The sequence below is a fragment of the Cinclus cinclus genome, chromosome 1 (genome assembly GCF_963662255.1).
Source record: "Cinclus cinclus chromosome 1, bCinCin1.1, whole genome shotgun sequence".
NCBI lineage: Eukaryota > Metazoa > Chordata > Aves > Passeriformes > Cinclidae > Cinclus > Cinclus cinclus.
In genome coordinates this window covers 140433323-140577501 of record NC_085046.1, presented here as the reverse complement: position 1 = coordinate 140577501, position 144179 = coordinate 140433323, and the positions used below count along the sequence as shown (strand labels likewise).

The window sequence follows — 144179 nt, the reverse complement described above, 5'->3', positions numbered from 1 at the left end:
GAAGAAGAAAAAGAAAGCAAAGCAAAGCAGGCAAAGAAGAAAAGAGGTTTAAAGGCTGAGTGGGAGAAAGAGAGGACAATTAAATGATCTTCAGCCCTGATTTACATTTGATGTAGAAGATGTATGGTTTTTACAGACTCTCAGAAGAGAGAAAATCTGCTCAGAAACAGCTTTATCTGTCACTTTGCAAAGCAAAGTTCTTCTTCCCACTAGAAGGAAAAAGCCATAAAACAGCACTTTGCAGAAGTGAACTGAGTTCCCGTGATCAGCTAGGCTGTCAAACCTGCCCTCACCAGGCTCTTTTTCTGTACCATGGACCTCTTTCATGTCAGTTTTTGAATCAAAAAGTCAAAGTGTAGCCCTTCAGCGAGTTGGAATGGATGAAAAATTAGAGGTCAGAACAACCTGCATGAGGAAGGAGTCTTAGGTTTTCTCTGGATCCATAATCAGATTTTTCCATTGTAGCTTTTCTCCATACGTGAAGTCTCCAAGCAAGAATTTAGGTTAATGACTATGTAATAATTTTCCAGATGGTATCTATTAAATTAGAAAGTGATAAATATCTCAGTTACATTTTTTAAAAATGTACTATTCCTAATAAATTTCAGCAGATATCTGCCAATAAGGCTAATCTTATGCAAGGCAAGGCAATTTCTTATGCAGAAATATTGAAAAATAGAGGGGAAGTCTACACACACATCACTGTGCACACACATAAATAGCAACAGATGTGAACATGTAGGTAACTATCCTTTGGGGTGTTTGCCAATTAAACCAGCTCTAAATCTGTCTATATTCCCAGCACACTGAGAAGGGATTCAGCTTGCAACAAAGATTTCAAAATGTCACTTAGTCCTGACAGCCTGTCCTGTAGTCAGGGCCAGTCAGTCTTCACAAAGCCCCTTGGTGTGGGAAAGGGAGTCATGAACCTCAACAAGTGAGGAGACATGAGCTTTTCCCCCATGTACAGCAAATCGTGGTGTGTCTGCTGCAACTGTGTATTTGGGAGGAATCCTCATTTTCATAATAAGTCAAAAATCCTGGTACAAACCCCAAACAAGGATTACATTTCCTTTCAACAGTACTAACGTGCCATTTTATGAGTCCCAGTAGATGTTCTGCCATTGCATTTTTTGTGTGTTTTGGACGTCGTCTTTTTCTGACTCCCATTTTCATTTTATTCTAGAGTTCTCCCCATGCAAGGCCATTTTCTTGTTCTTGGCTCTGCTGGGATGAGAGACAGGTCAAGTGCAGGAGTCAGTTTTCCCAGGCTGTATCTGGTCATTCCTTCGGCAGCACCCCCATTGGAGAGGGAATCCCCTGCCAGGAGCCTGGAGCTTGTGCAGGATCCCTGGGGAATGCCTCTGCTTTCCTTCCACACATTGCTACCTTCTTACTCAATTCCCCGAGCTGTAATGCTAGACAGGAGAATAAGCACAGAGCTAGGGCACTGCTCTCATTTAGGAGCTGTTGGAGATATTTTAGGAACTCAGGATGTCAGAGGTGGTTTGCCTCTTTGAAATGTGAATGTTCAGGGCATTGTTACCTCATTAAATAAAGAAGTTACTGGCTGTCAAGTGCATTGAAGACCTGGGACAAAAACTGTCTCTTAATCAACCTCTGATTTTAGTGTGATGGTGGTAGGCTGCCTGCTAATTACATGGCTGTCTTGAAATTGGTAACTCAGCTCCCCATGGGGACCTGCTGGTACACAGGAAACACAGCACTGGTTTCTCTCAGCTCACACAGCAAAGCTGAAAGATCCAACCTTCAGATGCCAGTCTGTGCCTTTCCCCAGGTTCCCTCTCTTTCAGGTCGTGCTTCATCTGTTACTCCTGGGCAGATGAAAGAAAAATGTTGCTGGTGAGATTTTCTCTCCACTGTTGCTGACAAGCAATCTGTCCATTCCTTGTCTTTAACACTGTGCTACAGACCCCTGCTCGTCTGTGTGTACTGCTGAAGGTCTTGCAGCTGATATGGAAATGTCTGACGTGTCTGCATTCCCTCGACCTCTCATTGCAGTGGGGATTGACATTTCCTTTAGACCTGAGGTCAAAAGCCATATAAAAATAAAAACCCTTCATAAGATGATATAAATGAACTTGGTCTGTAGCTGGCATGAACCTCCTTAGTATCCACAGCAATCAAGTCAGTAATATTTTATAAGATAATAAAGTTCCAGAGTAAAAGCTTCTCTGTTTCCAGAGCCCCTGTTGGAAAATAAAAGCCTCTTCTTTTATCCATCAGAGATCTAGTGCTTTGTTCCTGCCCTGTGAGCAGTACTAGCATCTTCCCCACAGGTCAGTCTAGCTTTGAGAATCTGATGAGTGTTACACTACAGATTTGTTGTCACTAAGCATTGTTGGTGTTCCAAGCTCCATTGTCTATTTTAGGTGGCAAAATCTGACCCAAGAATGTTGAGAACATCTAGAGGAACTCAGGATAAAAGGTAGAAGTAGAAGCCTTGTCCCAGTAGTAGCCTACCTTCAGAAGACTCTTCTCTCAAAGCTTTCTTGGTGTACTGTTGTCTAATGTCATCATTATCATAATTATTAATAATTTGAGCCACTGTACTGCTTTGAGTACATGTCTGTTCTAGGGAGAGGATCTCTTTGAAGCAGACAGAGTGCACCTGTGTGTAGCAGGAGATGGTCCATGCAATAGAGAGCTCACAAAATAAATATGTGAGATCAGAGGCTAGGAGAAAGCTAGTGGCAGATCCTCCACTCAAGGCCCCTCTCCCTATATTAAGCCCTACCCTATTTATGAAAACCAGAAAGATCTTTGGCAACCATATGCTGTTAGTGGGAAAGCTCAATTGTTCTTAAATCCTTACAGGATATTATCTGCCCCTGTTGCTTAGCTGGTGGGAGTGTATCCATCCATCTCCAGCTAAGAGTTAGCCATCTCCTCTAATCTAGTATTCCATGGTTTCAGTATAACTTTGAGAAAGAGATAGGGACATATAGAGTCTTCATTCTTTGGCTGCTCTCTTCAAAGTGTCATGAGTGCTTCCACCACCAGCTAACAGAAGGTGCTTAGGTAGTTCTCAGACTAGAACTTGACATCCACGTTATCAGATTAATTGAGGTTATAAACAAGCTTGAAGAATAAGTAACAGGAAAATGCTGAGCTGCTGATAAGCAAATAATTGCTGAGAAGTTTCAAGAATTCTGGCTGTATCATTTTAGGGTGGTATTAGATGAGTGAATTGCACCTCAACTACATGCTATGGAAAAAAGGGCTTTTCTTCCCATGTCTTTATGGAAGTTGCAGATCTCACTCAGCAGCAGATGTAACTGGAGTTTTTGGACCTCTTCCCCATGACAAAAGCCTGAAGCTTTAAACTAAAGCTTACCCTAAAGCCCCACTGCTGAGAGGTGGCTGCTGATGGCAACAGAGAACATTAAAAGCCTGAAAGGGAAAAGATGAGAAAATTGCAGAAAGGGGCAAGAGCAAATATTTAAATAACCTCAACACTTTAATCTCCATCTCATTTTAATCTAGGACTGCACTATGTTAGCATACATATACCAATTACATTTATTTAGTTAAAGCTTTGATTAGTAGACTGACCCCTAGCCTAGTGCAGTTAGAAAGTAATTTCTGTCCTACACAGAGGTGAACAGATGGCTTTTTTTGTATGTGACCGTGTAAGAAAACCCATTTCTGCCAACAGGGGATGTCAGGCGAGTTAGTGCAACAAATTTCTACTTCTGTAATAAGGTAATTGTGCAGTGAAACAGATCTTAGTGCCAGGTTGGTTTCCTCTCAGCTCAGGTAAATTCATTAATTTGCCAGTGTGTTACTGGAAAACTGAAGGATATGCTGGTGTTTCTGCATGTGTATGGCATCAGAACACATACTGCAAGTGGAACCAGCAGCCTTTTCCTCCTTGCTGATATCAACAGGAGCTGGTTTGATCCAGGCCATGGTAACCCCTGTCATAGCTCAGTTTGGCTTGCATGGCAATGAATCAATGATGAACACTTAAAAAAGACAGCTGTGAAATCCCATTAAACAGTACAATATTTGAGGCTAGGAAAAGCCATTAATAACCATCTCAACCTTCAGTAAGGCAGAGGGAAAGATTTTCAGTTCGTTCATTGTATCTGATTATACCAATAAAACAATGAAATACTATTTTATTGCTAATTGCTAGTAAAAATACGTTGGTATATGAACATTAAATCTCATTAACTAGAATTAGAAATACATGTATCTATGTGTTTAAAATGGATATGTGCTGCTGAATATGAGCAAAGATATTGTGATTGCTCCCATTTGGCTGCACACATCTTTGATGAAGACTGTGTCTAAGCTTTTGGAGAGAAACAGGGACTTCAAGGGCTCATCTGACTAATTTTACGTATTTGTATTATGATGGGATGGCCAAAATCCTGAAAGACTCTGTACTTCTGTGCTGATTGAAATGAAGAGGTAATGATTAACACAGAGGAAAAAGTCTGCATTGAAGGCATCCATATTTTCTAAATAAATCTGACTGGGTTTTTACTGGAAAACTTCTATTAAAAAAAATGAGAAAAAGTTATTCCTTAGAAAAACCAACTGATAGCGTAATAGAAGAGCATAAACCCATTTTATGAAAACTGTCCTGGAAGAGTTTGTAAACTGGACAGATCATTAAGGTGAAATTCCCAGGCTCATTTGTCATGCACCAGAAATTACAATGGGAAAAAACTCAACTCAACTCAACTTTGAGTGCTCTGTACTCCTGGGATTTTACTAAACAAGGGCATGCAATTGCCAAGTGAAAACTGATATACAAGCTACATTTGAACTGCACTTCATAAGGATTAACATTTTATTGAGTTAGTCAGAAACAATATAAATTTAGGTTGCTTTTTTTCGCATGTGGAAGGGATGGTGAGCAGAGTGAAAGCAATAGAGGCTGTGAATAATGATAAATATACATTACATGTCTTTGTTACTGTAAATAGGATTATTTCTGCCAAAATCAGTGATCTGTTTTAACTTGAATATTCAGCCAGGCCTATTATTATACTTCATAAATTATGTGGTTTAAAACTTTTAATTTATTTGATGCCTCTCTTAAAGGGAAGGAAAATTCTGTAAGAGAATGGCGTGAACCATGTGCAGAACAGTTTTTCCTCTGACTCAAGATAGCTTTGTATCACCAGTGTTCCCAAATCAAAAAACTGAAGCTTATTTATCTTCAGTGTGCAAAGATATTAAAAAAAAAAAAAAAAAGGTTGAAGAGGAAAAAGAGAAATAAAAATTGTTGGGCCTGTTGCAGTCTGAACTTCCCTTATCCCAGACTGGGAGTGGTGTGTGGGCAGCATCCCTGCAGGAACACCTTACAGATCCATCCCAGCTGGGGTCATATCTCTGCTCTGCAGATCAAGGGTGCTTTTCCTCATCTTCTCCTGCTGCACAGGAAGGGTAATGATGCCAAGTAACTTATAAAACTTCATATCCAACATATTTTGCCTTCTTTCTGGTTTCATAAAGAGCCAAGTGTGTCTGTTCATTTTCTGTGTTTATAGTCAGGGCATGGAAACAAAATCAGGGATGTGTGCTGTATTTGTTCCAGCAGCTGTGCAGCTCACATTGCAGAATAAACCAGCAAGCACTGGCACACAGAGCTACATATGGCAAAGGTCCACAGCCCCACACAGTAAAGTTCTGTATGATATTGTGATGCCAAGTCCTATGGCTCCCTTTGGATGCTTTGGGTCTGTCTTTCTGGGCATGCAGAACTGCTTGACCTCATGTGCTTCTCCTTTGTGCCTTTTTCTTCTACTTACTGCTGCTGATGAATTGCTGTCTGACATGGAGAAATAACTGGGCCAAAGTACACTCAGGTTGGAGGGAGCAAAGGAAAATGTGTGTTATATTTCTGTACATTTTGTAGTTGCTACAGAAGCACAAGCTTTGATGTGCCGTATTTTCAGGAGTTCAAATGCTAGTAATAGTGACATGAGTGGTGTTTACCATGTATATGTTTTCCTTGAGGGAGATAATGTGAAATCATCACTGCCATCAAGACTGGCATTTTTGGAAAAGGGCACCCTCTGTCACATAAAATCCCTTGTGCCTTATGTCCCCTCTCCCTTGTGCTGGTGGCAGCAGCTCAGCTATGTACCAAAGGTTAGCTGCTGAGTCACTGGAACCAAAGCATCCAAACAGTGACTTAACTGGAAAGCTACTTGCTAGGAATGGTGACTCACTGATTTGAGGTCTCTTTCATATGAATTTGAAAGCAATTTGATTACCCTTCTTTCCTGGAAGTTTTTTTTTTTCCATTTCACACTTTTCCAGGAACAGGAGCAGCAGAGCAGCCATACAATGCTGGACGTTCATCTTGGCAATTTCCTAAGTGCTGTGAGCAGAGTATGCCAGGAATCTTGTTTCTAAACAGCCACTCAACGTCTTCTGCCTCTGTTAAAGCTTCCAGGCCCCCTTTTCCGAAAGCTAGAAAACTTTTCCTGTGCATAAATAAATGAAACCTCCCTGTCCAAACTTGGGCTTTTTGACATATCTGAGGAACTGCCCTAGCACTAAATCTGCTTTTCCCTGCTCTTGCTCCACAGACCTTCAGTCACTAAGTCAGTCATCCTGTCTGCTGTTAAAAGCTGAAATTAATCCCCTACTCGTTATTTTGGCTGCAACCTCATTAGCCTGTGTCCTTTCTGGCATGTCTTTCAGTTGGGAGAGAATCAGCTTTATCTGAGCTGAGAACTGCCTGGAGAAACTCAGTGTGAGCTCTCAGGGCATTCACACACAGTGGATAAGCATGGCTGATAAGCATGGCTTGGTAACTCACAGGTGACTGAGTCATTTAGTAGAAAAAGCAGAAACAGAACTGCAGCTTCCTAATTCGCACAACTTGACACAACTTAGCAGGGGGCAAAATCCTGCTCCTTGGTTTACCCAGGCCCAGATGCACCCAGATGTACAGTGAAAGGTAATTTTTGGAGCATGATTGTTTACAGGATGTGACAAGAGTCTCTCTGAGGCCTTGTGGTTCAGACTCGTTTTTTCATTTCATATCTGTCTGGTACCTAACACACTTGTTCTGTCTTTTCTAAGAGATTCTGGTGATAACATCATCATAATTCATGACAGCCCCTGCATTTTCTGACCTGTATTTCTCTTGCAGATTAAACATCTAGCCACACAAATAACACATAAATACATGGTCTCATGGAGCAAAGGTGCAGTCTGGGCTATGAGCCTGGGATGGAAGAAGAGAATTATGCTCTACTCTTTTGGTTTTCTCAATTGCAATCCCACTGAGCACAGATGGGAATTGCAGTAAATCCAAACATTCATGACAGAGCTGAAGAATTTAAATGCGCACATTGTCAAACACTGCCTTACATGAGAGAAAGTTTCCCTGACTTGGTTGGAAGAAATAGTATCCTGACTATCTTTTATTTTTTAACTCAGACAGGGAAATATAAATAGCCCAGGCCAGGGGTGCCGGGTGTCTGGAGCTAGAGAGCAAATGAATGAGCTGTAACAAAAGCAGAGAAAGAGGCTGTTTCTTGCAGCATCAGATTGTAAATTACAGACTATAGATTTTGGTTCAAATAGAGTTGAGTAGTGCCTGCAGATATGTTGAGCAGGATCTGACTGATCCTGAATCATCAGAATTCCCTGACATGGGCTTAGGGAGATAGCTTCCCTTACCTTCAACCAAGAGAAACTGATTTCTAAACAGGAACCCTAATTCAGACATCCACATTGACTAGAAAGAGATTTATGGGTGACCAACACAACTGTACCTGCATCTATAATTAGATCAGGTATTTCATTTGTGACTTCATAGCTGCTCATACTTAAGAGTCCAAAAACCCCCAGCTTTGCCCTCCAGGTGGTCACTCAGAGTGGCTTTCCAAGGAGAGTCCTGGCCAGCTGGTTTGTCAATATAGATCCAAACCACTGCATTGGCTACATAAACTGTCTTACAGATCAAGAGGTGCTATTCTGATGTGGAAATTCCATCTATATTCCTTTTACTATTTTGAGTCTATTTTCTGAGCTTGCTCCATGCATTGAATTACATTGAATGTGTCTGTTCAGGCTAATGAGAGAGATTACTTGGACTGCGTGAAGATTTGGACAGTTAACAAACTATCTTTGTAAATAGGGTCAATATGTGCTTCCCGTGTAAGACACAAGCCCTTAGGGAAAAAAAATAAATAGGGAAAAAAAGCAATTTTGAATCTACTTTCTCTTTCATCCTCATCAAAGTAGCTAGAAACACTTGTTACCCCTTATTTATGAATTGAACTTGATTTAGTGATTTAGCAATCAATTACCTCCATATCCTTGGAACAAAAGTGGTTAGGAATTAATCCAGGTGGTTTACACTTCTGGAACTGGCAGCCCATCTTAAACAAGCTTTCAAACCCTGGAATCTTCTGGTGTTACTGGCCGCTCAGAAATGTCAGAATTATTCTGAAAATTATCTCTTAAAACAGAATTGATTTTTCTGCATTAACTCCACTGTTGAGGCCCTTATCAGCCTGGGGCAGCTTTGAGTCAAATATAATCTACAGCAGTCTGAAACTTCAGAACGTCTGACACTTACGTGCCTGATGGGAGGTATTTTGGAACTGTGAACTGATGTGAGTTTGCACTCCTTGAAGTCAGTGAACTGAGTAAAGCAGAGTGTGATGGTAACAGATGCCATGACCTTTGCTTCCCAGAGTCTGGAGCAGCAACTGAGCATCACGAGGGCCTGAGGAAAGGGCTTTGTGGTGCTTTTAGGTGTGACTGAGAAAGGATTTTCCTAATAAGAAAAGTAAATCTGTGCAGTCCTTACTGCTCTCAGTGAGACACCAGATGTAATATTTAACACTTTAAATGTACAACTCTCTTTTTGTTGTATAGCTTAGTAATGAGAGCCTTTTTTGGCAAAATCCCTACAAAAACACTTTCTTCTAGCCTGCCCTGACCTTCCTGGGTTTTTTTTTCTCTGAATATCATGCTCAGAAGCTGGGAGAGCTGTTAGGGGGGGTGGAGGGGGGGGGGAAATGAAAAAACAGCACTTTGCTGTTGTTTGGATTGCTATGGTGATTTATTCACAGGGTTATCTGCTGGAGTTTAAGGGAGCAGCAATTACAGATCTCAGGTCATCAGATTAGTCCTCAAGGGGCCAAAAGCTCCCCTTAGGAGTGGTAACACATTCAGCTACCAAGTGCTGCCTTTCATGGAGCATATGCAGTCGCTTCAAAAGGCCAAAGGTTTTACTGCAAATGGGATTTTGTTTTAATCTTCTGCAGAGCAAAGGAACAGAAAATAGAAGGAGTTGCCCCGGGGAATGTCTGTTGGTAGGAGGGGATGAAGGAACTGTGCTGCTGCAGAGCCAGTGGGGCTGGTCCCAGCCCTCCTGCCCAGCACTGGTGCCTGGCAGGAAGGGAGTGTTTGCACCAGTGCAGCACCATCCAGTCTCCCCTGCCATGCTCCTGCTGGGCCACTTCCAGCTGGCAGTTCTTCAAGGACCCTGAGGACTTGTGCTGCATCCCATGGGGAATAAGCAGTGCCTTACATCTGAGTGTGCTCAGAGCTCATGGGCTTCCCCAGCACCAGTGCAGCCAAGATTCATCCCATGTACAGGACAAGACCACTCTGCTGTGCCTTTGCTGTTTGGGAAGTAAAATAGTGCAGCTGTGTCTGTGTGGCCCCGTTGTATAACTGATTGAAAAAGCAGCAAGAGGCTGATAGAAATTATTATTTATACTTGTGAAAAGAACTGAGTTAAACCTGACAGCAATGATGCTGTGAGCAATAATGGGCAGTATTTTCCTTGAAATTGCATTGAAGTTTTACCACTGCTGCTGCTGAGCTCATATTCTTAAGAGACCCATTCAAGCAATGGGCTGGCTGGTAAATGTGAGCCACCATGGCTCAAAGCTGGTCCCATCAATGATGGTGCAGACATCAGTGCAAAGCAGCACTGTTTTTAAAGCAAGGAAATGGAGCATTTTATTTGAAATAACCAGTTAATGTAAAAAACCATCAGTTCATAATGGTTGTTTAGTAGGCAATTAAAGAGAAATCCTGTTCATTAGATAGTATCATTAAAAGCCAAGGAAATAAAGCAATTTACTGACACCTATGCGGGCTATTAGTTTTCTAATTTCCACTGATTTGTCTCATTTCACTATTCTGGAATGATGCTTACCATCCCTTTCCATGAAATCTATAAATTATGGTATGCACAGTGCAAGCTCTATCAGAGAGTCTCTAACACAAAAAATATTCTCTTGCTTCATTAAACAATCTAACATTGCCCTAAGCATACACAATACCTTATGGTCTTCTCCTTAATGAAGTCAGGATAAGTTTTGTAATACAAATGGAATTTCCATAGGCCAAGGAAGATGAAAAGCTGGCTCTGATTTTGGAATAAAGTAAATTATTTTATTTATTATGCAGGATAACTTGAGTGTTGACTGGGCAATGACCATGTCCTGTACAAGTTTTCAAAGAGAAGTAAAACTGGTTTCATAGAGGGTGACTTGGGAATGCCATCTCAGTCTGTCCTGGTCTAACTATTGATGCTTTTGCATTTGAGGTTGACACTCCTCAGGCTGTTGCAGATTCACTGTCACCACTCAAATGTGGCATCAAAGGTGACAAAAGTGGACCCAGGAAGAGGTTTATGGTGACTGGCAGTACTGTGGGAATAATCATTGACAGCACCTACAACACCTTAGAGCTTCTTAGGACTAAAAGAATTATCTTGAGTAATTCAACTTCATAGCACATCTGAGGACATGAGTGATGATTTGCCAGTCTCTGAGACAAGGAAGAAACTGAGCTATGCTAGTTTACCCCATACTTAAGTTTCAGAGCCCAAACAAAGCCCCAGTTTTGTTTGCTAACCTCTGAGGACACTATTCACTTACAAGTGGGGTCCATTCATTTAGCAGGCCATGTGAACAATTTTGTTGATTGTTTTGGGTTGGTTCTTGGTGTTTTCTTGTTTGCTTGTTTTTGGTTTTTTATGGGTTTTTTGTGGGTTTTTTTTGGTCAAATATCTGATCGGAAGAATTTTCCTGCATCGAATGTAAAACTCTGGCACTCAGGACCAAACTCTCTGAATTACTTTCCCTGCACTGCCTGCAGGAGTTTGGCAGGGAGTTCAGTGGAAACAGAATAACACTGATATTTCAGCTACTGTAGATTTGCAATAAATACCCAAAGTATGGAAAAAAAGTGGTTTAAATGCAAATGAAGCTCTGCCTCAATACAGTTATGTATCTTAAGATGCCAAACAACTTCTGTGCTCTAGCCATGAAATTACAATAGAACAATTGCAGCATTACATACTTGCCTTGCAGTACCAAAATGTATGTGGAATTCAAGGAAGAGCTGGAGAGAAATGTGTGTCCTTTCAGAATGCCTCATGAGAATGAAACTTTACACTTCTGACTACAAAAATATCAGTTGTCATATTGGCCTTTTTTAAGGCAGTGGCTTGCTCATAGCTTCTAATCCTAACCAAGGATCAGCATGCTGCTATGTGGTGTGTATAAACCTATAAATTAATGATCTTACTTCCCCTAATCCTTGAGAGGAAACTAACTAGTCTTTATTAAGTGAACATAAACTGGACAGAAATAGAAATAGTTGCTGCTGAGACTTTTAGAAAATGCACTGTATTTCACTTTTTATAAGTATTGAATAAAATGCGATTGATCAAAATGTACAACCACATTATGAAGATAAATGTCTGTGCTATTTGTGCACATTAAATATCTCCAAGCACATATTGCAAATACAGTAAAACAGATTTTGTTCTGAAATGTTTCCTAGATAGCTTCTGTAGGTGCTCTGTCCCTGTGTCTGAAGAATCTAAGGGCAATTCTTTGGTGAAAGTCATTGATTTACAGAAGATGTATATATTTAGAATTTGAATAAATAAACAGCTAAAAAAACTAATACTCATCAAAAGTGAAGTTCTTCCCAGAATAACACTGGCCTTGGCAGGTGTTTAAATTTTAAGAGATCTAGTGATATTTTTAACCCGAAATAATGATATTTATGGCTCAATATGGCTTTTAATTATTTAAGCTAATTTATTTGGTAAATGCAATATGACATCAAACCAAAATACTTTCCACCGTCATCAAACTTTTTTGATATACAGTTTCAAGCCTCCAAGATTTTCAAGTATTCTCTTTGTCTAAAAATTACTTTTTTATCGACAAGATGAGAAGGAAACTGTATATTTGTTGATCATGAAAGCATGGTTTGGGGTACATTTCCCTTCCAGGCTAATCCCTTCTGGGAACAGTCAAATCTGTTATATAAATATCCTTAGATGTCCAGCAGTGGCTGTGGTGCTTGGTCAAAATGTGGCCTTATGTACCTTGATAGTGTTGTGTGGTTTGGAGCTGTTCAGTGTTTTAACATCCTTCCACACTCTTCCTGGAAGGCCCTGGATATCGTTTAGCCTGCCATGACACAAAGTAGATGTTTTCTAACAGTCCTAAATGTGGAAAACAGAGCAGCTGAATTAGACAAAGCAGTGTAATGAGGTAGTAAATAATCTTGTCAGGTGTTGTCTTAATAGGCAATGGAAGGTAGTTACTTCCAAAGGGATCCCCAACTAATTAATTGTCAGCCAGGAAATTCAGCTCACGGGTTGTTCAGGGAACCCCAAATGGTGTTACATCCTCCTATGGGCTAACTCCCTTAGGTAAGGGCCTTCAGGTGATAAAATCTTGTAAACATAAATAGGATTGATATGACCATTTGTTCTGCCCTTACTGAAGTATAAATGTAGCCATAATAACTAGTTTGAAAATTTACAATAAATGGAGCTGGCTGGAGCATCATGTGGAGCTGTAAATACAAGGTAGACACAGATTCTGGTTGTATTAATCACAGAATAGTTAGGGTTGGAAGGGACCTCTGGGGTTTATCTAGTCCAATCCCTGATCTTCTAGTCCCCTTGTGGAAAGGTATGGCAGTAATGTCAGATTTTTTGTGTGACTTCAGGCTGATGCTGACAAATCTTCATAACCTTGGAGCTGTTACAGATCTGTCCCACAGAACTGGAGGGACCAAGCCAAACAGATCCTCCAGGCTGACCAGGTCCCTCTGGCCAGGGTGCAGGTCTGGTCTACGAGGAATTCGTCCAAGAAGAGCTGTGAGAATGAAAACTGAGCTTCCCTTCCTCCTAAGGGACTTAAGAAGCAAAAGCTGATGGTGCCCTGTGCATGAGTGAGGCAGCACTGCTGGTCACTGGCTGTCCATGTTTGTCATGGTTCCCACTCCACACTGGTACATGGCTCTGGTTTGGTTGGGGTGTCTGAGGACAAGCTTAGAGCAACAGTGGGGATGCAACTTCAGAATGTTCTCGGCTACTAAAACCCCATTGACCTGGCCTGCTCTGTTCTTTTTACAATAGAATTGAGAGAACAACCAGGGCTTGGGCCACCTCATGGAAGAGTTTTCAGCACACTGAAGTGCTGCCAGGGGATGTTAAACCCATTTGCTGGGTGAATCATGCCTCCTACTAGCCCCAGGTGTGGTTGTTTGCTTAAGTGCCCATGCTTGCCTTCCTCCAGCCACAGTCCATGTGCCCCACGTTTGTTAACATTTGAACCCTCCTGCCCAGAAGCTTCAGTGCCTGAAAGTGTTCCAGTCCCTCTAAGTGGCTCCTGCTCCTTGCAGGTGGTGGCTACCTCACCTTTGCATGCACTGAGGGACAGAACAGTGTTTCAGTGACACAATCACTTTTCAGGAAGACCAGGCAAAGCCATCAGAATTGGAAGGAGGTGATGCAAACCATCAGAGAGCCAAGAACTCACTGACAAATTACCTTCACAGGTCTGGGGTCACTGAAATCACTGATTTTCATTGTTTTTCAAAGCCTCCAATAATTCACTTTCTTTCCTCACTGGGATGGCGGATTCCAGTGCCTTAGCAGGGGTAAAAAGATTTCTGGTGTTGAAATAACTCACTAATTTTAAGACCATGACCTGGTGGCACAATGGAGAACTGATGATGTAAAACCAGAAGAGAGCAGCCAAAATTCCTACATAACTACTGTGCAATCAGCCTTGTTACATAAAAAAAATCAGGTTTTTGTGAGAACATATTACAAAAAACCCCACTTCAAATGAATAAATTAACTTTCCCTGATGGCAGGCTATGTGCAGTACTGAAGCATTTAGTGCAGCTATGGAGACAATATCTTCCCGCTCTCAAAAAACCATGCTGCTATCAGAGAAGGATTTGTGAACAACCAATAACTGGGCATCCAGACAACAAGAGTCTGTAGCAAATAGAGTTGTAAAGTTCTTGGACACAAGTTTTTGTAATACACTATTTGGGTGTTGCAGTTTGATTCTGAAAACTGCCAAACCAGTACAGGATTGGTTTGCTGAAGGGGCGTAACTTGGCAAGGATTACAGCTTTTTGTCATTTGTGAAGGTTGTGGCTTTTATCTCTGCTTTGACAGTTTTCAGCTCCTTTTGAAAAAATCTCCTAAACTTTTCACCCAGCTGATGTTTGCTCACAGCCTGGATGTGCATACACAGAGCTGCCCTGTTTGTGTTATGGCTCGAGGCTTTTACCACTCAAACCTCTAGAAATCTTGGAGGGAAGGGTTGTTGAGGGACAGTAATTACAACTGGTGGGCAGCCACAGGTTGTCTCCCATATCTGTCTGGCAGGTTGTATACCCATAAGGCATATATCCATCATATTCTCCATTGCATATCAGAAGATTCACAACTGCACTGTGTTTCTTTGAGTTCTCACAGCCCATTCTGGCATAGTCCAGCATCTGAGCTGGACTGTGTGGTGCAGGCTGTTCTGGTACTCCCAGCACCTCTTCTGGTTCTTGTGCCTGCCCTTCAGGTGGCTGCTGGGAGTCAGCAGATGGCTCATCCCCACGTCCCCAGCAATGGCACATCTCTCTTGGCAGCTGAAACAGCACGTGAAACACGGTGTGCATGGATAACTGGAAAGTTTTCTGGGCAGTTTCCATCCTGTTCATACAACCTTTCTGTTGGCCATTTAAATCACCAGAGGCTCACACTGTGATCACCCAGCATCTCCTCCTTTAATAATTTATTCTTTTCATGCTGTAGGGCAGTTGTTATATTTGATATATTTCTTCATTTCCAAGGAAGTGACAGTATGGAAGATTTTAAGAAACACATTCAGCACAGCAACACTGCCAGGATGAGTATGTCAGCTTGCCCAAAGCTTTCAAAAACATTTTGTTGTACCTCTGGTCACTAGGACACAGACATCACTGGTGTCAGTGTCACATCCTTGATTATCTGTGCCTCTGCTGGGCTGTGTGACAGAAGTCTAAAATAATCGGTCAAACAGAAAATAAGAAACAGAAGGTGTGTTGTTTTCACAGCAGAAATGAGGAGAATTACATAGAGGGCTCAAAAGAAACAAAAGAGATTACTGTTTGTAGCACATGGCTGAGTGGTGGGACTCTCATTGCAGAGGATGGACTGGAAAAGTGTTCCCTTGAAGATGGGAAAAATTGGAATAATAAGTCTTATTATCAGCTCCTAAAGTCCCTGAGCAGCGTTTCCCTGGAGTTTTCCAGGACAGTGTTACATTCTGGTTGCCTGGCCTTTGTCTTACAGCCCCTGCTGGCTATAACCAGAAATGGAATAACAAGTTTTCTTAGGCTTTAGCTTCACAGTGTGCTTGTTCTCAGTGCTGCACTGCCAAGGTAATGTGCACTGAGATCCCGAGATGGAGGAGGAGGCAGGGCCAGGATATATTTCATCTCTTACTCTGCAATGGAAAGAGAAACCCAATTCATGGACCGGGTCTCTTAAAACAATGATGCAGTACAGCCAAGCACACAAGGTGGCTTTGCCTGCCTGTTGATGGCTGCACTCCCTGGGAAGTTGTCCAACACCAAGCAAAAGGCCCTAAATCAGCAAACCACTGTGGCTGAGTTCTGGAGCAGAACTATGTCATTTGTTTGCCTGGAGGCCAGTGTGGTAAGCTGGGCACACCTCTGTATCAGCTTGGTTTCACCAGCATAAAGACCTGAGGAATCATATGTTTTCTTCAGTATTCCAGGAGACCCCCTCACCCTGGGAATTCCCTCTGCAATCATGTGCCAGAAAGGTGGGCTGCCCATGCAAAAGGGAATCAAATGGAAAACATGGCATCAGAAAAAAGGATGTTGAAAACTCTCTATTGGCAGCATTTCACCAATTTACTGAAGACCAGATCTTTGTTTTCATGCTGCCCACTGCTCGTGATACCAGGGGACCATGCCTGAGTTTGGCTGGCTGAGCCCATTTTTCTTCTGAGTTTGCTGGGCCTTGTAGTATGGTACTTAGCACTTTTCCTCACTGAGAGTGGTGTGGTTGTGTGGTTATTATTAGCACACATTCAGGCTCTTAGCAGCTGTAGGACACAAGCAATAGCACATATAAGGAGATGGTATAATGTGACCTTTTGTTTGTGCCAGGGTATGGGCATGAGTTCAGAGATACAGAAATTACCTTGGACCTTTCTTCCCTCCCTTGTTCTGTTCACAACCTGAGTGTATTTAGGGTATAGGGAAATGAATCAAAACTGACTTAGACTTTTTTTAGCACTGTAGTTCAGTTCTTACTTTGACCCTGTTAAGTATTTTCTTGGAAGATTGATTTCCTTTGGCTCATTTGTTATCATTTCACATTAGATGTATCCACTAATTTTACTGATTTTTTTTTACTGCTTTGCCTCTGCAGTTAATTTTATAAACTGGTTCTTCAAAGCAGTAAGTGGACAGTCAGTATTTCAACACAGCTGATACACAAAGGTGTGTACCTGGTGTTATCATAATATGCTATGAGGAGTTAATCAATCAGTATCTGCCATGTGTGAACTCAACATGCTCATTAAACCGCCTTTTCATGCTTTTTGTTTCTCAAATAGGAAATGATGATGTAAAAGATGATCCTCAAGCAATATGAAATAATAATATTCCTTGGAATAATACTTAGAAAGTGTGTAGTACCTTTAACCTCAAGATTTACAGAATTTTTATAAACTACTGAGACTCAAACCTAGCAAGGGGTTGAGACATCCTACTTCACCCTGAACTGAAAATAGTCTTGAGCATGCTAATAAGTTTCTATTATAGATTTCCCTATGATCATTGTTAACAGGGGGTGAGATTTTATGAACAGGTTGGGCAGTCCAGTACTAAGGTCAAAGTAAAAATTGTTGTGGTTTACAGACAACAAAAGTAGTTTCTTTTCCAAATACCTCAGAGGAAAATGAGATTTTTATTTTATTTCTATTAATACAAATTTATTTACCTAGCATGGGAAGGATCCCCTTCTTAAAATTTCAATTGTAAATCAAATTCCAAAGCCCATCATGTGAATGTTTTCATTGTTTTATTTGCTTAAATTTGTGGGGGAGAAGCTTTTTTTTTTAAAGCAGAAATGTTTACATCATCACATGATTTCGGAAGGTCTGGTTTTAAGTAAAACACCAGATATTAAAAGTTTTATGACAAAATGATAAGAAGTAGCAAAAATTGCAAGATAAATATTTATTGAACCTAAACCAAGTCTTGTTCATTATTTTCTTCATGGATCAATTGGAGTTTTAAAGGAATATGAATTGTTATAAAACAATGTGAATGAAGGGGTAGGAAAAGTGATACAAAATTATTGCATAGAAAAGAATGAAACCAGGAGCATTTTAAATTTTTAAATGGGATGCCTATATTGTAAAGAGCAAAGGTGTCGTGAATAAGTTTTAAGAAAAGTTTTGATATCTAGTCTCATTGTAAGCAAGACTTTAGTATTTCTAATTTTGATATAAATATCTCATCTCAATGGCACTGAACTTCAGCAACTGAAAATATGAATAAAGTCACAGAATTATATTTTTGTCAGTATTTGTTGGTAAAGTCAGAAGGAACATGAAACTCTGTCAGAAAAGAGTTTTAAAGTGCCTTTAATATTCACATGGCACATTTCAGGAGTTTATCCAGGCCCAGGTCATTACAGCCCAGTACTTGCTAGATTCATCACAAATTAAAGTAGTGATAAACCATCAGGCATACTGATGATTTTTAATTAATGGGTTTAGTACAGAATTATCAGATACTGTTTTCATACACATAATGGGCTTTTCACCCACTTAGATGAGAATATATTTTCATTTGGAATTTCCTGTATGAAAACTGTGGCTCTTCTACCCATATAAGCCCTCAAGGTTTCTAGCTAGCCAAGGGCTTTTTGTTATCTAGTTTGATGTATTTTTCTGGCTTAGTCTACCTAATCATGCTACTATTCTGCCTTTCCTGTTACACAGCAGAAAGATCAAGGAATGAGTCTCAAAACAATAAAAAGTCCCTTCTGTCTCTTGATTCAGCTCAAAAAACCTAAAGGCTGATGATGCCTGCTATTTTATTTTCTGCTTTTTGTTCAGCTGGAAACATTTTTCTTATGCTACTTGACCAAACAAGTATGGTCCCCCCTAAGTATTCAGTACTTGCCTATTTTATGTGTAGGCATAAAGGCAGCTTCAATCTTCAAGGCAGTATCTTTGAGGCACGCAATTTATTGCCCATTTCTTGGTAAGATATGACTTATCCTGGAAGATTATGAAAACCACACTCACTGAAATGATTTGTGCTGCTTTTCCTCTTTCTGTAGCATTGCTGGGACAAGTCTTGTGCGCACAACCATTGCCGGCACCACGTGCAGCCCAGGGTAGTCAGGTGTGCAGCACTGCCCACAGCTCTAACTGTTGAAGTGAAATGTTTAAACCTGCCCTGAGGCTTTCAAGTTTATTAGGAATCTTTAATACCTGTGTGAGGTAGCACAGACAGAAATACATTTTTCACGAGAAAAGGCCTCCATTCAACAGTTTCTCTTCCCATGTAACATAGTAGCAGATCATTCATGGTACTGGGTGTCAGAGATGTGGTACAACCTTCTCCCTGTCATAGACTGTTGACAGAACTCATGATTCAGCTCTGAAGTGTCAGTATTTTTCATATGGAGATGAATGAAACCAAGCTCAGCATTCCTGTTTGTAAAGGTTGGCTGAACCTTTTACTTGTAAAGAAAAGTCCCAGCAGTCAGTGATAAAGGGAACAGCTGAAGAGACTGGTATCCAGCAGTAGTTGGATACGAGTGCAAGAGGCAGTCACAGTGCCCTACAAGCTACATTCTGACTTTACAATTATAGCAGAATCATATTAATTTCTTTAAATGCTTCTCTTTGACACATGCTTGTGTTCCAGCTCGGGAGCCCACCAGCTGTATGGTAATGTCCTGATGGATTTAGCTCTGCCTGTACCTTGGGGAAGTCTCAGCATGGGTAGCACAAGGAGCTTGAAGGAGCACACCAGGAATGACCCTCTTTAGTCACAGCCACCCAGCTCGAAGGAGAGTGGGAGTCTGTCCTAAGAGGGATGGAGGACAGAGGGGTTTCAGGCAGCCTCTCATTAAGAGCTGTGGGTTTAGCATTATTTCTAGAGCAGATGCAATTTAATTTCAGTCAATACAAGGGCATTTGTTTTCTGCTTAAGACCGGTGTACATCTCAGAAAGATATATACAGCTGTTATTCTAAAGCCACTTGGTCACTTTTCCTTGCACAGATAAAACAGTCAGGAACAAAATATGCTTGGATGTTTTGGTAGATATATTTTTGGGGAATGCTGTGGAAGCTTAAGGTAGCTGGCAGAAAAACACACCAAATCTGTATCTGTGCTGCCTTCAAAATTTCTGCATTTTTCACTCTTTTATTGATATCTCTGGTTTTTTTTACCACAGATATTGATTCTGTCAATTCTGATTTCAACCAGGCTGCATGTGGGAGAAAAGTGAGGTCTGAGCAGATGGTTGACATGAAATGAACAGCAAAGAACTGCACAGCTGTAGGAAGTCCAGCACATTCTACAATGCTCTATATTGACGTGATACAGATGCCAAAGCAATCAGACTTGAGGGGCACTCAAACATTTAGGAATAGATGTAAAGTATACAGCCTGAAGACTGAAATCCTTGATCCTATGAATAGAAATGCTTTATCAAAATTTCTATAGGTTGGACTTCTTGTTCCCCTCATAATAAAGCAATATTGACAGCATATGTTGAGGGAATATGTAGAAATCCAGATTTTACTTGTCTCTGCAGTGAAGCTTTCTGCAGAGGAATAGAACAGATACCCCAAGGCACAGGGCTTGGTTATTTTAAACGACTGAACAGGAGCTAAGAAAAGATTAGACAATTGTCTTCATAACAGCAATACCTGCAACCAGAATAGACACAGTGAAAGCAGCTGTGCAATAGATTTCTAGTTTATAGTTTCAGGTCACAAGTTAATCAATACCTAAAGAGATATTGAAAGAAACCATTTTTTTTTCTGGGCAAATTATTGCATGACAACCCTGGAGAGAGCTCTTCAACCTCTGGATCCTCCAGAGATGACTTCTCAGAGATGGAGGACCAGGCTTCAAGCACTGGATAGGGTGGAGCTGACCTGGTACTTCTTGCTTGCTGTGTATCCTACATAAATACCTGATGGAGAAAAACATCAAAAACTGTGTGTGCTCATCATAAGAACGTGTTGTGGCTGGCATCTAACTTGAATTGCTCCATCCTACCAATGCAGTACCCGTCTGTGCTTCTGGGCAAGAAGAGAGAGAGCACAGTTTATGGTATCCTGCTTCTATGTCTCTAAACAACACACCCACCACCTGATTTCAGTAATGAGTGAAGTGTTCCCTGAACGAAAGTTATCCCAGCAGTTGCTAACTTTACAAAATATTTTGAAACCAAAAATGTGAAATGTACTAAATGAGTGGAGAATTTTCTTACTAAGTTGAAAATAAAGTAGTTCTTGGAAGGTGTGGAAGTGCTAAATCCTAACAGTATTTTTTCTGGCCTGAAATGTTTCTTCCCCAGTTTATCTAGGTCACAGAAAAAGCTAATTCAATATTGCAGCCATGAGTACTCTGCCTGGGTGGATTAATGGACTATACTGAGCTTCTACCTCTTCTTCCATGACACTGTGTCAAAGACCTTAGTTAGTAATTATTAATGCTACTGGCCTACATTCCTGTCTACTTGTGTATATATACATTTTTTTTTTCTATAAAGTTATCTATTAACGCTACTGGTCTACATTCCTGTCTATTTGTGTATATATATATATGTATATATATATATGTGTTTATATATTTTTTTTTTCTGTAAAATTATCTTCTTCAGTTTTAGCCTGGTGAAAAGGGCTTTTTGATGTTTTCCTTCACAGGCAGACAGCTGGATCAGAGGCCATCACATAGAACTAGGGCTCCTGGGCTGAACACAGCATTGCCTGTCTCCCCTAAATTTGTCTGATAGGCAGCAAAGCATTCCCTCCATCCCAATCTTTTAAAAGGCAGGCAGAGAGATTTGGGCCTGAAAATCTGGATGGCATTTTTAACACCCTTTAGATTTGCAGTTTTAGGGGCTGGCATAATGTTAAACCTGCTGGCCTAGGGAGAGCTGGGTAACTGGAAATGTTTCAGTGCTGACCACAAGTACAGTCAGCGAGGCCTTCTCTGTACTTTCCTTCCCATGCTGTTTTCCAGCACTATTCTTTCCTTCTTCCTGCAGAAAAAGGGGCAGATCTGCTTTGCTTGCCAAAGCAGTTGTCAGAGTGTTCTGGGACATGAGCATATGCCATATGAGCATTTCAAACATCTACACTGGATGGAATAGAGGATTCCTTGGGATGGAGCCAGGTCTTCACAGCAGCCACACAGCTAACATTAAATTTTCCTTTTCATTAGTAACATCCAGTGCTCTGTAGGGAAACAATGGCCAAACTTTACAGATGCCATGTAGTAACAATGAAGAATGAGGTCAACTTACTAAGTGCTGATCTCCATGACGATTCACTTTTTTACCTACTGCAGCTTCAAAAATAGAGAAGGCATGGGACCAGTTTCCATGTTCTGTTCACTCTGACAATTATTTTCCTTGTACATGTACCATGAAGTTCTGAGCAGGGAGTGGGGAGAAGCTGAACTGAGGAATTTGGGTAATACTGGAGGTTTTAGCAGGGTGTCAAATTGCTTGATTTTGGGGTCATTCACTTTGGAAGGTATTTACACTAGTTGTTTATGTACTTTAAAGGACAGAATAGCTAAACGCAGTCCTTGTGACACAGAAATATAATCAGGTTTAATTTGACGAGGAAACTGGTGCTCTTACTTCTTTAACCAGGGACATTGTTTAGGTACATTGAAAATATGTTGAAGTATATAATTCATGATTGTTGTGGCTCACAATTAACTCCATAAATAAACACTCAATGTCTGTAAATAGAAAGATGATTTATTGTGAGATCTATGAAGAGTTTTCATATAATTCTTGTATGAAAGAATCACCATTATCAAAATGCATGTTTGGCTGCTACTGTTTAGGGCAGCTACATTTTCACAATCTGGATGGAGGATGGATGCATTTTCCAGTGCTACTCATAGTTTTCATCACCAAACAGAACCATGCTTTGTCTGCTCTTGGGAGACCAGCCTAAACAACCTAATAAATACATTTTCTTGTAAACTGAACAGTATTTGGTCACTTGAAATACAGAAGGAAACACCTAACATAACTTCTTCAGACTATTTTGTTTTATCTTTATTTTTTTGTCTTGTTTTGGAGTGACCTTGGTAATAACAAATAAATTAGGAGACAGGATTTTTTAAGCCTTATGTCAAATACAGCAAAGTTTATAGACCTGCTTTTCTGCCTGTTTGTCAGTGAATTATTTCCTCCCAATACTTCTAAAATCCACCTTTTTCATCAGCTTTGGCAAAGATAAGGAGCCTGAAATTCAGTGCCAGTAAGTTTCAGAGAGGTGGAGAAGAGGGAAATCAGTCAGTCTCATCTTGGCAATAAAGTTGTCTGTGAGAGCTCCTTGGTTACGTGCTTGGTTTGACTCATCAGCTCTCAGCAAGAGTGAGGACATGGGCAGCAGGAATGTGCTGCCTAGGACTCCTCTCCTGGTAGTTTTGGTTTTCTTTACCACTGGAAAAGATTGTAAAATGATGTTTCTGTCTCATGTTCTGGATGGGCATGGTCAGCTTCAAAGAAGTTATTTGTGCATGGAATGTTCTGTTAAAGTGGGATACATCAAGCTTTTACAGCACCCAACTAAGAGGTAACTTGTCCAACAAGCAAAAAGTGATGTGCCAGAGGCTGATTTTTTTGACTGTACCAAGCTTTTATTGGCATAATTCTGCTCACAGACTGACAATTTAGTGTGACTTGAGCAGCAACACAAGTGAGCTGGACTCATAGACATATCTGATAATAACATTACCTGGTAATAAATGTGGTCATCACCCTTAGTCTGTGAGATACTGGACTACACTGAGCCCCTGCTTTCTCCCCACTCACCTTTCTAGGCCTTTCTTCCATAAGCACCCGGGTCCCCATTTACCCAGGATGCCGTAAGCCCCAAAAAGGTCACAAACAACAAAGAAAAGCCACCAAAAGGACCAATTAATGGTGTTTAAGTATCTCCAAAGTGGTTTAATATCTCTTTTGTCCATATTTTTGTCCCTAAAGTTTGCAGGCTGTCAGGTCTCCAAAATATGTCCATGCAGAGGAGTTTGGGTGCCACAGCTGCAGTTGTCATCATGTAATTCAGCTGAGTCTGGTTACTGGATGAGGGTACCAGAGATCACATCCCAATGTGACTTGTAGAAAAGGAGCTTTGTGTTCCTTTGCTCCTTTGATCATCCTTCAGCCCCAGAAGTTTTTTTCCAAGACCTAAGGGAAGTCAGAAAAATGTCCTCTATTTCACAGATCTGCATTGGAAAAGGGCAGCCTTTTCCTCCCTGTTTATTCTCAGCCTTATGTGTTCAGAGACAGAGCATAATTAACAGAAAATCTCATGCTTTTTCCCCAGGAAAATGGGGAGGAAGGATCAAACAGAGCTCTTCCATGACACTGGGGTCCCACTCTCCTTTGCTGTAGTCCAAGTCGTCTGCTCTTCCAAGCTTTCTGTCCCAGTATCATGGCCCAGTTGCTAAAGCAAAGCTCTATTAAAATGGTTGTGTTAGGTCTTGCCAGGGCACACACCTCAGGTGGGGGGATCTGCAGGAGTCTTATGAAGATGAAGCATTTTGATTTCACCTAAAATGCCTTTCCAAAGGTGAGTTTAGCAAGGCTATATTCCTTCCCTGCCTCTTTCCTAATGGGTTGTGCAACCTGCAATTAGGACCCACCATAATTGCAGCCCATATCCATCAGGTCCCTGGATGGGCTGCAAATAACACCACCACCATGGGGAAGCTGCAAGTCAGCAAACATATTTCCAGGAAAAGAAACTTCCCCTTGCTCTTTTGCCCTCTCAAACTATCCTCCCCAGAGCTTTCAAGTGGGGTGGCAGAGCACTGGGGCAGCCAGCCAGGAATGCTATCAGCTCTGCTTTCTGCCAAAAACAAATCAGGAAGCCTGCAGTGAGTTCAGGAGCTCAGAGCCAACATGGAGAGCTGAAAGGACTGTGCAAAGCAGAGATTAATTTCTGGCAAAGGATGTCTGACATTCATGAGCTATTAAAGCTTTTAGATATAAAAAGCACTGGCCTGTTTTATTAAGGGTGAGCCCAGCTAGATGGGTTTCTTTGCTGTGGGAACAGCTGAAATGCTGCTGCTTTCTGAACCCATGAGTCAGTTTTATAACCCTGCTTAATTGCCATTTCTTTGCTTGCACTCTTCACTGCATGTTCTTGGGGCAGAGCTGAGTGACATGAACTGGCGTTTGTTCCACATCTGGATCCTGTCACTAGAAATAAAGATATTTTTAGCCTGAGTTGAATCATTGCTATTCTTAGATGTTTGGCTGGAGCTTCTGGTATATTCTCCCTTCTTCTCCATCTTATATCTGCTAAAGGTTTGTTTTCTTTCTTTCTCTTTTCTTTTCTTTTCTTTTCTTTTCTTTTCTTTTCTTTTCTTTTCTTTTCTTTTCTTTTCTTTTCTTTTCTTTTCTTTTCTTTTCTTTTCTTTTCTTTTCTTTTCTTTCTTCCTTTCTTCCTTTCTTCCTTTCTTCCTTTCTTTCTTTCTTTCTTTCTTTCTTTCTTTCTTTCTTTCTTTCTTTCTTTCTTTCTTTCTTTCTTTCTTTCTTTCTTTCTTTCTTTCTTTCTTCTCCCAAAGCTCACTAATGAGGATATTTGGAATATATCACTGCTAGTAGAGGAAGGAATCTTGGGATTGCTCTGAATTTTAAAAGACAAGAATAATGTGCAAGCCTTTCTGTAAGAAACCATCATCATTGAAATATTGGGGAGGGGTGCTACGCTTGAAATCTGTCCCAAAATTTTTTTCTTACAGGTAGGGTCTGATCTTGATTTGCTTGGACTGGGAAGAGCATAAAGGTAAGATACATATAGCTCCTGACCTCTTAAATGGTGAAAAAATGAAACAAAGGAGAGGTGAAATTATCAGAGATCCATGAAAGCATCATCACCACCACCAAACCCAGCTCTTCTCAGCTGGGACTGAGGTTTTTGCTCTGTGTCTATAATTGTTCTTGTTCCCATTTTGCTCACCACTGTGCAACCTTCTGAGAGAACTGGTAGTTTGAGATTGTGCTGTAGGGGAAAACAAATAAACTGATAACATCTTTTATTTCCCATTTTTTAAAGAAGCAGATAAATTAGTACCAAAGTTGTTATTTAAAGTCTTTTTTTTGATGATAAAATGTTAAGCATCCTCTAAATGCTGTGATTTAAATTAGTTGGGGGAAGATAATTTTATTGTAACAAGTTATAATAGTATGTAATAATAAAGTTACAATAATAATGTACACTGCTCAGGCACTAACAGAACAGGATTTTTCTCAAGATATTGCCATGTCTTGAAGCTGCCAGCTGGGGTCCATCCCCTGGGGTTTATGGCAGCCAAACACTAACAAGGAAGCATGTGGGTGCTGTACTGAGATAATTTTTAATGCAGAGGCACAGCAGCTCCTTCCTTTTAGCAATTCAGTTCAGGAGTTGTTCTGGAAGGGAAGAAGAGAGTTCAGCCAACCCAGGCTTGCCACTCCCTCCTCCCATAGGAGGGATAATTATGCAGATCCCCATAAAAAAGGGATTGAGCAGCATAGTGACCCTCAGAGTTGCCTGTTTCCTACACTCTGTCCACTCATCACGAGATACATCTTCCCTTACCAGGAGCTCTGAGCAGCTTGTATTAGCAGCTACAGGTGCAGGAATAGCAACATACTCAGATAAATATCTTCTTTCTCTAGCTTCCCCAGTTTATGTTCAGTTGAGATGCAGTGAAATTCTGTCCTTCCCTGTGCCTAGGATATGATTTCCCACAAAATCCTCAGAACAGAAATGGAGAAACTATCCTTGTGGAAAAGTTAATTTTTCTTCAGAAATTAGGAACCAAAGAGTTTGCTGAAGACAAAGGTGTATGCAAGTATGTTGGTTTATGTAGAACAAGAGTTTTTCAGAGCATTATAAAGAAGACAGAACACTGAAGATGAGAGATGGTCCCTCTTGGCCTCACAGGAGGCTGTTTGGTAGCCCCACTGTGTCATCTTCAGCCTCTGCATCTGCAAGCCCATGTCTGTCAAGGCTGCAAATTGTACAGGCCAGCAGAGCTGCTTTGCCGTGCACTGGCTGTAGCACTCTGTAGGGCTTTATCCTGCTTCTCACAAGCAGCTCTGTGGCAGCTGCCTCTGACTCGATGGACCTTCATGCAGGGGCTCCAGGGTGTGCTGGATGTGGGTCACTCAAACTTCAGCAGCACCCCAATATATCACTCATCCTCTCAGAGCATCCCCTCCTCCAGCACAGGGTTATGGTCTCCCCTTGACTTGTTTCTATCTGATTGAAATTGTTCTTCATAAGGAAGTGATGAAAAATGATACCCCAAAAGCAGCCTAAGATACCAGTTTCCCTTTTCAAAAGGCTGTTACAAGCACAAAAAATGCTAGCACATGAGAACAGACCTGTTACTGACAGTCACATGCTTTTGAATATCTATGTTTGCAAAATTCAAGGGTAAGGTTAACTAGATTAACAAAGTTTTAAGCAGTGTGCTCGCCTATGTGTATATGTAGCTCTGTGCATGCTGGTTTTTGGGTTTCTAAAATGCAAAAGCAGCAGAAAATATGGAAAATGTTACAAGTTTTTGGGTTTACAACATGGCAAATGCAAATATTTTTCTTCAGTTCACATTTCTGCTCCTTTTGTTGTCCCAAATAAACTTTTATTCCTTTAAACTGCAATAGAAATCTATAATCCTACCAGCTACCTGGACCAGAGAGGAAAGCACATTTGCTGCCATTCCTTATCAAATCCCAGTGGCAGAGTATGGAAGCAGACTGTGCTTCTTGTACCACAGCAGTCCTTTTGAACAAACTCTTTCAGAAGGAGAACACAACAGTGCATTACATGAAATTGCTTTCAAGGTAGGAAGAGCAAGATGTGCAGCTAAACCAAAGTGTGCTGCTAAACAAAATAATAGATTTGATGCTGTTGGGTCCCCTGACATATTGCAATAACATACCAGTGCATCCCTGCTTCCCTAAATGGCCAGCCTGAAAGACAGATGTATCTGTATCCTCTGTAAGACAGCTACACAAAAATAGATCACTTAATTTCATTTTAATGCATCTAAAATTATAAAGAGATGAGTTTCAGGAGGGAGGCTTCAGTTCCATTTCTCTGTATTGGAGGTGATCAGATTTCTGTGTCTTTGAAGGTTTGCTGCTCAATTATGACCCTTAGCAGTTTCTCACACCTACCCCAATCAGCTGTAGTATTTCTATGTGTGAAGATTCATGAAAGTTTGGGATTTTCAGCTGGTGTTTGCTTATTCAGCCACTTACAGAAGAAGGCAGCTGGATAGTTGAGAGAAGCCTGAGGGCATTTGGGACTGAGCTGTGACCTGACAGATTTCAGATGCTTATACACAAATGCATCATCTTAATATGGGTCTTGGTTTGATAGAATAGGGAGAGCAGGCTTCTCCCTGAGCTGCAGCATGGGAATAAAAGGAGAGGCAGTTTCCATGTTGAGTTAGTGCTGAGCTAGCCCTGCACACAGCTGGAGAAAGCAGGTTTAATGAGTTCTCTCAAAAACTCTGTTTCCACGTAGAATAACAATAGAAAAATTTCAGTCAGTCTTGAAGAAAAAATACATCTTTATAGTTCTATTGTCTATCCCTCTGTCCTCCCAGAGAACCCACTGGGAAAGCAACAGACTTTTGTAAATATCACACATCTCAGTAGGAGAAGCCTTGGATGGCCTTGGTTGGGTGGCCCCATTTTGGATCTCTGAACTCTCCAGTGATCTGATGACCATATTAAACATGAGCAGGGACACACCAGCTCCTGATCCTTCTCTAATCACACAGCAAGCCCTGGATGGTGACCCTGAAAGGTCACTTGGTCCAACCAGGGAGCCTCAATACCAACCCTCAGTGATGGGGCTCCACCACACCCCTGCAGAGGTTGTTACAGTGTGTGATCGTTCTCACTGTAAAAAATGTCTTTGTTACATGGAGATGGAATCTCTTCCTGTGCTTTGTACCTGCTGACCTTCTCTGCCTGTGGTGCCTTTGTGAAGACACTCCCATTGTCTTTGTAGGTCCCCTTTAACTATTCAAATCGTCTGATGAGTCTCCCTCAGAAGACTGAGCCTTCTCTTCTCCAGGGTGAAAAGAGCTATCTCCTTCCACCTTCCTTCACAGGGCAGGTTCTTCAGCCCTTTGAACATCTCTGTGTCCCTCCTTTGGTCCCTATCCAGTCTGTTCATGTCTTTTTTGAATTGTAGGAACCAGAACTAGACTAGTAAATGATCTCCAAGCACAGGTTCATCTTTAACATCTCTTTCCTTGTTTTTGTGGTTATCCCTCTTATGACACTATCATCCATGTACAGCTTTTCATACACAAGAACTGCAAATGAAGATAAGAATTTGAAAAAAAGGTCCACTTGAAGGCTTTTGAAAGTTTGCAGAATCTGGGAAATATTCAGTCCCTCAGAAAGTTTAGGTGACAGATTATTATTCTGAGTGGTGAAATGACACTTCAGAATTAGAACTGTAATGGCTGCAATTTTAATCTTAATGTGTAGCTTTAAAATATGCACATAAACATTTGCTTGTAGTCAGCGTCAAGTAGTAATGTCTGAAACAGTTTCAGGGAGGTCTTGATAATGCTTAAAAATACACTTGTCTCCATTGCAGAACAAGAAGGGTGAGTTACTTGTGACAAAGCAGGAGAAAGCACAGAAATGCATTTTGAACTTGTCATCTAGCTGAATTATAAACATCTTTTCCATTAGAAGTTAGGATTTTAAAATATTCCTGAGAAATTATTTTTAACTAATGTGTTTCGAATATAATGACAAAGATCCTGTTTACTATAAAAGGGCAGAATCATGCACTTAGTGGAGATACATGAGTTTGGAAAAGGTCATTTCTGACCTCCAGTCAGTTCCATAATATTTTTGTTGCTGCAGCATCTTGTTGTAAAGCATTGCAGTATGGCTGAATGTCCGGTTCACTGGTTGTCTCTTTCTCTAACACATAATTTGGTGGTTCAGTGCTGAGACTTTATCTAGTTAAAAGTTATGTGACATAGAAAGCTTGTTCACCAGATTTATTTTTTTTAATAGATAATTCAATCACAACTTCAGAAATCAGTTATCATGCAAATTGAGATGATCTTTGGACTACAAATTCACCACTTTTCCTCCCAACTCTTCTCTGTCTTTCCCTAGATCTTTTAGTCATCAGTTAATGCAGACAACCGTCTTGTGCTTGTGCCTCTGCCTTTTTCATATTTCAGGCTTTGAGGGGTTTTTTTCCTGGTGTTCTCTTGAAATCTGATGTCAAAGTGTTGTGGTGCTGCCACAGTTACCAGTGCAGCAAATAAACACCAAATGAGGTTTCCTCCAGCAACAAAGACTGATTAAGCATGTTTGCCTCTAATACATCAATACGTGGAATAGTGTGTGTGGATCAGATCACCCCATCTCCCAAAGAATAGAGTACAACTTGAAATAGATCTGAGAAAGGCAACAAGGACAGTCACGCTGCTTTAGTAGGAGGAAAGGCTTTCAAAGGGACTTCAGTCTGGAATGAAAATGAGAGTGGATGTGGCAAAAGAGGAAAGGATTCTTTCCTTCTCACAATCTGTGCCACAGGTAGAACCCAGCTAAATTACTAGGTCATAGGTTTATAACAAAGAAGAAAACACACGTGTTCATAGGAAGTGCAACTTCACAGTTGGGCTTCTAAAAGGAGGTCAAAAGTAAAAACAGGCTCTGAAAGAGAATGGATAAAATGACACAGTAATGAACTTAGAGCAGGTATTAGACATGGTTATCTGGGTGAAGCTTCTGTCTAAGACATCATCAAAGCACTGTTTAAAAACATTAAAATTATCTCAGGATGGTTAATTTGGACTTGATCCTCTCTGGCTTTCAAGACTGAACACCCACCAGCAGTGGGAGTGCTTGGAGTGCTCCAGGAGCACAACTCAGATTTTATTTTGACTGAAAGAAGCTCAGATCCTGTCCAGCAACACTTGGGGACACAGACTGAAACAGAATAAGACAATCAACGTTTTTTTTTTTTTCTGAAGTGCTTAGATGTGAACTGCAACACATGTGAAAGCTCACCATTATACAGCTGTGGACAAAGCACTATGACTTCAGTGGATTCACTTCCTTCGGAAAGGGGGAATGGAACAAAAATTATCTCCCCACATTAGTATTCAGGTGGCATAAATGCATGAAATGCATTAAGTGCACCTAAATGTAGGAAATAACCTAAACATGTGGTAATACTGTGGAGCACCCATAGAGGTGCTCATAATGACCATGTGGAAAATGGCCTTTGAGTAAAAAATTATTTTCACTCTTTTGGGTGAAAAGTGGGTTTGTCTTTTAAGGCTGTCACCAAAATTTCAAATTTTGTACCTGCAGGGATCTGCTTTCATGATCTATATCTCTGTCTCTTCCTCATCCAACAGCAGAAATTTGAAGGGTCACATACAAGTATTCACTGATTACCAATTGATTGAGGTTTAGATCTGGGTTTAAAAATTCCCTTGTTTTAAAACAATGCAGCAGATAAAAGTTTCCTTGCTTTGATACACCAGTAAAGGAGAAAGAAAACAAAGAAATGTTGAAATTCTTAAATTTTATCCTATTTCATATGAATATATTTCTGCTGTTCTGTTAGTTTACCCCACATGTTCTTGGAGCATATAAAAAAGTGTTTGAATTTGAAAATTCAGAATATATGCAGGAAAACATATTTTCCTCAGCTGACTGGCTCCTAATGTCACAGTGACAGTATAGGAAAAAAGCTAGACATTTTTCCTGCCTTGTGAGTTCTGTTTTTCTGGGTTTTTAGTGGGCTACAGTGATATCTGTTAGTTGATGACAGTTATTTCTCTCTGAGCAACACTCTTTTGCTAGCAAGGGTAAATCACATAGTTTGTGATATCAAGAATCTGTTGATTTGTCTGATGTTGAACCTTATGGTGTTGATCCAAGTTTCCAGTTGGTGTTATTTAGGAATTTTTATTTCTTGTGTATTTATAATGACTTCACCCTACTTTCTGTTTTTAAAAGTCTCTTCTCCATGATAAGAGAAATTGAAAATACAACCAGAACAAAATGTACAGGCTCAAGCAGCAGAAAGCAAGCAAAGAGATATATTAAAATATTTACATGAAGTCTTGAAAGGATTATATCAGGGGCTGGGTTTTGTTTTGGTTTTTTTTGGTTTGGGTTTGTTTTTTTTTTTGTGTTTTGTTTTGTTTTGTTTTGTTTTGTTTTGTTTTGTTTTGCTTTGGCAGGAACAAAGATTTTTTAAATGCAGCCATTCAGTTCCACTTCACCTGGGAATGTTCTTGGCAACTTGCATTTCTAAGAAATATGAATCCTTACAGGAGTCTCACTGGATTTGCTCTTAATTTGCTGATCAATTAACATGAAAGTGATATGCAAGTGGAAAGCTAACATTATTCAGTTGATTATTATACATAATTTTACATTAAATTGATAGGTTTTCTATAGAAAGGAAGTGGGCACAACATATGAACAGCTAGATTAAAAATAATCAAAGAAAACCATCTTAAGATTCAGAATTATAATTTAAGCATCCAGCTTGGTGTAATAAAATGGTAAGTCAAAGCAAATGAGAACAGACCATAAAGCAGACTTGCAAGATCCAGTCTGCTTCTTAGTAAGTAATCAGTCAAAAAAAGCATATTAAAGATTACTGCTGAGAAGCACTATTCAGAAGAATAACTGGTTTGCCAAAATTATTTCTGTTTTGTGCTTTTGTCAAAACTAATCACAAATGTTATTGTAGCCAGGAAGGAGGGAGAGCAGCAGCATTAATTTCATGGGGACAGAGCTGTTTAGATCCTCATGTCATGTCAGTTTACTTCAGTCTCTGGGAGTCAGTAAATAGATTTAGTTTTTCCAGCTCTTTCACAGAGACAGATCAATTCCAAGCTTAGCACATATCCCAGCTGAATTCTGTAATAGCTCCTTCAAAGCCCCAGGTACTTCTAGAGGTTCTTATTAATTTGTTTTATGAGCACTACCAGGGAAACAACTATTGTCCCTGCTATTTTGCAGGCGGGTGGCAGTGCCATAGGCAGGGGAAGGACTCAGACACACAATCCAGTCACTGTTCCAGCAGATCCATAGTCCTTTTGCTTACTTTGGAGACCTTGGCAAAGTGATTCAATTAGATTTTCTTTGATCCTGGCTCAAACACTAACCCGTTTGGAACTGTTTCACCAGAATAGCTATCTTGCAAAGATGTATCATTACACATAATGAAACCAAGGAAAAATTGTTCAGCAGCCTATTGATGCTGGAAATACTTCTTCAGGTAAATTCAGCAACTGGTCACAACAGTAATGCTCTTTTCAGTCTGCCTGGTAGGTCATTGATGAAACAATAGCAAATATTTTTGCAACCCCTTTTGTGCTCCTTTTGGTAGTACTGCTGGATGGGAAAGGCCAGAGGTAACAGCCCAGCCTTGCAGGAGTTTGACTGTTCTTGGCAGTCTTGCAGACATCAGTGAAAGTTGTATGCCTTAGATCCTTGAAAATGTGGGTCCTGGCTTCTTGCAGCAAGAATCTACATTTCCAGTTGAATTAAATTTAAAAGACATAACTCATTATATCCCTTCCTTTATCTGTCTGTTTTCCCATCTGTGCAAGACACGTACACACCTTTTAATGCCTTTTTGTTTGTGGAGTCCCGTGTCTAAGTCAAGTAGATTGATTCTACCACTGGAGAGATGGAGGGAGGAATCCAGCCTGACCTATCTGGCCTCTGTGCTGCCCCTTAGCTGCTCATCCTTCCTCCATTCTCATCCTGTAAGCATGTTCACAAGTCTAAATCAGAAGTATGGTTAGGAAAAAGAGGGCATGTTTTCATGGGTGATTGATAGAACTGCTTTGCCTAAGCAATCCGTTCAGAAGAGTAGGTTGTTTTCTGAATTGTGATGGCTGCTGAGATGTATAAAGAGCTTCAAACTATTAATTACTGAAGAATCAGTCAGCCTGAGAATTTAAGTTCTCACTAGAGAGACAGTAAAGGGAAAATAACAAAGGAGCTGCATGTCCCCTGTTGTTACACGTTTGAAAGAAAGATGTGAATTGGTTTTATATTAAGAATAATCCAAAATTTCCATCACTTCATGTCTGGTCAGAGGGACTGCTCCAGCTCTTAGCAATTTGATTCTTTTGTCATCTGAGTAGATTCAGCCCTACAAATACACAAAATTGGCCCAAACAGAGGCACCAAAGAGAGTGACCCTCTCTTTCTACCATTTTGGCTTCAGGTAGGAGAAAGGGCCTTTTTCTAAACTGTCAGCATGTCACTGCCTGAATAAATATATCCTCTGCTGGATATTCAACATTTCTAAGAAGGAGCTGAGGGAAATAATTTTCCCATGATTAAAGGATTCTGAGATGTTGTCGAGCATCCACTCCCACAGTTACTGCAGTATAACTTGTCAAGCAGACTGTAAACAAAGGCTTAATTGTTGCTGACTAACTCAAAGTTTTCTGAACATCCATATGGGATGAACTTTTTCCATCCTGAGAAAGTGACTGTACAGCAAAAAGGAGGCAACCCCATCATTCAAAATCCAGTGTGTATAATTCATCCATGTAAAACCATGCTTAGTGCCTCTGCCAAGCAATCAAACATCCTGCACCTCTAACCTGAAGCACAGGCATACTTTTGAGCTCTGTGAAACATTTTGATGTGTCTGTTTCTAAAATACTACAAGGATTGACCATGAAGGTTCATGGGACAGTTTTATCTGTCTCAGAGTTTTTTGGGAACCTTAAAGACTATCAGTCACTCCCTCTTGCTAGTACAGGGTAGCTGGGAATGCAGTATACCCACCATGGGCCATTAATTTGATAAGTTTCTCCTGAACAAAACCCAATACAACTTTTTTTTTTTAATAAAGCAATAACATTATTAAAATCATAATTCCATATGCCATTTCATAGCAGATATAAAACATAGTGCTAATGTTTAACACTCTGGTTAGAGTTTCACATTTCTTGGGAAATTTATATCATCACATCCTAGGCTGACAAAACTCTAATCCTTGTTGTTGATGGTCTGTGGATTGCTATAACGCCTTCATTTCCCAATAGTCTACAATTGGATGTTGCCATGATTAATGTAATGTGGATAAAATGCAGGAAGATGGGGAAGTAATATTAACATATTTAAATTCATATTTAACCTTTTGTTTCCACTCCTATTTTTATCCTTGGTGAATGGTATCTTATAGTCCAAAGCAGCACCCTTGATTGAGTTGGTTTGAGTTCTGAACAGACAACTGATAAAGTGGCTGAAGACATTAGAAAAAGCCAAAGGAGAGCTATGTATCAAAAGTAAGTGCAAAATTTTCAGTTTGTTTTCAGTTATTATTAAGAAAGATTTCTGAAATGATTGACTAGTTCTACCTCCCATCTGCTGGTGGATGTTTTCCCATATCCCCCATTCCTGACTTAGATGGTCGTATTTGACAGAGACTGAGCTCCTGATTCCTTGTACTTGCAGGAAAACTTAAAAAATGAATGTCATTACCCAAATATCAGACAGAATGCAAATTAAAGGTATATTTTTTCATAGATGTCATAGCTTAAAGACACCATTTGTGCATATGGTTCTTGTTTTATTTTTTGTTTTTTATTTTTTGTTTTTGTTTTTGTTTTTTGTTTTTGTTTAACTTTTGGGATTAGCATTCAGAAAGATGGTCCCAAAGCCTTAAAATAGGAAACCATTCAGATGAGAGCTCTTTATCCAAAGACAAGTGTATCCAGTGGTTATAAGCTCTGGCCAGTTTTTCATTCTATGGAGAATTCATCTTGCTGCTTAGAAAAGACCACAGAGTGCCCTGCTGGTAGTGCCAAATCCTCTCCTCCTAGTCTTGGGGCACTCCTGCAGACAGCCCATGGGGTGAGACTGACACTGAAGCTGTTCTGCATTCCTGCCTGTGATCACACGTCCTGCTGCATCCCAGCTGAGGAGGACTCATAAACAGGCACACAGTATGGGTATATCAGGGCTGGGGAGACACTAATTCCTTTTTTCTGAACTAAGTTTTTGGCAGAGGAAGAGCTTTGTGTCAGTTTACAGCCTGGTTTGTCTCCAAAGTGAAATCTAACCACCGTCAAAATGATGAAACCACCTGTTTGTCCAAAGGCTGTGTGGGACATTTTTGTATAAATGGCAGCCTCTTAGTGAAATAAGGCAGGGCACCAGCAACATGAGGGACTGCAAAACCCCCATGAATGATGGCAAAAAAGTCAATGAGTGATTTTTCTCCTGACACTGGCATGGCACACATGAGCTCAGTGCAGCCCTTTTTAGAGCCTGTGGAAGGACAAAGGTTTGTGGAAGAGGTCTGCATGGGGAGCCTAGGGTAACACAACCAATAGAGACTGGGGGTCCAGGGGAACAGGTGGAAACTCATCAGAATTGCACCCCTTCTGCTGCCACCACACAGCACAGAGGGAAAATCCTCAGCAACAAAAAATCCGATCTTCCAAATTGCTTGCCACTGCGTTCATTGGTAATATGGACCATGAAATTGCCTCAAATGTCTTTCTTTTTAAAACCACATCAATTCCCAGCTGTATGTAAGACTGAATGACCATAAAGATTTTAGTGCCCTATTATTACCTTTTTTCCCCATCTGTAAACCAAAATTAGTAAAACTAAGCCTAACAGAAGATGTTGTGAGGATTAATGAACTTCTGGCTCTGATCAAATGATTAATGAGTTTAGGGCCACTGTCTTTGATAATGCAATGCTTATTTCACTAGATTTATCCCAGTAGCTGCTTTATCTGATCTCTTTGCATTGTAGGTATTAGATAGAAAATAAACGGAAAAATATTTGCAGGCTGAAGAGTAAAATCTGTTACCAATTTTGCCAGCCATTTAATAAGCAAGGAAGTGATACAACCCCAAAATATTATTTCAAAAAACAATAAAAAAGCTGATGGGATTATTTCACTTGCCATCTGTTTTTAATTCTTTAAATGCATAAATATTAAACCCAGCAAAGACTGTAAAATAATTCTTTATGACAGTCTGAATGGAAGGATCTTAGACTGTCTACTTTGGACTCTTGGATGAAACCTAACAGCATGTATTTGAGTAAAACAAGCCTTCCAGAAATGCAACTTTCTCTGTGGAGATTTCCAGAGAGGCAGAAGAGTCTCAGCTAAGTTTTAGAATGGGAACAGCTTACAGGTAAATATGAGATTATGAGATTTTTTTCACTGCCAAATATGACCCACCTGAGCCTCAGGGACTTTAAAAAAAATACACTGTGAAGTCATGAGTGTTGGCAGATAGAGGAATTTTAATAACTGATGCTCACTTCTGTGCTGCTTGTGAACTATTAAGCAGGTGTTTGCATCTCTAGTTTCATGAAGACTTTTCACTTTTGCTCCTGACCATTCACACAAATGCTCTCTCTAACAGAGAGTGTACAACCCAGACATTTTACTTGGAGTAATACCAAGAATTCACCCCCTGCCAATTTTTAGCCCTGTGTCAAAGCAGGTTGTTTTTATTTTTTCACTGTTTTATGAAAATTATTGTCTTCAACAAGGGATGTGTATGAGAAATGACTAAAACAGTTTATGAGACCACATGAGAGATACATCCTAACAGAAATGAAAAATGCACACATAAATTTTCTAGCTTGTGACATATTGGTATAGATGGGAAAGATAATGGACTCTTCTACCTCATTCCTGTCTCTGGTACAGCTGCAGTGTAAGGGCACTGGGATCATCTAGCTTGCAAAAAGTGCTTTGCCACAGAAAGACTCCTTTCAAATCAGAGGTCCCCTGATTTGGAGGCAAGGTCCTCCTGTTTGACTTTCTAATTCTCAACTCTGGTCTATTTTTCAGATCTAAACTTATCTATTTATTTTCAGAACTAACCATCACTTTATGATTTACTGCAGCTGGTTGAAGACAGCTGGGTGATCAGAACATCCTCTTGAGCTATTGCATGGCAGACCCTGCTTCAGCACTCTAGAGCAGAGAAGGCAGGAAGTACCTGCACATTTTCTCCCCCTGGATTGGATGACTCACATGATTTTGGTGTCAGATTTTGGGCATGGACCAGAATGGCATATTAGGTCCCATGCAGACAGAATGAAAAGACAGCACTGAATGGATAGGGCATTGCAGTGCTGCAAACATACATGTGTGGGGAACTCACTTCAGCTGCTGCTGAAACCACATTTTCTGTTATTTTCATATTTAGTGGTCTGGCTTAGACCACACACAGATTACAAAGTGTGTTATGACTGTTATGTGTGTTATATGGCTGTTGCTGCTGATTGATCTTTGGTTTACTAATGCCACAAAATTTCTCCCCAACTTCCTTTAGCAGATTTGTAGTGTGGAAGAACAAGCTGAAGGACTATTCTCATTGGGAAATGAATTGTCATCTCATTGTCCAGGTAGATTTTCAAGATCACTGTCCTGTGCTTCGTCTACATCCTGCAAGGACTGGAATGGCTCTTTTTTTTCAAATATGTGTATTTGTCTCCTGCCAAGCCATCCACTGAGGATCCACATGGCCCTGCAATCAATCATAACCTGTTCTAGAAGTGGATTTTTAAGTAGGTCTTTTATGTTAAGCTGTATAATTGAAAATATGGTGATAAGACTCAAAAAGAAGGAAAATAAATGTAAGCCTGTTTAGGAATCTATGTTCCTTACAGACTTAGCCTAATTTTCTAAATGCAGAGTAAATTGTTTCTGTCTATAGGTACAGAATAGAATGATCACATATGCAAATGACTGCTGTAGGTGAAGGTTGGATTTTTCAGAATTACTGTTTGGCCCAGACATAACCGAACAGTAGAGATAGAACAAGTCAGCTCTGGTCTGCTGAACTGAAATTATTACACTACAAAGCAAAGCCCCAAAGGGGAGGTAGTAGGTCAAAATTCAGTGGAAGACAATACAGACCAACTTTAGGCACCAGATAAAAAATCTTTTCCCATTACTTTCTGACTGATAAGACACAGTTATTAATAGCCAAGTTTACTAAGGTTTGCCAAAATTACCTTGGATGCCCACAGAACATTCTTGAATATTGATCTCTTAATCAATGAAGACAGATCTATGGGGAATAATTCTGCTTATTTAAACACCATTGCAAACAGAAACAAACTGAATATTAAGCCTTTCTAGCCTACTTTGCAGACTTCTGTGGGTGTCTGTAGATGATTCAGTCCAGGTGGAGACATAGATACATAGAGTCCAGTATTTAGTCAGAAGAATCCTGGCTGTTAATCCTCCCAGTTAAAGCTCCCTAACACACTATGTATATGGACCATGAGTTGCTTAGGATCATTTCAAATCATCTGACCCACAAAAATAAGAAAAGATCGAGTGATTTTTCAAATACCTGTCCAAAGACTGGAGATATGAATACAGGCGTCCACCAGAAATCCTACACCCTCAAAATTCCAAAGTTAAGTCTATAAAAATATTGCCACAAATTCATGCTGATTTTCATCAGTACTGTTTATTATGTTGGAAAGTATTTAGAGGAGAAACGTAATTTAGTAGTAATCATGCTCTGAAACAGAATTAAATTACTTGACAACTTTAAAGCTTTTCTTTAAGTTGAACTCTATTTCCAGATTATGCACATTAGTTTTCCTTTTGGAAATGTGTACAATATAGCCCTGACTGAAATGTACAGCCAATGCAGTCACGTGCGTGGGCTGTATATTTTCTTGTGCAAGGGGGGGTCTGATTTTTAACCACTGAATATGAATAAAAGCATCTGTTAACTCTGGTCTGCAGAACCATGATCATGGTTACCTGTGAATGTGACTTTAGATTTTTCCCTACCACTCTCTCTCAGCTTCTAAGACTTGCAGGACATAACTACACCAGTTTTTCCACCATAGATACTCCATTCAATTGGTGTGGAAGGCATTCCTTTCATGAATGGAATAATGTGGCAAGAAAACAGACTACACATTGTGGTTTAGGTTTTTGAATTATGTCAGGAGAATTCACACATTCTGGACACATCGGTGTAAATCATCACCTTCCCCTCACAACCTGTGTACAGAAGAGACAAGTGTTTAACAGATTTGAGGAAACTGTTATAATCAAATTCTTGAATAGAGAGGATTTGATTTCCTCATCCTCTTTGCCCCCATGCTGCTCCTCCTGTCTCTGAGACTGTGAGAGCTAGCAAACACCAGCTCCTTCCTTGCCCAGGCAGCATGTTTCAGAGAGGCTCCTGGTATTTGCAAGTTTCAGGCAGTTCCATCTGACATGGGGAAAAAAAAAGGACTTAAGCCACTGACATCAGTGGAGGATGGACTACTACAGAACTTGCCTGACTCTATTTGTGCCCCTCCTGCTGCCCCCATTGGCTTTGGCTCATGCATTCCTCTGTGTGCTGTGCAAGCAGAAAGTAGTGTATGCCCAAGTGTCCTTGAGCATTTCCCAGCACATTGCACAATCCTGTGTCCATGTGAGCAGGGAGGTACGTGACCTCCACATGTCTTGGGAGAACATTTGATACTGCCCACACACCCTCACTGGCATAATAAGTGCTGCCAATTTGTGATCAAAGAGTCCTTTGAGCTTCCTGGGAGCAGTGGGGTGAGGTGGAGTGCCAAGGGGGATGCTCTTCTCCACCCACCTTGGTGCAGACCCAAGGGAACCACACAGCTGATGTGGGACAACCTCCAGAAAATCCTTTGAGGATGGGGAAGTCCAATCACAGAGGCTGTACCATTGTTCATTGCTCTCTAAGAAAACCCAAATAAAACCATTATACAGTAAATACATGTCGTCTTCCAGATGGAGTCGTGTGGGCTCTGGGCTGGGTTTGGCTTGCCATGAAGACAAGGGTGCCCTATGCTTTTGTTAAGCCAAGACCCTTGTACACAAATTGGAGGCATTAAAGCTTTTTCCAATATATGTTAGGTGTTTAATATGCAAAACATAAACCATGTCTCAGAAGATTAAAAGGGTTGAGCAGCTGGTAAGAAAGTCCTCTCTTGAGGACTATTAAAGCAGGAACATTTAGATACGTAAAGGCCATTGAGTAAAAGCCAAAAAAAGCTCATCCCCCGAAAAATTGCTGCCTAATTCTGTTACAATTTCTATCTCTGTGGGCCATGCTTCTGGACTCTGAGCAGTGCTCATGCACTGAACACTGGAGACTTGGTGTCTCATTTTATTGTTGTGAAGTCGGAGTGATTTGGTACTAAAATTACTGGTGTGGCAGGGTGGTTGTGGACCTGCACAGCAACTGGACCCTACAGCAGTGTGAGACCAGGCCATGTACATTCTGGGAACACTGATAGCAGCTGGACATGAGCCAGCTGTGCCCAGGTAGCCAAGAAGGCCAATGGCATCTTGGCCTGTATGAAAAACAATGTGGCCAGCAGGTGCAGGGCAGGGATCGTCCCCTCTCCTTGGCACTGGTGAGGTGACACCTCAAATTCTGTATTCAGTTCTGGGCACCTCACTATAAGGAGGATATTGAGGTGCTGGAGCATGTCCAAAAAGGAAAACAAAGCTGGGGAAGGGTCTGGGGAAGTCTTAAGAGCAACAGCTGAGGGATCTGGGTTTATTTAGCCTGGAGAAAAGGAGGCTCAGCGGAGATCTTATCAATCTCTTCAACTACCTGAAAGGAGGCTGTAGCGAGGTGGAGATTGGTCTCTTCTCCCAGGTAACAGGTGACAAGACTAGGGGAAATTGTCACAAGTTGTGCCAGGGGAGTTTTAGGTTGGATATTAGGAATAATTTCTTCATTGAAAGGGTTGTCAAGCATTGGAACAGGCTGCCCAGGGATGTGGCTGAGTCATCATCCCTTGAATTGTTTAAAAAACAGGGATGTAGCATTTGGAGATATGGTTTAGTGGTGAACATGGCAGTGTTAGGGTAATATTTGGATTTTATGATGTTAAAGTTATTTTCAAACCTAAATGATTCTACAGTCTCAGTATTGAACCAGGACAGAAAATACTATGATCAATCAAATTCCTATCTTGCTTTTACACAGGTTGACTTGCCTCTGTACCTAATGGTATAGGATTGTGCAGGACACATTTTAAGATAAAGGATCTTTTTTGCCCTTATAATTACCTAAAATACTAAACTATCAGTAGGGTAGAGCAAATTTTCCTTTATGCAGAGATTGTGCAATAATGAGAGACTGAAAAGGATTTGAATTCTGTAGTGAACATTAAGTTCCTTTTTCTGTTATTTATTTAGATTATAGGTAAGCATGTAGCCAGATAGATGATTAAAGATACTGAAATCATAGACTTTGGGGAAATGAAGGATTAGGGCTGTGTTAAACACTGAGGAAAAAACTCCAAGCCCAACACAAAAAAAACTAAACAAAATCCCTGCTGATAGGAATTTACCATCTAGATACAAATGGCTCTGCACTCAGACCATGTACAGGCTCTCTGAGGCTTGTGTTCAGAGCTGAGGCTTTGGTCCTGACCTATCTACCCTCAGATTTTCACCTGGATTCCCAAAGCTATTGTTTCTCATCACATTTGTAGAATCGTAGGAAAATTCAGTGGCAGGGGTTCTTGATTCTGAAAAGTGGGCCACAAATGTGTGATTGTACAGGATGTGTTAGAAAGGAATTACATTAAAACCAGGTTTAAAGTGTCTTAAACTGGGGGTAGTGTTTCATAAGAGATATGTACACTGCCATTTTACACAGCACTTACACACTGCAGTCCTCATGTGTGCTGTGTGAGATCTGCAGCAGAGCATGGTGTCCTGTCCTAGCTGAATGCTCAGTCTGATCCTGACTGACTGAGCCCTCACTCGCTCAGAGAAACATGCATAATAATTGAGAAAAAGCAAAATACTAAAAAATTTCAGATGAGAAACAAATCAGTTGTTGACTTGTGTTAAAAATACTTTCATAGTTAAGACCATAGGACCATGAGATTCTGGATCATGCTTGTGCCACACAGGGCCGAGGGTCATGTGAATGAATGGGCAATAATACTCAAATGAGTATACCTTTTCCAGTGTATTAGGAGAGTATGGCTGGAGGTAAAAACCACTGTCAGCATTTGCAAGCTAATACACTGAACAGCTGTGGCTTTTTCCACTATTAAGTCAAGCTCAATTACAAACTACAGTAATCAAATATGATGATAATGCCTAAAATAAGAACAGCGGTAGGAAGTGGAAAGAAAATAGGAAGCAGAAAAATCCAGTGTTCTCTGTAGCCTGGAGGAAGGCAAAAGGAATCAGAACATATTTCTGGATTTTGTTCCTTTATGTCAGTTCCACACAGCATGTGCTGTGGAGGAACTAGAGAAACAGACATAAAATAGCAACAAGACCACAGTGTATGAGGAAAAACGTAGTCCAGAGAGCAGGGTAGAACTGGGAGCTGTGACTGGGAGAGGTGTCAGTGACTGTGGCAATTCCTTACTGAGAGGAATTCAGCCAGTTTAAAAATAGAAGTTGTCAGGCAAAACAGAAAGTCCTGGAGACAAGCAGGTGGCTGCAGGAGATTCTTGCTTGAAATTATAAGGTTGAGGAAAATTACCACCTTAATCCAACCTTTCTGTTTCTTGCGATTGAGAAGAAGCCAGGAAAGCTCATGGAAATCTCTTGCCTTCCCACTGAACACCCCTTTTCATGGAAAAATTAAGATAATGTGCAACATGAGCCTCTTCTCCAGTTAGTGTGTTGATGTTCTCTTTGCACCCACAGTTTGCAAGGTCACTTAGAGGCCAGGTACGCTTCCAAATGTAAAATGCAATTTACTGCCAGTGTCAAAGGTTTATTTAGTTTCTCCAGGGCTCTGAAACACTCCTCCTCTTTCCTCCTAGCACTTGGAGACAATTGCCTCTGGCAAGGAAGGAAGGGATCTATTCCTAAAGTAACCAGACTGTGTCAGAAATGGGAGCAGGCAGAAGCAGACATACAACAGCCAGAGTAATCTATCTGTGACTCCCAGGGGCTCTTAGCAAGCAGCCTTGACACACTCTGTGCACGAATTTACCATCAGTGTAACCAAATAAAGCTCCATGCGCTGCAAGAAGAACAAAGCATTTTCACTGATTAGATGAGACATACAAACCAATAAATATATTGTCAAAGTACATGCTTTTGCAGATAATTCATTTTAAAAAGAGTGGACATAGTTTTTTGTGTCAAAAGCACCTCTGCTGTACAGGGAAAGATACATAATTTCTAAGTTTGGGTGACTAGAGTGCTTGTTTCTCTATCTGAGCTCCTGACACTGCCAATAGAAAGAAAAAGTAGGCAGTTTTAAATATGATTTATATAGTGTGTTTTAGACATTGACTTTAGAGTGACATAATGGACAGTTGTAACCACTATTAAGAAAAACCAAGTGGATGTCTCTGACATGCTGTTCTCCACATCTGGTCACATGGAAGGGAGTAGTTTAACCTAAGAAACCTTGTCCTGTATAGACCAGCACTTCCCAGTGACTGTAAACCTCCTGCCCCACATGGATATGCTGGTTTATTTAGCTGCAATGTTTTACATTCATCTGGAGTAAACTCACTGATCTGTTTGAGCTAGCAATGGGAGGATTATGACCCATGCCTTTGGGGCAGCACTGCCTGAACCAGGTCTCTTTTCTGGGATGTTGTATCTTTGTATTTTCAGGAATGCCTGAACCCTCCACATTTCACTCCCCAAACAGCAATAGGGGCTGCCAGAGCTGTACTTTGCAGTGTATCACCAGGAGGACAAGCAGTCTGATATTCTCCTGTTCCTTTTCCTGTTCCACTGAAAAAGATATTGATATACAGCAGTATATGAACCTACAAAGTTCTGAGGCATAGATAAGTTCCCCACAAATCCTTTGGTTTTCAGCTGCACACCCTAATATACTCTGGTATGTAGGTGAATAATTTCTACTTGGTTCCTTCTGTAGATCTACTCTGCTCTCCTTGTCTTTCTCCTGAAGCTTCTTGCTGTTTCTGATATTTATTTTTCCACAAAATGTGTTCATTTTGTAAAAGTATAACTATTCAAGGGGGGCATGGAAGGCATGCAGTAGGCCTGAAATCAGAGTCTGGGCAGGACATTTCCAATTAATTTCCATCCTTTGAGTTCCTCAGAAATGGCAGTTTCCATCATTGGGAAATTCTAGCATTTCTGACCTTGTACTCCAAACTGGAAAAACCCAAACCAACCAGGAAATCTGAAATCTTGTAACAGTACAGGCATTTTCATCAGTAGCTGTGTGATAAGGAAATAAGAGAGAGGTTTGAATTCTGCAGAACAAATACTTTTCAAAGGAAAAATAGTAGTCATTGTATTTTCAGCCACAGCTAAATGAAGTCTATCTTTTTATTCATATCTAAATTTCTTCCCAAAATTCACTTGGTAGGAGACTGGCTTAAGAGAGATTATTTTTGCCAGCGTGCTGTTCTGCAGCATTTTCCAATTTTGTTCAAATAGCTTTTCCCCAGATAGCCCATGGGTAGGTGGTATAAACAGTAGCATATTTATTGTGACTGCCTTTCCAATTTCAAAGAAAGTTCAAGTTCATCTGCTATTGCAGTGTCTATCTGGCAAATGACTTCTAGTCATAATCTATGATGCCACCTTCTGTTTGTGCAATTAAAAAGAGATGATAAATCTTAAAAATTTCACATTGTAATGCCAGTAATGACCTTGTGTGCACATTCGGTGGGATGAGCACTTTCCTTGTATTTCCTCTTATGGTAAAGAACTGTCTCTGCTCTTGTTACTGCCTTTTCTGTGGCAAAGGCAGGAAATATTAGATACATCTCTGGTGTAAACCAAAGCACCTTATAATGACACAGATTTGAATAATTGATTTTGAAGAGGTTTTCTCCAACTGATAGAAAATATGGATATGAAGCCTCAGAAGTGCAAGACAGGATACAAAGGGATTTTGCTCAGTGGAAAATCTGCACATATATTGCTTCTCTGTTAAAGAAAGCAATATGTGTGCATATATTTCCATACCAGGATGCAGAAGGGAGGGGGTGTTAAGATCCAGTTATTAAAATTGTTAGGGATATGCCTCTGCCCTTATTAAGGTGCAAATGAGACCATATGCCAAAGTCAATACTATGGATTGTATTTAACAGTAAATGTGAGAGAGAGAAAGAGAGAGATAAAGAAATAGAAAAAGGGAGTGGGAGAAAGACAGTGACAGAGAGACAGATTTAGTAGAAAACCACTCCCTGGATTTCAACAGCATTCTGTTGATCCTCTTCTGGTCTTCTCGGTTCTGGGGGTTCTGCTAAACACAGAGTTCAGTGGAATATATGTTAGGCTGGGTGGGAATACCCAGGTACCTCACCTTGTCAGGGGGATGTTTGGAACTGTCTCTTGCAACAGACTCTGGATCTGTTGCATCATTTGGCATCACATGCAGCCCTCTGGTGCAAGGCCTCAGGAATGAATCTGGGGGTGCTTTGGGTGTCTTTGATGGTTTATGTCCCCTCCTGAGCTGCCCCTCACATAAATGTCCCGTGTGTATGTGGCCTTCCCAATGGTGGGGGGTTTTACAATGGAGAGTTTGCGTAAGACAGGATGGCTGTCCACTCCCTCTGACCAGAGGTTACACCACACACCAAAAAACTTCCCTTCTCCCTCCATACTCCGGGGGAGTGTGTGCAAACCTGGCATCAGCAAATGAGCCCATGGGCTATGACCTCACCACCAGGAACCCAGCCAGGGCTGATTGTCAGGACAACTGCTGGGTTTGGCTTTCCTTGTGGATACATTCTTCTCCTTAGACTTAGGGTGGTTTGACTCACACTCCAGTTCCTATCATGAGGCACATCTGAGTGACAAGTGGGCTTTGGTGGTCGCAGCTTCTTTAACAATGTTTAAGCAATTATCATAACATTTCAGTCTCTCGCAGGGGGTTTTATATTGTGGACACTAGAACAAGAACTTCTTCAGTATCTTCTGGGTCCTACCTAGAACGAGCAGAGTACTGCCAAACCAGCCAGTCCCATGGGGACTGTTCAGCCGTCACCTCACTTCAACTCTGTCCTGGCCTTCTAATATTTCCTCTGTGAGCAACAGCTGCATGTCAGGGTAAGCTCTGTTCAGAACTAGGCTTGACAGGAATCCTCCTCCCACACCATTCTGCTGAGGGATTTCACTGGCAAAAGGTCTTCTCTTTTCTCTTCTCTTCTCTTCTCTTCTCTTCTCTTCTCTTCTCTTCTCTTCTCTTCTCTTCTCTTCTCTTCTCTTCTCTTCTCTTCTCTTCTCTTCTCTTCTCTTCTCTTCTCTTCTCTTCTCTTCTCTTCTCTTCTCTTCTCTTCTCTTCTCTTCTCTTCTCTTCTCTTCTCTTCTCTTCTCTTCTCTTCTCTTCTCTTCTCTTCTCTCCTCTCCTCTCCTCTCCTCTCCTCTCCTCTCCTCTCCTCTCCTCTCCTCTCCTCTCCTCTCCTCTCCTCTCCTCTCCTCTCCTCTCCTCTCCTCTCCTCTCCTCTCCTCTCCTCTCCTCTCCTCTCCTCTCCTCTCCTCTCCTCTCCTCTTCTCTTCTCTTCTCTTCTCTTCTCTTCTCTTCTCTTCTCTTCTCTTCTCTTCTCTTCTCTTCTCTTCTCTTCTCTTCTCTTCTCTTCTCTTCTCTTCTCTTCTCTTCTCTTCTCTTCTCTTCTCTTCTCTTCTCTTCTCTTCTCTTCTCTTCTCTTCTCTTCTCTTCTCTTCTTTCTCAGTCTGCTTACTGTAAGTTCAATCCTCAGGGGAGAAAAATGTCATTGTGACACTTGTAAGTGAAATGAACAATGGTGACTCCTTTTATCTGAGATTTTTGTGGTTCTCAAAACACTTCAGTGAAGTCTGTAAATTGGCATCTCATTTTTCTTTGGCAGAGGTCTCCGAGGTAGAAGGGCTTAACAAGGACTGTAGGGCAGTATCTGTGCCAGTCTTTACACACTGGATAGGATAGGAATAGCATAGAACAGAACAGAATGAAACAGAATATTTTGGTTGGAAGGGACCTACAAGGATCATCTAGTCCATCTTTCTAACAAATCCCAAGGCTGACCAAGTTAAAGCATTTTGTTAAGGGCATTATCTAAATGATTCTTAAACACTGACAGCCTTGGGGCATTTAAAACCTCTCCAGAAAGCCGTTGCAGTGTTTGGCCACCCTCTTGGTACAGAAATGCTTCCCAGTATCCAGTCTAAACCTCTCGTGGTGCACCTTTGAACTATTCCCACATCCTATCACTGGATCTCAGGGTGAAGAGTTCAGCCCTCTCCCCTTGCTCTCCTCAGGAAGCTGTAGGAATGAGGTTGATGCTCAGCTGCCTCTTCTCCAAACTGTACAAGCCCAGAGTCCTTCACCACTCCTCATAGGACATGTACAGGATGTGCCTTCCAGCCTTTTTACCAGCTTTACTGTCCTTCTCTGAACACTCTCAAGGACTTTTTCTTCCTTCTTTGTTGTTGGGGCCAGGAACTGCACACAGTGCTCAGGGTGAAGCTACACTGAGAGCCTCAACAGTGGGATAATCACCATTTAGATATCTCCGTTTGAACTAGGCATCTTAGCTTCTCTTTCCAGTTAGCAGGGAGGAGCAGACTGATCATGCCTGTGGTGGGTGAGATGAAAAGCACCCATTCCTCCTTATTGATCACAAAGGTAATGCAGTGATGACAAGCTTGGCAGCAGATGTCAATGTTTTCTTCATTGTGATAAATGTCATCATTCTTTGGCATTACTTTTGATACACTATCAGGACTACCTCCTGCCCTGTGATAAATGCCGTGTTCAGACTCAGCTCCAAGGTACAGGTGAGACTGATGTTGCTTGGTCTGGGGTGTAACTTCTAGGTCTTATCTAATGTCTTTGGCAAACTTTGTGATTGAAGAGTTCCCCAAGGTAGTTGACTACAAAGGACATTTGCCAGCCATAACTTGATTAAAAAAAAAAAAGGGAAAACAAGATGAAAGGATTATTTTTTGATCTAATTCACTCAGAATTAGAGAGCTTTAGAACTAGTTAGCCTTGATTAAGGTGGATAAACAGGAAAACAGAGCAAGCAAACAGGAAACTACTTTGTAGAGTGTTGTAACTTCTGAAAACTCAGTCCTTCCTACTCATCACATTCCAGTGCACATTTCTCAAGAGACATAATTTTTCCAAGTGTGGGCCATTGCCAATCCCAGGTAAAAAATGCCCTGTTCTGAGTTACCACAGATTACCAAATTTACTCATTGTTAGCTGCTTCACCAGAATGTTTTGGAAAACAGCATTTGTCGGACTGGAATTTTGCAGAGCCAAGATCTCTAGGTAGTAAGAAAATGTCACATTCCTTTTCACTTTATTTTCAGTTTTACAGTCTTGCATGATAAACATAAAACAACTCACTTCTCACTCATTAGTCTTCCAGTAGAGAAGACCCTAGCCACATCTCCAGGGTAAACTGTAAAAAGAGTCTCATAAGATTGTGAGACACCTTGTCTCAGCACAGCCAGCTGTCTTTGGCTGGGAGAAATTACAGTCATTCTACCTTTGCTTGTACAGCCACTGGGATATACATTTTCTTGAAGCAGTTACTCTCAAATCCCATTTGAGTCCCTTGTGATAGTCATAGTACCACAGAAACCATTTATCAATGCCTTAAAGGGCCATTTTGATTTAACTAGGGGAAACAGGCTGATAAAATATTACCATTTTTTCCTGATTAAAGAAACTCCAAATCCCAGATTAAATTTTAATGGAGTGGGAGGAGGAGTGTGTTTAAAGAATTATATCCTCTTGGCCAAATTAGTTATTGAGATTAAAAGCTCTGACATAATCAAGGAAAGATGAAATCATACTTGGAAGCAAATACTGTATTTGGAAAGCAAGACACTTATTTACATATATGCCACAAGAGAAAGATAAAGGACAGATGGCTTCTTGATCATCAATTAAGTTTTCATCTTATCAAGCCTTACAGAGATGCCAGCTTTGCAGGCCAGGTCAAAAAAGAAAAAAACTAAAACAGTAAACTGAAGGGTAAAGAAGGATTATGTTCGGTTTTTATATCAATCTTGTGATTCTCTGTGCAGGATAGAATCAGCTCTCCCTGACCCATGCTGGTCTTTAGATCAGTTAATTGTACAAGCACAATTTCTGGCTATTCCAATGTCATCTTCTTCAGATGAGCTCATACTTAAATTCATATCTGAATGTGAAAACAAACAAATATACAAGTAAACACACAACAAAAAATATTGAGAGGAAGTACAAAACCCAGAGGAAAAGGATTTTATGTCTTCTGTTCAGACCAATCTGAAAGCCATGTGCTAAGTGTTCCAGTGAACCAACATTGTCTTACAAGCCACAAACCTCTCTTAGCAGGAGTAGCTCAGATCTGATTGAGCTGCTTTCTCATCTCACAGTGCTGATGAACTGACCAAGCTGTATTACAGGATCATGCTTGACCTTCATAAAAACACAAGCAGAACAAGCAGTTTTATAGTTCAAGATTTGCTTGTTGTCTAAAGGTCAGCTAGCTGATTGATTGAATGGATTCCTTTGTTATCCAGAGAGATGACTTTTCTAGACTTTATTTGCTGGCCAAATGTGGATGGAAAGATCGAGCATGAGCCTAGAAACAACTGAAATATCTGTACTGGCTATTTTCAGAAAAAGATTTCTGAAAAGAGGGACATGCCTTAAAGTTCTGGGTACTGAGTAGAATCCTGCTGAAGAGTCTTTGAGGACACATGCTGACTTCAGCAGCAGCTGAATTGTGCCTGACTTCCCCAATGAATTATGATGGAGTATCCAAATTAACTGCAGTCTCATTTTATATATGTAGGCCTGTAATCATTTAAAAATGGGCATGGTGTGAATATGAAGGAAAACAGGGATGCTCTGTGCTGTTATATTCACTTCCTGTGTCCCTGTACAGAGGGGAGATTGCCTAGACAAAGCAGTGTGTTTGGGCATGTTGGTCAGACAGCACAGGAGTAGGTGCCCACAAAAATGGTAAATCTATGTCCTTGGAGATTTCCAAAACTCAGCTATGCAAGGTGCTGAGAATCCTGATCTAACTTTGAAGATATCCATGCTTTGAGCCGGAAGCTGGACTAGATGGCTTCCAGAAACTCTTCCAAGATAAAAGTACCCAAATCAGGAGACTGAGTAAAACTGCTGAGAAGTTTGAAAATGCAGTAAGAATAGAAGAAACTTACCTGATGTTCTGAAAAGAAACAAAGAGGGGAAAGTTAAAAACCCCAAACTACAAACCTACCATCCTTCTTTCAAATTGTTTAATTGCCCATAATAATAATTGGAATCAGCCATCTTTCCCCTTTAATTCTGTGCCCTACTGCTACAGTAGAGAACAAATTTTCCATTTTGCAGCTCTACAGTTTCCTGGTTTGCTCTTGTGTCCCGCCCTTATACATCTTTGTAGTGTCTGTTCCCTACCTCGAGAAAACACTGCAGGAAGTTGCATCTATTGCCATACTCTGCAATCTCTGAGTTCCATGAATTTGAATTCTTAGTGCAACATTCTCACAGTGACACCTTCCTGTATACTCCAACCCAAATTCTTGAGGATATTTGGTGCCTTCCTACTCCTTTAGGCAAGGCAGGCTGCCTTGTAGGTGTCAGATCTTCCACAGCTCAGCCCATCACTCCAACCTCTCAGATATTACATTTCCCTCCCACTGAGGTTTTAAAAATCCACTGACAGGGCCCTACAGTGCCTGCCTAGGGTTGGAGGCCCATGGAGCTGTAGGAAAGAGGCTCATGCTGTGTTTGCCTACAACAGGCCTCTTAAAATCCTGCTGGCGCCTTCTGCTTGCTACTGGACCACCAGGCAAAAGACGTGGAAGTTCTCTCTTCAGAAAGTATTATGTATGGTTATATAAATGTAGTGGGATGGAGGAATATCAGCAGAAAAGGGGAGTGGGAGTGGGACATGGAGAGTGATGCACAGGAAGGAGGCAGGATACCTAAGTTGGTGATCTGGAGGGAAATAGAGGATAAAGTCCTGTCTGAGACCTGTCTGTGACTCATGACCCACCATCATTCATTAATCCCTATCCTTTTTAGGAAAGATGTAGGTTCAAGGCTGAAACTTTCTAGCAGATGGTCAGAAGGGCAAAGCTGACCATCACATTTAAATCTTTAAAGATTTGGTGATAGGTACACCCTCCAACTGGACATCCTCTGTTCTGGGGATGGAGTGACCAAGCTCCCTGTGAGCTGCAGGATGTCCTTAGGGGCAGCAGGGTGCTCAGAGATGAGGAGCAGTGCCTCATGTCTGTGCACCACATCTCCACGGTGAAGGTGCCAGCAGAAGACACTGATGTGCACTGAGTGGGCTCAGGGTGGCCAAGAAGTCCATGCCCTGTAAATGGCTCCTTCTGTGCAGAACTTCTCATGAGCTGCTCTCCAAACACAGCCAGAGAACAGGAAAGCAGGTTTCATTTCACAGTGATTTTTTTTTTAAAACGGAGATTTAAAAATATATTTAATTTTGTGACTGTGACATAAAGACATTATTTCAGCCAGGACACTGTGGGGAGGAAACAAAATTCAGGTGGGAGCATGAATCAGGTTATTTTCATCAAATTCCAAGACTTCTGTGCAGAGGAGATAGATGGAAACTCAACTAAGTATACATTTTTTTACCCTAATCCAATGTGTAAAAGGGTTCAAATCTGCCTAGAGAGGATGGAAAAGAATAGGAATTATGTTGGATATTCAAGTGGAAAAATTGTTCTATAGTTTTATTTTCCACAGAGAAAAATTAAAAGCAAAGAAGAACAAGTCACAGACCTCCATGGGGAACTGACTTTTGCTCAGGTAGAGGGAGGCAGCTGACTGAAATCATCAGAAGACCAGTGACAAAGCTGGGACTGGACAGGACCTCCCACACTCACCTATTCTGCTTCCCATGTGGCTCTCCTTCATCAGTTCTCTTCCCTGGATCAAAAATATTTTATCTGGTCATTAATTTCTGGAGCACTTTTTGCCTGCCATATCACTTGTTCTGAATTAGGTGTGAGCTGTAAATGAGATAGTGTGTGTATTGTGCCTTGCACAAGGAAAGCTGCTTGTGCAGTCTTGCTTCCACATTCCACATTTTCCAGACATACAACTTTCTCTTTTTCCTAGGATAATCCACTTTTTTTCTCTGCTCACTTCATGAACATTTCATTGCCTTCCACCTAAACTTTTAGACTTTTGCTGATTTCATTCCTCCTATCCTCAAAAGCAAGAAAAAGAAGAAAAAAATAAGAGGTTGACATTTTTAATAACTGAATTTTCTGGCTGAAGACTGCAATGCTGCAAACTCAGAGGAAAAAGTAAATTTCCCAAATTTTGCCATCTTAAGGAATGCCAGATATTGCTCACTGAAAGAAGTTAGATCTAAGAAATGTGGTGCTGTGAAGGAGGCTTTTTTGGCATTCTGTCCCTCCTGAATCTTCAGCACTGGAAAATTTTGAGCTCTTTTGTCCATGGTGATAAATGAGGGATTAATTTGGTCTTTCCTGCTACTTTCTGATGCTGTGGCAGTGGGTGTTGTTTGTCTCAGACTGAAGCACACAGTTTGGCTGAGCTGTGGGCTCACTGCCTGTCGTGGAGGGTGGCCCCTCAAGGCACCTGCAGGGAAGGACCACAACCTCCTCTTTTCCCACAAGCTCACAGAACCAGGGCACAAAGATATCAGCACTGAAACTCCATACAATGGGCTGTAAGAGGAGCTAGGAGGAAGATGAATGAGGGAAAAAAGTTAGCTCTAGAGTTGAGCATTTTGCCAAGTAGTGCCTTAGAAAACACAAGGGTATCATTCTTATTTACACCTGTGGCATTTGTAGAATATGATTTATGCATCACACTGAGAGCTGAGGTGTTGTGCTCAGGACTAGGGCTGGAGAGATGGGGCCAGTGCTTGAGTCCTGGTTCTGGGACAGTGTATGCTACCAGTACCCTCCATGGATTTCACTCAGTCTTCTATTAAGGTTCTTTATTGGTGGGTCACTCCCAGGGCTTGCTTAATGCAATATTATACTTTTTTCTTAAAAATCCTTTGTGTCTAACTCTTTAAATGTTAATTAATATGTAGCTATATCCTTTTAGCATCCATCCCTCTAGACAACATAACATCAATTTCACCAGCATATTAATTTCTTCCACTAGTAGAAACCAGCTTCTCTTACACATTTCCTCTCTTCCAGCCTTGGAATATTTTCATGCTGCATTGACACAGATAAAAAACCTGTAGCACGCTGTAGAATATGTGGAAAAATATAAATCTCATTAAATCAAAGAATACATTAAAATAGAAACAGTTCATAAAAGCTTCACTGGTTATGGTTAGTCAAGGTGCAACCTTTCACAGTGGAGTGCTGGTATCATTTTACTAACTTTAATAGAAATAAAAAGAACTGAGTGAAATTTTAAATGGATTCAAAAGTCTTTCACCAACAATCTTCTGCTCCAGAATTGCACTTAATTAAGTCCTTCATTTATTTTAATTCACCACTCTATGGAGAGCTGAATCACTGCCTTTTATTGCACCAGAAGAGGGATCATGAAATAATTTGTAACAATAATCAATCTTCTGCTTAGCCTGTCACAAATAATCCACTAGCAACAGAAGTGGGAGGCTGAGTTTGCACTGGAGACAGTCTTTGGGGGATACTGTAATGTAATACATTTTTTGTCTGATCTAGGAAGTTCACTTAATAATTGCTACCTAACCTGAGGTCAGGATAAGACATAAAATTTAGACGACATGCAAATAAGTCACGTCTTCCCCTTTCTTGGTCTTTGAAGTGCTTTCTGAGTGGAGCTGTTTTTCTTACTATCTCCTCTGCTCAGATTCTGCATATTTACTGCATATTTACTATGTTGGAGTAAAAAAAGATGTAGAAGTGTTGTGATACAATAAGATACCTTCCACTCTTCAGTGTACTGTGCACTTCCAAAGTACCTTTCATCTGGAAAGCTTTAAGAACAGCCTTATAGATCCACTGGGATTAACAGTGGAGAAAATAAACTGATTTCTTTGACCATTTTGTTCCTTCTCCACGGCTGGCTGCAGTACATGGCTAAGAGACAGGGACATCACAGCGAGTGACTGGATCTGCCTGACTCCCCCACCTTTCCCCAGGCAGTACAGCTCAGCAGGTCACACCAGAATAATTATTAAGGTGACTTTTGCTGTTTGACTACACAGCCCCTGAGGTTACTCTGCTGCCATGTTCAGCAGGAATGAGGTCTCAGATGATGCATTTGGATACATTCAGAGTCGATGAGTCAGAAACAATCAAAAGGTCTTGGAACATGTCAGGTTTCTACAAGGGAGAAAGGAGTAATACCCATCTCCATCCAAGGATGGGTAGGATAAGAAGCAATCAAGGAAATGTAAGAAATAACGTATTGGAATGCAGAAAGCACTTTCTGTGAGAACAACAGATGTTATACTACCTACTCACCTGCTCTAAAGATGGGATCCTTCTAATCTCAGAATTTCCTTCACAAGCACTTGTAAATTTGCTCAATTGTAATTTATAACATTTTCCAGCCTGGAAAATATCCCTGGGCCTGAGCTTTAGTGAAACTTCAGCCCAAGTTGCAACAAAATTTAATGTTTTGCTACTCCTCTTGGCTCCCTTGCTAAATTGGACTGGAAGGATCGGGTGTGGGAAGACTGCAGTCTTTGCTCTTCCCAGTCATCCAATCCAAACTGGGGGAGCTACTTTAAATAAAACCCAAACCTCACTACATACCCAACACAATTTGTATTTTGTGGTTATCAAACAAAAGACACTGCCTTCAGGGAATAGAGCTCAGCCCCTAATAGCTCTTCAAATATATTATGTTTGAGCAGGTGCTGAAGAAGCTCCTTCTCTTGGTACTTTTAACAGTATGTGAAAGGCCCACAAGGTCTTTAATGACTCACATGTGGCTTTTTTTCCCTTGAAAACTAAGTGAAAAGTTATGCAAGTGTGGCAACATCTTCAATAATTGGTATAGAACCTATCTCAGGCCCTTATCTCTGCTTACTTCAAGTGTTCTTGAATTTGGAAACTGAGATGAAGCACAAACCTTTGCCATCTATTAGATGTCAGTCTGCCAGGATCACTAAACCAGCTGTTCCTATTGGCAGTGTGCTGTAGAAAACTTCTGCACCTTCACCTGTCTGAGGGGAGAGGGCCATTCAGATCCTGCCAGCCTTTCTGAACAGGATCTGCTCCCTGCTGCTATTCGTGGAACCAGCATCCAGCTTCTGGGCTGGTTTTGTGCTGAAATGGGCTCTTTTTTTCCAAACATGTATTTGCAACACAGTTTAATTCTTCAGCTAGTTAGCTTTAAAAATAGTCATTAGCAGATTGGAAGAGCCTACTTGACCTCTGAAGTCTCTACAGTGAATTTCCTGCTATTGAAGAACAGCAGTGCCTGAATCCCCAATAGGAATGCAATATCTGTATCCAACAGCTGTGAAAATGTGACAGTGATTCTTCCGTGTGGCATGAAGGCAGCACTGGTGGCTCAGATTGTTGTTATATTGGACCATCTGCTCTAACAAAAGACAGGTTCCAAAAGACAGTCTTGGAGGAATAATGTGCAAATGTATCAGGAGCTCTCTTGTCCTCCTAGGCAGCCCCTCAGTTCTAGAGTCTTCTTAGGCTGAGGCTTTCCTTTTAAATTCCTGTGACTCACATTTTGTAAGATGCATTTATTATACCGACATCATGGGAAACCCACAGCCCTGCTGAGCTTTATCTCTCTACAGAGACCAAGAGCTACATCGCTAATGCAGAGGCTGGAGTTGTCCAAACTGCTCATTCCCACAGCTGCCCACACACCACTCACAGAGGGCCTGCTGGGAAGTCAATATCTATTTATTTATTGTGCTGTGGGGTACAGAGGAAGCAGCTGAAAGGTTTTTCATTACCTTGGTTACTACCAGAGACCAAACTTTTCCCTTGATTTAAATAACTATGAGGGCACACTTTCTGAGAGCCTCAAACTCTTTGAAGGGTTTTACCACCTCCCTGACTGGGACAGTGTGCTTCCCTCAAGAGGGCCACGCCTGACTTAGAAAGAACAACAAAATAATTAAGGGCCATAAACCTTGTTCAACAGTTAAGGACTAGCTGGTCATGTGCCAACCCAAAATAGAATGAGTATGTAAATACGACTAAGTCAATCACCCTACTCCATAACTAGCAGGCAGCCCAGGGTCCATTGGATTCTCCTGCAGGGCAGCAGGCTGGATGACACGATCTCTCCTTTGTAGTGATGCCTCTCAAGGTTACTCCTCAAGGCTGACAGATGCTTGCGTGCAAAACTTAGAAATCTTTGCTAAGGGATATAATGAATTGATTGTGCCTCTAGATATGAATTGACTGAGTCTGAAACTAAACTTGCATCTAGCAAGTTTACATCTAGCATCTACATCCCTATCTCATAACCACTAAGGTTTGATTGGTAGGTTTATTGAAACAGCTTGTTCTGGGTCAGTGCTGCTGCACAATCTGAACTCAGGAGCTCTCTTTCCACAGTCACTCGGTGGAATTGCTCTGCTGTGTACTGTTTGTTCCTTGTTCCAGCATTGAAATGCTCCTGACTAGGAGGGTTCAGTACAGCAGCCACTGACTGCTAAAAAAGCTTTGTGGCATCACCTGCCCCATCTCAGTATGTCCCATAAGGTGTTATTTGCAGCCAGAGCTCATATCCAGGCTTGGATAAGCATCTGCAGATCTCCTGGTGAGGATGAGCTGGTGAGGTCCTTGCACCAGGTGCTGCAGGAGGGGTGGTGGGGTGAGCACAGGCAGCTGCCTGTGCTGTTCTGCTCTGCCTCCAGTGTCTGCCCCACCTTACCTGTGCAAATGGGGCATCTCATGGGATCCCTGCCCTCATGTCCCCAAGCTGATGGCTCTCCATGCCACCCACTGCTTCAGATCTGCACCCTGAGAGCCTGATGGGGGAAATTGTTCTCCAGGGCTGCAGTCACATTGCAGGAGTTTAGAGAAGGGGTTTTTTTTTCTTTTCCAGAGAGGTTTCTTGTGGGCTTATTTCCCCACCAGCCTTCATGTTGAGTCCTGCAGTACAAAAGTGTGAAAATGTGAAATACTGAAGCTACTTACAGGTTTTTTATAGCAGAGCATTTGATCACAGTGCTTCTCTCTTTACTGTGTGTTCTGTTTCCTCCAACATACAAAACTATGAGAAGCAAATATATTTTATAAGAACCAACAGAGGATCTTTTCCAAAGCCTTCAGCAGCAAAGCTACTTACTGTCAGTCTGCTGACTGTTTGAAGTCTAGCAATCCCAAACCACACATACACACCAAAACACAACTCCCACTGTATTCAGCGAGAGCAGTTCTGCTTTCCTATGTGATGCTTTGGCACAGAGTAATTTCAGTTTAATGCTTAAGCTGTGCTGGGGATGACTGACCACACAAACCATATTGTCTGTTAATTAGTTAATTGAGTATGAATGCTGTGGCATCCCAGTGTTTCAGGGGCTCTTCTCTGATGATGGGTCTCATCATCAGGGCTTTGCAAGATGTGAGCAGGATGCATTCCAGCTGCACACAGCTCAGCAGATGCCTTGCAAATGCACACATGCCCCACTTGGTTTGCTTCATTTCCAGTGAAGTATGTAAAGTAAAACCAACTTGCAAGGATTTTGAATAGAAGACCTTATTGCCCTGCAATGACAGGTATTTTGATGGATTTTAAAAAAGGAGATCATAGTCAGGCTCATTCATAAATCCAGAGCCTGGTAAAAGCTCTGAGTTAATGTAATTATAAGCAGTGCAATCAAAAAGCTGTCCCATATGAAGTACTTGCCAGCTGCCCCAGGTTAAAAGAACATTTGTTGTTGACAAATGCACCTTGCTCTCTCAAAAGAAAGAAAAAACCCCATACTGCCTGTTTTCCTGATACAGGGATCACAATTTATTTAATTCAGTTGCAAGAGAAACTAGCAATGGTTTGAAATCAACCATAGCCTTTGAAAAACTTGTAAAATATACTGAACTGCCTACAGACCATAGAAGTGAGATGAGACCCGGCCATGTAGAACTGAGCTATTGCTCTCAGACACTGACCCTGATCAGTGCTGGGGAGCCTCAGCATCACCAGAGCCTGCCCTCACCCACACATCCCACAGGGCAGCCTGCTCCACTTGATAAGCCTTCTCCTGTTGGGATCAAACTGCTCTGAAACCTGGAGGTAGTAGGGTCAGCTGTGAAATTTGGAGCTGGTTCCTCCATTATGCTTCTGCTCTGGGTTGGAATGCATAGGAGCTGGCTTCCAGGTCTGGGTCTGATTTGTACTGCCAAACCTGTTCACAAAAGGCATTTAAAATGCATTTTCCGTAACTAAATTTTACTTTTTCCTAAGAAGGTAAATTTCCTAGTCCCAAGGACTGCAGAGATGTGAACTAGCTGATTTTATATTTTAATTTACAGCCAACACCTGAAGAAAGTCTATAATACAGGCTTGGTAATTAACATGCTGTGGGTACTTGGCCTCACAGGAAGCAATGATGAGCACAGATAAACCAGGTGCGAGTCTGCTTTTCATTGCTTGTGGAAGAAGAGCTTGTTCCATCACTATTTAAAGCCAAAGAAGAATTCAAAAGGTTGCCCTCTTCCAAAGAGGGAATGACTTATCTGCTCTTGCAGTAGAAACAGGTGGCACAGGGGAGAAGGAACAGGAGTTTTAGATGGCCACTTGGCAGCGGTGAGTGGTTAATTTTAGTAGTGAATGAGACCTGATTTGGAAATCTTGTCTTGTGATCAGGGACTGCAGGAAAAACTTTGTGCCCTTGAAGGATGCAGAGGAGAGTTCTGAAGGCAAGGAGTCACCCAAAGGTGATTAATAGGTAGGATTCATATCGCTTGTTCTGCTTGTCCTTCAGCCCCACTGGATGGGTTCAATCAACGAAGCAAGGCGTGATCAGCAGGGCTTGTTAATTATTGCAGCCATTACACGACTGGACTCAAACAGAGAAATTATATTTCTCTCACAAGGTGTCAGTCCCCCAACCTGTCTGGGAGTCCTCAGGATGCTCATGGGGACTCATGAGGAACTTCCTTGCAGGGTAGCAAAGTGAATGGGAGTAAATTCAAAGTCAAACCTGTCACTTTTTTGTGAAGCTAATAAAATGTACGTGATTGCAGCAACCAGGGTTTAGTTTTGTGTGCAGCAAGATCATTTTCTTTCCATGAATAAATTAGCATATCTGAATAATAACTAAGTGGAACAACCTTTCAGGCATTATCAGACCTCTTTTATTCTGTGCCTAAGAAAGGTTTTGTGTGTGGCATAAGCAATGGGCTACCTGGGGTCTGACACAGACTGAGATGCCACAGGGAATTAAATCAGCATCCCAAGTGACCACAGGGGCAGGAGATCTATAGGTGCAACTTTCATCTTTGGCTCCAATGGGAAGACCACCTTGGACAACCTGACATCTGCTAGGAAATACTTAGCCCAACACAGTAATAAAAGGCTTTGGCAACAGAAGATACAGATAAGATAAGATCTCACACTCTGGAGTGGGTTTATGATACAGGCCTCCAAAGATTGATGGAAGAACTCAGCTGCTGCTGGATGGGCAGATGACTTTGATGGCTCACAGTCCAGCCAGAGACACTAAAACCATGTTCTCATCAGTCTCTGCTTCTCTTTGCATAAATCCAGCTGACTTCTCAAACCACTAAAGGGAAATGGAACCACTAAAGCTGATGTATGAAATTTCAGCTCCCAAACTAGATGTATTGTGTGGGAAAGTGAGATTTTTGGAAATAAAGATGCTTTGGCTCTTGACCTGAGGGTCTGTAGGGGCTCTACAGACTTGAGTCACTTGAATATTAGAGGACTGTAACAGGATTTGAACTACAAATATAGCTCATCCCAAACTTTCCCCTTTTATATTGCCTGCACAATCATTGGTTTTACAAACTAAAAAGGCCCTGATCAAAACCTGTGGAAGCAGTAGAAAGCATTAAGCATTTTCATTTTTCCTCTCCCTATCATAGATGTTACAGAAAAAGAAACAAATATGCTTACAAAGCAATCCAACTCTACTTTCCAGGCTGGAAAGTCTTTCCTGTCCAAAACTCCAACAACTATTTTGACAGCACATATGTTGACTCCATACTGCAAAGGTCTGTAGTGGACGTGTCCTTCAAGGGCACACCTATCACCAGTGACAGAGGTGGACCCAGGATCACATGGACAGCCCTGGTTAAGGCAGACATTCGACTCTTCAAGGTTCTACCATGGCCCTGGGAGGGAAAACCAGAATGCCTGGCTTTGAAACCCATCCTCCATATTGTCACATTTTAAGTACCAGTCCATAAGGGATCCTCACAAATAGCTACTGCAGGTCCTTGTACCAAGAACAGGAAGACCTGGCCGTGGTACACATAAATCCAGTTTCCAGAGCCATGACAAAATGCACTTTATGGTCACAGATGCTGATGGAATGTCTGTGTGAGCTGCATACCATTAGTATTCAGTCTTGGAACATGTAAACCATTTCCAAATAAAGATAATGAAGGGAAAGAAATGCACCAAATAAGCAGAACAAATCCTCCTAAAGGGTTGCTCGTGTTATCACTCTTTTCTTAATATATTGACTTTTCTGTACTGTATTTACCAGAGTTGTTCTCCACATGCTAAAGCAGCCTTTGAAGCTGCTTTGCACAAGCTGTGTGCATCCATCTACATGGTGGGTACCAGTCCCAGAGAGCTGTTGGCCAAAGGCAAAGCTGCTCCCTTGGGTGAAGCTATTTACACACCAAGAGCATAATGATAGTGTCAAGAGGCTTTTGAAAAGTGTTTTGTTAAGTGCTTTGGTGAGGTTTTATTGCTATGGCTAATTAAAAGTTCATCACAAGCACTAGATGCAGCCAATGTTTACTTGCTGTACAGTCATATTGACAGGCCAGTGCTTCATCTGTGTATTAGAACTGTATGCTGGTTTCTGGAGAGGCTTAACTATTGCTTATCTGTCAGGAAAAAGAAATATCACTAACAAATAAGTAAACAAATAAATCCTAGTCTCTTGTGTTGTATCAGTCTTTGCATTTGGCTCTTTTCCTAATATTTTTCTAAAATCTGGCATTTAAGTGGCAGTGCAAATCTAAACAGTTTGTGCCAGCATACTTTGGTCATGACAAACGATGTGGGTTTTCATGTGCCTAAAATATGTCCAGCAGGGGCTTGCAGCTGTAACCACTGCTCATGGCTGCAAGATGCCTTGATGCAGGATGAAGAGTGGGGAGGCAAGGCTTTCAAATGAGGCTGCAGAACCAGCTGTAGCCACTTAGGCTGGAGGTAGAAAAGAGGGCGAAGGATTTCTCTGAGATGTGCTGTCCCAGGGTAGCTGATTGCATTGGTTCAGGGATTGGTGACACACAGAGACCCTCAATGGATGAGAGCTTCAGAGAATTACAGGAAAGGAGTCCACTGGAAGAAGGTGATGGCAGCACAATTATACTGTTTGACCATTCCACCTAGAAGTGTAGACATCTGACAGATTTCTGGTCTGTATTTGTTATATATTTATATATATATCTCTTACAGTGTATCCCAAACTCTAGTGATTCTCAATTTTGCTCACTAGTGGGTACCAAATTTCTGTTATGTGCTTGTCCTAAAAGACATTTGGGAAAGAAGTCTTACAGCACCTGTTGATATCACCTACAGGTTTGCTGTATTTTCAGTATCTGAATGGTGAGGGAAAATGCAGGCTGCACAAGGACGTGCAAACTGGAGGTGATTTCCCTCCCCTCTGTCAGTCTCCTCTTCACTCCAACTTCTGAGGCAGCAGTTATCTGCAGTGCACTTGCAGCTTTCCAGCTGCTCCCTGGCAGGAGCCAGCTGCTTGGAAAAGAGCTCCAGCCACCTCTGCAGCAAAAGGAGGAGGCGCTGCTGGGAGCAGTGCTCTCTTGTGCTGGTGGGTCAAGCACAGCCCCTTGGAGGAGCTGCCATATGAAAAAAGTTCTGAGCTGTGATGGGCAGGTCACTCTGAAAGAACAGCATGTTGGAATTAGCCAGTTAATGAACTGTCAGTGTCATCACAGGGAGGTCAGCCAGGGCCACTGTCCAGTCACAGGGAAGGAAGGAACATCCATAAATCTTTCTAGCTTGTTCCTAATGAAGGGGTCCTCTGTTCCTGACGTGGAGTCCTGGAGCCACAGCAGAGGCATCCAGGAAGCAGACACAGAGTTTCTGCTAATCAGTGTAGCTCTGATTAGTCTTCATAGCCATTTACAGAAGTGCTTAAAAGAGAGGCTGTCTGGAAGAGTTTTATAAATTATCCTTTCTCCATTGAAAATACAACAAAATTTGTTTGCTATTGAGACAGAGATTAATTAGAAAATGGAAAGAAGAGGTGGCTGTCACATACCAAATGTCTGGGAAGCTGGAACCAGATCTCGGCTGAGCTCTTCCCCAGTCACAAATAGCTGATAAAAAAAGTATAAATTCATCTGGAAGGAGACAGTGCTCGGCACGTTGGAGATGATGGCAAGCAGGCTATTCAGCCAAGGTGATAAAAATCCCTTTGGAGCTGGTAGTTGGCACACAGAGCAGTAAGAAACTCTGCCTGGCAACCAAAAACCTTTCTGTGACTAATGTGTGAAGAAAGCAAATTATTCTATCACCTTGTCAAGGGCTTTCTTTCTTCCAAATATAAAAATCATTATAACATAGTTGTTAGTCTATGAGACCAATCTACTGGGTCCAATGCAGTTTGCAGACTGGGAGCAAGGCACAGAATATGCTGCAAAAATCAGGACAGACCACAGTCCAGCACTTCACACTGTCCAAGGCAGAAAGAACAAACAAGCAGAGTAAGGACAGATGAACAAAACAGCTGCCATGCAGCATCAGGACCTCTGACCTGACACAACAGAAAAAAATTCAGACTCATTGCCTTTTTGGCTGTAACAACATACTCCAGTCATTAATATTTATCTCTCATGTTTTGCACCAGAATAGTTTTATTTGCTCTCACTGGAGCTTTTAAATTGCATTTCCAAAATTCATGGTATAATGAAACATTTTAGGAGAAACAACATTTTTCTTTTCTCTCTCATACAGGTTCAGTTGCAAAACAGCACAAAATCGAAACATGTGGTTTCAGAGGAATATGTCACACATGGTGTGTGAGCAGAGGCTGCACCAGACAATGTCCTAGTGCAGAGGGATATGAGATGAAGGGGGCACAAGGGTCAGCAGCAGCTTTTCACATCACTGTCTTGCTACATTCAGCTGGGGCAGATTTAACCCTGTAACTGTGTTTTAATTTCTTGGTCAAAATAATAACTTCTAAAGGAAAATAGAACAGAAAAATTCACCCACTGTGATCCTTTGCCACGTGTCTAGTTGTAATATACTCACATATCTGGATAATTTATTTATATTTATTATATACTTAGAAGAAAAAACAGAGTCACGATCTTCTGCATGGAGTGGGTATGGGATGCTTTCAGCTTGCCTTTAGCCATCTGCTTCTGTCCTCAATGGAATGGGGAAGAGGCACTTTTAGAGCAAGTTGTCCCATCCAAAATAAGCCTCTAAAATGCTTTTCAAAAGCGAGATGTCTTATCTTGATGGGTTTCACTGATACCCATTTTCCAGACTAATGCAATTACCTGTGTTGTAGTCCAGAGGAGAGCACAGAAGCTCATTGCACAGCCTTAGCAGGCCAGGTACAAGTAGTACCAAACAAGCTTCCCTTATAAGTGGCTTCTGAGAATTATCAGGGTACTTGTTTTTCTATTCCTGCACCCTGGGCTTGGCAGAATTATCAGCATTTATAGGATCTCTTTGTCTTGCCTTTTGATACTTTGAAATGTGCAATGGGTGCTCACACTTTGTGTGCGGGGTGCATGGTGGAAAGCATTTTCACAAAGGTTGTCTTTGTAACAGATCTAACTGTGGGTGACACTGGAGGAGATTTGGATGGCTATTTCAAATTCATAACCACTCATCTGAAGGCCAAGTGGAATCATGGAGTTATCATGCCTTGCCTTGTGCGTGACACAGGTGGCAACATTTTATGTATTCTTAAGTAGGATGAGGATTTTCACACTGACAACTGTGTAAGGTTTTATTCTTTGTTTTCTTTAATGCTTCATGGTTCTGTTCTGCAGCCCTTCTCTTTTCCCTTGCTCTTTATTTTTGAAGCAGCAAGATTTTCCCTGTTCCCTGTCCTCTACTAGCATCATTTGTTACCACAATGCCCATGGATGAGTCTTCATCTTCCTGATCCCTCTCATCTGGAGGCCACCAGCACTTTCAAATTGCATCTGGAAAAAGTTCTTTCAATTGCTTCAATCTCTGCCATTGGCACTTAGCTCATTTATGAGTATGTGAGATGTTTTTGTAGAGCACAGGATTTTTACTGAGAGGTGCAGGGTAAATTATACATGACGCCAAAGGAGACAATTTAACCTTAGAGTTCTTTCAATAATACATTTTATCTAAAAATAATCATGCCATTATAAGGTCATTGAAAAACAGTTAAAATAATTGATTATAAAACTAAGCAAAGACTGTATTATACATTTCTCTTTGTGTAAAGATCTTGACCTTAATATTTAATCATTCATCTGTAATAATAAATACTTGACTGATAAATAAATTTCTGCATTGCATTGAAGAATTTATTGTTAAATTCAGTTTTAGGTGCATAACAACACTTTCAGTAATAATGTCAATAAAGCTGCAGCAGTAATGATGTACACCATTAATATACATCATTCATGTACATTAATGTACATTAATGATAATCTACTGGTGGGTTTAAATGAGCATTCAAAAAAGACATTCCAATATTCTGAGAGCTCCAGTTGCTGATGTGAATAGTTACTTTTCTTTTTAGAAGGAGTGAGATGTGTTTCAGGTTAATTAATTCTTTTTGCCTGACTTATTTTTAGCAGAAGTTTTCTTATTTGATTGACTACAATGAGAGCCAAGATCTCACCCCCTTCCTATAACTATCCTTTCACTAATTGCACCTGGCAGTGTGTAGATAAAGAGAACGAGGAAGATAACAAGAATAAGCAGAATTATGCCAATAATGATGTATTTCTTGTAATTCCTCCAGATCAGGTGGTACAAACACTTGAAAGGGTTTACAAACCAAGAGAATGATGTGTCTGGTCGGCTAAAAGGGAAGAAAGAAAATATTTAGTTAAGGCAGATTCATCTCTTTCCAAACTTATCCCACTGCAAAATGTTTGAGACTAAAAAGGATCATTATCTCCCTGGAACCCACTACAGGGATTAGAGGGAATGTCCACCCATGTTCACAAGCTGTTGGGTCACTTTTCTTCCACCCATTCCCGAACTGAGCTCCACATACAACTTGTAATGAAATTCCAGCTCACACATCATAAATACTTCAATTTATGTCATGATACGGGGTTCAAAATTGAAAACAGGATCAAGGCAACCCCTAAAGAAGAAATGCAGGCATCACAAAATGCGTACAGAAGTTTTCAGTTAATTTCAAGGAATTTAGCATCACAAAAGTGGTAATGAGCCACTACAAAAAATGTGATTGCATAGTGATAGTCATGGTGCCATAATAATCAGGGCTCAGGTCAATAAAATCAGCTCAGGTCAGGCATGTGGCCCAAAAAGTTGTATTTTCAGAAGGAAATTTAAAACAGGCCTCAGGAAAATGGAAATGATGAAATGAAACCCATATGGTTTGCCTGTGTACATAAAGAAGAGCCACCTTCTTCCAGTGGAGAATATCTACATCCCACAACCCAGGTTTTTTTCCCATATGTTGCACCGTGTTGTGTTATCCTGCATACCCAGGTGTTTCTTCACACTGTACAACAAAGCTGACTACATACAGAGAGGAAAACAATGTCCTATTTAGGAAAATGTTGGCCTGGTCTCTCCTCTGGCATGACACCTGGACTGGGAGGGCACTGTGCTGCTTCAGCAGTCCTACACAAGGCAGCACCTGCCAGATTTTTCAATGGGATGACCTGATGGATGCAGTGGTGTTGGGCAACATCAAGACCTGCAAAACTGGGGCAGGTTGTCTTTCTTATCCAATGTCACTGTAATTGTGTAGATGGTGCAGCAATAAGGAGAATAAAATTAACTGAGGGTCACAAAAAGCTGTGGCCTTATCTCACTCCAGAGAGGTGTTCCAGGAATTTAAACAATGTCTTAGTTATCTGATGAACTCAGCATTTAGCCAGTGGAAGTGAATGCCAATATGACAGAAAGTCTGTAAATGAAAAAAGGCCAACTGAATATCTTTAAATGAAAGACTGGGATTTTTATTGAGCTGGAAATGATTCAGAAATAAATAATCAAATTAGCCCTCCAGGTTAAAAGGAATTATTAAAAAACTGGACACACTGAAGATTAAAACTACTTGAGTAACAAGCCTTAGTTAGTCTGCACATACCAACTGGTTGAGGACTTTTCATAACCTTTAAAGGCTGGGGGGGGGGGAAAAAGCCAGACTGTTGCTTATTTAATTTTTTTCCTTTGCAGCATAGGCAATAGAGATTTTTATCAGTTATAGTAGCGTATTTATTATAATAGACTGCATCCGGCAAGGCATCATGTCTTGATCAGCAAATTGAAGAGATGAATAACCTCATAGTGCTTTGGCCAGCAGGAAATTACACTCATTGAACCTTATTCTTTGTTTGCATGATTCTCTTTCTAGTTCACAGACATTTAATCTTTGTCCACCTTTATTCTGGTGCATTAAAGAGTCTGCTACTGTCTATAGCTCCCAGAATTTTTTTGTTGTTTTGAAATTATTTTGCTTCTTAATTTAGAAGAATATTTCTAAAAAGCAATCTGAAAATTTTCTCTGCTTCTCTGGGTGTTCCTGAATGATGAGCAAAAAAGAAAAAAAAAATAGAGTGAATCTCCAGTACTGGCATAGAGATCTGGAGGTCCTGAGAAAAGAGGTCCTTGAGATCCACTCCTTTCTAAAGAGAACTCATCTAAAGGGTAGAATCAATTATTTTTTATCTCTCAGCTGATTGTGATTACTCTGCATGTATGAACCACATATTGCATCACCTGGGGCTACTGAGCTGGTAAACTTTAATATCTTTAAACAATAAGGAAATTGAGGCATGCTACATCTTCAACGGTTAATTTCTTTTCTTTCCAGTGAGTGAGTGTCTAGCTAAAATAATTTTTAGTTTTCAAATGCTGGTATTGCTTTAGTAACCTTCTGCCTAACTTTAAATCCTAGATGCTCAGTCTGGTCCTTCATGGGCTGTCTGCATGGGGAGAGGAAGGACCTTCAGGGGCCAATTCATCTCTTTCCTCAGTTCATATCTTAGGATAGGTGTGCTGGGTAAATGGGATGAATCCCCCACCTGTACCATGAGCAGCTACAAAAAGAGCCTGAATGTTTTGCTTCTGAGACGGGTAGTGCCAAATGATACTACCCCCACTTTTGATTTAATTGAGGCATACATCTCAATAGAGAGTACAGTTATGTTGTGCCATGTGTTGGCTATGTATTCACACCACTAAACCCGCTGATTACTTAGTGCAAGATCTGGAGGAAGACTCTGGTTTGGTGGCTTCTGGGTCAAAACACCTCCAGGCTGCACGGCAGAGAAGAGGCACCAGGCTGGTGACAACTTTTTGGCCCAGCAGCACATTTGCAGAAAAAATGCTTTTGAGCTGAAAACACAGGGAACCCTAGGCAGCCATGGGTACATGAGCTGAGTCTCAAAAAATGAGAGGAAAATTAGACAGTGCCTTGTGCATCCTGTTGACAACCTGTTGATTGATTAAAGTTTTTCCAAGGCTAGTTTTAAACATGCTCTGATACCTCTGATCTGATAATTCCTTTGTGCTGCTTCCTCCTTTTTCATGGTTTTCCTGAGATGTATCTCAAACCAACAAAATTAAACTAAACAAAATTAAACAAACCAACAAAATTGAATTAAATGTGTAATGATTACCTTTATGACTAGCAACTGAATATTAGAAGTTTTGGTATGAGGAAATATAAGATCAATTTCTCTCACCCTTTTTTTATCCAGCTCATAAAAAAGTGCTCAAGTGTTTTAGTAGAACAAAGCACTTGAGCCAAAATAGATTAAAAGTACTTTTTTTCTGAACATAAAAATCTCAGCTGATACTTTTTTAATGTGACAAATACTGAAAAATATACTGCTCCTTCTAGATCATCTGCCTTCGTTAAAACAGTTCAAATGTCTTCATTAAAAAGCTTTATGATGAAAAATAAACATCTTCATTCTTTGAGTATGAAGTACAATAAAACTAGAGATGGAATTTTGAAGTCACATCCTTCGTGTGTCTAAAGAAGAGCAATGATGCTGGTGAAAGGTCTGGAGCATGAGTCTTGTGAGAAGCAGCTGAGGGAACTGGAGTTGTTTATCCTGGAGAAAAGAAGGCTTCAGGGGAGACCTTATTGCTCTTTAAAACCACCTGAAAGGAGGCTGTAGCCAGGTGGGAATTGGTCTCTTCATCCATGTCACAAATGACAGGATGAGAGGAAATAACCTCAAGTTGCTTCAAGGAGGGTTTAGGCTGTGTATTGGTGAAAAATTTACTGTCCAAAAGAGCTATCTAGGCTCTTGTCAAGGAACAGACTTCCCAGGGAAGTGGTGGAGTCACCATATCTGGAGGTATTTAAAAGATGTGTAGATCTCATGCTTAGAAACATGAGTTAGCTGTGGACTTGGAAGTGCTGGATTAATGGTTGGACTCAAAGATTTCAAAGATAGTTTCCATCCTAAATGGTTCTATTATTAATATAATAAATAAAATCCATATGATCTTTATAGGTGACCAAACTGAGATGTTGACTGAGTGTGTAAACTGTGAAGATTTAAGGTGTTATCACACGCCAGCTGTGGAACGAGCTCATGTGTGAATTCCGGCTGGGGACAAATGCTCAGCAATGCAATTTATCTGGGCTTCCAGAGGAAGATATTTCAGCAAACTTGGAAGGTGCTGCCAGCAACAGAGCCAGCCACATGTGCCAGGCCATGCATAAGCTGGACAATTATTTGCTGAAGGTTGCAGGTGGAAAGAGAAGAAAATCCAGGAGACCAACAAGGAGGTGTCCTGCAAGGAGGTCAGGTGGTTGCCCTTCCCCACCTCCTGCTGAATGCCCCTGCCCCAGCATGTTTAATGAGTTTGCTCCTACTCACTTGGGTTTTTCCAAGGGCTCAGGCTCCTTTCGAGCTTTGCCCACTGGATTCTTCTCAGCTTCTTCTGCTGTGACCAAGTGAAACTCAGCTTCCACCTTGCCCTGGATCAGAGAGAGAATACGTAAGCATCTGGTCCTGGGTTATTATTATTAATTCACAGCAGGATTTGTCTTGTGGAGAAATGATGGAACCAGTTGAAGGCAAAGGAAATTAATTAAGGAAAATAAGATAGTTTTTGCAGTTGAAGAGAAAGCACAAAGGAAAACCTAGGCACAAATTGCTGACTTATGCTCAAGGACTGTAGGAAAGAGAGGTCAGATATTTTCTTCCAGACCCAAAAATCTATTTTCTGCTTCATAAATTATAATGTAATTAATCTGAGAAGACATGTATTCTATCTATCCCACATCCTGGCAGAGCTGAATGTCTGAGCTGGAAGCTGTGTTGATGATGTGGACCAGATGTAATCCATCAGCAGGGAGCAATTCAGCCAGTCACAAGGGCTGGAGCCATTGAGCTGTGGGATCTCAGTTCATGAAAGGAAGACAGGATTTAAAGATTCCAGTTACAATTCAGAGTAGATCAATCAAATCAGCTTTATAGAAACTGTGATGGATGAAAAGTGACAAATGACTTTACATATATTTGTGATTCTCCTGCCCTATACCTTTGTGGATGGTATTAGTCTGAAGTGTTGATCTATGCTCACTGGCTGTGATTCAGCACAGAACAGGGCTGAAAGAAGGATGCCAATAAAGGCCATAAATGTGGAAGCAAGGGAGAGATCAAAGTGGACTGGCAGAGAGGGAATCGATTGTACTTTAGCTGAGAATAGGGAAGTAAATCTGGGATTGGGAAGTGGAGTTCATTCAATAAATCCATGGAAAGTACACAGTCAAATTCCAGCTGAATAAGGCAATGAACTTGAAGATGGCACTTTTCATTCAAAAAATATTCTTTTTGCTGGAATAGACAGAAATGTGAAGGAATGGTGAGCTTTAGGAACACCCTTGGAAAATTAATGGAAGTCTAGAGACAGGGGAAGAAGCTCCTAAAAAGGGACCAAATCAGGTGAATTTATAGAGGGGTATAATACTACTGGAAATGAGTAGCTGATAGCTCTTGGTCTGTGTCCCCCTAGGGAACTGAATGCACCTGAAAAGGCACTTTAGTGTTCAGTTACCTGGGTTCTTCTGAACCAAGTATATGGAGAACCACTAAAGCATTTGGAGGAATCTTAGGGATTGCCAGTGGTGGCTGTTCAAATCCCAAAATTAGCATACTAGCCCCAGAGAAAAGCTGTTCATCTGTAGTGAGCTGCTTACCGTGATCTCCCCAGCCTTGATGAAAGGCCACCAGCCTCTGATGCGCTTCTGCTGAAATATGGAGATCTTGTTTTCTTCACTTGCTGCCACAACTGTGCCTAGGTCACAGCTCTTGGCTGTCTTTGCTGCTCGAGGGAACCCATTCAGGTCCAATTCAAGAGTCCCTGGAGAAAAGAATAGTGTGACAATGCTCAGGGAACAGACAGACACAAAGACATTCAAATAGCAGCTTCCAGATGAGATCCATGGAGGAATTTAGCAGCTGAGGATCTCTCTGTACTGTTAGCATTTATTTGTATTGCCCTGGCATTCTCATCTGATTCTTAATTATTGACTTTACAAGAAATGTGTCAGTTTGCAATGTGGTGCTTCAGAAAGAGAAAAGCAAAAGCTGGGGCTCAGACACCACTTTGTGCATATCTCTGCAAAACACAGGTCTGGTGAGACCTCAGATGAAGTTCACGCAGATCCATTGCATACTTACCCAAGAAATCATCTGAAGAGAGTCTTTCAAAATCCCACACCTGAAGCACCAGCTCAGCAGGTATTTTGCGTTCTGTCTTTTCTAAAGAAAATATGTTTTCTCTTTTAGTAACCACCATTTGTTTCTCTGCTGGGAGATAGTGGAACGGGAACACAAAGCGCCAGTTGAAGTTGCCCTCTCCTGTCAAGGAATTGTAATGAACATCTGTCTCCTGTTTGTCCTCTTCCAGGCCCTTTATCCACCTACAGCAAGCACACAGTGGAAAGCATTGCTGTCACCAGGAGATCTTGAAATGCCAAGGTCACTGAATAGTTCATCAAATATTCTCAAAACATACATTTTTCCTCTGATTTTTGAATTAAATATTGTGTGTTATTTTGAAGAAGAGTTTGAAGAACTTACCCTTTTATGTAGATATCACTTGATTTTTGCCCCGTAAAGATATTTTCATCTTCGAGAATAACATCCTCTGTATTCCAGATTATAACCCTCAGTTCATATCTGAAAAAGAAAGAAATGATTGTGTGTAAAGCTCTTGTCAAGCACTAATGCCAACCTCTATCATGCTTTTATAACGTGAGAAATACTGCATTTGTGCATCAATCTCAGGCCTCTTCTGTTTACAAGAGTCTAGTGGTGAGTGGGGATGTTGGTTCCCCTGAGCTCATGGAGCATAACACACAACAGGGTCACTGCCAGCTTCAGAGGGATGGGAAATTCCTTGGTTTTTATCTGCCTGTTCCTTTGCAACTCTTTCCACAAAAACACTGCAGGAGAACAAGGCAAAATTGGTCTGAAAAACTTCATCAGAGCCATCTCCAAAACAGTGATCAGCTTGCTAATAAAGAATAGAGCTCCCTGAGAGGTGCTTTTAAGAAGAAATGCCTAAAACCATTGCATTTTGTGCAATCTAGGGCATTAAAAGGCAATAGGACTGCTTGGAGATGTTTGCACTTAAGCAGGTACAATCATATTTAGAAACATTTTTATAAACAGTAAAAGGAATTAAAGTTTCTCCATCCTTTCCACTCCCTATATGCAAACATTTATGGTGGCCATCCAAACCTCTCAAAACTTGAACTGAAGTACAGCTATTGCAGGTGACATAAAAATTTAATAATGAAAAATTTAGGTATTCCTTGAGTCATTGTATGAACTGCAAAATACATTAAAAAGACAAACAAACAATGTTTGATAGCACCAATGTACAATTTCTTGGATATGACATGTTTTGTCTTGGAAATAGCCTCAATGTCAGGATGTGGAACAATTTCCTTCAGAAGTTACCAGATACTCTACATCATGGAACTCTTAAGGAGCTCCATGAAAACCAAGCCTTTGCCATAGCCAAAGAAAGCTGAATATGCAATGCCTCATCTGAGTCTTGTTCAATCAAAGATCATCAATAAGAGATGTTTCCACAAAGTGTTTGAAGTTTTATAGAGGCTGGAGCCTGTTTTACTGCAGCAAATATGCATTTGTCAGCAAGATGTGTAACTTGTGTCTACAAGTACTGGTTTTTTTCCTCGTAATTAATGTTCAACAGTATACAGTATATCTGCTATAGTAGACTACAAAAATGGCAACAACAGTTTGGTTTTATGGGCTTTGTTAGTTTTAAATCTTTTTTGATTGGAAAATGCTTGCTGTTAAGGACTTTTATAGAAAGTTCTGGTCTGAAATAAGTAATTGCAGCATGGATTCTTTGTTTGTTTGTCAAATCAAATAGTATAGGAATAGTACCTGATGATGTTTCAGACATTAAATTCTCAGGAATGGCCTTGCTAAATTACAGGATAGGCTGAGAATTCTCTTTCTCATTTTTGTGTTTTCTTTACAATATTCAATTAGCTTGAATTATGTGCAGTATTGCATGTAAAGCAGCATAAGGAAATCGGAGAAAGCTATTCCAAACAGACCTCTTCTATCTGTTGCTGCTTTATGTGTTTCTTGATCTTATCCTTGAGCAAATTGCTGCAAGTTCAATACATGTAATGTTATTGCAGCAGATTAAAGAGCTCAACCAGGGTCGAGTAAGTTATCTCAGTGAAAAAGATAGTGAAACCAGAATTAATTCTTGCAGCTCAACAAGTAGATTATAACATCAGAATTACTTGCCTCTAGCCACCTGCAATCTCTTTATTATACGGGATAAAGGGATAAAGGATATAAAAGGATATATTTGTAAGAGGTGTGTGATAGCTCTTGCTGAAAAATCACCAACAGTTCTTTGAACTGTTTAATGGAGGAAACCAAACTACATGCTCCTCTTTCACTTGAAGTCATGGGAACCTAAGAAAAACTTCCCTCAGGAGAGGTTTGTTTTAGTAGTTAATTTTCAATTTATTTCCAGACGCTTAAGAAAGACTCAGTCTTTGAAGAATTATTGGCATTGTGGTGGGAGGAAAGCAGAGTATTACCCTTTGGGTTTTCTTGGTGAAATGTCCACAGGAGGTCCTGGCAGAGGCATATCATTAGGAAACATGTCAACCCACATCTGTACACGACCCTTGAAGACAAGGAGAAAAACATCCCTGTAACTCCATTTTACAGAGGCTTTAAAAGGCTTTCAATGTAGTTCTGACATCCAAAATCACCACTTCCTCTACAAGCACCAACCAGCTCAATTTCTAGTATATATATAACTATGATATCTAGGAACTTCCTGTACAGTATCTTTTTCATGCACATATTCTTTCAATCTTTCAGGTATTGAAAAGATTTGGTGAAGTTGAAATAGAGCTCAAACACTGTCAGCTTCAAGGTAAAATCCATGCAAAAATAGTATGTGATGAGCAGAAAAAAAAGAGAAACAAGGCTTAGATACAAACAGAAGTTTTGTTAACTTAATAAAGTAAAGCATTTAAAAGAATGAAAATTTGCAGTTGCACCTTGTGTGATTACTGTGTATTTAGGTGCCTGTGTACACACATGGTTGACAATTTCCAGGCTGATACAGTATGTTTGGTGCAACACTGGGGTGCTGACTCTGTAGGTTTGCAGTTACGAACAGAAACTACAATAACTGGATGAAATGACAACTGCTCCTGGGTCTACAATCACCACCACCTCTGAGCTTCTCTACCTGTTCCATGCCTGGCTTATCCTTATGATAGAGAGGCCGAGTCTCAATGTGCTCTGGCACCAGTTTGTAGCCAGCTCCAGGGATTTCTTCCCAAGCATGTAAAACCTTCAAGGAGAGATGTTCGTATGATTCAACTGGCTCCTCTATAGGAAAGAGTAATACAAAAAGGACAATGAGAGCTAAATTATAATATTGAACCCCTTGGTAATACATTTCATTAGTCATTAGAGGTACTCATTAAAAATTTGCTTGAGTTAAGAGGAAGGTTTTATGTATTCCACCTAAATAAAGAAGGGCTTGAAATTCTTCTAATTTGCATAAATAAGGGGAACCACTGGGTTAATTAGAAGATTAGCACTCAGGCAGCAGATTTCCTGTAAAATACAGCAAATCATTCCACTACTACAGCAGTAGCTTCTAACAGGAAGATGGAAGAAACATGTCAGCTATTCTTTTGACAGAAAATTGCAAATTTTTAAAGCCTCTGAAAGACAAGGAGACTTGGATTTGACAAAGCTGACTGTAAATAGGCACAAGGAGTTAATTATGCCTCCTTTTACTTTGTGATGGCAACAACAAAGACTGCCTTAGAGAATTGAATCACACCTCAGAGGAAGACAGTTGAAGTCCGTGGGCAAGAACATTTTGCCTCCTGCCCCTCTCACCTTGGTCACTGGAAGGGATACCCAGAGAATCCCAGAGAATGTCATCTCAAGGAAGGACTAGTGCTAATATTGAAAGTAGCATGGAAAGCCCTCTGAGCTCTTGAGCTTCTTTTTCCTCTCTTTTTGTGTGGACTCCACACAACAGAAGCCCAGTCATTTGAAAAGTGATATCTTCTAGATGAGGAGTGAGAAGGTTAGGATTTATTTGTGTCAACAAATTATCACTTTTCCTACGCATGTTGCTATGTCTGAATTACTGATTGTTGGCAGAAGACTCATTTGGAATTTAAACAGTAGGTATTAAACTCTCCCTAATGGCTCAGAGAGTGAGGAAGGATGATCTTGTCTTTATGATCTTGGTTCCCTCTTGTGTACCAACATCTAATTTTAGCCAGCTAAAAGCAAAATCCCTGGTTGCTATTCAGTCAGGCAGCCTCAGTAACAATGACACAGATTATCCTACAACTTCCTGTATCCTCTCAAGGACACTTTTCTAAAGATCTTTTTTTTACCTCTGAAGATGCATATTTCTTCCCATTGGCTACAGGTGGTTCTCGACTAGCTGGGATTAGTGGACAGGCAGTTGGACTGGATGATTGTTGTAGGTCTTTTCCAACTAGACTATTCCTATCCTATCCTATCCTATCCTATCCTATCCTATCCTATCCTATCCTATCCTATCCTATCCTATCCTATCCTATCCTATCCTATCCTATCCTATCCTATCCTATCCTATCCTATCCTATCCTATCCTATCCTATCCTATCCTATCCTATCCTATCCTATCCTATCCTATCCTATCCCATCCCATCCCATCCCATCCCATCCCATCCCATCCCATCCCATCCCATCCCATCCCATCCCATCCCATCCCATCCCATCCCATCCATCATTTGTTCCTAGAGCAAAGTTAAATTTTTCCTTCCCTTTCAAGTTAAAGTTGGATGGATAATTATAATTTTCTCCACCTGCACAGTGGAAATGGGACTGCTTTCCCTTTTCAGTAGGCCTCTAGAGATCAAATCCGTGGTCTTTGTTAGTTTTACAGATACAAATGATGGCCACCACAGAAATCCATCAGGAAATAAGGACCCAGGTGCAATTGTCAGAGCAGCAATCTGGACAGAAATTATTTTGAGACTGGATGTGATAAAATATTTCTGTACAATATTGAAAAGCTTGTGTATGTAAGTCTTTTGGTCTTTGCCATCTGATTCTGTAGTTCCTTGTTTCTGATTTCAGTCATCTTATCTGACATTGGTTTGTCTGAAGCTCATTCTAGTGAACCAGAATTTTGATTGAGACATCCTGGTGCTAGTAGTCACAGCCATCTGCTAGTGAGAAACAGCAATACCAGAGTAAAAAAATCTCTTTCAGGCCAAGAAACCAAAAATGGATCAATTCTTCTCCCTTGGCAGCCTTCTGCTAAAGGTGTGAGCTGTATTTTGTAGCTGCCAAGAAGAATGTGGCCAAAGACAAACCAACACTGATAAGGGAGTGGAGGTTTGCTTTCACTGCCACAGAGTCCACTACTGTCTCCGATACATAGAACGGTTTTGGTTGGAAGCAATGTTCAAAGACAATCAAGACAAGATTGTTCAAGACAATCTTGTCCTTGGGCAGGGGCTTTCACTGATGAGTCTGTCTCACTCCACCCCAATGTGATATTGACACTCAAGGTTCCAATTGCTTTGACCTCTTTTTAACCTGGGAGCTCTGACACTAAGTTCTGTCCTGCCATCTGGATGTATGGACCCCACAGATACCTGGATTTACAGAGTGCCGTCAGTGCTTCACAAGGGGAGTCAGAGTGGCAGTAACCATGAGGAGGAAAAACCCAACAGAGAGGAAAAACAAGTAGGTAAGGTAGGACTGGCAGTTTAGAATGTAACTAGATGAATAGTAATAGTATAGGATAGTTATAGTATAGAATATATATAATATTCTATTGTAGAATAGAATGTAACTATGAGATTTGTCTGACCTTGACTAACTCCCTTCAAAACAGTATTTCCCTTCCCTCTACTTCTCATTTCTTGCATCTGTCTATTCCACTATTTTAATTTAGACACAGAATACATTTTTTGAAGACTCTTCCTGACTTCCCATGCTTTGATATTCTGTGGGGAAGGATTTCAGAGCACTGACAGACCAACAGTAAGCCAGAAGACATGTTCCAAGAGGGTCCCCCACACTCCAACCAATCCTGGACATTCCATCCTCGGGATCAGGTAGGAGCTATTCCAAGGTATTCCCCAAGAGCCTCCATGGGGATGTCAAGTCATCAGCAGCAACTGCTTCACTCTGCAGAGTCTTTGCAATTAAGCTACAGCAAAAGCTAATGCAGACACAGCCTGCATTGCCAGAGTTACATGAGTGTTTAAGAGCAGACAGAGGCTCCAGAAATCTGACTTGAGAGCTCTTAGCACAACAAGGCTACAGCTACATCTTGGCAGGCTCCTGGTGCTGCTACACTGCTAAGGAAGGATGCTGTACTCCATTACCATTCTCATCCTCTGTGAAGACTGTCTGTCCCTTGAAGATTTTTGTTCCTACTTGTATCTCTCCTGGCCGCATGAAGGGTCCACTGATTCTGTAGTCCTTGCACAGCTTAGTCAGGATCTCGCTGGGCTTGGTTGCATCTCGCCATGCATTGTACCCTTCTCTGCAGGGAGGCAACAAAATGAAGCAAAATGGGTAAGGTTTCCCCTCAGATTAGTGCACTGACAGATCAGGAATTTCCATGCAGAGATTCGCTTTGTGGTCAGTGGCCCTGATATCTGCTCAGTCAAACTTTTCCTTTGTCCAGCTCTGCTTCTTACTTGAGACACTGCCTCTGTCTGCTCAGGTCCTTGAAGATCAACCACTCTGCCTCTTAAAACACAGGAGAAGCGGAGGTAGCCTTGCCTACAGCTTAGATAAAGTAATAGCATGGGCATGTTTCCCACGAGGAAAAGGAACAGAGCTTGTTCTCTTTTGTAATTAAAAGGATTCGAGTTTTTTTGTGCTGCCTCCATTCAAGGAGAATTATTCTGCAGCTCCCACATACAAAGGACAAGCTCAGGTTATCTGGGACCTGTAATAAGCACATGAAGAAATATCTCACCCTGGAGATTCAGCTGGCAAGGGAAGCTTTGGGGGTTGGTCTGTGCTCCTGGATTGTTTTTTGATACTGTCTTGGTTTGTGGATAAATTGAAAAACAATCATAGAAGAGCTGAAAACACACATCTCCCAGGTTAATGCCCCACCCCAGGGCTGTGGAGTTATTTTAGATTGTCTTTCCCTGCATTAATTAATTTTTATGTGCAATAATAATGCGCTTGAGAGTGCAGCAGTCTGGCAGGGCCCAGGAGCTCAGCCTCACTGCGCCAGGACTCACCCCATTTCAGAGGTTGTATCAGCAGCCTCTGCTCCCCCCAGTGCCACCCTTGTCCCACCAGCCTTGCTGCATTCACTCCAGCTGCAGCTGAATAACACAGAGCTAAGTAGAGCCCTGGCATAATTTCTCTGAGAGATTTTTCCCATTTGCCCTTCATGCCTGTCCAAAGGCAGTTTATCAAGCAGGTATGTTGTAAACATCAGCTGTTTACTATCTAAAATACTTCTTGAAGCAGCAGAGCTGTTAATTTAAAAATATCCACTTCCCACTGAAGCTGGAAGCTACCCAAAGCCACCACGAAGCTCTTTGGAGAGTTTTAATTAAAATACCCTCTGTGACACTTTTGAACTGGGGAAAGTATAATATGTGGAACACATCTGTAGCTCTCCTTCAAGTCAAGTCACACACGGTGAGCTCTGTTGCTGCCTGAAGAAGTACTTACATTTCATATTGACTCTGTAACCCACAGGTAGCTCGATGTCTGCTGTAGAAACGATTTTCCAAATCAATTTTAGTCTCTCCAATAAGATCATCTGTCCCAATGAAGTCATGGTCATAGATCAAGACTGTGAGCAAGGAGTCCTTGGGGAATGTAGCTTGGATTTCAAATGATCTACAGGAAAAATTGAGACCTACATGAAGTCAAATCAATTTTGAAGCCTAAAAGACTCAGCTAATTAATGTGAACAATGTGTGAGTGGTGTCTCTTCAAATACACAGTGGACTTTCTTGGTAGTGCTTTTTGCTTCAATTAAATATTTGAACATGCTGGAAACACACAGTGCAGAAGTATATTCTTTCTCCAGCTTCCCTAGCACCCTGTGCACTGTCCTAAGAGTGTTCCTATAATCCGAAATCTAGTAATGCTAATACATCTGTATTTAAGAGTTCTCACACATTTTTCAGAACCCCCCAAAGGGACATCTAAGTCTGTTTTGTTTTCTTTCTAAAAGCTGCAGGTTAAATATTGAATATAGGAGTTTGGAGGCACCCAACAAAATGACCAGACAAAAGTTTTAAATAAATCTCAAAAAAGCAAAGATAAGAACTCCCTTTTCAATTGGTGCATTTTTCAGGAATCAGTATTGGTGAGATGTTATGGGAAGTTGAAAATATAAATGTGACTGTAAAAGGGATTTGACACGTTATTGAAAGACGGGACATCCAGATCACCACAGTACTGGCTCCAGATTTCTCCAATGCACAGGAAAAACTATGCTTTTGTCTCCTGAAGGAAGAGTTTTGTCTCCTGAAGGAAGAGTTTTCTACTTTCCCCCCTAGGGGTCTTTCAGTCCTAAATAGTATAGTTTCTCAGTCTTAATATTCTTCCACCCCAATCCAAAATATTTTCAACCTTCTTAAAATGGGGAAATTTACTGGTAAAAAAAAAATGAAAACGGGATATTAACTGACAGCTTGCCCCTGGCTCCCTCATTCAGAAGGCTGAGTTAAAAAAATTCATATTTCCTAGAAATATGAGATTTATTTAGCACTCTATTCAATCTGAAACAACAACAAATATTGTGAAATCACACTTTACTGTTCTGATATTTATTTTGCTTTAAACTTAATGATTATTTTAATTTTCACAGAAAATTATAATTTGTTGCCTCACTTGCTCTCACATCATTTGGATGTGGCAAAAACCTCTCACAGATTGCATTACTTGTTATGTTTTGATGGGTATGAAAATGAAATATTTTATTATCATACAGTGTGATACCAATTCCCAACGTTTTAACCATCAGAATTACAAAACATCCAAACAGGCAGAAATCAACATATAGCAGAACCTTAGTAACAGCCACAGTGGTAGCAAGAGATAAAGCACAAATGACATAAGACATAAATAAGTCAACACTGACCTTCCAAATATAGGGTTTAGCTGCTTGGGGATGTAGTTTTCCCTGTCTTTAATTTCTGTGTTGCCCAGCCTCAGTACGATGTAGGGATCTGATTTGCCATCTGGATCAGCTGGGCTGAGGTTGAATGCCTGTTAAGAACAATTGTGTCCTCAGGAATTTTGCTTAAATACACCAGGGTCCCTACACTGGACTGTGGTTTTCCTGTCCATTCCGGTGTGTTCTGGAAGTTCAGGGGCTTTGTCTGCCTAATGTAATGTAAAATTTGGCTTGTAGTTTCGTAGCCTACTACGGGAAGATGACCTGGAGGAGAAGAGAGTTTGCAAAGCTGGAAGTGTTGTCCCATCACTAAGATAGAAAAAGCTCAGCAGGAGAGGCAATGCTAAGGAAGAAACTGGCTGCACAAGTGCAGGTAGGATTCAGGAAAGATTTACACACAAATATTGTTCCAGATCTTTGAACAGTGCAAACCAATTCTTTGTAGAATCACAAAATTGTTAAGGTTGAAAAAGACCTCTAAGTCTTTATATTCATTCAGGAGGTAAAACAATCTCTTCATGTTTTGGTGCCACTGTCTCTCTGCATTCTGTCTTAAATTACCTACAACCCTCTTGTTTCTTTGAAATACCAGTTTCTTCTGCCCATTTTACCTCTCACATCATTCTCTCTCATCTTGTGCTCTGTGTTTCTACCTTTATTGACCCCAAAATTTATTCACATGTAGAGCTTTCATACTATGCTATTCACAGCCCCACAAAAATACGCTACCATTTCCCCCTTAATGAGGTTTTGTTTAAATGTGTGTCATTTTGAACAACTCTACTCATTAAAACTGTCTGCATTTGCATATTGTGACTGGAACAGGTTGTTTATATTATGTTAGTTATGTATCCAGAACTTCTAGTTTGAAAAAGTAAAGTGGTTCTCCAGTCTTGCACAATCACTAGATTTATTGTGAGGAATATATATAACATTTTCTATTCAGACCACCCATTTCTACAGTATGAAAAATTGTCTGAAATAGGACCAGGAAAAAACCAAACCTCAAGAATAAGGATTAGTTTCATTGTAAAGATACTTATAGCAAACTGAGTTGAAAAGAAAAATCCAAGTTATTTCAAGGTTAAAAGAGCATCTGTCTACTTACTGCCACAATATAAACCCTGATGAGGACTTTGACAGAGTGGTTTGAGGGTATCCCTTGAAGGATGTGGGGCTGCCCTCCATCCAGCAAGCTGCCATCCTCAGGACTTGGGTATATGTGGAAGGAACCCTGGAAATACATTGACTTTCATCTCCCTTGAACACAGATAAAGTACAATAAAAAAAGCAACTCTTTGAATGAAAAAAAATATATAATTCATGCACCTTATTTTGTGGTAGTCCTCACAGGGAACCTAAACTGCATTGCACTCGATACCACCTTTTAAACTGTGTTTTCTCTACAATATGGTGCTATCATAGCTATATATTTATAAGGAGTACCTCTATGCCTATTGATCATTTAAAACTAATACATGTAGTTGTTCTAAATCCAAGGGTTTTTTATCATTAATATTTTAAAAATAATATTCTGATCTTAACTGTATATTGGCAAATTAACAATTCCATTGAGTAAGTTTTATAACAGTGTGACAGGAATCCAAATTTATTTTTGCAGCTCATATAAATCAATATCAACTCATGTTGCTGAGTAGCTCATACTGCCTGAAAGCAACTAAAAAGTCCTTTGGACAGAAATCTGCATTGCAAGTTAATTGAGATATCAATGAGTTTAATCAGTTCCTCTAAAGTACAAACAAATCCTAATAACATTAATCAGGCTTTGAACTTTTCAGATTGCCTGATAGCCCTGGATGAGGCTGTAGCTGTGGGGGCCTACACTTAAATTACACAAAATTGCATATAAGGTTCTGTAACTGATAGTGTAGAAACCAAGTTGCATTAGTGAAATCTCGACTACATAATGTATCTCTTCTTCCTCTTCGGTAATTTCAAACTCCTTGAAATTCCTTATTTTAAAACAGAAGTGAACACCTGATGCTGAATGATGAATTTTTCTCAGATAATGGGAAAGGAAAAAACTTAACTCCACATATAATAAAATTAATTCTATTTACAACAGACTATAAATGTCTATGTCTTTCATCCCTGGCATACCTGAAATAAGTATTAAAACCTGAAGTCTCTAAATTATTACCCATTTAATCAACACTAAAGCTTACCTTAAATTTTCCTATTATTCTGTCTTCAGCATCAGCATGAACTTCATCATTAGATTTTCCTCTTAAGAGCTGGAAAGTTTTCACCCAGTCCTCAAAGTTATTAAATTCGCTCTCCAAATCTCCTTCATAAATCTTTGAAAATAGAAGAATGCTTATATTTTGTGGCACAGTGAATATATTTATAGCAACTTTTTTATTAGAGAATGAATAGAAATTCATTTTGACCCCAAATGCAGACTTTAATAAAAACCAAGGTTTTGCAAAAGTCCTTGAGGAAAAAAAGTTAATCCCCGTATAAAACAGGACTAGTTTTGTCCTCAACCAAAGTCTTTTCCCAACTATTGAAATAACACATTCTTGCAGCAGGTGTAAGTGAATCTGGAGGGACCAAAATGAACATTTGTAAGCACTGGTGTGAGTGAAAATTTGTGGATGTGCTGCTCTTTGCTTCTGTTTCCTTGCTTCATTGTGCCTTTGTTAAACTGACCTATTCTATTGTGCTAATGTGTCAAATCTTGAGAGCAAAGCAGACAATAATAAAGTTGCTATGGGAACAGAGCTTTAGGATAGCTCAAAAGACCAAATAATTTTTCAAAGAATATGTTTTTTCAGTACTCTCCCCCAGTAATTTATCAAGGGTTAAATAGAGAGGTCTATACTACTGCCATCTCTTAAAAATGGAGACAGCAGTTTCCAATTCCCTTTTATTCAGCTACAATCTAATCCTAACTGTCCTAATCTATTCAAACCTCTCATCTCTCCAGACATTTTGCACTACCCATATAGTTTTCTTTGAATTCCTTCTATCATTACCCAACCAAATCTTATGTGAGCTGAGTATTATTTCCCATCAGGGAGGATGCACTAGCTGTCACAGCAATGCTTTCCATCTCTTTTTTAAGACATTCTTAATAGGCTGCAATATTTCTAACATGAAATTTGAGATTTCCAACTGCAATATTTTACATGCAAACAACAAAATTGAATTTCACTGAAGTCTCTCTGGGTTTGTCTACACCAATAAATTCTACATTTAAGACCAAGTGGGCCATATCTACCCTATGAGACCCTGGTTTCCTTTGTGGCCCTTGTGCTGAAGGGCATTATCATTATAATTTAGAGTGTTTTAGTCATTTTGAAGCATCTGAAATATATGTAAGGAGGGTTTGCCAAACACAGCTGCTGATGTCAAACTTCAGAGAGACAGTGAATCACAACAGCCTTACCTCAGCCTTACTTTTCTCTTACCTGCAGTGTTGCTAGATTTGGGGTTTCCTTCTGTATTCTTTTCAATGTCTTATCCTTCTTCTTTCTGTCTGGCTCATCCTCTATGATCAATGCTATGTGGTCAGAAGTCTGCTTATCTGCAGAAATTCAGTGACATTGTGTATGTTTTTGTAAGCAAACCACATAAAATGCTTCAGACAAGGATGCAAAATACTTTTTTTTAAAGAGCCCCCCCTTGTTCTTTCTCTATTCCTTTACTGCTGGACATAGGCTCCTCTCTTTTACCACTGGTCCTCCCAGGCAGAAAGGTTGCAATTTATGTGCTCTGTGTCTACCAGTCTTCATAAAGAGCTTGTTGGACAAGTGATGGTGTCCTGTATGACCCCCTCCCTGATGGCCACCTCCCAGACCACCCTTTTCTTCTCTCTCTGATTCCTCCCCAGTGCAAACAAACAGATCTTAACAGCTTTCACATTAAAGTTTATTTAAAACTGAAAGATGTTGTTTAGGCTGACAGCTACTGCAGATATCAGGATGACCCAAGTCCTTCTCTGCTTAAAGGTATCACAAAATAGGGTGAATCTCACCTGGTGGAAGCCTAGAAGTGAGAGAAATGGGAGGAGGTACAGCAGACTAAAGGCAGCTTCCAAACACTGAGAGGGGATGTCTGAACAAAAAGACGATGGCCCTCAAAAGTTACACTGAGATGGTTCAGTTATTTGGCTGAAATCTGGATTTTGAGTTCATTTACATTCTTTTTTTGAGTAGTTCCTGTGTGTTTAACAGCACTAAATACTTAGAAATCCATATTTCATGTCAGAGATGTCCTGTATGTATAATGCTTATCATCCCAGGTGAAAATTTGTAACAAAAATTATTAGAAGAGGATTTGCAAGGTCTGAAATCATCAGTCAGAACCAATATGCCACATTTGCCTGAATAGCCTGTGGGTGGATGTCACAACTGTAAATGAACATCACAGACCATTTTCTATGTAAATATTTCCTCCATGTGAACTTCACTCAGAAATTGATCTCCTTCTCATCTCTCAGCAGCCCTAATGACCACTGAAGCACCATTATCTGCTATTCCCAAGATGATGTCATGTGATATTTAGGTGGTATCTTCCATTCAGAGCAACCTCAACACCTCCATAAACCTTTAAAACACTTCAGTCACTGTGGGAGTGTGGTCAGCTCTGGCACAAAAAGGTGATTAGTTTCATTCTGAACAGCAGCTCTGTGTAAACAGTAAATATTTCTTTATTTTTCCAGCCTTCTCAAGTAGTCATATTTGTCCAAAAATAAAGTTTTCCAGAGTTCAGTTTGATTGTGGCAGGACCTGCTGAGCCATGGAATATGTATGTAAGGAGACATACATACATGTGCACGCAGAGGCTGTTTCTCACCAATTCTTTTAAGTTATTGTGAAAAAAATTTCCTGGGACCTGATCTAGATAAAGCTTTCCAGCTAAGAAAATAACACACATGACTGCAAGGCTCCTAGCAGAAATTGTTTCTGCATCACTGATCCTGAGCTGGATTCAAAATTGAGAGGAGTTTATTTTCCAGAACCTGTTACAAATGCAGCCTAAGATCAGGATAATCTTTATATTGTATCCTTTAGGACTTTTACTTTGCTAATCTTTGTGCATGGTATTTGAATGACAGGAAATTCATGTTAATCCAACTCTGGCTGTGAAGTTTTAACCTACCCATCATGTGATCAGCTGTAAAAAGCCCAGTAGACCAATAGTACTCTGTTATCAGACATTAATTGTTGCCAGTAAAGTAGTAGAGAAACAATACTTGAGAAAGTATTGGTGCAAAATAATAGAAAAATGCAAATATTTTACTTACTGTCTTCAGGTTTTCCTTCACTGGAAAAATTTTCTTTTGCCTTTCAAAAGAAAAACATGATGGACAAACTCCTCATTATTAGTGTAATATCAGACAGGAATCATTCAGCAGTAAATCTACTTTGACAACATTGCTCATCTTTGAGAGTTTTGGGCATGCTGGGTGACTCACCTTTTGCATTTTGAACACAGAAGCATAGTATTTTGACCACCAGTCAATAACATTTTCAGCTGATTCATCTGCAATGGTTCTTTTTCTCCTCTTCGTTGACCGTCGGATGGATTTTTTTATATCCTACCAAATGATAGCAAAAGCACTAGAACTGTTTAGAACTAATCACCTGACTCATGACATTAGGCATGACCAGCTGTATACACAGAAAATTTCAGCCTCCAAGAGTTAAATAAAATGGAATATGAATTCCTGTCTCTTTTATTCCAAGATCATCACCATGATCATCACATTATTAAAGCTCTCTCTATATTTTCTACTGACTATGCCATGACTTTAAACATTGGAGACATTGCCACAGGAGCAACCCATACAATAGGCAAATCTACACAGATAATAAATAATGATGTTTCAAGGGATGCAAACATTCAGATACAAATTGGCATCTTCCACTTGATTCTGCAAGTATTTTATGAATCTATTAGCAGAAGTAATGAAATTCTGTGGGGTGAAAGCTTCATTGTTAATGAGTTCTCTTGAGGGCCAGCAAGATAGTGTGGGTGTATTAATATGTCAGTATTCAAAATCTCTGAACCTGGGGTCCACAGATTACCACTTTATCAGGGCTGAAGTCAGCAAGACTGCAGGAGGAAGTTAGCTGGTAGCTTCAGCTGTACCCACCTTCTGTTTCTTCTCTTTTCCTGGCTCAGAGGCAATGTGCTCTGGTTCAGTAGCAGGAAGTGCTTTGGGGGATGAGTCTGGCTCTACTACTGTCCATTTACCCTGCTCCACCTCAGCATAGATGTCATCAGCTAAAAATGGTTCTTCTTGGGATAGCTCAGCAGGCTGGGATGGCTCAGGTGAATCTGAGATTGAAACTTTGCAAGTTAGGTAAGATTTTGCCAGAAATACTGTCATAGCATTTGGTGATCATCAAATAATCATGTGATTCAGGGTTTGATCCTATGCTCAACGCAATAAAACACATTTCTAAGTGTAAACCTATAAGAAGGTTCTTTGTCTTTTTATTTGGGATCAGAATTGAACGCTTACCTATGTCAGTTTCTGCAATGTCTACTCTGTTAAGTACAGGTTGAGGACCTAATGGGGTTTTACAGAGGAATTGCTTAAGACAATTGATGGTATGTGTTCCAACAAGAGTACTCCTCCCAAACGCTCTCCAGTCGACCACACAGATGCTTAGTGGTGGATGCAAGAGTTCATTTTCAGGCAGCTCCTAGTGCAGGAGACAGACAGCAGCATGAGAGAATTGCTAGAGAACATAGCACACATACAGAATATTTCTCATGCTCAGCAACAAGGCTTCTACTCTTCCCTCCATCCCTCCCTCCTCCTTAGCCGTGAACATATTCATAATGCAAAATGCATTCAGCATAGGCAATATGATTTAGGTTTTCTGCAAAATCAAGAGAAAGCTTTGTTCTTTAAAATACAGAGTGGACTGTACAGACTGTACTGCTGAGATTAATCCCATGCTCCCATATTGAAGCATCTCTTGTTAGAATAAACTGGGAGAATCAGGAGTGTTCAGAAGGATGGAATACAGTGTTAGAAGTTGTCAGTCTTCGTTCCACTGCTGCTATTAACCCTATCTGCCTCAGGTTACCCTACAACAAGATGTGGACCCTGCGTGGTTACATGCCTTATAGGATAATCTACCAAGAGGAAAACAGCTCTCAGGACAATACAGTAGGAGATAAAAATACTGTAGAAACTGTACTTCAATATCCATGCTATTGTTTTGATATACTTTTCTCAAAAGTAAATTAAGCAGACTGTTTTATTCTGATGGTGACTGATTATGAAAGTGCCAGCTCTTATAACCCAACCAACAAGTGATACATTACTTTGCAGTTCATAAAAGCACGTGTGACAATGTGAGCTCATGAGCCAGAAATGATCAATCCCCTTAATAGTCCAGTAACACACAAAGGAAAGTTACAAGAATGGAATGAAAACAAGGAAACTGAACACTACCCAGTAAATTTGGAAAGGAGGAGTTAAAATACTTCTGTTAGCTACCCACAAACTATTAATAAAAATCTGTTTGCAACAACATATTTTCTTATCTACTTGGGACTTAACATGAAGAACATAATCTTCTTATTTCACATGGTTGTAGCAGAAGTCTTTTAAAGTATTTTCAAATCAGGATCTTTTGTAGGAGAATTGACATCCCTTAGTATTTAATCAAGACAAAAGAAATTATTTGACAAGAAAGGAAGAAAACTGGTAATTAACACCTTGTCTGAACAAAGAACAGACAGGCAAGGGGCAGCATGCTGTACACACCACTTCAAACCAGTCTGCAAGGCCAGCGAAGTTGGGATTCTTCTTGTAGCTCTGTATGACAGAGGATTTGACTCCTTTCCCTGCACACTCGATGAGAACCTGGGGCCGATCCACCGAGAGGAGCTGGACTTTTTTCAGCTCTCGAACACCCCAGAACAGGACCTGTGGAGTGCAGAGAGAAATAGTGTTATCCTGCAGAAACCCTGGCTTGGCATGGGGAAATGGGCTAATTAGCAGATGGTGTGAAGGCTGCAGAATGAATGGCAGTGAACAGTGGGGCTGGGCAGAATCAGGCATTGCAGTGATAGGAAAAGCTGCCACTTTTCCCAGCTTTCTAATATAAGGCTACTTTGGACACAAATCTTACAAGAGAGAAGGGCAGGGAAGGTGTAGGCACTTGTACACAGGCAGAAGACATTGTTTGACTGAAGTCTGGGACCCAGAAAAAGCCTGTAAGATAGCTGATGCCAAAATTTAGCTCCAGTGATGTCACTTGCAAGCGGAAGCTCTCCATCTCCTGTGTGTCCTGTGGACACTTCCTTGGCTGCACAGTGTGGATCCACCAGCCATGCTCTGCCATAAGAGAAATCCTTTCCCAAACAGGTCAGGATTGAGACACAGACCCACTGTTCCTCTCAGTGGAAGCACAGCCTTGCTTGCCCTTATATACTGTTTTCATGTGCATCCTATTGATGAAGACTGTAAAATAATCAGTTACTGTTATTAAGAGAATAAAAGGAGATGAGATTAGGAAAGGGAAATTGTCAAAGTATCTCACCTCCACTCTGTATTTGCTTAAAACAGGCCGTATGTTAGCTGGGACTGGGTAAATCTGACCAATATCTGGTGGATCCAGTGGAGGAAGTCTGTCTGGATCTGCCTCAGGAATCTGAAAAATGAAGCAGTTGTAACTCAGGCTGGTTTTTGGAAGAATAAAACCAGTATCAGAAGTATCTGTTGATACACATAGAACACACCAATTTAATTAGTTTTATTAGACAAGTTGCAGAGCAGAACAGTTGTGCTGTGAAAGGAATGTGACTTGAAAGGCTATCTCTCATGCTGTGATGCTAAAACTTACGGCAGAAAAAGTATTCAGTAGATTGGGTTTATGAAAAAATGCTCCTTTTACCTTGTAGGACATAGTTTGCCCTAAAGACATGCATGTACTGAAGCATGATAATTCTACTTACTAAAAATTGAAAGCATGGTAATTCTATTTAACAAAAATCCTGAGCACAACTGTTTAGAAGAGTTACACAGGAAGATTCTAGATGGGATTCTAGTTAAAAAGAGCTGGTGAACAGACAGTACACATCAGGAAAACCACACATTTGCTAGAGAGACATAATATTCTCCAGCTGCTATGGAATAGTGTTCCTGTATTGCTGCATGCTCTCACATTTGAGAACTTCCAAACCACCTTTCCAACATTAGGGCTTAATCTTCTATGTGCAGCTACTAAACTCTTGTGGCAGGCAGCACTTCTGTTCTTTGAGTGTGATTGCACATGAACCTGCCCATGTTCAGGAGCATATTTGGGTGTACATGACTGCCCTGTTTCTGAGTGGGAGGAGAGCAGATTCCACAGCAGCTCTGAGGCATGACCATCTCTGCCTCTTGCTGTGCTCCAGGCTTTGCTGCCTGCTTGGTGCACCTTCTGTGACAAAGCTCATTGGGTTCATTTCCCAACACCTTCCTAATTTTTAGCTGTGTATTTATGACCTTCTCATTCCATAATAGGACAGATATGAAGCCTGGTATGATTTATAAAATTCCTACATAAAAGAGTGGAAGCCAGCACATGATGATGAGTGCTGTCAGAAGCTCAGGCTGTGGCAGCAGGGAACAACCTGTGGACAGAGCTCTTCTCAGCTTTCACCTGAAGCATGGTACCCAAGGACTATTGTATATGCAGCTTCTGGGAAAAGAAGCATGATTTCTGGAGAGCAGCAGTGTTCCTAAACTAACTTGTCACTACTGAGAGGCGAATCAGGTGAAATACAGGTCACAAAGGGTCTGTGAGGTTGAAGTCTTCTGCTTCAATTAACCAGGCTGCCTATGTACAATTGTATGTGAGTCTAATTACTATAAGGGAGAAAGGATGTGTTCCTTGGTACTTTGAAGGTGAAGGAAGAGATGGGTGGAAAACATAATATCCAGAACAGCATCTGCAGCAAAGGTGAGTATTCACATAATTACCAGCAATAATTCACATGCACACATGATCTACATTTGATCAGTAAAAACCGAAAGCATTTAATTTAATAACTGCAGAGAACAAGAGGTGAAAAACAGTCTAGTACTCAAATGACAGTAGAGTGAAACCTTCATGAAACCTGCACAAAGGTTTACAAAAGGATTTTGCTTTTTTGATTAAAAGAAAATCAATAAACACCGAGTTAGTTATGAGCAAAAGTAAGACTGTCAGTATCCTTTAGTTCATATTTTTTTAGTGTGCTCTTTCTCTGGATGCCAGGATACTTCATTGTAAGATTAATTTTATCCCTTCAGCAAGACACAGCATTCATTTTGAAAGGAGAAAGGAACATTCACTTCGTACACAACACTCTTCAGCTGAACCAAACCGTACCTGCAAATCAGAGTTATCAAGAATGCTATGTCATAGGAAAAGTTATGGGTTCAGAATGAGAATAAATCAGTGATGAGAGTGGTTTCTTTCCTTCCTCACAGAGAGCACCATCAGGAATCCCCTGATGTTGGAAAATGCCAACAGCATATCAGCTCTTGGAGTGCTTTGAGGGCTGGAAGTTTCAGTTCATGAAAGGAAATGAAATCTTGAATTCAGAGAGCAAAGTGTAACAAACCCTCAGGAAGGGAGATAGGATAAAATAAGATGCAATTGAAAAAATAAAGGAAATTTGGAAAAGGAGTGACTACAATGAAATGGGCTGGAATTAAATGAGATGCAAAAAAAAAAGAACCAAAAGTGGCCATAATCATACTCACTGAAATTTCAAAATGAGGGAACAAAGTAAAATGAAGAAGAAATTTATGAAATTTAAAAAAAATTAAATGCTTGGGGAAAAAAATAAAGAAAAAGGAAAATTCTGAAACAAAGTGAAAACAGTAAAATGGAATGGGGTGACATGAAGTGCAGGAAAATGGACCAAACCTTGCCAAATGGGTACTCACTGAAATCATAAGATTTCATTTCCTATCATGAAATGAAGTTGTCAACTTTCTAAAGAATTCTTAGGAGTATATTTTAATATATCCCCTAAATAGTGTTACTTCTTTATCCCAAAAGATAGTAAAACAAAATATAATATATAACTCTTTTATTCACCAAAAAGTGACATCACAGAAAGATTCACTCACACCTCTATAATTTCTTAGACTTAAACCATTGACAATCTGGGAGTAAGACTGGACCCAGCCACACTCAGGCTCCTCTCTGTGAAGGCGTTTAGAAAGCAAGAGGATCCTTACGAGGATCCTTTCTGCACCTTGTCACTCAACAGGAGGGCTTCTCTAATGAGCTTTGTCTGAAGCTCTCACTCTCTCCTGTGACACCACCATAATGAGGAAATATTCCACACAGTGTTTTATTTAAGGCTTTCACCAAAAATATAAATAGTTACCATGATTAAAAGCCTGTTTTATCTGTAAAACATGTATTGACATTCCACATTTTCCCATTTCAGATTTCAGAATAAATTGTTGTAAGTTTTCAGCAGATGGAAGTTACCTTTAACTGGTGACTCTGTAAATTTCAGTGAAATATTCTGAAATCCTGGCACGATAGACCCCAGTCCTACATCTACCAGGACTGATTTTTCCTTGTCTTGCAGCTGGAAACCATGTAATGTTTCTTTTAAGATAGCAGGGATATCTAAAAAATCAACCTCCCTAATCCATTCCTTATTATTCATAATTTCATTTTCCTAAGAGTGAAAGCAGTATTGGGAGCTTTGAGGCTGGTAGTCAGGGCCATGTGCTACTCCAAACAGCAGGTCATTGCAATGGCAATGGGATTTTCACAGTTTCTCAAGCCAGAGCACAGTTTAGGGCAGGGTAAGTGACAGGCAGAGGAGGCTTACAGTGTGTGAAGGGCTGGCAGTGGTGTGTACGTGGGCAGTGGCCCCTGACAAGGTGGAAGGGGTGACAGGAGTTGCATGGGGACTGTGAGGTCCAATGGCTCCAGCTGTAGTTCCTATTAATTCAAGATGGTCATGAACCCTGATGCCATGGAAGCTTTTATGAGCCCCAGGGTGTAAAAGCGTAATTGTCAAAAAATTTACCTCCAGAAGCTCAAATGTGGCAAGAAGGTCTCCTCCTGAAAGACTTCCACAGTGCACTGGGTGGTAACAAAGTTTTGGTGGTTCATAGTTTTGATGAGCAAGTCTCACCACAGGGGCAGCCACTGTAGACCCAATATATTCTGCCTTACCCTAAATAAAGGAGAATACAGGGGTCAAACAGGTTTGGGTTTCATAATGGTTGTAGGAACCAAGATGATGCAGAGCTTAGTATTTATGGAAAAAAACCTTCTGAAGGACAGGCCAAGGTAAGATGCAAGGCAGCTATGAAGAGGAAGAGCTAAGTACTTCTAAGCTCTTCAGAGGATCCAGAATTTCTAAGGTCTATATTTAGTCAGTGAGACTGAATCAGAGTCTGCATGGTCCTGATCCAGACACAGATACAATATTTACAGTGGAATTCAAGGGACCTGGGGACAAGATGCTTCTGAGTTCTGTAAGCTGGGAGCAAGAGTCACTTGGGGAAAATACAGGGCCGTATCTTTGCAAGGCCATGTAGTGAATCTCAGGGCTGTTCTCAGATGTTAAACTACAAACCCCAGTAACACTGAGCTCTGTTCAGCAAGGCTATCCATTTAAAGTCTATTCAGTGACTCAGCTTTGCTTTCATGCTTGCAGTAGGATGTAAGAGCCCAGGTGTTTAGTGAGAAGAATTTTGAGTTTACCACTGCATCATCATCGTACAGCTCAATGACAATCTCTGGTGGGAACTGGGCGATCTCCTCTTTGTCACCATGAAGCACAATGCTGTTGAAAAGCAGGGTCTGGTTCCAGGTGGGGGATAATGTCTGAGAAATAATCTATGGAAGAGAGGAAACATTTAATGAGCTGTTTGGTTGAGTGACCTTCAGCAGGACATGCTCATCTGCTGGTGACCTTTTCCACAGCCTGAACAATGCTATGTCTGAGACACCACATTTTTCAGCAGCTTCTCCCAGCCAGGAGAAGATGAATCTTTCACTTTGAGGCTGGTACCTCCAATTTCTCCATTTCCCTGTTTGCCACACAAATCCCTAACAAGCATATCAATACATGACAACCAGTCTGTGTAGACAAACTTCAGTATTAAAGTTAGAGGAAAGCTGTCAGTTTAGGAAAGCAGGCACAAGCCAAGTTCTATTAAAATAAAGTTTTTGCCCTAACTGAGGTCAGTTTTCACTTCTCCAGGGTACATTTTTAATCTTATTTTTAGTTCTGTGTAATGATGCTTAAAACTATGAAAAAGAAAGAAGACATTTTCATGGATCACTCCTAAGGAATAAAACATTTTTAATTTCTTGTAATTTGAATTAAGTGGATGCTTATAGCATTTCATCACACAGAATGTTTTAACTTTCTACGCAGAAGATATATTTTAAAAAGATAACAGTTAAAGAATAAAAATGTGCCAACTGCAAAATTACTCATAACCCGCTATCATTCTTTTGTATGGAAATAAGGTTCTTTACTACCATTTATTGCACTTGGCTGACACTCTTATAAAAACATGCAAGTAATCAGCTGCAATATTTTATTCAGACAGTGAATAAACTTAACACTTCTGTGCCTATAAACACCTATTTTTCCTGGGCCAAATTCTACTTTCCAGAATCTGGTGCATCTAGACACTAATTTAATTGGATTAATTCACCATCCTCTATTAGAAGTTAAAATCACATTACAGGAAAAAATCAATTCATAACCCTGAGACCAATGTAGCACAAGCAGGCATTTACAATTTAGAGAAAGATTTTTATTTTTGCTCCCTTTGACACATGCAACAGAACTTGCTTTGTAACAGAATAAAATGTCAGAGGAATTTTAGAATAAATTAAATTAAAACAGTCTTCTGTGAAGTTTTAGGGGGAGGGACTGGATGGGAGGGTGAAATATGTTTTCTGAAGCAAATTCTGTTCATGACATGATTGTCAGAATTCTGGCCCAATTTTAACTCCAGGGTAGTTGTAAAGGGCTCAGGGCCCTTGAAAGTCAGTCTCGGTGTTCTGTGAGGGACCATCTTCCTGCTCACTTGCCCAGGCTGTACTTCAACCCTTCTCACTGAAACTCTGTAGAAGTTTCCACCTCTCTCTAGAGGCCACACAGGAGCACATTTGATCCCTGGAGTTACCTGAGGGAGATGGGAGACCATTCCCTATTGGGCATATTTTAGCAGTCTTTAAGTCTCCCACCTCTCTGTTTTCAGCTCATTTCCTTTTTAAGCTCTAAAACCACCAGGGTGCTTTGCCACATTCCACCACAAAGGGCCATGATGGCTCTCATGGCTACAGAAGCCATAGAAAGGTCTTCACCTTGCTCAATGACTGAATGCATAGGCTAGAGGAAAAGAGAGCCATGAAGGTTCACCCTTACACCCACATTCATAGCTAGCAATGACAACTGTCCAAATTTAAAACACATAAATAAAGATGTGAAGAAAAGTACACTTGCTACAAAGCCCCAGTAGTCCCAGAGAATCTGATATCTGAGCTAAAATAAATTAGTACTGCTGCACCTCTCATTAGATCAGTGGGTAACACGTAAACCTTTGCTTTGCTTGCAGTGGACTCTTAGGATCTGCTCTTTAACAGCAGGCATCTAACTTTTCCTGCCAAGCATCTCCTTGCAAAACCAAGCTTTTCCCTTTTCATAACTTAATTGTAAAGAAAAAAAATAATTTTCAGTCACCAAAAGAGGCTTGGGAACTCACCTTTGTGGTCTGGCAGCGTGATGTGAAAGTAACTTTTGCAAAAGGATCCGAAAGTCCAGTGCTGTCAGCGGCAATGAGCCCCCTGGCCTGGTACATGTGGGCTCTCAGCTGGAAGAGGTGTGGGGCTGCATCATGGCAGAGAAAACAGAGCATCAGCTCCATGGAAACAGTGCAGCACAGGGGGAGGAGGGGAAGATTCACCAGCTGCTCTCCAAAAGGATCTGACAAGGGGAACTGTTGCTAGTACTGTCTCACTAAAGAAACACCTGAGACACTCAGAAGTTGTGCAAGACATCTGCATTCACTCAAAATCAAGTTTGTAGATCTCTATTCAGCGCCAATTTTTCTCTCTCATCACTCTTTTATCTTTTAGGTGTTTAATGCATCATCAGGAGAACTGAGGGATGCTTCCTCTACAAGGAGGCAGACCCATGGGACAGGGAGCAGAAATTGCACTTGAACAATTTCTTTTTTTTCCTGACATCTACAAAGTGTCAGTGGCAGAACTGATGACTTGGCAATGGACCCAGCCTTTTCTGATGAGAAGAAGCAAAGCCGTTATTATCTTAGAACAGATACATTATATAGGGGTCGTGCCACACTGAACTAGAGCTTTTGAGGCCATTTCTCTTGTTAATAGGGAGAAGAAAGAGTGCCTTACTTTTATACAGCAGGCAAGCAGGTGAGGGCAGCACACTGTGCCCTGAATTGGTGTTAGATGGTAATTCAATCTCATATCCTACAGGCAAATTCTCCATGGCACTGTGGGCATAGCTGGTAGGTCCAAGCCATAGGTAGATGTCCACTTTTGCCTGCACAGTCCAACCCAGAGGACGCCTGCCTGGGAGCTGAAATAAAAATCCATTATTGCCAACAAGCTCAAGATAGATGGCTGGGTGCTGAGTCTTACCAAGACAGAGTAAAATAAAGCAGCATTGTTTGAACTGATATACTGATTAATGGCATTTCCTCAGTGAGTGGCCCTGAGACTCGTTTAGCACAAGAAACTTCTGTGATTTTTAGGGAAGGAATTAGTAGTTTGCTCAACCAACAATCTATGTAAACACCATACTGCCTAATATGCAGAGGTTTGTGCAGGCTATCTTATAGCTGCACACATATAAGTGCTATTTTTGCCCTACTTTGCCCAGACTTCAGCCCACTTTCCATTTCATGCAGTTTTGCTGGTCTCCAGTAGTTAGTCCCATGTATTACTAAAATATTACTCCATTGGGCAGATCAGAAAACATTCCCACTATAAAATGTTACTAGTCTTGATATATTATTTGCTTTTTCTTCCTTCCCATTTCACCTAGATTTGCTAAGTTCAGAGTTTGGTATTGTCTCTTCCTAAGGTAAGTCTTGACACTGAAGGGGCTGAATAGTTAATTGCAGAATATTTTATTTTAATCAGGCAAATAGTACTTTGCTTAGCAAGTACCTATGGCAAGTATCTTGGGATCTTAGATAGTTTTATCTGCTCCTTAGCTGTGCTTTATGGGAGTATTCTCAGAAGTCCAAGGTGAAAAACCACTAAAAAAGTCATTATGTGAAGTAATTGTTGTCTGGGGTATTTGTTTTTCCTGATGGTCTCAGTAACAATTACAGTGCACAATTTTCCACTGTAGGTGCTACTGGTCACACTGCCTTTTTAGGAGTATATCCACTAGGGCTTTCCTTCAATATGAATAATCCCATAACAGTATTTTGGACATACATTGCGCAAACTTAAGCATGTTTGAAATGGAAAGTATAAATAATTCCTGTATTACCCCTGAATACCTAGGTTTCCTCACTGAGTTGCTGAGTGCTGATCTCTCACCAGTCTCCTCCCAGACTTGCATGTACTACATTCTGTTTTTGCCAGCAAAGAGGCTGTACCTTTTCTATTTGTTTATGTATACAGCCATTCATAAACAATGTTCTATACTTGCCTTAACAAGTAGTGAGGGAATTAATTACTCATACATCAAAAGCCTGGCAATGATAGAGTGCTTAAAGAATGACAAGCATAAATGTAAGAAACAAATATTAATAAATGGCAGATACAAAACTGTACATATTTTACATTACAAAGATTAATCTGTAAAACACCATCCCTGGGAGAAATCTCAATGCCAAATGCTTCCCAGGCATTACCTGTGTTTGCAGTGTGCCACAGACTTACTTTCAGGAAATGAGTTTTAATCTTCCCACAGTCCTTGCCTCTCTGCTCTTTCGCTGGGGAGTAGAGTATGTTTTTTGCTGGGACTCTTGCATATGCAACTCGTTTGTTGTTGCTGATCATCCAGATGAACACATCAGGCACTGTACTCTGCGGCTGTTAAATGAGGCATATTGAACTAAAACTGGATTCTTTCTGTGAGCCACCACCAACATATTTTTATTGAAACACTTTAAGAGCTGATGCCCTCATGGCTCCTGTGGAGTGGCAGAGCTGCCCCTGAACTAAACTAGGCTGTCACTTCATGCTTTTCAGTCCACACCTCAATTTCTAATTATAGCAGAAGGTAAAGAGCTTTGTAAAGAGATTAAGGAGTACCCACTTCATAAGTAATTTCAGGAGAAACTAAAATTAAGGATCTGGGTATGCCCTGTCCCAGAAAATAATTTAACCATGGACCACATAAGTAACTACCATGGAAATACCATTAATTTCATCTATACCAGCAAACCAAAAAGGACCAGGAACAAGCTCAAATAATGACATATGATCATCTTTTCTGCTTGCGACGATCCTCGGTGAGACTGCCTTGCCCTGTCCCAGATAATGTTACCCCAAGGAAAGCTTCAGTGTAGTTTGAAAAAAAGACCAGCTGAGGGACTGTTCCCTGAAGGAACTGTAAGCAGGGTCACTCTGTTTTAGGAAGGAAGAGAATTTGTGTGTAAGATATAAACCATGCCACTGTGTCACTTGCTCTCTGAGTCAGGGAATAGCCATGGCCCTCTTTGATTTGCTAGCACAAGCAGCTCTCAAAGGCACAGCTTTCCAGTGGCTGGATTTTGGCCCAATCAAATATATAAATTCTTCTGTTTTTCTCAGGATAATTAATACAGGCACCCTGAGCTCATATCAATCCAAATCCATACAGGTGTACATACAGGTTCATGAGTTCATATCAGAAAGTTGACTTCTCCAAGCCACCAGGTATGGGATGACCTTATTAAAAAAATATATTTGTGGTGCATCCTTGCCATATCACACATTTCCTACCCTGGTTTGATAACAGCTCCATTTAATGCAAAAGAGAATAAAGGTCCAGGTATCTGAAGGAGAGCTCTTCAGATAACCAAGCCAGAAGTTATTCTTCACATGGGATTATGAAAATCAAAGCCAAGTCCTGGATTTTATTTTTTTCTGAATTCTGTGTGGATTACCTCATCAACCAAGAATCGAATTTTGTCTATAAAACTCTGAGTCTCACGAATAATTTCATCCAGTGGCATCTTCTTTTTCTGCTGCTGAACTATTCCCTTGGCATCACTGGACATAGCTTCCTGCAGTGAGGAAAGACAAGAAATACTTTTCATCTGTTATCAAGTAGTTTGAACTGGAAGAGAAACAGTCTTTGATTGAAGATGAAAAGAGAAGATGGGAGACATTTTGTTCAATGTTTCTTTGTCACAAAAGAAAATTATCAACTCTTTGGAGCTGGACAACATAAAAATTGAATGTCCCCCATTTTGTCTTTCTTTGTCTGTATACTGCATGCATGGAAGTCCCAAAAAGGATGTGATTGCCATGTGGAATTCCCAGGCCTTGATCCTGATAGAAGGCACAATCTTTTGTGGTACAAACAGTAAAAAAAAGCTAATAAATATTCAGATGACCTCCATCCAGTTTGGTTTGTTGTCACTGGTTCCCTGGAGAACATTACTACGTCCAGGAATACCAAAGGCCAGACTTTACTACTCTTGAAGTGCAGCACCACCACGGTAGTTAGACAGCAGTGTAAATTTGGTGTTTTTCCACTGTACTCGGCATCATTCCATTTTAAGATGCATGGACAAGAAAAGTAATCTCATTATTATAATGCCTTATTGGTGTTTAAAAACAACATCTTCTGATATTTTTTAGTGTATCTGACAACTCTTTATTAAACATAGTGGGATTTATTAAAATAAATGCTCATGGATACTATATTCATATGAATTACAAATTACACCCATATGGTGTAATCGAATAGAAAATAAAATTGGAAAATAATCAAGCAATGTGCTTTTAGTAATCATCATTGCATCAAAGCTTTCAGGAAAAGAACAGCACATACCAGCTCTTGCTTGAACAGCATGAGCCTCTTTTTGTCCAAAGCAGTGTAGTTCAACCCTTTGGGCTTCTTTTCAGCAATGACCATGAACACCCTAGGACACAGGAATAACAGAGTTTTAAAATCTGGTACTTTTTTTAACCTGAGAATACTAATGTGCTAAAATGCATTGGAATATTCTGTGTCAGCTGCAGTGCATGAACCAGGAGACAAAGATGATGAAAATCTTACCTATAAGATTCAAGGAATAGAGTCCAAAACCTCTGCAGCACAATTCCTAAAAATGGGTTAATAATATCTAGAAATAAGGGGTTATATCTAGTTTGAGCCCAATCATGTCATTTGATTGAAGCCCACTGGATCAATACCAATATGTGGCATCCTTTGTTTTTATATTAACTTTGGTTGTGTTTTTTTTAGAGTGTATCTATCACACACTTTATTAAATCCTACTTATCACATACACTTATATACATATACTGCATATACTTATATATACATATATACACATATACTACACATATTCTGAAAGCCAAAATGATATGACAATGATTGGCAGTCATCTATTGTCAATACTGAATATGGAAAATATCAATAAATATTTTCTCCATCTAAATAGAAACTGCAGTTTGGGAAGGTCTTTGCTTTTACAGCAAAATAAATAAAATATATATCTCAGTAAGTTTACGGTACTTTTTTAAAGTTATCATCAGTTTCCTTGTCTAGCCTTGAATTTGTAGCCAACATTAAATTTGATTTTCTGTATGCATCTAGTAAATGTTATTACCTGCTTTGATTGATAAAACCATTTAGGGTCTTCTTCATTTTCTCCTCAGCTGCAGTCTCTGAAACCTTGATCAAGTCCTTTACTTGCTCTAATGATTCTTCCTATGAAAAACATATGAGAAAGCCATTATGCACAGGAGGGCACTTTGTCATTCTGTTGGTGTTACAGCACCATTTATGACTAGCAAGAATGAGGGAGGTGATTTTGTGGCCTGACAGAAAGCACCTTTGATATTTCACTACACTTGAAGTGCAGAGAGAAAAGACTCCAGCAGCATGATATATTTTGACCTCTTCCCAGTCTTTCCAATTACTTGCCCAAGCCATTACTGCTTGGAGCAACTCTCTGTTCTTACTTCTTTAAGGAAGATCAATAATTTGGAAACATAATCCACTAGGTAGGAGGAAAATAAATAGTTCTTCTTGGTTCTGTTTCTAATCCTGCTACTTAACTTTAGCAAGTTGCTGGAACTGAATCTATATATAAGGTCCATCACAAAATCTACTACTATCCAAGAGGAATGGAGTCTGTTATTAAAAACTAAAATAAATATCTGGATTTTCAGCAAGGCCTGTGGGTGTTCAGGTGCACTGACAAACATTATCTCTCCACACACGTGTATTCAGATGTTTAATATTCAAACACCTGAGTTCAAAATGTTTGGTTATAAGTCACTGTCTTTTCCTGATACAACCTTGCATAAGTATGACTTCAGTGCTGTTGCTCATGAGATATACATGATAAATGGGGGAAGAAATTGAGTGCTCTGCATTAAAATATTCAACATTAGGAGTCACTTCAAAAAAAAAACCAAGCAATAAAATCTACTTTCTTGGAACTGTTGATAGTCAACTTTAAACAAAGGTAGAAAAAAAATCATATTATGGCAAAACCCTGTGATTAGGGCATCAGAGTGACTGCCCATGAGATTATATGCCTTTATGTCTCTGTCAATGTTTTAGGAAAACTAAGAGAAAATATTGTCCTTTAAGGAGTGCCCAGCATAAATTTATGGCAAGAAGACATTAGAGGAAGAGCCATAGGAGACAAAATTACTCTGTACCTCATAATTTATGTGTTTGAATGCTTTTACAAAGAATGAAACATTGCTGAGGAAAGAAGGAAGACCTATGGCCAAAAAATTGTTGTGGTTGGGAATACTTGAGCAGTTCTAATAGTTCAAAGCAGTTTGGGAGAAATAAAAAGGATAGGCTTTATATCAACTACTTTCACACAAAATTAACAGCAAGAAATGTAGCTGGGGGAAATTTTGAAGGTCTGATTTGGGAAGTGTGGCCCCCCACTGCTATATTTTGCTGAATACATGAGCCTGGGAGGATGGTTGCCACTTACCAGGTGATCTGCCATTTTCTCAAGAGTGTTAGAAGAGTACAGCCGAAACGTCTGGTTGCCCCAGTAGCTCTTTACACAGATACAGGGCTTCCTCTCATCATATGGCAGGTACTGGTAGTTCCTGTAAAAAACAGGTAGGGAGCAGATCATGAAAGTGACAGAGCAGTTCAAGGAGAGGCGCAGGAAATAAAAATTGTTCGGTGCTCTCAGAGCACAGAAACTGCAGACACCACAGGATGTGTTCTCACATGCTAACAAGTAAATCCTAGAAAGAGTAAACACAAACACCACTCATGCTACCTGTGAGATCCCTGAGGAGAAAAAGTTTGAAGTCAACGGATCTAATTGCAGTGTTTTCCAGTGTGGGAGAATAGCCAGACAAAAAGGTGTGCAGAGAAGCTCTGAAATACTATTAGTGGTGGGTAACTACAAGGGAAAAGGAGCAAAGATTAATATCTGATCACATTTTCAAAAGCAAAGGTTCCACACGTACTTGGCAGAGTGGGAGAGCCGTGGCAGCCAACATCACATTACTTCCACAAATGCTCTTTTTCAGAGTTTGTGGAGACTGACATTTCCTGTCAGAAACTGATCTGCAAGGCCTGCTTAGTAAAAGTGATACCAAACTCATAATAATTCAGTAATAAATGCATCCACCGTTCTCTCTTCTTGTACTTTCAAGTTGTCATATTGACTCTTCTTGTAACTGCTTTCTTTGTGTTCATCTGTATGAGTGACTTGCACTGAAAAAAAGGAGCAGGAGGCCAGCACAACCAGAGGCTCTGCCACAAAGCTGATGTTTTGATTAGATCTGTAATAGGTACTATGTCAAGTCTGGGTACCTGATAAGCACATTCTCCTCCTTTATTTAATACTAGAGCCTTATGAAAATTAATTGCTTAGCCACAATGGATTTAGCTATAGAGGTCTCCTCATTTTCTGTACCAATGGTGGGACAGTGGAGACCTTTTCAATGTGTATGAACATTTGCAAACTACTTCATGTTCTTCTGGCCATGGCTCTACTGGCCTCAGATAGTCTCAGTGATTTTAGATAAAACTGGCCACATGTGTTAGGTCACCAAGCCAAGACCATAGAAACCAAATAACTTTTTTCTCTTGAGTGTCATATCAATTATTCCACACTTCCACACATCCCTAAGAGTGTGAATTTACGTGTGAATTTTTTCCATTTAAGAAGATTAATATCTTCTCTATAACTTCATTTTACAGCTCTATGTGATATCAAAAGAGAGAGAATTTTCCATTTACTTTCTCCTCAATAACCTACAAGGTGAGGATTACCCATTGAATTTGGTGCACAGCAGAGCTACCCAAGCCTTGGGTGTCATTAATTTTGATGCTTTCAGAAGAGAAAATCAATACAAAACCATCTCCCAGGGCATGAACATCTTAACCTGAAATTCATAGAGCTTATGAACCTTTTCACTGGATTTACTAAGAAGAGTATATAGCCATGAAAATGTTCAAATGGAAAATTGAAATTTCATGTCTATTATTCCCACGATTCCAATCTTGAGGGATCTCTTTTTCAGTTTTAGCTTATCCTTAGTTTAAGTTTTGACATAAATGTGGAAAACTCCTGGCAGTTTCATGGCGTCTGCTTTAGAAGTTGTATTCTGCTGCCCGTTCCTTTAATTATTTAGTGGTTTTAATCTCCAAAATATACTCTTCTTTTTGTTTTCCACTGTTCATTTATGAATCTAAAATGTGTTTTTTCTAAACTACTGGATATCCCATTAAGTACTTATTAATACTAAAAATGTCCAGTGGTGAGACCACCAAGATGCCATTATGAGAAGATAGTGAAAAACTCATTAATTGGTATCTGTGGATGACCAAACTGTTTCAAATAGCATAGGAAGGAATAAAAGATGCAGAATTCTACATAAATTTGAGGAAAAGGGATCTTTAATGAGAGAAAACTTTACTAATACTGAAGCAAGCCAAGAAGCAAGTAGCTGATGTGAAGAGTGATTAATTCTTTTGCAATGGTGCTTTAAATCGAAATTCTTTTTAAGGGAAAACTAAAAAATCCCAGCTTCTCTCAGAGAAGATAATAACCCTCCACATGTACCCAAATTTGCAATTATGTTAATGAGGAAAGGCAACTGTCTTTCTACCAAGCACTGAGTATTTTCTTCTCTTTTTTTTTCCCTTGCTGCAAAACCAGAATTTTTTGCCATGACATTTTCATTCTTGTTTTCTTTCATTAGCTCTTATTTCATCTAAGCGAGCTATTGATTGCAGAAAAAAATTAAACTGCTTTTTAAATTTAGAGACATCCAGAAACCAAAGAGATCCAGGTTAATATTTTACTGTTGTGAAAGAGGTAATTGAGGACCTGAAAGCCTCCATTTCACATTAACTCTTTAATGCTGGCAGGGTTCAACAGTGAGTCCCACAGGACTATAAAATAAGAACCAGTGTCCTACATGATGAGGTTTTGAAACAGATCCTCACCTGTTCCCACCTGTGATCAGCGGCTTCTCAGGGGTTGTGGTAGATATCAGGGGTACTCCAAGGTCATGAGAAATGCCATCTTCCCCTTCATGCAGAAGGCTTTCTTCTGCTTCTCCAGTACGTGTCTTCTTTTTCCCTCCAGCTCCTGCTGACACCCCATCACTAGTACTTCCAAAGTTACCTAGAGACCCAGGGTTACAGGAGGTGTCTAACTTGGAGGTGGTAAACATAAATGAGGTGTTAAAAAAGAAGATTTCCCATCATAACAGTGGAATGACTTTGTCCTGTCCTGTTCATTTGGCTGTTTTAACCACACTAAAGTTTATAAAGGTTGTGACAGGTTATGCTTGTCCCTGGAATGTCAGGTTCTAGAACAGTGCTTCCTTACCTGTCCCATGTGACATATACCTAGTATATCACATCACTCAGTAATGTGATCCTCTTCTTGCTGGCCCCCAGGACCTTCACCTTTAGCTAAAGAAATTCAGAAACCAAAACAATACTGCTGTAGATATTTCTATACTCCAGAGCCCTGATATGGTATTGATTCATACAGAAAATGTATGTCTTCTTTACAACATATGGATGATAATTTCAAAATTTGATCTCAGAAGTGATAAACTCTTTTTCAGACAAGTAAATTTTGTATATTAGGGCTGCAGAGCTAGTAAAAACAACACTTTGAGGTCCCAGCTTCAAGCCCAATGCCAGACATCTCTGCTAATGATACAATCATCTTCCCTAAAAGGATTTTGCCTTAAAGGGCAATTATCAGCACTGGGAAAGAAGTACATCCATCAAACTGATAATTACAGATTTTTAAAGAGACAGACAGAAAACATTCCCTGAAGGAGAAGAATGTGCTGAGTCACCCCATATGATATCCTGATCTGGATATTTGGTTCAGCCTTTCGTGTAAATAATAACAACTTGCCAAGTTTGGGTCTAAATTTCTGCTACAGAGGTGTCTAATAGATGTTCAGGTCCAGAATTCAGAGCCAGATTCATCTTAAGTATTAATTCTGACAAGAATCACTATAATTTCTTGGCCAAGTATTTAAATGAGTTTCTTGTCATTCTCAGCTCAGCTTCCTGCTAAGTTTCAGCAAGAATCAGTATCAGCCACTGATTCCCCTGTTTTTCACATCATCTCTCCCTGCACACAAAGCCTTACAGCTGAGCACAGTCATGGACACAAGCACAAAGACTGGAAATGCCGGGGTCCCTCTGTGCACCTGGACCCTGGGTGGGTCTGGTACAGAGATAATCAGATCCCTGCAAGGGAAATGAAACCAATTCAAGCTTATCTCTTAAGAGAAAGTTCTGCTTTGAAAATATGTACTCCATGTTCATGAAAATGTCTTTATTTTCTCTCTAGTCTGCTTCCAGGGATAATTCAGCTCCACAATGTGGAGCTCATGGACTATGGTCCTTCTTTCCCCTGGAAGAGGAAAGGACTAACAAGAGGATGATAGGACAAGGTGGTGCCTGCAGCTTGAGTCTTGGCCGTACATCACCCCCTGCCACACTCACAGACCCACAGGTAACTCAATGGGGTTAGCCAAGACAATGGACAGGGATCATCCCCCACAAAGGGCTCCCTCACAGAGAGGGACTCATTGCAATGGACAACACGGAATGAACTCTGCCTGAAATAAATTGTCTGAGTTTGATCTCCCAAGTGATTAAGAGGGTAAATACTGGCTAAGTTGCTGTATATATTGGGGGAGAGGATTTGTATTAATACAGGGCATTTGGGGAGTAACACAGATAGGCATCACTATGCCCAGCTTGACTGTTATCCAGAGAAATGGTAATCAGGGCTTAACTCAAACGTAAGCTCTACTCTGAAGCTGATTCCTGAGCCCTGAGACACACCAGTCAGTAACACCTATCATTCCCTTGCACCTGAGGCTCCCTCTCTGCTTTGGATAAGACCTTAACACACTTACCAACAGAAACCTCAAAGGTTATTGGCTTGTCCCCAAACTTCCTATCAATCATTGTGGCTTCAAAAAATGTCCCAAAGAGAAGGAATTCCTCAAATTTCTCTTCATAGATCTATTAGAGAAGAAAGAGGAAAATGTTGGCATTTATTTTACCTGCTACTATTTTTTACAGCACAAAGTAAAAATACAATGGTCTTTTCCTGAATTTTAAGAGTCTGCTAGGCTCTGTTTACACCTATTGGAGACCCAGCACCTGCTTGTGCCTGGCATGGGCTCTCAGTCAAGGAGGGCCAGCTAACATTTCTGATGTTCTTGGGTCATTAACAAAACAAGCTATTAACCCCAAGCCAAGACTAATGTCAAAGGAGATACACTTTTTGGTTTGAATTCTCCCCAAATTTACACCCAACAGCTGCAATCTTCCCATCCAAACGCTTCTCATTTCACAACACCTGCAAACTGAAGCCCATTAGGCAAGATCAGCATTAGTTCTTTTCAAATGTGAGTGAGGCAATGAATATAACATCAGCTCTACATGAATATTTGTTTCCCTGACTTTTGCAAAGCAGAAACATTTTTTGACACAGCCCATGATCTCTTAATTTTAAAAAAACCTCTGCTATACACAGAAAAAGACCATGGGTCTTCAGTGAAAGGAATTCACTGAAGTGACTATATCAAAGTCGACTTTGATATAGTCAAAGTCAACTTTGACATATATCAAAGTCACCAGCTCAAACAGATTGCACCTCCAGAGTAACTTTAGCTTTTTATACTTTTCAAGTACAAAACCCAGACAAAAGGGTACCTAATAAAGCCAAGGCTCAGAGACTATGACACATGCATCCATCTCCTATTATGAAGAAAACAAATTATAATATCTTCTTGCTGTCAGAATAGGTCAATAAAGTTGTGCTGTGGGGATGCATAATTTGCCTCTGTTCTCTCAGAGGCTCTATGAGACATTTTTTGCATTATTGGTAATGTCTCCAGCTCCTGCTTTTCCCTTCAGAGAGTTGAAATACAATTACTGTCTACTGTAGCAGGAAGAATTGAATGTCACAACCAAAAAAATATCAAAAGTGACTGTATCATGCTGTTCTTTCTTATTCATTCTCTGTTTGAAACTGAGAACTAGCAGCTGGAAATAAATCATTATTATTACTATTAATGTTTGTTGGTGGGTGTTGCAGCAGGGTTTGTTTCTCTGCCTGGGGTTTTTAGCCAGGCCCAAGACCATAGTGTCTGAGATACTCATAATAATGGATTTCTTGCACATAAAGGAAAAATTATATGGAAATAAATGTCTTTGAACAACACCTCTATCAGTCTTCAGAGAAGAACTGAGGGACAGAGGCAATTTACTACCATATGAGTAAATAAAGTAATAGCAGAGCACAAGTTCCCACAACTGGCTTGCAATTACCCGTGCCAGTTCTCTGCTAACACTCTCCCTGACCTGCTCCAGCCAGCCCTCAGGCCAGAAATGCCAGGGCACAGGCCAAGGAAGTTCACTTCTCAAGGCTAGGCCTCAACACCAAAGAACAATTGATCCTTTCCTATTTGCTTGTAGACATGGGGTGGAAAGACAAAGAATCAGAACTAATAAAGGACACACGTATCTTAAGAAGTGATCTGGAGCTCCCACTGCAAAAGACAAAGTTTTGATCAATGACATAGAATCACAGAATCATCAAGGCTGGAAAAGACCTCTGAGATCATCAGGTCCAAATTTGACTGAACGTGCCCACTAAACTTCATCACAAAACCCCACATCTACTCATCTTTTGAACACTTCCTGAGATAGTGACTCCACCACTTCCCTGGGGAACCTGTTCCAAAGGTTAACCACTCTCTCAGTGAATACATTTTTCCTAATATCCAACCTGAACCTGCCCTGGCACAACTCGTGGCTGTTGTCCTGTTGCTGGCTGACCGGGAGATGAGGCCAGCCCCCCTAACCACAGCCTCCTGTCAGGTAGTTGTAGTAGATATAGTGAAGTGGGAGGAAAATTGGTTATAATTTTTTTTTCCTACTTATTGGGTTACAAAAATGAGCTTGCATATGCAGTGATTGCTGATGCCTCCCAGAGAGTGACATGGTGGAGCTGAGAATCAAAGCCCAAACATTAGCTCAGCTGCCAAGTCCACACACCCTGCCACAGCTGCCCAACTTTCTCAAAGCACTATAGGACAGAGTTTCTCATGATGTAATCCCATACAACAGGTGGAATTAGTCAAACAATATCAGTTAACACTGGTTGAAGCTGAGCACATAATTTTCAGGTCTTCTTCTAAAGGGATTATCAGCCTAACACTAACATCACACTGGCAATGCAGTATTAAAGAAAGAGGTTAAATCAGGCTAGACCGTATCTGTCTCTCTGCATTCGCACAGATTCTATGTCAATGGTTCTCTATTGATTTCAATTGACAACTACGATTTTCTTGAATGAATGCAGGAAGTCAGGCTTTGTAATTCCCAGCTGTCCACACTGGTTCTCTGTCCCTTAGTAGATACTATGTCAGATAACTTTCTAGTAGGACCATGTGAATGCAGCTAGTGCAAAAGGAATAATATGACAGGAGATTATGTTTTATGAACACCAAATCCTACTCGAGAGTATTTGGAGTCACAGGTACACATTAATGCTCCATTTGTGCTGTATTACTGTGAGGAGGTCCCAAGACTGTGAAAGCACAGAGAAATTGTAGGGAGCACAAAAAGCAGTATTATATAGCCTGACCCCAAATACACACACCAGTGCCATTCTTGCAGGTTTAGACACATGACAACCAGTCTCCTGATATCATACTGACCTCTAAAGGTACATCAAATGGCTCAACTTCCACTTCAGTTGAGTTCATCTTGTCTGAAGGTGAAGCTGACTTTCGGTCTTCTCCCGCTTTGTCAGTTTTGTCTTTTCCTTTGAGTGCTTTGAAGTCTTTATCTTTAGATGACAATTTGACATTCTTCATAATGCTTGAAAACTTTGAATCACGGGCTCCTCCTGAAAGTATCTCCACAGCAATCTCAAGGAAAAGACGTCCCCTGAAGGAGACCCCTTCTCCAAAACCTTCATTAAGCTCCTGGTGGTCATCAATGAGGCTGTGGTTTCTGGGTGAGCCATAGAGGTTGATCCAGGCAGGCCCAAAGGTAGGCAAAAACCCTGGAGATAGAGTACCTTTTGTGGCATTTCTGTTGGGTATTAGTGTGCTCTCCTCACTGTCTACTCCAAGAAATATTGCCTCTAAAGCCCCAGAAGCCAAACCTGGACCCATTTCTGGGCAGAGCACTGCTTTGCAGGGCAATTCTTAGACACCAAGGAACCTCTGCCAATACTCAACCAACTCTGCTGGGTGGGAGCCCTTTCTCAGAAGATGATGATGCCGCATGTACTGGGCAGACATGAGGTCCATTGCATCTCTTGAAAAAAGAGCTTGCTGATGCAGACTAAAGACTGGGACATGATGGAGGCTCTCTCCTTTAGGTCAAACTGTTTCAAGTCTGTGTCACTCGATTTATATATTTTTTTCTTTTATTTTCTGATTAAGGACTGAGACACACATTTAAATTGGCAGTTTAAGGAGTTACTGTGCCTTCACTGAGCTGTGGTAACTGACCATGTGTCACACAACATAAGCAAGGCTATACATCTAGGCTCAAACATCAGTGAAAAAACTCCAGATAGTGAGCCTCTCCTCAAATAGAGGATAACACATTAGTCCATGGTGCCTCCATGGGCTGTGATAGCACCCAGCTCAGCCTCACCTAAATACTTTGCTTCCTGTGGGTAGACCAAAAACACAAGCCCACTCTGCCTTTGATTTTTGTGATTTTCAGTTTGTGGCTTCATTGTTTAACAGAAACTCACATGAACTATAAACTTACATCTGTCATCCCCACTGGATTAGGGTAGACTATTGCCACAGTCACAAAGAGGGTACCAGATTATGCAGCAGCCAAGAACAAGAACAACAATGTCAGACCCTCCATGCACAGAGCACAGTGTAAAAACATGTGAAATTAAGCAACAGAAGGTGTCTCAGAACCAACACTTGAACTCTGAACATCCCTAAATTAGGATTAGCACGTGCCAAGATCCCATGCAAGTGGATTTTACCTTAAGGGTATATCCTGGAACAGACATTTTCCCCTTTACCTTTGTCACCATCTTGTTCATTTGATATTTTCTTCAAATCGATGAAGTGAGTGGCTAAGGCCACATCATTCATGCTGCCTTCATCCCAGACCTGGATTTTGACTCTTCTACAGAGTGGAGGGAACATTTCTTTGAAGATAAGCTGTTCATGCCACACTGGATCTGCACAGTTCTTTTGCGCTGTTGTCCGGCCCTGAAATGAACGTCCAGCAAATTTAATTCCAGAGGGGTCAAATTCTGGAGAATGGCAATGAGTATGGCAGAAATTGCACTTAGCAGCATCTCTCTGGCCATTTTTAAAGCACAAATATCCTATCTTGAAAGTACTTTGGCTTTTCTATTACTTTATTCATTTTGTCTTCCATATCTAATAGAAGACCACACTATGGCTAAAGAATTCTCATATGCACACAGCAGAGCCCAGAATAAAATCTATGTCTTCAGGACCCTTATCCACAAAATCTATCTGTAAAGCCAGACTTTGGCACTTCTGCTACAAACTGCACATCTTCAAATGTCTTTTGAAATATCTGGGTAGTGGTGACGCAGCTAGTTTTTCTCATAAAAGACTAAATTCATTACAGATTCCAGGCTGTGTGTACCAATGGGATTACCTTAAATGAGCCAATTTATCTAGCATAAAATATGATTATTGTGATTCATGTTCTGGGCATATGCTTGCAAGAGGGGTAGGTCCTGAAGCTATTCCTCCAAACCTAAGGAGATGGCAGGACTGTATCACAGTCCGTGCCATCACTGAATGTGTCAGGACTTACACTTTCACATTAAATGGAGATAACTGAGTCAGAAAACCCACCAACCCTCTCTATAAAACCACATTTTTTACACCAGTGTGCAAACTCACATTAGTGACCCATCCTTGTCTTCTTCAGGCCATTGAACCTGTAGGTGCTGCATGGGTTTGCCTGTTTTAACCCACAGTAGTACTTTGCAATTTGGATTCATGACAAAACATGCAATCAGCACCAAGAGCCTCATTCTTGTGCCAGAAACATCAAACAAAGGACTAACTGGAGCTGTCCCTAAGGCTTCCTTGCACACAGAAAGTATTGCTGGTACAAAACAGTTTCCATGTTTATCCTTTGCTTATTTACACCAGTAAATAAGACAGGTTCCCTGACACAGTGTTTCATGGTGTACCCCAGGGGAACCAGGCCCTGGAGCTCCTCTACACACCTCTTCCACAGTCCGAAAACTCTCTGAACAGTAATCTGTCACACCATGTTTGATGCTGAAGTTGCTCTAGGAGAAATGAAGCCAGGCAACACTGCCAGTCTGCTAAAATCCTTACTCCACCCACAGGGAAGCTGAGAGGGTCCTGAATTTCAGCAGAGTAATTCAGAAATCAATACACAGCCCTAGAACCTTGATTGTACCACGTTCACTGATTTCAGCCCTGCTTCCTTATTTCACTCAAGGGAGACCAGAACAAAGGACTTACCTAATAATGTGCTGGCTAAATCACTGTCTTGTAACTCAATGTTTTAGTAACAGTGATGCAGAATTCTCTTTTCCTCCTGCTGCCTGCCTCTAACCTACTGCTGTGAGACTGATGTTAGATCTGCTGGCCTTAAGTGTCTCCATGACTTTACTTCTGCATGATGTAGGAACTGAACATTTTCTGATTATCAAGATACATGTTTTACTTAATTTATGTAACCATAAGTTGAAGGAAATCAGCATAATCACCTGTCTGTAGCACAGCTAATAGGAAAAAAGGCCTATGTTTGTGATCAAGAGGATCCCAATTACCATTTGACCTGCAAACATGACCACCACATAGGGATCCACAAGGTCCTTACTGTCGCCTATGAATGCTTTGGTGACATTGGCCATGATGCTAGAGTTCATCTTCGGAAGTCCTTCTGCTTTGTAAATTCTCACATAAAATCTGGCCCATGGTCTTTCAGATGGAAAGCCTTTAGGGATCAAAAGATTCCTGAAAGGAAAAGAGAAGCTGTTTTCTTAAAATTGAAAACTTGGAAAATGAAGTGATATTTTTTCCAACAGCATTGTGACCTTGGGTTGTGACCTTGCACCTGGGAAGACACAAACAGGCATATGAATTTGCTTTCTCATGTGAACAAAAAAAATATTTTTGCCACAAGAAAATTATATAGCATTACTCAGCAAACTTGTATACGTGATAGAGAATCAGGTCCAGTCAGATAAGGTTCTCAGGACCTTGTTCAGTAAATTCTGAATATCTTCAAGGACAGAGATTTCCCACTCCCTTTGGGCCCCTGTTTTGATTGACCATCTCCATGGTAAAAAAAATCTGTTCTGAAATTTCATTGTTCTTACCTGCCTCCAAAGCCTTTCATCCTTCTACTGAAAAGAGCCACTCATCTGAAAAGAGCCGGTCTCTGTCCTCTTCATCTATGATGCCCCTTTGAGTGCTCTCCTTTAGGCTCAAAAAACCAATACCCACCACCTTTCCCCATAGACCATATTCTCCAGACCTCCATCAACTTGGTGACTTTTCACAGACTTGGTCCAGGATGTCAGCACTGATCAGAAATACTACTTTAGTAAAATTTAAAGAATGCTGGTAGCATATTTACCACCTTGAACTTCTGTATTTTACAAGGAGAATGATAATGCAGTTGAGTTTTTTCTAAGGATATGGAAATATCCATACATTCACATCTGAGAGTGGAGAAGGAATAGGCTTTCCTCATATTTTTTCTTCTTGCTTCACTGCTTTAAGAAATTGTTAATTGGTTTCAGATCAATGAACATTCTGTCAGGGGTAATTTGGAATTTAGCCAACAGGACTTGGTCAATTCTATCAGCTGCAGAGAAGTGACCCTAACACACCCTCCAATTTAGGTGAGAGGATTGTAAAAACTCTCTTTGAGCACTTGAGAACAGCCAGGTGTGCAATGTTATCCTGCTATTAACCCCGAGTTAACAAGGAAAGAACTGAAATGAGGGCAGAGACTTATTGAGGTACCTAGTAAGGAAGAAAGCAGTAAAAAATAACCAAACAAATTATTGCAGTACTTTTCAATCTGTTCTTCTGTATCAGCTGTTTTCTGTGTAGCTTGTATTGCATCACCTTTCCCGGTCACACTGAGGTCACACTTCAGGTACCCCTTGGCTCCTGTCCTAATGTCAGCAGGGTCTGTGAGAAGTGCCCACTTGTCACAAAACTGATGACCTGTAAGAAGGACAAGCTTAAACACTCAAATAGAAGCTATAAAGGCATGCAAGTATTTTCCTCTTCATTCCCAGAAAATACATCAAATAACGTTTGTGCTGTCAGGAGGATTGTGCTGAAACATACTTGTTAACCAGACACTTCTAGAGGGTCCAAAATATTTTGTGATCAAAAAGGCAAGCAAAGAATTGATCCAGAGCTTGTCAGAAACAAGCTTATTTTCATCAATGTTTATTGAGATCAATGACTAAAGACCAGCGGAAGCCTGGGTGAGATTTCAGCAGCTGAACTAAGGCTGAGTCTTCATGAGGAAAGGCCACCTCTGATAAGAACTGTCTGAAGATGGCAGAACTCCAGCAGCAAAACCCTTGCTAGGTACTGCAGCCACTGTAATGCTGGCAGACAGCTGAGAAAGGGAAGGAGAGTGGACAGCAATCAGAGGAAGAATTAGCCAGAAGCACGTTCAGCTCCATCTTTCAAGGGGGAAAATATACAAGACAATTCACCCACAACAGCCCTTGTTGTAACCCTGTTTCCACAATCCCATCAAGAAAGGTCCTAAGATCTCATGTTAAGCCTTTGGACGTCACCTTGAGTAATTATGGAAGAGAAAAAGGCACATGTTTCATGTATGGTTTTAAAAAACACCAAAAGAGAGAGGTAGGTGTTCTTTTTCAGGTTCAAATTTCATAAAGCACTGAACAGCTCTGATTATGACAAGTCAAGGACCCATGGTCAAGGACCATCCCTGCCACTCTCCATCCTGGTCTCCCTCCCTCCACTCCTTCTCCTTCTACCCCAACACAGGTGACAGAGCTTTGTTTTGTAACAAATAAGTGCATTTGTGTTTTGTGGAACATTCAGCTGCACACTCTGACCACTTAAAGAAATGCCATTCTTGAAAAGTGCTACCCACAATGGGCAGATTGTCAAGGTGTTTTCAGTGCTGAACTTCTTTCCAACAGTTTGGCTGGTACTCTGCTATCCAAATAGGAAAACAACTCTCCCAAAAGCTTTAAGTTGGTGTAAACCACAACTACTTAAGTGGAAAAGAAGCACACCTCCCTCTCCTCTCCTTCCCTGCTTCAAATCTGTCTTAATAGACAAACAGGGCAGAAAATGCACCACTCACCTGGTTGAATGTACACTGTTCCTAGATCCACTTTAAAGGAGCCTATCAACACACTCCCAATCAGTTTATTGTGCATAACCTGTTAGAAAAAAGCTGATTAAAGAATGTCACTATCTTTCTTCCCAGTCAGCTTAATAAAGAGCATCCAAAAATCAGCAACATCCAGCACCACCCAAAACTGGGGGCTCATAGCCACAGCAGATACAGCCAGTATTTGAAATATATTCTTTACCCAACCTTGTGCGAATTTAGAAAACAATGTAATTACATCTGAGTGGAATCACACAGGTTCATCCCAGGTCCCTGGGATACGGAAAGAAGGAATTAGATTGATGTTCCTTCAGAGCAGGTGCTGTTCTATTACTTACCCTGGCAGTTTTAAGTAAATCATAATGAATATAAATGCATGGGATGTAACTGACTTCATACTGGGCTGCAGAAATCCTATCACTTTCTGTGCAATAGCTGAATTGCCATACAAAACTGAGTGCACTCAGAGAAGAAAGAATGTTTTTCTTAGCAACATTTTAATGTACTTATAAACCAAGAGACTCAATTCTAATCTACCCCCTGCAATATTAATGAAATCAGAGAAGTGATATAGATGTAAATTAGATGGCAAGCAGGCCCCAGTGAGTCTGCCTCTATATTCTTCCTGCCAAGTGATGAATTTAATGTAATTTCATTCAAATTTAATTAATAATTTTCTATTGCCATGATTCCCAGACCTATGTATTTCCGTGTCTTGTTTTCAAATACTTGCATGTGGTTCAATTTACAGACAAGGCAGAGGCTTCTCCTAAGGGAAGATTTGCTCTAAATCTTCTTTTCTCAAAAAATGTGTCTCACCTGGTTTCAGAATAGCTTAAAAGGTTGAAACCTATTCCCTGGTTGTGGGAAAGCCTCTGAAAGAGGCTGAATTTTCTGGAACCTTGCCCACATTGCAAAGAGAAAATAAGATATTTCAAATCCACAGAAGTTAAATCTAAATATTGGAAGAAAACAGTTAAGCCTCTGACCGCATTTCAGGAATCTGAAGTACACTACATCCCCTCTTTGGACCTACACATTGTAGATAAGGATATTTCTGGATATGAAGACTTCTGAAATTTTGCACTGGATTGGTCATGTGACAATTTTCTACACTTTTCAAGAGCAGGAGACATACATTTCTAAGTAAAGACCACCAATGCCTTCATCAAGATTCACCAGAAAATTAATGAGGTTTCTTGTTGCAATATGATGTCTTTCCCTGTTAGGGGCCTATGGCCACTGTGCCAGGGTGACCTAGGGAATACATTCAGTTGTCCTTGGTAATTCCTTACTTCAACACTGAAGCAGTTTCTAGAGCTGAAAAATCAAGAGTGGACAAAGGAGAAGTTTTACTTTACTATTAAGCTGAAAAAATAAGCTGAAAAACACAACCTTCATGTGGAAGAGGAGTTAGTTTGAAGTTAATGCTTCATGTACAAGTACTGCTTTCCCTCAATCGCTGGTGCTGTCAGGTCCCATCATAGCACTGGACCCTCGCTCCTATGAGGTTGGACAAGAGCACACACAGGGTTGGGAAGAAGCCTTGAAATCTCTTGGGTTTCTCCCTGAAGCCAGGCAATAGTACAGCTTTGGAGGAAGTACATGGGAGTGCCCAAATCAGCAGATCCAACTAGGATAGATTAAAGGGGGAAGATGACTGTAGCCTTTCTGTAGGAAAAAATCCCCACGAGCTTCTTTAAGGCTCAAAAACAACATGAGGGTATGTGGTGAGTCCAAAGTGGTGCTGTCTCATTGCTCTTTGCTCATTTCCTCTCCATGACAGCCTGTCCAGAGAGCTTTAAATGTTATGTGTGTAAAGCTCTCTTCTCTGTTCTTGAAGTTTGCTTTGTGAAATGTAAATGCCTCTGTTCCACTGAAATGATGTGTGCTTCTACTCCCTGCAGTACACATTGCTTTTAAAGCTGAGGAGATAACTCACTACTTCTATCAAACACTCTACATCTTTCCTCATTCTTTTTTTTTTTTCCCAAGTATGTTTTCTTCTAATGCAACAAAGCAAGTGAGCATAAAGTTTGTAGCAAACACCTCTTGTCTTCTGAGGGGGAGCATCATGTCCACACCTCATCAAATTAAAGACTTGTGTCTTTTCACACTTGACTGAAGGATTTTCCTCAGATTTTCTGAATAAGCACAAACACACAGAGTGTTACACTGAGGAGTATTTCAGTGAGGGAGATACAGGTTTAGTGCAAAAGGGTCACCTTATTTTTACCACGGTACTACTACAAGTTGTCTGAAATGTACAGGAAGATAATAATGAAGAAAAAAATCTAGTAATTAGCGGGTGCTGGGAAATTGAAAGTCTCATTTTTCTCTCAAATGCAGGGTTTAAATACAGCTAGACTAACTGCTAAACTGATGGACAAGGGCACTAATCTATTTCGTTTTCCTTGAGCTTCCGTATGCAGCTAAATTCATTTCTACAGATTATGCAAATTCGGTGCATTAATTATTGCTAATAATGGAGGCTGTCAATCTTTGTTTCTTCTTAAGTAAGATTCATGATAAGCAAGTGCTGTGAAACTTTCCATCCCTCAGGGTTTCCTTCTCTCCCAGCACACATTTCCTCTCTTTGTTTCTATTCCCCTGATAGATTGCATTCTCCAAAACTATGTTGCAAGGTAATGAATCTCTGTTTCCAGTAGCAAACATGAGCACAGCCCAAGGTTGCTCATTGTTGTTGCTGAGATTTTTCCTAAAGTCCTTTTACCTAGATGACCTTTAATTTCTAAGTGTTGCACCTTCATCAGCTACAAATAAAATAAGTTTTCTGAGCCTGATGAAACTGTGCAGATATACAGCAGGCAATTGTGGCACATTTTCCCACACCCCCACTGCAATCAGAAGCCTGGCACTTTCCCTTCCACCACTGGATATATAGAATCTTTATGAAAAGAATGTGAGATTGGAAAGACTGGCCATATCTCAGAGAAAAAGAACTATACAACCCCAACAGCAATAGCAGCACACAGGAGTTGATGCCTTGGCACTGTGCTGATACATGAACTATGTCTGAAGCACCTATGGGGCCACACACTGTGATATGTCATAGCAGTGAGGTGGTATCTACTCCCATGCCATGGCCAACCTGTAGCAAATTCTGTCCTCACAGATGAGATCAGATCTGAAGATGTCTTATGTGGTTATGAACTTCATCTATTTGAGGTCTGACTGTGATACAGTGGATTTTGATAGAACTTTAGGATTCTGACTGTCAGTTTACTCTCAGCACTGAAAATCCAGTTGTCCAGTTGTCCATGTGTAAATGAACACATTTTATTCTGTAGTTGACAAAAGTCACTCTATTAGCAGCTCAGAAAAGGAAGTAGACAGTGATGTGTCCTACAGCTCCAAAGCACTGCTTGTTTCTGTCAAGTTCAACCAGCACAAACCTTTTCCTGGTGTACATTACTGAAATTGACAAAGCACTTCAGAAAAAAAAGAACTTTTCCTGGAGCAACAGCACTCTGTTTATTTGCCAGAGAAATATCTAATAAAATGGATGGGCTTTTAGCAAAAAGAAAAAAAAAAGAAATTAATGAAGTGCACAGCTTGTGATATTTCCAAATCATACAAATACAGAGTCTCATGAGATCTTTAATTCCTTAGCAGTTTTGCTACATGTGATTAGTTTCAGACAAGATAATTAACATGGCTCCATAGAATTGGCCTCCCAAACTGCACATCCTTATCTAATGCTCCAAGTCCAAGAGCCTTCCATCAGGACAGTTCTGAGATGTCACAGAATCATAGAATCATTTAGGTTGGAAAAAATCTTTAAGATGGAGCCCAACCATTAACTAACAAGTCCACCACTAAACCATGTCCACAATTGCTACACCTACATGCCTTTTAAATCCCCTGGGATGGTGATTCTGCCACTTCTCTGGACAGACTATTCCAATGCCTGTCTACCCTTTCTGTGAAGAAATTTTTTCCTAATATCCAATCTAAATTTCTTCTGGTGCAACTTGAGGTCATTTCGTCTTGTCCTGTCATTTGTTACTTGGGAAAAGAGACCAATGTACACCTGCCTCTAACTTTGTTTCAGGTATTGTAGAGAGTAGAAAGGTCCCCCGGTAGTTTTGCTGGGACTTCAGTTGCAGTGAGCAGTGGAAGCAGCACAGAACTCTTGGAGCCCTCTCCCATGCTAATAGCAATCAACCAGGGACACTCCCAGACAACCCGAGAGCCCCTGCTGAGGAAAAGTGTCTGCATTAGTTTAGTTAAATTAGTTAGAAACAGTTATATCTGGGGAACTGATATAAACCAGATGTTTGAATCAAGTGGCAGCTTGAAAATTAGATGGATGAAGACAGTGAGGAAAAGAGAGAGCTAAGCTAATTTTTCTCATTCTACCTTGCAGTTTGCCACACCAGCAATGAGTGTCCCTGAAAATACAGACTAAATCTTGCTTTTGCATATGTTTCTTCAAATCTCTGCCAGCTGACTCTCCTCCTTATCCTCTCCTCTATCATCTTTCCTATACTTCATGCTGACTTTCTAGCACTCTTGGTATCTAAAATTATTTATTTTAACTATATTAAGAATAATTTTGAAGTGACACAAACAGCAATGACCTTTACTTACCGTGCTAAGCTTTCCTAGGTACTTACAGAGATGTTGATTATTTTGTCAAACAGCAACACCTGCGGTCCAACGAAATCAAACACGAAGTACTGGGGGAAGAGGGGACAGCAGATGAGAATCATCTCTGGGCAGGCAGCCAGCACTATCAGCTGCATGGTTCAGCATTTTGTGTTACTGCACAGAGTCCCAGTGAGACACTGCGTGTGCTGGGTGGGCAGTGGTGACAAAGCAAAACTCCTTTGCCCCTGACATGTTTCTGTCATGGCCCAGACTTGTTTTCTACTCTACTTGCAGGGCTGCACAAGACTCGCTTCACAAATGCCCATGGGCCTCAGTCTGCATCAGAAGGTATTGTCAAAACAGACAGGGGGAACAAGGAAACCCAAAGGATCTGGTGTTTTGGGGGACTGTTCTGGTGTCATCTGTCACCAACTGGAACAATTTTATGTCAGGGAAAGGTTGAAACCATGAAGTAGTAGAAAAGAGAGTGGAGGGGAGCAGGGTGCAGTATAGCTAAAACCCCTAAATGGATGATTTAAAAAACTGCAGGAGCAGTGGGGGTAAGGCAGAATGTGATGGAGAGGGTGGGGAACAGGTTGGACAGACCTTGAGAAGAGAAAGACCAAAGAGATATAAACTCCAGGGAGCTATTGATGGTGCTTTGTCTCCTGGAGAGAGCTCCCTGATCAGATGTGGAAGTGCTGTAAATTTAATTCATCCCCTTATGAGCTACCAAATGTCAGAGTCCACCCAGAATCATTGAAGAAAGTGTCTTCTTTAAGAGAAAGCACCTACTTCATTGTAGAAAGGGGAATTTGTGCCTTCTTTTACTGTTGTTTGCTTCTTCTCATCACCTATCTCGATGATCACCACAGGATCGATGTTCTCGCCCACCAGCTGCCTGGCCTCGATGATGGTGATGGCAATCTGTGGGGCACAAGGACACCAGGGACACTCCTGGGCTCAGGTCCTGCCTGCCTGGGAATTCATAGGCACATAAGGGCTGTCACCCCCTGCTCACCTGGTAGTTCTGGGATTTCATCTCCTCTTCATGAATTCTGGTCACCAGCTTTGCCCTGTTTAAAAGACAAAAGAAGTCATTAGACATCTCTAGACAAGAGCTGGTACTTGGACAAATGCTGGAAAGACTTATCAACAATAAATGAGCATTATTTATATTATTTATATGGCAGACAGCTTTGTTGTGAACTGTTAGGCTTGATTTCATCGACAGAGACCATCTCTGTCTTTCTCATATACTTTTTGATAAGGAAATGGTTTACATCCACACAAACCAGTGCCTCTACCTATCATGCACAGCAATGATTTCATTTGTTCCCATCAAACCTGACTCCATTCCTCCCTGGACTGCATTGCTCTCCTCTATGAAAAACATAATTACACAAGTCCTTCTCTATAGAGATTGCTGTTCTTTTTGGCTTGTTTTGTTTGGCAGAGGTCCTTAGCACAGTTCAGGTGCACTCAGGATCCCTTTCAGTCTCTCCCTGCACTGGATAGCACCTGGTGATATCACTGAGCTGACAAGTGCATTCCACTCTGTCATGTGGGAGACTGGGAGTGAAGGGACCACTGCTGTCAGCAAATGGATTTTCCATCAGATGTTTTGTTCAAGGGTAATGCCCTTCCCAAGAAGGGTGGAAAAGGTCTTTAGGGGGACGTTAGGTAAGATACATGAAACAGCACCTTTTCCTATTTGGGCTCAAGGATCCAAAAGCACTGGACAGAGCATCGCTGTTCATTAGGTCTTCCGCTACCTCATCCTGTCTTCCAAGGGTGTCAAGAAAATTTGCAGTTTCATCATGATCACCTGATGAAGAAAATAGACAAGGAAGTAAAACTCACATCTGATTTCTAGCAGCAAAAAACTGACTTGGAGCAGAGCAGTGAATTTACCACAAACTGAATATTTTAGTTATTTGGGTGTTCCAGTTAGAGATACTCTTGTGGTCGCTATTGAGCAGCATTGATTACAGCAGCAGCTCCCCTTCGTTCAATATCATTTGCCACTTCTCTGTGGCTGTAGTCACTCTCCTCACCCTTTGTGCACTCAAAAAAGGCACATGTACACTACTGAGTAAAGCTGCCAGCTTTATTGAGCCAGCCCATCCAGCCACCACAGCCTGTGCAGCTTTTGTGTTTATGGTTTCTAAAAGAAGCACAGCTTCCAGAGGAATTACACAGTAATTGTAGTAAGTTATCTACCTGTAAAGCAGAAAAAGAACCTGAAAAATGCGCCATCTCTCTATGGTAAGAGGCAGACTGACATTTTTAGCTTACCATGTAGAGCAGTATGAACTCACAGAATCTGAATATGAACTCTATTAAACAGTTCATGCAAAAAAAAATTAGCTCTCTGTTTATTTGGGAGTGATAAGGAATCCTGTCTTATCAATGCTAAGCCTAGAGATATAATTCAAATGAGTTCTCATGAAATCAGATCTAATACAATCTGCCACCACCTGCTCATCCCTGTTGCAATATTGATTTATGAGCCCTTACCCAATGCGTCTTTGTTTGCGATAGTCAGTCCTTTCTCGCCTTTTTTCTTCTTCTTCAGTTTCATGCCAGCAAACAGCCCCTTTCTGAAAAAGTAAAGAAAATGGATCAGTGCAGTATCTTCAAATCTTTTTCTGTACTGGGCTCTAATTTAACTCAAGAAGTTGTTAAGGGGGAATTTTGATTTCCAAGCAAGATCATTATATTCTGAATTTCCTTTTATTGACAGCAAACAAGAGAAAGCTCTGACTTTTTGCATAATTTAATTTAGTTTGTTTTTAAAATTTGGCCATGTACAGGCAAACATAATGTGACATGAGCCAAAATTTCTGTTCAAACCAAGATGGCAAAATGCAAAGAAATCAAAGTTTCCAATCTACTGACTTCCCACACATGTATCTCATTCTTACACTGTGACAAGACCAGAGATAAAAGGCAGATTAGAGGATCCACAACAAAAGCAGTTTTCCAATGAATTGAGATAAAGTAATTTGTGTAAATACCTTGGTCACAACACCCACCCACGACACCCATGGTATCAGAGGCACATAGACCACATAATTTATGTAGCTCTCACTCCCCTTCAGCAGCAAAGCAATGAACAAGCCTGAACAAGGGTTGTTCCTCAAGCTGTGTTAAAGGGATGCTTCTGCCTAGCATCAGTTCTTCCAAGTAAATATATATGCCACATATTTCAGAGGGAGAAACAATCTATGCTGCTTTAGAATTTTTTGCTATTAAATGTACTGACAAACGAACCAAGTGGTGAGAGCCAAACACAAAGGATTTAATACAATAGCAGCATTTTTCAGGTTCTTTTTTGGCCACAAGCATGCAGTGACAAACATTCAGCAAATTTTCTTCCCCTTGTCACTAGAGGATTTGTTTGCCTAAATTATTGTGGATATAAAAATTAACCCGGAGAAGCACACAGTCCAACTAGCCAAAACAAGCAAGCATCTACAAGCTGAGTAAATCTGATAGCAACCCGTGCTCAAACATCTGAAATCATCTGCAAACTCTAGCTGTGGAGGAGAAGATACTGCAAACTGGAAAGGGAACTTGGAAATGTTTAAAGGTTGTGTTCAGAGCAAGAAAATATGTTTACTGGCCAGCCCAAGAGGAACGTTAGCAATGTACGGTACAACAGCAGAAAATGCACAACTTCTTTGTGCCAAAGAATGCTAAAATCTGATCAGTATGAGTGGAAATGCAGCACCCAGACAAAAACATGACTCAAACAAAGCAAGAGTCAGAGGGTGACTGGAGGAAATGGCCATTAATGAAGTCTGATGTATTAGCTGGGCTGCCTTCCATGATTCTTATGTTTACATAACACTTGAAACTGCTTAAAGACAGAAGGTGCCACAGGGTAACAGAAAGAGAACTGGCCAAGCTTTGGAAAACTGTGTGGTACCAGGAGCAAAATCCATCTTTGAAGTAAACCAGATTTCAGTCTCAGGTTTTTAGTGTGTCAGAGGTTTGGGCACAAAATAGCATCAGGCTGCATGTGAGCTCTCCTGCACCCCAGAGGTTACATTAGCTAAGATAACCATGCAGGGATGTGTCCCTGGCAGTGCTGGAGAGGCAGCAAGCACAGGTCATTTGCAAGGCTCAGCTGTGGGAAAGAAGAGTGTGGGATTGTTCAGCAAGAGGGCAGGGTGGCATTCTCTGCACATGGGATGTGCCAGAGGGAATCTTCTCTCTAAGAGTCTAAAGTAAGCAAATTCAGTCTTCAGGGAACTGAATGAATCAATCCTTCACAACAGGCTCCATCGCTTTCATATGTAAACTGCTTGTCAACCAGTGTCAGTGTCCACACCCCAATACTGTGCACAAGGGTAACAACCACACTGCTTTATATAACTACTTAGGCTTCTTGAAAGCGTTCTGTGTACATGCTTTTTGTGATAGACATTTTATTCTCATGGAAGGAATAAAAAAAAAGTAAACTTTATTCAACTTTCCAGAAAATGTTTTTTTTTTTGCTGCAGTTTTGACATAAATTCAATCAACTGCTGAAAACCTAAAAATTATTCCATCCCTTCTTCCCCAAATCAGTGTAAATTTTAACATGAGAAAGTTTAGAGAAGGCGGATGAAAGAATTCTTACAGGCTACCAAGAGGTTTCCTGTTTTAAGTGTTTTGATTAGAAGCAATTAAAAGTCAGCCATCTCAGTTAATCAAGAGCACTTCTTAGTTCAAAAAGGACTGAACGTCCCAGTTCCTTTCACATAGGGATTGTAAAAAAATCTGAAGTTAAGGGAACTTTTTCTTTACTGCATTTGCACAGTACAGTGTGGACCTTCATTTATGACTGTGATTGATTGAGGTTTCCCTGATATAAACTAAATAAGAGTGGGACATCAACCATACCACAGCATTTGACTATATTCACACCATGTTAAATTTGCACCTCTGTAAACAATAAGTGTTCATTTTCTGTTATCAGTGCCACGGATCCACTGGGTCTCTGAATTAATTTTCATACCTTGAAAAAAAGACCCACAAATTTCATTCTCCTCTTGTCAAAGTTCATCTATGGCTGCGTCCAGCATTCAAAGTATTGCTTTCATGCTTTTTCTTTTCATCTAAGCTGTCCCATCATCACAGAGGCTTTGTGAACTGTTCTTGCACAGCATGTTCTCTTAGATATGCAATAATTGCAATTTGCAGTCTAATTTAAAGGAAAGTTGTCAAAAGAAATCCACTTCAGAGCTGTCAGCATGAGAGTTCAAATGACTTTACTAATACTGAACCTAAGAGCTCCTCCACATTGTTTAAACTTAGCATTTTCTTCCAGCAAAATCTTTTCAGAAGTCTGTGCTTGAAGAGTTGATGTAAGAGGAGACTGGCTTCCTGCTGTGGGAGTGATTCCAAACCATCCAGAGACAAGCAGGCACTTCTGGGCTGCAGGTCATCTACCTCACTCTAGGCACAGTAGGATGGCAGAAAACCCTTCTCCATGGCTTATAAAGTCAGAAGAATAAACTGAGCCATTGAAATACTCAAGGAGCGACCTTCTGTCCCATTCCATAGAGCCCCCTCTCCCTGCAGTTTTCCACAACTTGGTCAAGCAAAAACCAGACTTGTTGTTAGCTTCATTAGACCCAGATATTTGTCAAGTTCCACTTTTGTAGCCCTGAGATGCCCTTCCCTTGTGCTGGTGTGTGAGCTGCGCTCCTGATGGGCACAGAGCAATGAAACCAGGGGGTGAGATTGGGAAACACAGAGGACAGGTACAGAGACAAAGCCTGTTTTATCCAGCACATCTCCCCAGACCATCCAGTTGTCACATGGACAGGCTGGCTGAGCTGCCAGAGTGCTCCTGGCAGCAGAAAGTTCTTATTGGAGCAGCCATCCTGCTTTTTCCCCACAAGTCCCTTCCTCCCTGGAAGCAGCAGTCTCAGCAAAACTTTTGGAACCATCAAAATTATTTAGTTCAGGGACGATCAAAGGTGTGTGCACCTCAGCTCTGAGCCAGCTCCAGTGCCTCAAGATTGTAAGCCATGGCTACAGTGATTGCCTTGACTGAGGAAGTAGAAAATTAAGTAAGAGGGAAAAAGCCTTCTGCCATCCTGCACATGAACATAAAATTTGATAGGTGGGTTTTTATCTTTGGATTTTGTTATTTGCATTTTGTAACAAGTCTTGGTGGGATTTTTTATTCAGCTCCTTAAAATTCCACTTCTTTCAATGTAAGTTCATCTTCAAAATACTATTCCAGTAGATCAAGCAGTACTGCACTAGGTGAAAAATTGTCTACACGAATAGTTTTAATTTCCATGAAATAAACACAAGCAAAAGGAACCTAATTCTCTAAGTTATAAAAATGTTTCTTCTTTTCAAATTAAAAAAAAAAATCTGAAATATAGGAATGGCTCATTTTATCACTTCCAGAATAGGTACTAGTCAAGGAATTATCTCATAACTTAAATCCCTTTTTTTCCAGAGAATAAAATATAATTACAATACAAAGATGCAGCTTCAAAATGAAAAGTCTAATAAATCAAAAACATTCACATAAGCACAGTTGGTTAATTCAGAACCATTTTTTATTAAGACAGTATGTCATTTGTGATAATAAATGAAGTTCCATAAAAGAAATGTATTGCACTACATTTAATAATCAAGGAAGTCTGAATAAAATTAATTCTGTGATCTTGGGCATATGGAAAGCAAAAAAATTTTAATGAGTGGTTAGTGAGGTATTCATTTCATGCCTTCTTTTCTCAGGATTATAGAAGTTAAGGGAAGACTTCGCCAATTTATTCATTTAATTTACTCTGTTTCCCAGTGCAGGGTTTCTTTGTTCACTATCCTGTCAGATCCTTCATCCTGCTTCAGCAAAGAACCTCCCTTTATCCCCAAATCCATTATTTCTGCTGTGGTTCTTTCAAAGCCTGAAGCTTTTACGAGCTGCCTTAACTTGTTTACAGTTTTCCTGATTTCCCCCTGGTTCTGCTGTTTTGACAGGTCCAAGGATTTGCAATAGGAAAGCTTCAGCTCTTCAAGAAGAAGGTGAATACAGAATCCTGTATGACAAGCTGCATTTAAAAAACAGCTGTGGCACACCCACAGGTATCAGTTCTGAATCTTGGGGGTTTTCATGTCTATGTGACACTGTGACTTTACATGTCTTGTCTCAACTATTAATATCTCATTGATAAGAAAACAAAATTGCAAATCGGCAATACAGTGGTCAGGATTAGTTACACACTGGCTCTGTGCATTCAAGAGCAGGCTCTAAAATAGCTGTTCATGAGAAATTCTGCTTTCTTTGCAGATAATTCTATGTACAACTTCTGTTTCTTGCACTGCAGCAGTCAAAACCTGTAATCAGCCATTAGAAAGCATAAGAAATTAAATAAAAATATGTTAAGGAACATCTTATGCCACTAGATTACTCCATTTTGGTTACAGCTTGCTGCTTTGTCTTCCCATCTCAAAAGGAACCTAAAACTCAGCAATGCAGAGAAAACTGTGAAGTGTGATCAAAAGAGGGTCCTGACAGAGTCTCAGCCTGAGAAAGAGATGATAGCTTGTGTTTTTCAGGTGGTGCAGTAAGGTAAAAACAATGAAGCATGCCTGAGAAGTGCTGAACTGGCAACCAAACACGAGAAGATGGTGCTGGAGTCATCCCTGGTGGTCTCTGAATCAGCAGCTTAGTGTGCAGCATCAGTTAAAAACATCCACACTGTGCTGGGTGTTGTCAGGATGGGTGTCAAATAGAAAGGAGCAAGTGTCAGTTTGCCTCTAAAGCACTGGTGAACCTACACAAGGTCATTACACAGGATCACAGAATAAATCAGTTTAACATCTCACATTCTATGAGAGATGCAGCTTTGGTGTCCACATCTCAAATAAGGCAACAAGGTTAGAGAAGGCATAGAAAAAGGGTGGGAAAAATCAGTCTATGACAGACTGAAGCAGCTGTAATTCTTCATTTGGAGAGGAGATGACTGAGTGGGAATAGGATGAAATTTTATAAATTTAAACTAGCAAATAGGGTGAAAGCAGAGCTGCTTCTTACTCAGCATAGCACACAACAGTAGAATGAGGATGCCCTTAATGAAACAAGACTGAAAATACTAAAATAACTGTATGGGGATGTATCCATTAGCACTCATGATAAAAATGTTCTGGATGCTAAGGAGAATGGACCACAGAAAGTGCCCAGGTTCATGTGCTGTCCCTGAATATCCCATCCATTTGCCACTTCTGGAGAAGAGCACAGTGCCAGATGGATCCCCATAGGATATTTCTCTGGTTCTGGTCATTCCCTGATCATAAATACCAAATCTGTGCATGACTGGGTCATCTGGCATGGATTTGAATCAGGTATGTGTTCATTGTTGTGTTTCTGTTTGAATGATCAAAGCACACTGCACAAGCTTTTGCCAAAATTTTACCTAATTCAGCATAAAGCCTGATAGTGAAAAAATGAATCCCTTCTTGGAGCACACTTGAGCAGGAAGGTGAGTTCATTCCCAATTATCACAGTCTCATGTGGTCACCACGTATTTGAAAGGCACCTGGGTGTACTGTGTTGTTTAACCACACCTGAAGTGTTCTTTGGAAGTGAGTTATAAAATAATGAGTGACGTTACAAAATAATGCAAAGATGGGTAGAGAAGGAGTATCTCAGTTTCACTGCCTGGGCCATGAAACCACAATACTCAACGACATTATCAGGCAAGAAGTTTAAAACAAATAAGGGTGTGAACAAATGAGGTGCTCTTCAGAGAGACACATTAATCACACATTGCAAAGGTGGTCATTGAGTCAGAGAATTCAAAGAGACTTCAGACACATTTATGGAGTTTGTGGTCAGAGGGTCTGATATCCATCCAGCTCATAAACTTTCTAAGGGTATGAAACTGCTGAGGGCCTTGCTCAAATCTGTTTCCCAAACTGGATTTCCAATTATCTACCTTTGGCTCTTCTTGGGAGGCAGAAAGTGATTCGACGCAGTTGCTTCCATGTTTTTCAGCATTTTAATTAAAAAAAAAAATTTCTCTAGATGCAGAAGAAGAAATACCAGGTATACTGATATGCACTCTGAGCAACCTATAATTTGAACTTTTGAATTGTGCACAGTTCTGCCACAAATGAGCAAAGTCTGAGAAGGCTTCAGAACAGCAGCACCACAGCACTGTATCTCTGCAAACACTGGCTGTTTACCCTGGCACAGTTCTTCCAAACCCTGACCCTTCTGCAGAAAACCAATGACTTTTTATAGACACATTTAGCATCCTTATGCATCATGAATCATGACAGCAAGGAAGCCACATCCTGAACAGATGCGAATTAGCGGTCATATTCAACAACTTTTCCCAGGTCAATTCACAAGAGCTGGGTAACAGATCTACTAAATACTAAGACAGGCCTACAAAATAAAGAATGCAGCTGTTATATGCAGAGAGGTCCTTTCTTTTGTTCCTGCACCTCTTAGAGGTTTTTACTCTCTCAACAGGGATCTTGACCCCTCACCTGCTGAACTGTGAAAGACTTCCCATGACTTTGTGCAGTTAGAAATTATTAAAGACAGCACAAGGCATTATAGACTAGATCTTACCAGAAATAATAGTCACGCCCCCTAGAGCACCTAAAACAAGCATTAAGGGACTTGTTGATTTTCTTTTCCTTCAAGAAAAAAGTCTTAAAATATAATTATCTGGATTTAATTAAAACCTTGGAAGAATTTCCTGAGGGTATTAGACATACCTGTGGACCTGAGGTATCACTGTTGAGGGCTCCATCCTGCTGCTTTTCTTTCAGTCTCTACCTTTTACATTGTGAATGGGCTTTCCAAGCTTATAGAATCAACCAGGTTGGAAAAGACCTCTAAGACCATCAAGTCTAACCATTAACCTGAGACTTCCACGTTCACCGCTAAACCAGGTCCCCAAGTGACACATCTACACGTCTTTTAAATACCTCCAGGGGTGGTGACTCAGCCACTTTCCTGGGCAGCCTGTTTCATTGCTTGATAACCCTTTCATGAAGAATTTTTTTTAAATACCCAATCTAAAACCTCCCCTGGCCACATTTGGGGCTGTGTCCTCTTGTTGTATTTGCATTTAAGTTTGCTTCTTGCTGTAGCAAATGTGGTGCCTGGTTAGTCAGTCTGGTAAACACTGAACAAGAACAAAGATTTATCTCATTGCAAACATTAACTCTTCTTGCTCTGCAGAGATCTGGAGGAGCCAGTCTGTTGTGGAAGCCATGCACTGCTCTTGAACAACAGCTCCAAGCTAAAAGGCCTCTAGGCTTATCACACCCAACAAGACACCTTGAAAAGGTTTAGATTACAGAAAGTCTTAGCAACAGCTGTCTGGAAAAATAGGCCTATCTAAAGTCTTCTTGTATTTGCACTCACTTCTTTTTTAGTAAGGATATATCTTTTTCTCTATTTCTTTTTTCCACCTATAGCTTGCCTAACTTCTCTCCATTGCAGCTCAATGTACAAGCTCTGGATTGTGGCATCCCCTTCTACTCCTCCAACCTCCCCAGTTCAAAGGCTTAATATCTGTTATTCTTAGTTAATAAACCATCATATTAATCACAGCTCTTGCCTCTAGCCTTCTAAGTACAGCTTCTTCCTTGACATTTCCTCTTGGACATACTTCAGTCCTTGCTGAAAACAAATTACAGAGGCACAAGACCACTTTTGTTCTGCACTTCTCAAAAGCCATTTTCATATTTTTTAACCTTGTCTGATGGGAGCTGGGCTTTAAAGAGAGGAGGTGAACATATTACTGGGAGGTGAACATCTTTTTAAGGACACCTTTGGAATTAAACATTTGAACCCCAGCAGGAGGATTCATTACTCCCAAAATACCTAATTGAGTTCCCTGCAGTGAGGAAGTACCCGAAGCATGTGAGGTATCAATAATTTTGCTGGAGTGAAAAATTCAGTTGAATTAAACTACAATAGGCAGCTTAACCAAAGCAATCAACCAGGGTTAAAATTCTCTATTATGTTGTTTCTTTCAGTGGAATTTAGGGAGATGGCTGCTTCTGCAGGTCAGGCTTACTTGCTCTTCTATTCAGGAAGATTCCAGCCTAGCTGTCCAGAAGCTGCCATGCCCTTCACCAGCATCCATCACACTCTTGTTTGACTTGAGTAATTGAGCACAGCTCTGCTCAGAGCAGAAATGGTAATTAAATCAGATATCACATATGCTCCTGTATCTTTAAAAAGCACGAGCAAAATTCCCTTTTCTCCACTGGAGCAGAAAATTAAAGCTTTATTTTTCATTCATCCTTCTGAATTTTGCAATTATCCCCAAGTTCTTGTGCTGGCTTTTACTGGGATACTCTTCTTCAATTCCTTTTCTTACTTTTTCCCATCTACCTTGTCTTTCATAGTTTTGGGTTATGATGTGCCTATGCCACAGGCATTTACTGTTGTTTTACCTATCTACTTCCCTTAAAGGGCTCAATAACGTTCTCATTAAAAAGCATGAGCTACACTAAGGAAGGAATTGGAACATGGATAATAGCACATAACAGCACACCCAGCCCAGGCAGACTGGGCTGACAGTAGGATGGTGAGGCCGTCTGGGACAGCCCAGCCATTGCAAAGCACTTTCACCAAAGTGAGATTATAAAGCACACTGTTCCTAGATTAAATCCTAAACACTAGGAGCAGTAGTGAGCCCTTTCAGTGGAGGAGTTGCTCACAGTCTGCTAAAAATAAATAAATAAATAAATAAATAAATAAATAAATAAATAAATAAATATCTCTTGCAGGGCTGAATTGAGAAACAATTCATGACCTGCAGAGAATGGTTTCACTACCCTGTTCTAGAAACTGCAATCAAGTATGTAGAACTGGCAGCTCTGCAGGAAAGAGCTGTCAGGGAGAGAGTCCTGAGCACTGAAGAACACGCCAGTGGATGCTCAGCTGTGTTCACCAGCATCCTGTCAGGCAATCAAACTCTGCTTACCTCTCCAGAGAGCTTCTCTGTCAGGCTGCAAGCCCCCTGGACCATCCAGGTCTCAAACAGCTTGTTTTCTAACTGGGCAAAGCTTCCCATAAGACCTGAAACAATCCAATAACACCTACTTTGCTCAGCTCGACACAGTGGCTCTGCATTGAGGACTCAATTAGCATTTTAGTGACAAAAGCTGAGGTGACCATTTAGCAGTTGTCCTGACCTAATTTTTCTTTTCTTTTCTTTGCTTTGCTTTGGTTTTCTCTCTTTTCTTTTCGAGACACAGTGTTGAAGGAGAAAGTAAAGAGTAAGTTTGTCTTGACTGCTTAATTTTCTACAGGAAATGTTTTCAGACTTAAGAAATTTAACAGTTAAAATTCAGTGTGTAAAGAGGTGTAAATCAGCCTTCAGGCCATATGGGATGCCTGCCTTGAGCTGCCAACAGGGCTTTTTTAAGTGGATATAAACATGTACACTGCTCCTCAGTCCATGTGCCTCCAGACTGGTAAGGTTGGCAAGAAATCTCACAGATTGTTTTATAACTGAGTGCTGTAACAGCACAGAAAGGCTGTGAGGGTGGTATCTCCTGTTCTTGTTGCTGTGAAGGACCATGTTCCAGGTGCAACTTCAGCCCATGTTTTCTGAAGTTAATGTTTCCAGAACTGCTGTGCAATAAGTAGGGCAGAAGCAGACTCCATGTGTGTATTTATAAGTACTCTGAAATCAAGCCACGTTTGCAGAGCACATGGGACAATGGAGTCTTCTTCCAGGATCTACCCTTTCCATTTATTACAGCTCACTAGAAAAGCTGTGGGTGCCATGTAGAAGCTAGACATTAAATTAGTGAAATCAGACCATGTGATACCTCCTATCTGTATGACCACAGTACTGACAATTCCATTCCTCTCACACTTTGCTAGTGCTCTTCAAGGCTTTTTCAGAGACTTCCAAAGGTTCTGTGAGACTCTCCAAAACTTTCTCTGAACATACTCCGACCAAAACACAGTGAGGTCCTGGTCTTTACCTGCCACTATATCAAAATGATACAATGAAAAATGTCATCATAATAATCCTGGTGATTGCTGTGGCACACAGTAAGTGCTGAATGAGGGGCACAGTCCACGTGGTTGGGAGAACGGGTTTCAGGGTGGTGGTAGCCAAAAATGAAACTTTCATCAGCAGGTGATTAACAGCATCCTGTTAAAGTCGGTGAAAATCAAAGGGGGCTGTTTCCAGCTGTGGTGTTCATACAGGAAAACAGCAGCAAAGAGCCCCACAGGAATCTTGCCATCACCAGCTGCCCATCACAGATCACAAAACACATCACAAATCACTGCATGAGGGGGAACTCTTTCCCAAGCCTTGCCCCTTTTCTCCCCTCCCTTAGTAAATCCAACCTCAGCAATATTTGTTCAAATCTTTTTTTCCCCACCATGCTCAAAGTTCAGCTTTGCATCTCCCACTCTCACCCAGCAAGAACAATTTGCACCAGCTGTGAGCCTCAACCCACCAGCCAGGCAGCACAGGACAGTAGTCCCTCTGCCTGATGGGCTGCTCTGTGCCATAGGAACAGAAGGACAGAATGTGCTGACATGTTCATTTTATGAATCTGAGGCTGAACAGAAACTCCCTTGTATTTACAGAGTGGGTGTTTCTCCAAGCTGCCTGATAAATCAAGGTGGGGGCTGTGCCTAGCACCAAGTTATAGGATGCTTAGGAACTTAGGAGTGTCAAGAAATAGAAAGCTTACATAAGGGGAGGTTTTCAATAGTCAATGTTAAAAAAGTGACTCGGTCCCCCTTCTGTCATAAAAAAGTAGATCAGACCTGGGCTAAGTCCAGCCTCCAGTGGAAGGCTAGGGATGAGAAGAAAGTCAAGATACAGAGACTATTTCCAGCCTCATTCCTGCCATATCAATAAAGTTGTGTAGCTTTGAGTGGTCTCTTCTGTTAATGGATTTAAAAGATTTACCTGTCCTTTGGGAAGACTGTCAGACTTCAGTGGTTTGAAAAGTGCTCTGATCAAAACCACAGCATTTATAGAGGTGGGCTGGTGCATCTAAGGACAAAATGGTTCCTCCCAGCTGCCCCAAGCACTTAGTGATCCACATAGTTTGTGTTGGTTTCTTTAATGGGTGCAGAATATTGTTTTCAATCACGTTTGAGACCCTGAGGGACCCGGTGTCATTTGTTCCAGTGAGACAGATGGTAGATGTCCCATCTCTACATTCAAGGACAGACTGGACAGGTCCCTGAGCAACCAGATCTAGCTAAAAGTGTCCAAGGGCCAAGAAAAGTGCAGATATGGAAATGGCTGTACAGGGCTGTAGCAAGAGCATTTTTCTAATGCTTCCTACAGCTTTGGGGAGCAGGTTGCAAGGTGGTCACACAGGGATGGCGAGTCTCTGTGAAACTCTGCAAGACTTGGCTGGTGTGGGACAATGCTGTTGTATTACTCACAGTGAATGAATTTCTTCCTGAATATTGAATGGATGGATGCTTTGATGTAAAGAAAAATATTTCAAATTTGAGAAATATAGTATTTATATGAGAAATATTGTTGTGAAATATGAGAAATATAGTTGTGGAAGTGAAGTATTACATTCAGTGCCCTGCCCAGAGGGACCTCACTGTTCTGATACCATCCCTAACTCAACCTTTTAGCACTTGCTTTACTAAAAATTTTTATTTCAGGGAGGAAAAGACATACAAAAGGGCAGAGGGAGTGGTACTCAATAGCCATGAATTGTAATCCCAGCTTTGCTCAAGGCAGGTGAGCAGCTGCTGGCAGGTCTCTGCGCCCCTGCTTCCCCTTTCATCCCTCTACTTGTACAGCAGGTGTTTCAGTGTGGCTCAGGCAGCACAAAGTGACTCAGACCCCGCTAATGCCTTTGGTTCTACTTCTGCAGTCAGAAAAACTACTGTATCTGCAGAAGCAATGAAGCATCAGTGACAGACTTAGGGCTGTGCTGGTCTGCAAAAGAAACCTGCTCCCCTGCCAAGTCACAGAGCAGTCTCACTGCCAGGTCAGCCAGGAGGGGTCTGTAATCTGCTATAGTCAGTGATGATACCTTAGTGCCCTGTGAGTGTTAAAACAAGCCTGGGGCAAGAACTGCTCCTGACCAAGCCTTGTTCTGTGAAGCCAGGCAGACAAGCATCCAAGCCATTTCTCAAAGGCAGTGGTTCAACCCTTCCCAGGCCATGCCAGATCTCAACATTCAGCCCATGCTTTGCAGCTCAGCTGTGCAATCTACCTCTCCCCAAGGAGCTTGTTATTTTACAGTACTCACTATATACTTTGTCTTTAACTTTCCAAAGTCCATTAGCAAGATTTGTTAGGAAATTATTGTGGAGCTAGCACACTTGACACACAATATTATGTATGCTTTCGATGTGGTTGTCAATCCCAAACCAGAGGTTAGTCTCTTGTCAAGGTATGAGTTAAATCACAGTGGTTTAATTCCTTTCCCTCCCTCACAATCCTGATTATAGAAGGCTGCCTGGGCCTTGGATATGAAACACACTTGGGACTGCCTATTTTGTACCAAACCTCATCAGTGCCAACAACAGCCCTGCGAGCTGTCACATACTCTGATGGGGAAACAAGGCTCTGCCTTCTACCCAATACATCTATCAGAACTCATGACCAAAAAATACAGCCCACCAATATAGACCCAAGACTGCTGGCTGGGTCATCACCCTCCAGTGATGACATAAAATATACTTTGAATGTCAATTTAAGCAGTGACATTTGCGAAGATGCTTCTGTTTTATCAGTAGATTGTTTGCACTGGAACTTAACCACTGACTGGTGGGCAGGGAAGTATTAACCTTAAATAAATCCTTCACACAGGAACAAAACCAGGCTGTTTGCTGAGGAAAGTGCTCAGCATCTCAGTTTATCCCACACAGACAGTGAGATTCTTTACCAAGTAGACATGAAGTCCAAACACTGCCCAGGATGACAAGCAGGCTGATTTCCATAAACAAAAAGCTGTGAGCACAAAGCAGCTCAGAAGTTATTACACCTGGCACAGAGCTGCTTTTTTATTCCAGCCTCAGAAAGGCTGTAGCTCACCTTACCAAGACAAGTGCAGACATCCAGTAGCAGGGGTCCTGGTGGGCAAGCATGGAGAATAAGGAATGTACATTGCCCTCACAGAGTTTTACCAAAAGCTACTGACAATTCTTGAGCATATAATACAGTTCTATATTCACAAATGTCAATGTATGAGATTGAAGTTATGCTTTTTGCACTGCTCACAGACTGACAACACTATTTCACTTCCTATGTCTCTGTGATCCCACACTGCCAACATTAGATCTCTTTTCTTTTTAGATCTATTCTTCCATTATAAATCTGTCCTTATTGTTCCTACTTCAGTCCCAGTCCAAATAAGTGAAAAGACCATCACTGAGCAATGTGAAAGATGCTCCTAGATGAAGAAGCAAGCAGCCTGTGATTTTGACATTTCTTGAAACAGGATAAATATCCCACTTATCTTAAGGTGCAAAGGACTCTTTATTTCTGGCTCAGTGGGGCTGTGAAATGCTAGAGCTTACCAGTCACATATTCCATAATAACCTCATTTAATCTTTAAACTTTTACATTAATCTTCAGTATGATTTTAGAGGATTATCTTCATAACAGACATATCTTTTGAAAACCAGTGGACACTGCCTTCAGCATTTCTATAGATATCAAGTTTAAAGGGAGTATTTTATGGAACAGCTGCTGCAGTAATTGTGTTCTGGTCCAGACAGCAGTCATTGCAAGGTGACTTGATTTTCACTATGGACAGCCTGTACCCTACCAGGTCAAACAAACTCCTTTATTCTCCAGTTCTGAACCAGTAATAAGAGAGAGGGAAAAATAATACCACCTTCAGCAATTACTTATAGAATATGAGGGTAATTGTCTGAACCAAATCCCAGGGAGCCTCTGAAGGCTATGAGCTGGTCACAGGGCTGCTGCCATGAAGCAGCAAGTGACACTGGAAATGCTTATCAGTACCACACTACATATGTGTTCTGGGTTACCCTGGCAGGCAGCTAAACACCACACAGCCATTCACTCACTCCCCCTCAGTGGAGTGGGGGAGAGAATAGGAAAAAAAGAAGTTTAGTAGAACAAAAATGAAAGGGAAATACTACTACTACTACTACTAATAATAATAGTAATAGTAATAATAATAATAGTTAGAATATACAAAACAAATTATGCAGAATGCAGTTTGCTCACCCACAGATCGATGCCCAGCCAGTCCCTGAGCAGCAGGTCACCACCCACAGTCAATTCCCCCAGTTTATTGTTAAGCATGATGTCATATGGTACGGAATATCCCTTGGATCAGCTGGGGTCAGCTGTCCCAGCTGTGTCCACTCACAACTTTTTGTGCACCTCCAGACTCCTCACTGGCAGGGAGATGAAAAGTCCCTGACACAGTGTAAGCACTGCTCAGCAACAACTAAAGCATCAGTGTGTTACCAACATTATTCTCAACCCTAAATTCAATCCTGCAGCACAGTGGCAGCTACTAGGAGAAAAATCCTGGCTGCAACTAGGACTATGTGCTTCACACTGATGCTGCAAAATGCCTTTAAACTAAACTGGAAATCAGAATCCTTTGGCGCTGCAGCAACCCAGTTTCCATTTGATACCAGAAAATCCAAACTTGTAAAAAGAAGGTGTGTGACTAGTCCAGACTTTCCACAAAATCACACCTTCATTCAAAGACAGTTTTATCTCAAAAGAGAAGACCTGAAAGTTCTGGACAAATATATTCTCTCTCACCTTTTACCACAGACATCAATATAACGTTGTTTATCAGTATTGCTCCTTTGTTTCACTGTTGCTAGAGGGAAGTTGGTCAAATAAAGGCTGTATAAAACACCCAGAACACTACTAAAACCTACAGTAACATCTTTATGTCTCAATACTTCTCTCTCATCAATGTCCTTGAGAGCATCCTCCCTTCACAGGGTGGAACTCAAAGGAGTTTGCCGTTTGGGGGTATGATTCACACTTTGTCAATAATAAGCACATTTGGTTGAAACAAGTTATTTTGGTTATTGCAGTGTTTCTCAAGATGTCTGGAAGTAGCCAATAAACTGCAATTGCCACAAGCCTTGTTAGTGTCAGAGATAGAAATGGCTAGTCAAAAATACCTGCCTGTGCAATCCAGCAAGGAGCCTGTCTCCACATAAAAATTGGTCCACTTGTGAGGAATTAGGTCTGCATCAAATTTCATTCATATTTTACCAGGACTATTTAATAAAGAAGAAAAGTAAACAAACATGAAAGAAGATACAGTTTATTATATGAAGAAAGATTGCTAGAGAAATTACTAATATACCCCTTTGTGTATAAAAATACAGAGGAATAATTAAACTTCTATTCACAGAATCACATAATAGTGTATTGGTTTGGATTGAAAGGGACCTTTGAAAATTATTAAGTCAAACATCCCCACCACAGACAGGGACACCTTTCACTAGACCAGGTTGCTCCAAGCCCTATCCAGCCTGGTCTTGAGCACACCCCAAGCTGGAACATCTACAACTCCTCTGGACAACCTGCTCCAGCATCTCACTGCCCTCATCAAAACAATTCTTCCTTACCTCCAATTTAAACCTACTGACTTTCAGTTTTAAACCATTGCCCCTTGTTCTGCCTCTAAAGGCCCTGGTAAAAAAATCTTTCTCTGTTATTCTGTAAGTGCCCTCTATATATTGAGAGGCTGCAATAAGGTCTCCCTTGACCTTTCTCTTCTCCAGGCTGAATAATCTCAACTCTCTGAGCTTTTCTTCACCAGAAAGTTGCTCCAGCCTCCCATCATTGTCGTGGCCTCCTCTGGACCTACACAACAAGTCTTTCTTATTTTGAAGACCTCAAAGCTGGACACAGTGAGGGCAGGTGACTCCAGGTGGGTTCTCACAGGAGCACAGCAGAGGGGAAGAATCACCTGCTGGTCATGTTTCTTTTGATGCAGCCCAGGACATGCTTGGCTTTCTGGACTACAAGCGCACATTGTCAGTTCATGTCCAATATTTCACTAACCAGGATCCCTAAGCCTTTCTCCTCAGGGCTGCTCTCAACGCACTCATTCTGCAATTCTGATATTGAGGATTGCCCCAACCCATGTACAGGACCTTGCACTTGGCCTTGCTGAACTTCATGAAGTTTGAATAGACTCATTCCTCAAGCCTACCCCTCTGGATGACTTCCCTTCCCTCAAGTGGATCAGCTGCAACTTTGTGTCATCTGCAAACGTGCTGAGGGTATTTGTATGACTCAAAGAGGAAAGCAATATACCCCTGAAGTAATTTTCCATATCCAGTATTTCAAAAACTTTCATTCCTAGCTCAACTGCTTTGCTTCTCCTTGTGCTGCAGTCCCTAACAGAGCTGCTGAGCTGCAGTGGACAGGAATAAAGCTCTTTGGCAAAGCTTTGGTCTCAGTTCCACCTGAGTCTATAGAGACACTAAAAAACTATTAAGAAGTTCTGGGTTTGTTCTCCTACAACCAAGATAAAATTTGTTTTCTAGATCCACATTCAGCTCTACTGCAAAAGAAGGTAGAAACAAGAATATATGCTACAAGCAGGATATCCTATTTAAATAACCTTACTGTTAACAGAAATACAGAAACATATGAATAACACACATATATATATAGATGCTTATGCTCAAAGACACAAACACCCACATATTCCTCTGTTCTCTTTCAGCCAAAAGCCAGTAGCTTTTCCTTACAAAAAACAAGCACTTCAAAAACTATACCTAATCCCCAGTTCATGAATTAGATCAATTTCACAAAAGTAAGATTATTTCCAGCTGCTGCACCTGAGCATTGAAAGATTTAAGTGTCATATTTTGCCTTTAGATGCGTCCTATTGAAATCAAAATATGTTCTCAATGGATAAAGTGATGCATACATGTATCTACGTATTTAACTACTTAGGAAACACAGCAATGCTGTTTCTAAGTACTCTTCAGGGCAGAAACATGAAATTACAGGGAGAGACCCCAGTAATGTTGAGCCAACTGATAGAGACACAGAAATTACTCTCGTACATTCAAGCCCCACAGCTGTGGACTAGGGTGCTCCGAGGGATTTCTGTTCTCTTAACTTGCACTGCTGGGTCTGTGCATGACAAGCGTGAACCAGAGTGATCCTGAAGACACTGAAATTCTAGAAAACACTGGACAAGAAAGGAAAGACCTAAAGATGCAATAAAATATGTTTGCCAGAGCCATTCATCTCCTCCCATTTGTAGTGTAGTAGAATTCATGATCTTCCCTTGAAGTCTTTCAAACAAAAAAAAATAGTACTTAACTTACTGACTTAAATGAAGCCCTCAAGCAAGCACCTTAATGCTGAAATTCTAGGTCTCCAGGTATTCCTAAACCTTATTGTTTTTAATTGCAATTGTCTTATATTTCCACTGCCAAAAGAAAAAGGAAAAAAAAAAAAACCAAAAAAATACATTACCGGGGCTTTTTTTCCTCCATCTCCTACACCTTCCTGTTGTCTGGTGTCAAGCTGGCCTTCAGCAACTCATCCCACACATGCCAGACACCCCAGTCTTCTTCCTTTGGCTGTCCTAGGGATTCTGCCTGTGTTTATGATTAACCCACGGAGAGATCTGCCACAGGAGGGTGAGGCTGTTTAAACACTGCATTATATTCATGACGGATATTGTAGATAAGGTTTCCCAAAGCCCTGAAGTGTCCTGCAGTTAGCTGCTTACTGAAGCCTAGCAAAAGTCTGTGGTTTTGGCTCACAGTGCTCCTTTACAGAGACATTTTTTCCTCCTCCTACCATGCTGCTGCAGTCGGGTGGGATCAGCTCGTGGCTCAGACAGTGTTTTGGCTCATAAAAAAGCTCCAGAGGCACAATAGCTTGATGTTCTGGGGTGCAATGATGCCAAAATGGGGTATTCTGGGGTTTTGGGGTTATGAGGTATATATCCTTTCACAAGGCTTCATGTTGTCCAGGTATTTGCTGCATTAACATAACTTCTGCTCCTTCTCCGCATGCATAGACCCTCTCTCCAGATTTACCAGTCCAGACTTTTCTCTCCAGTGTACAAATATCCCAGCAAAATCAACAGAATCTTGGGAGTGTGGCCAAGATATCAGAGACTGGTAGAGTGGATAAGTACAAGAATATTTTTTTGTTGTTTTTTAGTTTAGGTCCTCCCAGGATTCAGAGTTATTGTTCCCTGTATGTCCCAGAAATAGAAAAAAAAAAAAAAAAAAAAAAAAAAAAAAAAAAAAAAAAAAACACCAAAAAAAAATCACTTAAAAATCCAGCATTAGAACAACCTACTCAGAGAGTCTATGTGATCTCTGTTGTGACAGATTTTCAAAACCTGGTTGCACCAAGCCCTGGGCAATCTGATCTGCACTCATGATCACTCTCCTCTGAGCAGGAGGTTGAACTGGAGCCCAACCAAGGGCCCTTCCTCAGTTGTCCTGTGGTCCTGTGATGTGATCCTATATTCTGACACTGGGTATGGTGTGTACAGGCATATCAGGATTTACAGCATGGGTTGAGGATAAAATCTACTCCCTGTAGAGTTTTTGGTCATACATCTTCTCTGAATTACAGTTTATGCAGCTGCTGTATGGGAATCATTCTAGTTTCTTATTTCCCTGGGGCATTTGCAGGCATACTATTAGATTTTAAAATTATTCATATGGCAAATGATATTCTTGTCTCATAGTGACATGACCAATGAAATATTTCCATTAGTACTTGAAGTGATACAAGTGTAGAGTTTGGGACAAAACACAGGCATAGTTTAGGCAATGTCTTGCTTAACCCAATTAAACTAACTGGACATCAACCTGCTGACCAAATACACAGGGTGTTAACTATCTCATCATTTCATGTCTCATATTAAAAACATACATATGCTGCACTATGCTCCATGGTTCTACAAAAGTAAACATCTTTCATGTACTAAAATATGCATGAAATTAAGAAAGAATAAAGAAACTGCTGTAATTAATAAAATGTGCACAAAAATAGGGGACCTGTCTCACTGAGTAGTCCATTGCATATGCAGTCATTTTGCTATGCAGTAGCTTGGCAGTTCATGTCTAGGTGTTGCCAAAGAATGGTATTAAGGAGTAAATGAGAAAGAAAAGAAAAGCCTGGCTACTTGGAAAGAGGAATGTGTTACATCATGAAGGTTAATTGAGGTCTCTCCAAACAGGAACTGCTCTCTATCTTAGTTAAAAACAGATTATGATAGAGGGAAACAGTAAAGGGTTTCAACATTTATAAGTATTTTCTTAAATGATTTCTTAGGGCTTATGCCTGTTTTAGCACTTGGCTACTCACACAGATGCTCTGAGTGCTAAGGAAAACTCACAGGGACACTTTCATACCCCATAGTGTAGACATTTATAATTGATGGGGTTTCATATGGCAATCTGAGTCAATTTAACAGCTCTTTGCTGCTGAGAAGGGATGAGGGCATTATTCCCACCTACCAGGCCCCTTTTTGCTCTCAACCATCTTTCTGATGCATATGTTATGCCAACTATGACAACACTTCTCTGGGACAGTTTATCCACCAGAAAGGAGTGGACAATTTGGAACTGCCTTCCGGGAGGAACCAGAGAGTCTGGAGCCAGGAGGAAAGGAGGGAGAGACATTGTGAAGTTGAGAACAGAGAAAGGACAGTGGGGAAGATAGAGCCATCAGGGGGCTCAGATCTGGATGAAACCACAATCTTAAGCACTTTTTCTCCACTCACATGCTCCCTTGTGTGGCTTATGAAGGTGTCAGATGAGCAGTTCCTCATTTTTTAACCCAATTATATGTTTATTCTGACAAAGTAGTTCTAGCAGCTTTCTGAGGAAGGCTCTAAGTATGTTTAAGTGAATGCTCATCAGGACAGCACTTGGAAACAGGAGAGGACCCAGACTCTGAAATAAGGATGCAAAGGAAGCAGTGCAGCTCAACAGGGGCAACCAGTGCCATCTGTGGTGCTTCAAGACATTCTATTTAGTCTCCCTCCACTGCTCCAGTAATAGCTGTCATGGATCCTGTGTTATACTTACCAACTCTTGTGAGTGGATGGCCTCCATGGCATCTCTAATGGCACAAGATGCCTGTGTTTATGCAGTTCCAATTTGGCTTCTGATACAGCACTTTAGGGGGACTGAGTGTGACCCAGTAGTTTTTGGTAGGTAATGCAGCAGGGCTCAGTTTTGAAAACTGAATGAAATAAAAGATGGAAATTCAATTTTTTTGAAAGCCATTCCAAACTATTCTGGCTGAACTCAGTCCAGCTCCCACATTCAAGAAGGTTGTCTCTCACAGTGCAGAGCTCTGTTGCTTCATAATTATTTTGGGCATTTTTCTGGGGCACAGTCAGTTCAGTGACATTTTATATATATATAAATAATTTATACACATATTATACATATACATATATGAACATAAGTGTACATATACATATTATAGCTGCCACTGCATTACCTTACAGAATAGATGCAGTTTCCTTCATGTTTAGGATACTGACCTATCTTAAGGTGAGAGAATCATCTCTCATGTTGACAGACACCCATCAGGTACCAGCTGTCCTCAATTCAGCACTCCAGGGGGTTTCAATGTGTCTGTCCAGAGGAGGCCAGCAGAGCTGTGCCTCACTGCTCAGCATGAACTGGAGATGGCCTTTATGAGGTCAAGTGACATTAATCTCACCCTTGGTGTTTTTATTTCTCTAATTCCCTGAAAGATGCCAGTCTTCTTGCTCTATGGGAGACCACTGATGCCTCTACCGCACAGGGGGCACAGGGGAGTTACTCTGAATTAATATTTAAAGCGGACAAATTCAACTGAATTCATCTTTGTGTAGCGATACATGCTCAGAACTACTATGACAGTAATTTAATTAGGTTTCCTTATGTTTGGAAATTAAATAAATTAAAGTGAAATGAGACACACTTGCCCTGGGGGAGGTCATGCAGGAGTCCAGTGAGGTCTTTCTGATCCACTTAAACACCATGGGGGCAGAGGAAGATGTAAAACATAAGTGTGGCCTAAAAAGCAGCGACTGTAGTGAAGGTCTGATGTCTGCAGGAAGGAAAGGAAGAGAAAAATTGTGTCAATACCAGGCTTTTAGTCTGCTGATATTTTAGGGATAATGCATCCTCACAGAAATAGCATGCTACCTTGTAGCACAGTCTTTGCAATGAGAAATAATGATTCACACCATTGGAAATCCACAATAGGGCTCCTGCTGTCCTCGGACGGTGGAATTTGGGTTGGTATTCATTGACACTAATAACTCAAGAAGAACAAATTAGCATTTTTTTTTCCCTCCAACCACTACCCAAAGATTAAACATGGAGAACTTTGCTGTGTTTCAGTAGTGGGGGCAAAGATGACAGCAGGTCTGTCTGGACCCATCTCCAGCAATGCCCTGCTCTTTGGAGAAACCTCCCTGGCTGAGGGATTACATGAGCCTGGGCACATTCCTGCTTCCCAGGCAGCTGTCTTGCAGAAACACTGTGACTCATAAATGTTTACCCACTGGTATCCCAAAACTCTGACAAGGCAACTTGTTTGAGAGTTTAGCTGAGAGCAGCCACAAGGTGTGGCTGGTTCTCATTATATGGTTATCATTATTAGTTTGAACAGAACCATTATACCTGCAAGGGAGGGTTTGGGTAATGCAATGTAGTGCACTAAAATGCTGAGGAGAATAAGTCTGAGTAAAGCACAGACAGAAATGGGAACACAGGCAATGAGGAAAAAGGCTCCATCCACCCAGGCAGATTCAAAGCTGGCAGAGTTTCTTATACGCTTCAGAAAGAAAGGGGGAAAGAAAGAAAAATTAGAAGGTTTACTGAGAATATTCACTCAGGGATTTAATTACAAGGACATTTTATTTATGCAGTGGCCATGTCCGAGAGTCCCTTTTGTG

The 144179-nt window shown here is 40.7% G+C and overlaps 1 protein-coding gene across 1 annotated transcript; it reads right to left on the bottom strand.

Moving 5' to 3' along the window:
* Window positions 1-65534: 65534 nt before the first annotated feature.
* Window positions 65535-129049, bottom strand: FER1L6 (fer-1 like family member 6). The gene is made up of 41 exons (XM_062514945.1): window positions 129015-129049; window positions 121791-121873; window positions 120975-121098; window positions 120292-120346; window positions 120066-120197; window positions 119297-119359; window positions 114627-114705; window positions 113338-113494; window positions 112084-112270; window positions 110311-110503; window positions 108968-109317; window positions 106151-106259; window positions 104199-104379; window positions 101716-101836; window positions 100363-100463; window positions 99579-99669; window positions 98686-98805; window positions 97475-97627; window positions 95969-96155; window positions 95308-95432; window positions 93287-93421; window positions 92604-92753; window positions 89117-89227; window positions 88339-88500; window positions 87079-87262; window positions 86707-86891; window positions 86026-86148; window positions 85855-85894; window positions 84017-84132; window positions 82769-82900; window positions 81691-81816; window positions 80547-80674; window positions 79124-79294; window positions 77806-77966; window positions 74637-74779; window positions 73972-74060; window positions 71954-72052; window positions 71552-71793; window positions 71068-71231; window positions 69743-69843; window positions 65535-65721 (listed from the first exon to the last, which is right to left on the bottom strand). The coding sequence occupies exons 1-41, from the start codon at window positions 129047-129049 to the stop codon at window positions 65535-65537; spliced, it is 5595 nt and encodes a 1864-aa protein (XP_062370929.1).
* Window positions 129050-144179: the final 15130 nt, after the last annotated feature.

What these genes read in the sequence shown, in the direction of transcription:
- FER1L6 (XM_062514945.1), bottom strand. Translation starts at nt 129,049, where the DNA reads ATGGAGCCCTCAACAGTGATACCTCAGGTCCACAG. An exon ending in CGCAAACAAAGACGCATTGG is followed by an intron (nt 121,099 to 121,790) that starts GTAAGGGCTCAT and finishes TTTCTTCATCAG; the next exon opens with GTGATCATGATGAAACTGCA. An exon ending in CTTCACAGAGGATGAGAATG is followed by an intron (nt 74,780 to 77,805) that starts GTAATGGAGTAC and finishes TCTTTCCTATAG; the next exon opens with AGGAGCCAGTTGAATCATAC.